This window comes from Saccopteryx bilineata, chromosome 8, assembly GCF_036850765.1.
Source record: "Saccopteryx bilineata isolate mSacBil1 chromosome 8, mSacBil1_pri_phased_curated, whole genome shotgun sequence".
Taxonomy (NCBI): Eukaryota; Metazoa; Chordata; class Mammalia; order Chiroptera; family Emballonuridae; genus Saccopteryx; species Saccopteryx bilineata.
This window is the reverse complement of record NC_089497.1, coordinates 89,550,109-89,694,287: the sequence shown is the minus strand read 5'-3', so window position 1 is coordinate 89,694,287 and position 144,179 is coordinate 89,550,109. Positions and strand designations below refer to the sequence as shown.

Sequence of the window (144,179 nt, the reverse complement as noted above, 5' to 3'; positions counted from 1 at the left end):
GATTGAAGAAATCATAGCTGAAAACTTCCCAAAATTGATGAAGGGAAAAGTCACACAAGTTCAAGGAGCACAAAGAGTCCCATTAAAGAGGAACTCAGGCCCTGGCTGGTTGGCTCAGCGGTAGAGCATCAGCCTGGCATGCAGGAGTCCTGGGTTTGATTCCCAGCCAGGGCACACAGGAGAAGTGCCCATCTGCTTCTCCACCCCTCCCCCCTCTCCTTCCTCTCTGTCTCTCTCTTCCCCTCCTGCAGCCGAGGCTCCATTGGAGCAAAGATGGCCTGGGCACTGGGGATGGCTCTGTGGCCTCTGCCTCAGGCACTAGAATGGCTCTGGATGCAACAGAGTGACGCCCCAGAGGGGCAGAACATCGCCCCCTGGTGGGCGTGCCGGGTGGATCCCAGTCGGGCGCATGCAGGAGTCTGTCTGACTGCCTTCCCGTTTCCAGCTTCGGAAAAATGAAAAGAAAAAAAAAAAAGGAACTCAAAGAGGCCTACAACAACATACATTATAATTAAAGTGATTAAAATTAAGGGATAAAGCTTCAAGAGAAAAGCAGTCAATCACCTACAGAGGACCTCCATATGATGACATCTGACTTCTCAACAGAAACACTAGAGGCCAGAAGAAAATGGCAAGAAATATTCAAAGTAATGCCAAACAAAAGCCTACAACCAAGACTCCTTTATCCATCAAGACTATCATTTAAAATTGAAGGAGAAATAAAAAGCTTCCCAGAAAAAAAAATACTCAAGGAATTCATTACAACCAAACCAATGTTGCAGAAAATGTTAAGGGGCCTGTTGTAAACAGAGCAAAGGAGGGGGAAAAATATAGAAAAAGAAGAATATAGACTTAAAAAATAAAATGGCAATCAACAACTACATATCAATAATAACGTTAAATCTAAATGGCATAAATGCTCCAATCAAAAGACATAGAGTAGCTGTGTGGATAAGAAAACAGAACCCGTAATATGCTGTCTACAAGAGAGCCACCTCAAAACAAAAGAGACACACAGACTAAAAGTGAAGGGATGGAAAAAAATATTTCATGCAAATGGAAATGAAAAACAAGCAGGGGTAGCAATATTTATATCTGACAAAATAGACTTTAAAATAAAGGCTATAGTAAGAAATAAAAAAGATCACTACAAAATGATAAAGGGAGCATTTCAACAGGAAGATATAACCATTATAAATATCTATGTGCCTAATATAGGAGCATTTAAATATATAAAGCAGATTTTGATAGACATAAAAGGCAAGATCAACAGCAATACTATAATAGTAGCGGATTTTAATACCCCACTAATATCACTTGTTAGATCATCAAGAAAGAAAATTAACAAAGAAACAAGAGACTTAAAGGACACACTAGATCAACTGGATTTAATAGATATCTTCAGAATCTTTCACCCTAAAGCAGCATAATAAAAATTTTTTTCAAGTGCTCATGGTATTTTCTCTAGGATAGGCCAATGTTAGGACACAAAATGAGTCTCCATAAATTTAAGAAGATTGAAATCTTATCAAGCATCTTTTCTGATCACAATGGCATGAAACTAGAAATCAACTACAATAGAAAAACTGAAAAACATTCAAACACTTCGAGACTAAAAAGCATGTTATTAAATAACAAATGGGTCAACAATGAGATAAAAAAAATAAAAAATTTTCTTGAAGCAAATGAAAATGAACATACAACTCCTCAAAATTTATGGGACATAGCAAAAGCAGTACTGAGATGGAAGTTCATAGCATTACAGGCATTTCTTAAGAAGAAAGAAAAAGCCCAAATAAACAATCTAACCCTACATCTAAAAGAACTAGAAAAAGAACAACAAACAAAGCCCAGAAGAATTAGAAGGAAAGAAACAATAAAGATCAGAGTGGAAATAAATGACAAAGATACTTAAAAAAAATACAGAAGATCAATGAAACCAAGAGCTGGATCTTTGAAAAGATAAACAAGATTGATGAACCTTTAACCAGTCTCACCAAGAAAAACAGAAAGGACTCAAATAAATAAAATTAGAAATAAGAGTGGATGAGAACCACTGGTGGAAGTACTAGAACTGGTCGCCATCTGACTCATTTTTCCGCGAGGAAGTTGATGCCCAGTGAGGCCGAGGGACGGAGAGTGACCAGCGCAGTTCAACAGATACTGGACACCCACTCTCTGTCAGACACCACATGAAGTCTTGAGAGTACAAAGACAAGTCAACAAGGTTCTGGACTTCAAGTAGCTTAGAGAATGTTTTTGAAGATGGCAGCAGAGTAGGCAGATGCACAGACGCCCATCTCTCAACACCAAACTGAAATACAAATCAATTTAGGAAAAATCAGCATGAAAAATCAACACTGAACTGCAAGAACAGCTCTCAAAAACCAAGGAGCAAAGAGGAAGCCACAATAATCCTGGTAAGGAGTGCCTGAATCTCCTCTGCTTACAGGAACGGAAGGGGGGGGCGTGAGGCTGAGAGCCCAGAGAGGATATCACAGAGGAAAAAGAGCAGAAACTACTGCTCACAGCCACTTACCTGGTGACCAGGGAGCAAGGTGGGTTGAAAAGACCAGCTTATCTCCCAAGTGGAAAGGTCGTGGAGAGGGACAGACTGGGAGGGGATAAGGTATGCAAGAAACGAAATAAAAAAGCTGACTCATTCGTGCTGGAGGCGGCCATAGATGGGGGAGAAACTGAACCTTTCACAAAACAGAGCTGAAGTGCTTCCGGATCAGAGATCTCCGGACATCTATCCAGCTCCAATCAGCGCAAAAAGACACAGCTGAAAACAAGAAGTGGGGAGGAGGGGCAGTAACTCAGGTCTCCATGGAGATCTGAGATACACCTCCCCCTACTGAAGCTGAGAAAAAACCCTGCCCCCAGTGAGATAAGTTGGTGGAAGAGACCTTCAGCATCTCAGGTTACACCCACAGCATTCCTGGTTACAGTTTCAAGGAAGTCCCCTGCTGAGATCAGTTAACAAGACTATCACCTGTTAAGAAAACAAACAAATCAAGACTTCAAAGCTGCCCAAATCTGAAAGTGGATTAAAAATAATAGCTGATACCAACCCAAGAAGACCTAGAAATAACACAACTGAAAACTTGAGGCAGACAACACCAAGCCTAGACTCAAACAACTCTACAAATAAAACACCATTATGAGAAGACAAAGGAGTGCAACCCAAATGAAACCACAAGAGACACCTTTGAGAGATGAGCTGAGTGATATTGAAACAATCAAACCTCCAGAAGCGGACTTCAAAATAATGATTGTAAGGATGCTTAGGGATCTTAGAACAACAATGGATGGGCAGTTTGGAAACCTAAATAAAGAAATAGCAAGTATAAAAAAGGATATTGAAATATTAGAAAAGAATCAGTCAGAGATGACAAATACAATATCAGAAATGAAGACCACAATGGAAGGAATTAAAAACAGGATGGATACAGCTGAGGATTGAATAAGCGAGTTGGAGGACAACTGGAATAAAAGCATAAAAGCAGAGAATAAAAGAGAAAAGAGACTCAAAAAGTCAGAGGAAACACTTAGAGAGCTCTGTGACAACATGAAGAGAAATAACATCTGCATCATAGGGGTTCCTGAAGAAGAAGAAAAAGAACAAGGGATAGAGAATTTGTTCAATCATATCATAACTGAAAACTTCCCTAAATTAATGCAAGAGAAACTCTCACAAGTCCAAGAAGCACAGAGAACTCCATTAAAGAGAAACCCAAAAAAACCTACACCAAGACACATCATAATTAAAATACCAAAGCTAAGTGATAAAGAGAAAATATTAAAAGCTGCAAGAGAAAAAAAAGTTATCACCTACAAAGGAGCCCCCATAAGGATGACATCTGACTTCTCAACAGAAACACTTGAGGCCAGAAGGGAATGGCAAGAAATATTCAAAGTAATGCAGAACAAGAACCTACAACCAAGACTACTTTATCCAGCAAGGCTATCGTTTAAAATTGAAGGAGAAATAAAAACCTTCCCAGACAAAAAACAACTAAAGGAATTCATTACAACCAAACCAATGCTGCAAGAAATGTTAAGCGGCCTGTTGTAAACAGATCAAAGTTGGAAAAGAATATAGCAAAAAAAGGAATACACCTTTAAAGAAGAAAATGGCAATAAACAACTACATATCAATAATAATCTTAAATGTAAATGGATTAAATGATCCAATCAAAAGACATAGGGTAGCTGCGTGGATAAGAAAACAGGACCCATACATATGTTGTCTACAAGAGACACACCTTAGAACAAAAGACACACATAGATTGAAGGTAAAAGGATGGAAAAAAACATTTCATGCAAACGGAAATGAAAAAAAAGCTGGGGTAGCAATACTTATATCAGACAAATTAAACTTTAAAACAAAGGATATAGTAAGAGATAAAGAAGGCCACTACATAATGATAAAGGGAGTAATCCAACAGGAAGATATAACTATTATAAATATCTATGCACCTAATATAGGAGCACCTAAATATATAAAGCAGACTTTGATGGATTTAAAGGGCGAGATCAACAGCAATACTATAATAGTAGGGGATTTCAATACCCCATTAACATCACTAGATAGATCCTCAAGAAAGAAAATTAACAAAGAAACAGCAGACTTATTGGAAACACTAGATCAACTCGATTTGATATCTTCAGATCCTTTCACCCTAAAGCAGCAGAATATACATTTTTTTCAAGTGCTTATGGTACATTCTCTAGGATAGACCACATGTTAGGGCACAAAAGTGCTCTCAACAAATTTAAGAAGACTGAAATCATATCAAGCACTTTCTCCAATAACAACGGCATGAAACTAGAAATGAATCACAGCAGAAAAGCTCAAAAATTCTCAAACACATGGAAACTGAATAGCAGGGTGTTAAATAATGAATGGATTAAGAATGAGATCAAAGAAGAAATAAAAAAATTCCTAAAAACGAACAACAATGAGCATACAATTCAAAATTTATGGGACACAGCGAAAGCAGTGCTGAGAGGGAAGTTCATAGCACTACAGGCACACTTTAAGAAGCTAGAAAAAGCTCAAATAAACAACTTAACCCTGCATCTAAAGAATTAGAAAAAGAACAGCAAGTAAAGCCCAAATGTAGTAGAAGGAAGGAAATAATAAAAATCAGAGCAGAAATAAATGACATAGAGGCTAAAGAAACAATACAGAGGATCAATGAAACTAGGAGCTGGTTCTTTGAAAAGGTAAACAAGATTGATGAATCTTTAACTAGACTCACCAAGAAAAAGAGAGAGTGGACTCAAGTAAATAAAATTAGAAATGAGAGAGGAGAAATAACAACTGACACAACAGAAATACAAAATATTGTAAGAAAATACTATGAAGAACTGTATGCCAAAAAACTAGACAACCTAGATGAAATGGACAAATTCCTTGAAACATACAATCTTCCAAAAATCAATCTGGAAGAATCAGAAAACCTAAACAGACCAATTACACCAAATGAGATCGAAACAGTTATCAAAAAACTGCCAACAAAGAAAAGTCCAGGGCCCGATGGCTTCACAATGGAATTCTACCAAATATTCAAAGAAGAACTAACTCCTATCCTTCTCAAACTATTTCAAAAAATTGAAGAGGAAGGAAGCCATCCAAGCTCCTTTTATGAGGCAAGCATAATTCTGATTCCAAAACCAGGCAAACACAACACAAAGAAAGAAAATTATAGGCCAATATCTCTGATGAATATAGATGCTAAAATCTTCAACAAAATATTAGCAAACCGGATCCAACAATATATGGAAAAAATCATACACCATGATCAAGTGGGATTTATTCTGGGGAGGCAAGGCTGGTACAATATTTGTAAATCAATCAATGTGATTCATCACATAAACAAAAAGAAAGAGAAAAACCATATGATAATTTCAATAGATGCAGAAAAAGCATTTGATAAAATCCAGCACCCATTCATGATCAAAACTCTCAGCAAAGTGGGAATACAGGGAACATACCTCAACATGATAAAAGCCATCTATGAGAAACCCACAGTCAACATCATACTCAATGGGAAAAAATTAAAAGCAATACCCTTAAGATCAGGAACAAGGCAGGGGTGCCCCCTTTCACCACTCTTATTTAACATAGTCCTGGAAGTCCTAGCCACAGCAATCAGACAAGAAGAAGAAATAAAAGGCATTCAAGTTGGAAAAGAAGAAGTAAAACTATCATTATTTGCAGATGATATGATATTGTATATAGAAAACCCTAAAGTCTCAGTCAAAAAACTACTGGACCTGATAAAGAAATTCAGCAAAGTGGCAGGATATAAAATCAATACTCAGAAATCAGAGGCATTTTTATACACCAACAATGAACAGTCAGAAAGAGAAATTAAGGAAACAATCCCCTTCACAATTACAACCAAAAAAATAAAGTACCTAGGAGTAAACTTAACCAAGGAGACTAAAGACTTGTACTCGGAAAATTACAAAGCATTGATAAAAGAAATCAAGGAAGATACAAACAAGTGGAAGCATATACCGTGCTCATGGTTAGGAAGAATAAACATCATTAAAATGTCTATATTACCCAAAGCAATCTATAAATTCAATGCAATACCAATTAAAATACCAATGACATACTTCAAAGATATAGAACACATATTTCAAAAATTTATATGGAACCAAAAGAGAACACGAATAGCCTCAGCAATCTTAAAAAAGAAGAATAAAGTGGGAGGTATCACACTTCCTGATATCAAGTTATACTACAAGGCCGTTGTACTCAAAACAGCCTGGTACTGGCATAAGAACAGGCATATAGATCAATGGAACAGAACAGAGAACCCAGAAATAAACCCACAGTTCTATGGACAACTGATATTTGACAAAGGAGGTAAGGAAATACAATGGAATAAAGACAGCCTCTTTAACAAATGGTGTTGGGAAAATTGGACAGCTACCTGCAAAAAAATGAAACTAGATCACCAGCTTACACCACTCACAAAAATAAACTCAAAATGGATAAAAGACTTAAATGTAGGCCGTGAAACCATAAGCATCTTAAAAGAAAACATAGGCAGTAAGCTCTCGGACATCTCTCGGAGCAATATATTTGCTGATTTATCTCCACGGGGAAGTGAAATAAAAGACAGGGTAAACAAATGGGACTATATCAAACTAAAAAGCTTTTGCACAGCTAAAGACAACAAGAACAGAATAAAAAGACAAACTACACAATGGGAGAACATATTTGACAATATGTCTGATAAGGGGTTAATAACCAAAATTTATAAAGAACTTGTAAAACCCAACACCAGGAAGACAAACAACCCAATCCAAAAATGGGCAAAAGAGATGTATAGACACTTCTCCAAAGAGGACATACAGATGGCCAATAGGCATATGAAAAAATGCTCAACATCACTAATCATTAGAGAAATGCAAATTAAAACCACAATGAGATATCACCTCACACCAGTCAGAATGGCGCTTATCAACAAAACAACACAGAATAAGTGCTGGCGAGTATGTGGAGAAAAGGGAACCCTCCTGCACTGCTGGTGGGAATGCAGACTGGTGCAGCCACTGTGGAAAACAGTATGGAGATTCCTCAAAAATCTGAAAATCGAACTGCCTTTTGACCCAGCTATCCCACTTTTAGGAATATACCCCAAGGACACCACAGAATGGCTCCAAAAGGAGAAATGCACTGGCATGTTTGTGGCAGCATTGTTCACAATAGCGAAGATCTGGAAACAGCCCAAGTGTCCGTCAGAGGACGAGTGGATTAAAAAGCTTTGGTACATATATACTATGGAATACTACTCAGCCATAAGAAATGATGACATCGGATCATTTACAATAACATGGATGGACCTTGACAACATTATACGGAGTGAAATAAGTAAATCAGAAAAAAAAAATTTAAGATGAATCCATACATAGAAGGGACATAAAAATGAGACTCAGAGACATGGACAAGAATGTGATGGCAACAGGGGCAGGAGGTTGGGGGAGGTTGGAGGGGGTGAAGAAGGAGAGAGGGGTTATGGGAGGGGAGGGGCACAAAGAAAACCAGATAGAAGGTGACAGAAGACAATTTAACTTTGGGGGAGGGGTATACAGCACAATCAAATGTCAAAATAATCTAGAGATATTTTCTCTCAACATATGTACCCTGATTTATCAATGTCACTGCATTAAATTTAATAATAAAAAAATAAAATAAAATAAAAAGAAATGAGTGGAGAAGTAACAACTGACACCGCAGAAATACAAAGAATTATAAGAACGTACTATGAAGAACTGTATGCCAAAAAATTAGACAACCTAGGTGAAACGGACAAATTTATTGAAAAACTATAATCTTTCAAATATCAATCTGGAAGTATCAGAAAACCTAAATAGATCCATTACTTCAAATGAGATTGAAACAGTTATCAAAAAACTCCCAACAAACAAAAGTCTTGGGCCCGATGGCTTCACAGGCAAATTCTCCCAAATATTTAAAAAAGAACTAACTTCTATCCTTCTCAAGCTATTTCAAAGAATTCAAGAGGAGGGAAAACTTCCAAGCGCTTTGTATGAGGTGAGCATAATCCTCATTCCAAAAGCATGCAATGACACTACAAGGAAAAAAAAACAACAACTATAGGCTAAAACTTTAGATGCTAAAATTCTCACAAAATATTAGCAAACCAGATTCAGCAATACATAATAAATATCATACATCATGATCAAGTGGAATTTATTATGGGGAGGCAAGGCTGGTACAATATTAGCAAAACAATCAATGTGATTCATTACATAAAGAGAAGAAAGGAGAAAAATCACATGATAATATCAATAGACACAGAAAAAACATTTTATAAAATCCAGCAACATTTTATCATCAAAACCCTCAGCAAAGTGGCAATACAGGGAACATACCTTAATATGATAAAGACCATCGATGACAAACCCACAGCCAACATCATACTCAATGGACAAAAATTAGAAGCAATCCCCTTAAGATCAGGAACAAGGCAGGGGTGCCCCCTTTCACCACTCTTATTCAACATAGTTCTGGAAGTCCTAGCTATAGCAATCAGACAAAAAGAAGAAATAAAAGTATCCAAATTGAAAAAGAAGAAGTAAGATGATCATTATTTGCTGATGACATGAGACTGTACATAGAAAACTCTAAAGTCTCAGTCAAAAAACTACTGGACCTAATAAAAGAATTCGGCAAGGTGGCAGGATTTAAAATTGATATTCAGAAATCAGTGGCATTTTTATACACCAGCAATGAACTGTCTGAAAGAGAAATTAAAAAAACAATCCCCTTCATTATTACAACAAAAATCCAAAAAAAAAACAACAACAAAAAACAGTACCTCGTAGTAAATTTAACCTAAGAGGTTAAAGACATGTACTTGGGAAATTATAAAACATTGATAAAAGAAATCAAGGAAGATACAAACAAGTGGAAGGAAGCATATACTGTGTTCATGGATAAGAAGAATAAACATCACTAAAATGTCTATATTACCCAAAGCAATTTATAAATTCAATGTAACTCCTATTAAAATACCAATGGCTTATTTCAAAGATATAGAACAAATATTTCAAAACTTTACGTGGAACCAAAAAAGAACACAAATAGCCTCAGCAATCTTGAAAACAAAGAATAAAGTGGGAGGTATCACACTTCCTGATATCAAGTCATACTACAAGGCCTTTTTTCTCAAAACACCACGGTACTGGCATAATAGGCATATAGATCAATGGAACAGAACAGAGAACCCAGAAATAAACCTTTATGGACAATTGATATTTGACAATGGAGGTAAGAGCATACAATGGAGTAAAGATAGTCTCTTTAACAAATGGTGTTGGGCAAATTGGACAGTTACTTGCAAGAAAATAAAACTAGACCACCAACTTATACCATACACAAAAATAAACTCAAAATGAATAAAAGGTTTAAATGTAAGTCGTGACACCATAATCATCTTGGAAGAAAACATAGGCAGTAAGCTCTCTGACATCTCTCGCAGCAATATATTTGCTGATTTATCTCCACGGGCAAGTGAAATTAAAGACAGGATGAACAAATGGGGCTATATCAAGCTAAAAAGCTTTTGCACAGCTAAAGACAATAAGAACAGAATAAAAAGACAAACCACACAATGGGAAACATATTCAACAATAAGTCTGATAAGGGGTTAATAACTAAAATTTATAAAGAACTTGTAAAACTCAACATCAGGAGGGTAAACAACCCAATCAAATATGGGCAAAAGAACTGAATAGACACTTCTCCAAAGAGGACATACAGATGGCCAATAGGCATATGAAAAAATGTTCAACATCACTAATCATTAGAGAAATGCTAATTAAAACCACAATGAGATACCTAACCTCACACCTGAATGTATAGCGCTCATTAACAAAACAACACAGAATAAGTGCTGATGAGGGTGTAGAGAAAGGGATTTCTTCTGCATTGCTGGTGGGAATGCTGACTGTTAGAGTCACTGGAAAACAGTATGGAGATTCTTCAAAAAATTAAAAATGAAACTGCCTTTTGACCCAACTATCTCATTTTTAGGAATATATCCTAAGAATACTAAATCACTGATATAAAAGAAGAAATGCATCCTCATGTTTATTGCAGCATTGTTTACAATAGCCAAGATCTGGAAACAGCCCAAGTGTCAGTGGACGAGTGGATTAAAAAGCAGTGGTACATATACACAATGGAATACTATGTGGTTGTGAAAATGAAGATAATCTTACCTTTTGCAACAACATGGATAAACCTGGAGACTATTTTGCTAAGTGAAATAAGCCAGGCAGAGAAAGAAAAATATCATATGGCCTTACTCATATGAGAAATTTAATGAACAATGTGAACTGAGGAACCAAATAGAGGTAGAAGTGGGATTAAAGGGACCAGAGGAAAAGCAGTCAGAGGGAAAGGGGAGGAGAGGATGAAATCAGAGAAGGGAAAGAGATTAGTGAAATTATATATATACATAACTCAGCATTATAGAGAGCAGCACAGCAAATCCTGGAGGGAAGGGAGGAGTGTGTTGGGGGGGAGGGGGAGGGGTCAAAGGGAGGTATCAAGGGGAACATGGGGGTGGGGGGAAGAAAATTTAATTTATGTAAGCATAATAAATTAAAATCAATATAAATTTATAAAAGAAAAAATCTTCATTATCCTTTTCTAGTTTACTGAGAGGTTTTAACATCAATGGCTTTGGAGACTGTAAAATGAGTCTTCTGCATCTACTGATTTCACCGTGTGACTTTGATTCTTTGCCCTGGTGATGTGGTGGATCACATTAATTGTTATTTGAATGTTAAACTGACTTTGCCTGCCTGGAATAAATTCTACTTAGTCCTGGTATATAATTCATTTTATACAGTTTTGTTGAATTCAATTTGTTACTATGTAGTTAAGAACTTTTCATCTCTGTTTATGAGATGTATTGGTCTGTTGTTTCTTACCTTGTAATGTCTTCATCAGGTTTTTGGCATTAGGGTAATGCTTGCCTCTTAGAATGAGTTAGAAAATATGCCCTCTGCTTCTATCTTTTATAAGAGAATTAGTAAAATTTTCTTGGTGGAATTCACCTGTGAACCCATCTGGGCCTGGTGCTTTCTTTTTAAGAGGTTATTAACTATTGATTATGATGTTAATTAGATTTTGTTTTCTTCAGGTAGTCTATTTATTCCTGGGTGACTTTTGGCAGATTGTGTCTTTTAAGGAACTGATTAATTTCATCTAGGTTTTAAAATTTATAGACATAGAGTTGTTCATAGTATTTTTTATTATTCATTTAATGTCTATAGAATCTGTAATGATGCCCCTTTTTAATTTCTGATATAAGTAATTTGTGTTGTGGTCTCTCTCTCTTTCTCTCTTTAGTTAGTTAGCTTGGATAGAGGTTTATTGATTTCACTGATCATTTCAAAAAATTAAAATTTTATTGTATTGATATCTGTATTGATTTTTCTCTAATGTTTATTCCTTTTCTTCTGCTTACTTTCAATTATCTTGCTCTTCTTTTTCTACTTTCTTAAGGGGGAAGCTTAGATAATTGATTTTAAATTTTTCTTCTTTTTTAAAGTATGCACTTAATACTATAAATCTTTTCCTAAGCACTACTTTTGCTGCATCCCACAAATCTTGATGTTTTGTGAGGGGGGTGTTGGACTTAGTTCAGTAATTTTTAAAATTTTTTCTTAGATTCTTTCTTTGACTCATGTGTTACTTAGAAGTGTGTTGTTTAATCTCCAAGTATATTTGCACTTTCTAGCTATCTTTCTGTTATTGACTTCTAGTTTAATTCTATTGTGGTCTGAGAGTAGACATTGCATGATTTCTACACTTTTAAACTTGTTAAGGTATGTTTTATGGCCAAGATTGTGGCGTTTCCTGGTGATGTCACATGGGAACTTGAGTTGAATATGTATTCTGTTGTTGTTGAGTGAAGTAGTCTATCAATGTTATCCAGTTGATTGATGGTGTTGTTAAGTTCAACATTGTTCTTGCTGATTTTCTCCCTGCTGGATCTGTCCATTTCTGACAGAGCTTTCAGCTTCACCTTTCCCTTCATAGTATTTTTTCATTCTAAACCTTAGGCATGTGAAACTACCAGTGTTAGATATCCAAACCACAATGCTCTCTCACCTCTAGCCTTTTGCCCCTTCTATACCTTCTCAGGAAGTACACTTCTCCCCTGTTTTTTCTATGTGAATTTTTTCTTAACTCTATGTGTCATCCTAGATGACAGTTCTTCCAGAAAGCCTTTTTTTTCCTTTCTTTTTTTTTTTTTAATTTTTCTGAAGTTGGAAATGGGGAGGCAGTCAGATAGACTCCCGCATGCGCCCGACCGGGATCCACCTGGCATGCCCACCAGGGGGCGATACTCTGCCCATCTGGGGTGTCGCTCTGCTGCAACCAGAGCCATTCTAGTGCCTGAGGCAGAGGCCACAGAGCCATCCTCAGCGACCAGGCCAACTTTGCTCCAATGGAGCCTTGGCTGCAGGAGGGGAAGAGAGAGACAGAGAGGAAGGAGAGGGGGAGGGATGGAGAAGCATATGGGTGCTTCTCCTGTGTGCCTTGGCCAGGAATCAAACCCAGGACTGCTGCATGCCAGGCCAATGCTCTACCACTGAGCCAACCGGCCAGGGCCCAGAAAGCCTTTCTAATGTTCTTCCACGCAAACACATTAAGTGTTCTTCTAGGTGATTCCATAGTAGTCTATGATTATTTCTGTTATAACACTTTTCATGCTAATTAATAATTTTCCACTACTTTCACTTTCATAATATATTTTTTCTTAAATAAATCTGACTTGTTTGCTATTATATTTCTGTCATCTAACATGATGCCTAGCATACAGAATAGGAGCTAAAATGCTTTTTAATAACTATGATAGAATTTTTAATCAATCTGAAAAATAGTTTACTTAACTATAGATGAAAGCTCCTAATAAAAATTAATTTATCTTATTATTTAATAAGCAATGACCATTCAACACTTGTGACTTATTCACCATATTAATGCTGTCAAATTTTGTCATTGGAAAATAGAGTGAATAGTAAGCCTATTCTCTGAAGAAAACAAGAATAAATAATTTTAAATGTAAATATAATTTGTTTTTGTTTGGTATTTATCATAATAATTATTTTTAATCACTTCTCACGGAAGTTCTAGGCTATAGGTGATTTTAGTTAATTAAAATGATTTCAGATTCAATAAAATTACTTGATGCCTTTAGACTTATTTGTACCAGACTAGATATCACCTCACACCCGTCAGAATGGTGCTCATCAACAAAAAAACATAGAATAAGGATGTGGAGAAAAGGGAACCCTCCTGCACTGCTGGTGGGAATGCAGACTGGTGCAGCCTCTGTGGAAAACAGTATGGAGATTACTCAAAAACTGAAAATCGAACTGCTTTTTGACCCAGCTATCCCACTTTTAGGAATATACCCCAAGGACACCATAGAATGGCTCGAAAAGGAGAAATGCAACCCCATGTTTGTGGCAGTATTGTTCACAATAGCGAAGATCTGGAAACAGCCCAAGTGTCTGTCAGAGGACGAGTGGATTAAAAAGCTTTGGTACATATAATCTATGGAGTACTACTCAGCCATAAGAAATGATGACATCGGATCATTTACAATAACATGGATGGACCTTGATAACATTATACAGAGTGAAATAAGTATATCAGGAAAAAAACTAAGAACTATATGAATCCATACATAGAAGGGACATAAAAATGAGACTCAGAGACATGAACAAGAATGTGATGGCAAAAGGGGTGGGGGTGGGGGGAGGGGGGATGTGGTGAAGAAGGAGAGAGGGGTTGGGGGAGGGGAGGGGCACAAAGAAAACCAGATAGAAGGTGACAGAAGACAATTTAACTTTGGGGGAGGGGTATACAGCACAATCAAATGTCAAAATAATCTAGAGATGTTTTCTCTCAACATATGTACCCTGATTTATCAATGTCACTGCATTAAATTTAATAAATAAATTTTAAAAAAAGAAAGAAAACTGGATAGAGGGTGACGGAGGACGATCGCTCATTGGGTGATGGATATGCAACAGAACTAAATGACAAGGTAACCTGGAAATGTTTTCTTTGAATATATGTACCCTGATTTATTGATGTCACCCCATTAAAATAAAAATTTATTTATAAAAAAAAAAACCTAAAAAAAAAGATAACCTGTCCCTGTAAACCCTAAAATCATTATCTTATCTATATTGATAATGACTTTATCTACTTCCCACCCTGGATGTCTAACAGTATTGTAAATTACATATCCCTTTGCCCTGGGGAAGATAACCTGCACATTGACCCAATAATATTGATAAGATTGTGACAGTTATCAGCCTTGACCCTGAAGTCATCTCCCTGGTGTGGTGTTCAAGTTAATACTTCTATATTAATTCTAATTCTCTCTATGCAAGGCTGAGTCATGTGCTGTATTTGAAGTGACTTAGATCATTGATTTCTGTTTGATGTCTTTTTTTTTTTTTTTGTATTTTTCTGAAACTGGAAACGGGGAGAGACAGTCAGACAGACTCCCAAATGCTCCCGACCGGGATCCACCCGGCACGCCCACCAGGGGCCACGCTCTGCCCACCAGGGGGCGATGCCCTGCCCCTCCAGGGCGTCTCTCTGCCGCGACCAGAGCCACTCTAGCCCTGGGGCAGAGGCCAAGGAGCCATCCCCAGCGCCCAGGCCATCTTTGCTCCAATGGAGCCTTGGCTGCAGGAGGGGAAGAGAGAGACAGAGAGGAAGGGGGGGTGGAGAAGCAAATGGGTGCTTCTCCTATTTGCCCTGGCAGGGAATCGAACCCGGGTCCCCTGCACGCCAGGCTGACACTCTACTGCTGAGCCAATCGGCCAGGGCCTGTTAGATGTCTTTGTTGAAATCACAGTAAAGAAAATAACAAAGATCACAAAAAACAAACAAACAACAACAACAAAAACTAAGTAGAACAAAGGGCCAGCGCGCTCTCCCTCAGATTTGTTTGGAGTTGCCACCGCTTGGCCAAGCTAGACAATAAAGCTTTGGTGTGTAATCGACACTTTGTTCATGTCTTCAATGTTTCGGGTCCCTCTGGATTAGGATTAACAGCCCTATATTGTCATTTTAGAATGGGGCCCAAAAATTACACAGCTGGTACTGAGTAGAGATCATTCAGAGACTAAGTTCAAATCCTGAATTGACCAAGTTTAAACCCAGAAGATTCTAAGTTACTCTGAGTGGAAAGAATAACATTTTTTTCTTCCTGGTCAGAAATGGTTGCTGAGGGCCCTGGCGGTCACCTAAGTCAGTTAAGAGCATGGTCTTGAAATGAGGCTGAGGGTTCAATTCTCAATCAGGGCACATCCTAGAGCAGCTCGATGTTCCTCTCTCTCTCTCTCCCTGAATCTCTCTCTCTCAGAAAAAAAAATGGTAGTTGAGACTTTGGTTAAATTAAAAAATAAGGGAAAATGTTAGATGTTTCTATGCTAGCTACTATAAAGTTAACAGCTAATAACATGCAAAGTATTTGAAGGCAGAGACTACAAATTCCTCATCTGTATAACCTCATGAGACTTCTCACAGAGAAACTGAGTGCAGGTAGAATGATGGAGCTGCCTGTATCTTAGACCACACTGTACCTGCTGAATGCAGAAGTGACTATTCGAGGGATGGAAGTCTTCCTAGGTAAGGAAGGATTTGCTGTATTGAGAACCAGTAGCCTCTCAAGTTTTGTTTTCAAGTAAAACATTTCAAAAATTGCCAGGCACTGTGTTAAAGGTTGCTGGGAAACAGAAGACAGATAAATCAGGCTAATATTAAAATTTTTTTGTGTGTATATTTATAAAATACTCAAATTGGAAACTGTTACTTCACAATATGACTGTAATATGAGCTACACTTAAGTAAATTAAATTTTAGTTTAAAAACTTGTATTATATTTACATATATATGAACATACACATGCAAATCTATTCATGTTTATATAATTATGTTAGAAGATTCCATACAAGGCTAGTCCATATATCTTTTAAGTCAGGGGGAAATAATTTTAATCAAATAATTGTACATTTTTTTCTCATACATCTTGCTTTGTATTAGGAAATGACATTTTATTCCATTTCATGAAAATATTACAAATTATTTGCAAGAAATATTAAAAATAACTCAAACACAAAAGGCAAGATGGAGTGAAATAAACTTTATTTTTCCTCTAAAATCTCTACACCAGTGCCCACAGCACACAAGAAGAGATTAAAAACAAGTAAGTTACAAATATCCCTTGATTACAAGTTTCTGAAGAATTGAAGAGGAGAAGAAACAAGATAAAAATTGTATGAAAGCACTACTTTTGGAACCAATCTATTCTGATAAAATACCCTCATTTTTTCATATCTTTTTTTTTTTTTTTTTGTATTTTTGTATTTTTCTGTAGCTAGAAACGGGGAGAGACAGTCAGACAGACTCCCGCATGCGCCCGACCGGGATCCACCCGGCACGGCACGCCCACCAGGGGGCGATGCTCTGCCCCTCTGGGGCATCGCTCTGTTGCAACCAGAGCCACTCTAGCGCCTGGGGCAGAGGCCAAGGAGCCATCCCCAGCGCCCGGGTCATCTTTGCTCCAATGGAGCCTTGGCTGCGGGAGGGGAAGAGAGAGACAGAGAGGAAGGAGAGGGGGAGGGGTGGAGAAGCAGATGGGCGCTTCTCCTGTGTGCCCTGGCCAGGAATCGAACCCGGAACTTCTGCACGCCAGGCCGACGCTCTACCACTGAGCCAACCGGCCAGGGCTTCATATCTTTTTTAAAAAGATTTAAAATGAAAGATAATTGGCTTTTATCAATTATGTTGCCTAATAAAAATTTCTTCAAGTTTAAGTGTAGAGATTCTCTTTGCTTTTTAAGAATTTATTGGAATGATGTTGGTGAACAAAATAAAGCAGGTTTTAGCTGTGCAATTCTACAACATAACATCTATATACTGTAATGTGTGTTCACCACCCAAGTCAAGTCTCTGACCATCTCTTTCTCTGCTTTTTAATGGGTCCTGCTAAAGCTCTTGATTTGCCTATTTTTCTTTGGAAGTAAGATCTCTTTCTCTCTTAGGGAAGTCATTCTCTGAAAGCACTTCCGAGTTGATTTCACTCCATTGTTGAACATCTGTTATACAGCAGACCTGGGTCAGTTACTCAAAGCTCTGTTACACCAAGCACATAACTGTTTACACTATAGGAAAAGGAAAAGGAAAAGAAAAAACTTTAATTTGTCTCCAACTTGATCTTATGAGAAGAAAATGAAATACTTTTCATAATTATTTTCTGATCTTAAAATGGAGTGTGAGACAGAGCCATGTCTCTTTTGCCAACATGCCATGGAATTTTTCTCAGCTTTTGCCTGGTTGCCTGATACTATTCCTTATCCTATTATAGAAAGATACACACACACACACACACAACACCCCAAAAGCTGCCAAATCAATTTGTTGGGAACTAAAGTGAATTTCTACTGAAAAAAGCTTCTTGAAATGTTTTCCATTGGCACTGTGTATGTAAACACACAGATACTTCCCAATAGTTACACTGGGATGTGTTTTCCAGCTGAATGACTACTTTGCAGTTCTGAACTGCCTCCATCCTCCACATCATCAGCAAGATGACTTTAGACCAGTGGTGGTCAGCCTGGTCTCTATCGCCCACTAGTGGGCATTCCAGCTTTCATGGTGGGCAGTAGCAGAGCAACGAAAGTATAAATAAAAAGATAGATTTAACTATAGTAAGTTGTTTTATACAGATTTATTCTGCCAAACTTAGCGAAAATCTGACATAAAGTACTTGGTAAGTAATTATGATTATATGCTTTAACTTGCTGTAACTCTACTTTATAAATTTTATAAAGTAAAGTTACTTCCCTACCATTACTGTGGAACCAGTGGGTGGTTATAAAATTTTACTACTAACAGAGATACAAAAGTGGGCGGTAGGTATAAAAAGGTTGACTACCCCTGGTTTAGACCCTTGTACTTTTCATTGCACCAATACTTATTTCACATCTGTGCTGTTCTAGTCACTGTGTGTGGCACAAGAGACAGGAATTGGTGAACAATGAGCAAAAGGAACCCTTCCAGGGCGGTCAGTCACCTCGTGGTCAGCAACACTCATGTGGGCAGTTACCTCATGGTCAGCAATGACTAGTGTGGGCACGGAGCAGAGGAAGATCAGTTGAGGCTTCTGTAGAGAAGGCTGTCCTCTAGTAACCTTGTTTGGTAAGCACTCAGTATTGGGTGATGCCTCCAAATCTATCCTTTTTATTGCATGTTTTAATTCCCCACTGCCCCTCAGCTTCTCCTTCTGTAGTTCTGAAAATTGCTCTGCCCTTTTCTGGGGCCATGTTAGGAGTCTTTCCATTTTCTCAACCATCAAAGCACCCATTGGTTTCATTTCCATGGAAACTGCCAATGACAAATAAGCTTTTTTTTTTTTATGTGCCCCATCTTCTTCATCCAGTCCTCTATTTTTTTTACAGTGATTAACAGCCTTTAAGCAAACTCTTGGCCAATACAGCAAGAATCCATGAATGAGTAGTGTCCTTAACATGTTCCCCAAGTCCAAGTTGGCCCCATCACCATGCCAAATCCCTGAAAAATGCAACCCAACCACAGTTCAGTCTGTTAGGAGCTGTCACAGGGAGCAGGAGTCCAGGAAAGTTCCCCACAGGAAAAGTCCGCATGGCACTGGAATGGTTGTCACCATTCTATACTTTGCAGCTCATGTCCAAGTCCCAATGACCGCTGCTTCTAGCTGGTAATGATTCAGGTAGACTGGAAAAAGCCATTTGAAGCATGCGTGGATATGGAGCTTCTGTTCTCCTCTGCCTGGAGAGTTGAGACCAGGTTGCTTTTCCCTGGAGCTCTGTGACTGTGGCCTGGTAAAGAGAACCTTGGGATACACTAAGCTGGGTGGCAAAGGTAAATTCATAATACAAGTTGGCAAAAGGAGGAAAGAGAGCTCTAAATTAAGAGTAGGTCTCAGCCTGAAATATGAGTGGGGCATTGAGGTAGGAGGGATAAAGGAAACACTATATATTAAGCAAAGCAGCAGAAAATAGGACTATCAACACCCACAACAGAGATCTTTGAGGGAAGAATAAAAAACCTGACTATTCAGGCAAAACATAGTTAAGTGGCCCTTGTGCGAATGAGATCAGTTTACCTGCTTCTTGGAAGAAATACCCTAGGCTCGTCAACAGTGTCGTAGATGGGGCCGACGGCCCTGGGCACCTTCAGCCTTCAGTGGCCAACCCCAGCTTTCTGGGCAAGGTTAGGTCATAGGTGGCTGGAGCAGGGCTGGAAGAGACTGAACCCTCCCTTAGAGGAACGAGGGGGAAGCTCTCCTTCCAGTGTCCCTGTTTCCTCACAGCAGAGGCATGTAAGCCTGGCAGGCTTTAGCTCAATGACCTTCCTTTCCACTATTGAAGCAGGACCCAGATGGCATCATACGAGACCCCTTTGGGGCATTGGAGCCTTTAAGGGTGTATCCTAAAAGCTGGTAGTTCCCCTGATCTCTATTGGGCTTTTTCTGCCTCTAGGTATCTTAAAAGCCATTCTCAGAAGATCTCGCTGAGGGGTTTGAGGATCCCCTTCCACCTATATAAATCTTTTCCATATATCTGGAGCTATTTGGAAAAAAGACAGAACAGTGTTATTAGCTACATCTAATAAAGAAGGTAGTAGTTTGCAGGCGAAAAAGATTTGGTGTCTCCTGTTCATCAGCATTCAAAAGAAATGTAAATTTTTTTTTTTTTAAGTAAAAAGCATGATATGGTAGACCCGTCGGAGTCATTGGCCTGGTGTGCAGGATTCCCGGGTTTGATTCCCGGCCAGAGCACACAGGAGAAGCGCCCATCTACCTCTCCACTCCTCCCCCTCTCCTTCCTCTTGGTCTCTCTCCTCCTGCCCGCAGCCAAGGTTCCACCGGAGCAAATCCACCCTGGACCCTAAGGATAGCCCCATGGCCTCTGCCCCAGTCGCTAGAATAGCTCCAGTTGTAACAGAGCAACATCCCAGAGGGGCAGAGCATTCCCCCCGGTAGGCATGCCAGGTGGATCCCAGTCAGGCACATGCAGGAGTCTGTCTGACTGCCTCCCCATCCCGATCCTCAGAAATATACAAAAAATAAATAAATAAAAGAAAAAATACTAAAAAAAAAAGGGGGGGGGGCATTCCCTTGTGCTAAAGCACCAGGGAGCATGGAGTGAGCTTGAGTATGTCCTATGAAACATGGAGCTCTATGTTTACATATAAGTCTTTGAAGAAGGAGGAACTGCTGAAATAGTTTATCAGCATTTGTCCCTAAAACAGCAGTCTTTATAGTGGGAACACCATATGTAAATATTTGCTGTCTGTCTATACATTAAGGGGGGAATATGGCAAATGCTGAAAAGCCATGTTCTTTGTGCCCCTCCCCTCCCCCAACCCCTCTCTCTCCTCCCCCCACCCTGTAACCCCCACACTGTTGTTCATGTCTCTGAGTCTCATCTTTATGTCCCACCTATGTGTGGAAACATATAGTTCTTAGTTTTTTCTGATTTACTTCTTTCACTCAGTATAATGTTATCAAGGCCCATCCATGTTGTTGTAAAAGATCCGATGTCATCATTTCTTATGGCTGAGTAGTATTCCATAGTATATATATACCAAAGCTTTTTAATCCACTCGTCCACTGATGGACACTTGGGCTGTTTCCAAATCTTTGCTATTGTGAACAATGCTGCCATAAACATGAGGGTGCATTTCTTCTTTTCAAACAGTGCTATGGTGTTCTTGGGGTATATTCATAACAGTGGTATAGCTGGGTCAAAAGGCAGTTCGATTTTTAATTTCTTGAGGAATCTCCATACTGTTTTCCACAGTGGCTGCACCAGTCTGCATTCCCACCAGCAGTGCAGGAGGGTTCCCTTTTCTCCACATCCTCACCAGCACTTATTCTGTGTTGTTTTATTGATGAGCGCCATTCTGACTGGTGTGAGGTGATATCTCATTGTGGTTTTAATTTGCATTTCTCTAATCATTAGTGATGTTGAACATTTTTTCATATGCCTATTGGCCATCTGTGTGTCCTCTTTGGAGAAGTGTCTATTCATTTCTTTTGCCCATTTTTGGATTGGATTGTTTGTTTTCCTGGTATTAAGTTTTACAAGTTCTTTATAAATTTTGGTTATTAACCCCTTATCAGACATATTGTCAAATATGTTCTCCCATTGTGTAGTTTGTCTTTTTATTCTGTTCTTGTTGTCTTTAGCTGTGCAGAAGCTGTTTAGTTTGATAAAGTCCCATTTGTTTATCCTGTCTTTTATTTCACTTGCCTGTGGAGACAAATCAGCAAATATATTGCTGCGACAGATGTCAGAGAGCTTACTGCCTATGTTTTCTTCTAAGATGCTTATGGTTTCACGGCTTATATTCAAGTCTTTTATCCATTTTGAGTTTATTTTTGTGAGTGGTGTAAGTTGGTGGTCTAGTTTCATTTTTTTGCAGGTAGCTGTCCAGTTTTCCCAACACCATTTGTTGAAGAGGCTGTCTTTACTCCATTGTATTGTCTTACCTCCTTTGTCAAATACCAGTTGTCCATAGAGCTGTGGGTTTATTTCTGAGTTCTCTGTTCTGTTCCATTGATCTATGTGCCTGTTCTTATGCCGGTACCATGCTGTTTTGAGTACAATGGCCTTATAATATAACTTGATATCTGGAAGTGTGATACCTCCCGCTTTTTTCTTCCTTTTCAGGATTGCTGAGGCTATTCGTGTTCTTTTTTGGTTCCATATAAATTTTTGGAATATGTGTTCTATGTCTTTGAAGTAAGTCATTGGTATTTTCATTGGTATTGCATTGTATTTATAGATTGCTTTGGGTAATATAGACATTTTAATGATGTTTATTCTTCCTAACCATGAGCACGGTATATGCCTCCACTTATTCGTATCTTCCCTGATTTCTTTTATCAATGTTTTATAATTTTCCGAGTACAAGTCTTTAATCTCCTTGGTTAGATTTATTCCTAGGTACTTTATTTTTTTTGTTGCAATGGTAAAGGGGATTGATTCCCTGATTTCTCTTTCTGACAGTTCATTATTAGTGTATAAAAATGCCTCTGATTTCTGAGTATTGGTTTTATATCTTGCCACCTTGCCAAATTCTTTTATCAGGTCTAGTAGTTTTTTGACTGAGACTTTAGGGTTTTCTATATACAATATCATATCATCTGCAAATAATGATAGTTTTACTTCTTCTTTTCCAATTTGGATGCCTTTTATTTCTTCTTCTTGTCTGATTGCTGTGGCTAGGACTTCCAGAACTATGTTGAATAAGAGTGGTGAAAGGGGGCACCCCTGCCTTGTTCCTGATCTTAAGGGGATTGCTTTTAATTTTTGCCCATTGAGTATGATGTTGGCTGTGGGTTTGTCATAGATGGCCTTTATCATGTTGAGGTATGTTCCCTGTATTCCCACTTTGCTGAGAGTTTTGATCATGAATGGGTGCTGGACTTTATCAAATGCTTTTTCTGCATCTATTGAAATTATCATGTGGTTTTTCTCCTTTCTTTTGTTTATGTGATGAATCACATTGATTGATTTGCAAATATAGTACCAGCCTTGCCTCCCAAGAATAAATCCCACTTGATCATGGTGTATGATTTTTTCCATATATTGCTGGATCCGGTTTGCTAATATTTTGTTGAGGATTTTTGCATCTAAGTTCATCAGGGATATTGGCCTATAATTTTCTTTTTTTGTGTTGTCTTTGCCTGGTTTTGGAATCAGAATTATGCTCGCCTCATAAAAGGAGTTTGGAAGTCTTCCTTCCTCTTGAGTTTTTTGAAATAGCTTGAGAAGGATAGGAGTTAGTTCTTCTTTGAATATTTGGTAGAATTCACTTGTGAAGCCATCAGGCCCAGGACTTTTCTTTTTTGGGAGTTTTTCGATAGCTGTTTCAATCTCCTTTGTTGTAATTGGTCTGTTTAGGTTTTCTGATTCTTCCAGATTGATTTTTGGAAGATTATATGATTCAAGGAAATTGTCCATTTCATCTAGGTTGTCTAGTTTTTTGGCATACAGTTCTTCATAGTATTTTCTTACAATATTTTGTATTTCTGTTGTGTCAGTTGTTATTTCTCCACTCTCGTTTCTAATTTTATTTATTTGAGTCCTCTCTCTTTTTTTCTTGGTGAGTCTTGTTAAAGGTTCATCGATCTTGTTTACCTTTTCAAAGAACCAGCTCCTGGTTTCATTGATCCTCTGTAATGTTTCTTTAGCCTCTATGTCATTTATTTCTGCTCTGATCTTTATTATTTCCTTCCTTCTACTAGCTCTGGGCTTTACTTGCTGTTCTTTTTCTAGTTCTTTTAGATGCAGGGTTAAGTTGTTTATTTGAGCTTTTTCTAGCTTCTTGAGGTATGCCTGTAATGCTATAAACTTCCCTCTCAGGACTGCTTATGCTGTGTCCCATTAATTTTGAGTTGATGTATGCTCATTATCGTTTGTTTCTAGGAATTTTTTAATTTCTTCTTTGATCTCAATGTTAACCCATTCATTGTTTAATAACGTGCTATTTAGTTTCCAAGTGTTTGAATGTTTTTCAATTTTTCTATTGTGGTTGACTTCTAGTATAATGCCATTGTGATCAGAGAAAATGCTCGATATGATTTCAATCTTCTTAAATTTGTTGAGCCCGCTTTTGTGCCCTAACATGTGGTCTATTCTAGAGAATGTACCATGAGCGCTTGAAAAGAATGTATATTCTGCTGTTTTAGGGTGAAAGGATTTGAAGATATCTATTAAATCGAGTTGATCTAATATGTCTTTTAAGTCTGCTGTTTCTTCGTTAATTTTCTTTCTTGAGGATCTGTCTAATGATGTTAATGGGGTATTGAAATCTTCTACTATTATAGTATTGCTGTTGATCTTGCCCTTTAAGTCTATCAAAGTCTGCTTTATATATTTAGGTACTCCTATATTAGGTGCATAGATATTTATAATGGTTATATCTTCCTTTTGTATTGCTCCCTTTATCATTATGTAGTGACCTTCTTTATCTCTAACTATAGTCTTTGTTCTAAAGTCCATTTTGTCTGATATAAGTACTGCTACGCCAGCTTTTTTTTCATTTCCATTTGCGTGAAATATTTTTTTCCATCCTTTTATCTTCAGTCTGTGTGCATATTTTGATTTAAGGTGTGTCTCTTGTAGACAGCATATGTATGGGTCCTGTTTTCTTATCCACGCAGCTACCCTATGTCTCTTGATCGGATCATTTAATCCATTAACATTTAAGGTTATTACTGATATGTAATTGTTTGTTGCCATTTTTTTTTCTTTAAAACTGTTTTTCTCTTTTGCTATATTCCTTTTTTTCCTTTGATCTGTTTAAAAGAGGTCCCTTAGCATTTCTTGCAGCCTTGGTTTGGTTACAGTGAAATCCTTGAGTTTTTTTTGTCTGTAAAGCTTTTTATTTCTCCTTCAATTTTAAATGATATCCTTGCTGGATAAAGTAGTCTTGGTTGAAGGTTCTTATTCTGCATTACTTTTAATATTTCTTGCCATTCCCTTCTGGCCTCAAGTGTTTCTGTTGAGAAGTCAGATGTCATCCTTATGGGGGCTCCTTTGTAGGTGATAGTCTTTTTTTCTCTTGCAGCTTTTAATATTTTCTCTTTATCATTTAGCTTTGGTAATTTAATTATGATGTGTCTTCGTTTTGGTTTCTTTGGGTTTCTCCTTAATGGAGTTCTCTGTGCTTCCTGAACATGTGAAATGTTTTTCTGCCTTATTTGGGGGAAGTTTTCTGCTATAATATGTTTGAACAAAGTCTCTATCCCTTGTTCTTTCTCTTCTTCTTCAGGAACCCCTATGATGCGGATGTTATTTCTCTTCATGTTGTCACAGAGCTCTCTTAGAGTTTCCTCAGACTTTTTGAGTCTCTTTTCTTTTTTCTGCTCTGCTTCTGTGCCTTTATTTATTGTGTCCTCTAACTCACTTATTTGATTCTCTGCTTCATCCATTCTGCTTTTAATTCCTTCCATTGTATTCTTTATTTCAGATATTGTATTTGTCATTTCTGTCTGATTCTTTTTTATTATTTCAATGTCCTTTTTTATATTTGTTATCTCTTTATTTAGGTTTTCGTAATGGCCATCTATGGTGGTTCTAATATCTTTGAGCATCCTAACAATCATTATTTTAAACTCTGCATCTGGTAATTTGGTTATATCTGATTCACTTAGGTCCTTTTCTGGGGATTTCTCTTGGTTTATTTGTGTTGTATTTCTCTGCCTTCACATTTTCTCTTCACGAGAGTGGCTGTGATCACATGCTTGGGTGCACAAGGGTTGGTGGCCTTGGCCTTTGCCCTGCCCCTGTGTGTAACATTATGCTCGGTCCTGAGGGCACTGGCGAGCACCTTTGCTCAGCTGCGGGTCTCCACCTGTTTCCGGGCTTTTGCCCTGCCCTTGCAGGAGGATCCCACTCAAAGACCAGCTGCTAGCCTTGGCTCTACCGCCAGGCAGGGCTGCGTGCCCAAGCTCAGCTTCATAGTGGAACTCCGCCTCTTCTGGGCTTTTGGCTCCACCCTCGCGGGAGGAGCCGGCTACCAAGTCAGACCGCAAGCCTGGGTTGCACGGGCGGGGCAGGGATGTGCTCCTCTGCCCTTGCTCGGGGGCTGGTTTCTACCCTTTCTGGGTTTCCCACCCTTCTCCTGGAGGCTGGATTACAGGCTGCCAGCAGCTGAGCTTGGCCGCTTTTGCACGCCCCCTTCTCCCTAGCCGGGCAAGATTGAGCTCACACCTGAGCCCACTGGTGGCCAGCCGGCTTCCGCCCCTGCCAGCAGAACCACGCTTTTGTCTCCCACTGCCGCCCGCTCTCCGGTGCGCCCTCAACCACGTGGGTGGGGGCGTTGCAGCTCGGACCCTAAGACTCACTACTGTAGACCCGAAAGCTCCCTCCTTCTATGCGACTCTGCTCTGAATGCCTCGGGGGAGCTTGTTTGGCTGCTCTCCTGCTTCCCTTTGCTGGTATTGCTGTTTCCGGGGGAAATATTCACTTCAGCTTTGGGGAGTGACTCGTCCCAGGGGTTAGGGTGGCTATCTCCCAAAATGTTTCTCCCTATGCCTCCTAGATTGCACTCTTTTCCTGTTACTGTGGTTTTCTCCTCTCTCCTCCCGTCCCCAGGAGCCCCGGGTGAGTGTTTGTGAGAGAGATGTTCTGCGTGGTCCCTTTAAGAAGGATCCTGGGTCTGAGAAATCAGACTCTCTCACAAACAGTATCCTGACTTGTTTCCAGCTAAATACTGTCCTTACACCTCTTCTGGGCTCTGGGGCTGCAGGTAGAGGCTTTGTTCCTGGGGCTCAGGACCCTTTCCCCTCTGCTAAACTCACTTCCCGCCACGCGAGTCTCTCCCTGCTGCCGTTCGCTCCGAGAAGCTGGGCAGCCCTCTCCGCATTTCCGCTTTTCCTACCAGTCTCTGTGTGGCTTCTTCAGCGTTCCTTGGTTGAAGGGTCCTTTTAGTTTAGTCCAAAGTTGGTTTTTCCAGCTGATAGTTCATGAAATTAGTTTGTAATCCACATTGGTTCTGGGAGGTAGATGCTGGTACGTCCGCCTACTCCAGCGCCATCTTGTCTCCTTCCCTGAACTAGGATTCTGTTGGGTCCCTGGCCGGGTGCAGAGCCGTTCTTCCCCCAGGTTTCTCCCTGGCCACCAGGAATGTGGTTTTTCCTGGGTAGCCTGGCCGCGCTGGGGTTCCCACTCCTCGGGGCTGGCTATTACACCTGGAGAGAGCACTCCATGTGGGCGAAGGCACGCGGAGAACAGGCGACGTTGCGCGGGGCTAACACAAATAAGCTTTTGTCAATCTAACTATAACGCAGAAAACACATTTGTAACAGATAAAAGCATAAGTCTGCTTGAAGTGTCCAAGGGAATGAGAGGGCTCTGATGAATTATCCTGCCTCTGTAGGGTTGTAAGGAAGACAATTGGAAAATCACTGCTACTTGATAAAGTTTGATCAATCAAAACACATAAACATGACTTCTAGTAAACACACAGGTTCCTCTTAGAAGAGTTTTGTGAGAGTATCAACAACCCAGTGGTTTTGTGTGTATGTGTGTGTGTGTTTTAATATTTTTAAACAATACATTTTTGAAATAACAATGTAGAACCTTCATGTATAGAACAGAGGAAGAGGAGTCAATTTATTTAAGCTCATTTTACAGTTTAGTCATGTACTGGACTGCAGAGGATAAGAGACTCCTCTAAAGTACAGAGGTCGCCTGACGAGCTAGCCAGAAGAGGCTGGCCCAGTGGGATGGAGCCAGGATGGTGGGCAAAATGTGGTAAGGTTCCAAAGAACTGAAAAATTCATATTAATATTTTAGGAGAAAGAGTTAAGTTTCTTGCCGTCTTGCCCCCTCCTTCCTGTAGAACGAAGGGAGAGGAATGTGGGAGTTTCCTGGCTTACAGGGACACACTATACAAGAAACCCCCTTTTACTAAGAAGCTTAAATGGCATTTTATGATTTAGGCTAAACATGCAGAGAGATTTTGTAAATATGATTTTATACTTGTGTGTGATCTGCACCGGCTCAGGATAGATGACAGCACTGTGTTGTAAATGAAAGGTTCTGTGCTGGGTTTTGAATGGAAGGAGCAAGGAGATTTGAACCCCTTTCCTCCCCCACACCTGTGAGGAAGAAGGTAAATAGCCAGCCAGGTGCCGGAGAGGAAGGAAAAGATTAAGCAGCCCTTTCCTCTCCCCCTTTGTTTCTCCTTAATGGGCAATTTACAAACACTTACCTCTGACATCATGTAAGTCCCTCCCATCCTGAAATCATGTGATTGACGTATGCACCTCTAAAACAAAGGGATGCCAGATAAACACAAAAAAATTGGGAATGTCTTTTGACATGTAAAATGACATCTTTTGCTATTGTGTTTGTTACCTTTTAATATGTAAGAATGTTTTTATAAATCCTGTAGATGAATGTTAATGATGATGTCATGCTCCCCTCCTCCTTTTCCCACCAACCTGTATGTGATCAAGTGTATATAACCAGCCTCAGAGCTATATTCTGGATGACACAATTTGGGTCAGCTATATCCTATGTTAGTCATTTGCAGTTGGCTTATTAATAAATCTCCTCTTATTAATAAAACTACTGAAAATTCATTTGGACTTGGTGCCTCTACGTAAACCTGGAGGAATGCTACTTTACAACAGAAGCACCTCAGCACAGAGCACCTGGCACACCAGGTCTAGCCGTAGGCTGTGCAACCCCAAGGCCCTCAGCCCACATGCTGCCCTGTACTCCTACGGCCCCTAAGGCAGAGTAGTGTATTGGGGGAGGGTGGCTGCCCCCTGCTGGCAGAGGTGGGGAAGCATAGGGGTGAGTCTGTGAGGCCCAGTGTAGATCACAGGCCTTGGAGCTAGGAGGCTGCCCCTGGCCCTTTGCCACACATCCACCTGAACCTCTCTGAGCCTCAGTTTCTCTGTCTCTACAATGAGAACTGTACCTACCTCTCCCAGAGAAGCTATGACCTGTTTAAGAGAATGTTAATCCAAATTCGGAGGGACCCGAATTATGGAAGACAGGAGCAAGATCCGTCGTTTACACATTAAAGCTTTATTGTCTAGCTTGGCCAAGCGGCGGGAACTCTGACAGAAATCTGACGGAGAGCCCTTTGTTTTACTTAGTTTTTATAGTTTTGTAAGTGGGAAGTACAGAAGCAAAAATTGCAATTAGGAGCCCCTTACCACTATTGGTTATAGTCATATGTCCTTTAACATGATAGGACCACGTTCAATTTGCAAACTGTACATCATTTTGGAGAAAACAAAATTTCCAAGTCAACACAATGGTAGAAAGATATCTCTTTCCATATTAAAAGGCCTTCCTATATTTTCTAGTGTTCATCCGCCATCTCTCTGTCCAGAGTCAGACGTATTAACCACATGCATTTACATAAGAGAGATAGTTTCTGTGGGGACAAATGTCCACAAATGGCTCAGTTATAAGAAAAGGTTTATTTTGGCTTTTCCCTTCCTGCACCTGGCTAGCCATTCACTCCTTTCCCCACAGGTGTGGTGGAATGTCAGGGAATCTATGCTTTCCTTCCATTTTCATTTACAATACAATGGCAAGAGCCATCCTGGTTATGCCAATCACACAGTACAGAGACTATTCTCACAATTTCTTTGCACATCTTAACCCAAATTAATAAAATGTTTTCCAAGCCTCCTAAAATATTAATTCTGTAGCCTTTGGTACTTTACAACACCTGCAGGTGAAATGGCTCAGTGGCTCCTCATTCCCCCCTCTGAATGGGAAGATAAGATGCGGTATCTACCAAGGGGAGAGGCTGGTAGGTAGGCTGAAACGTAGGTCGGCAGACCAGGAGGTTGACGGCCCCTAGCTGGCGTTTGACCAGGGTGGTATAAGCAATAATCAGGTATTGCTCTATTTGTTAACTGGGTAGGTGAGAAGGGTGGTTAGGCCCAGCACCTGTCCCCTGGATATAAAAATACCCTGCTTATATTTTGGTTTCCAAAAGATATTAAAATTTCAAATTTCTGTGTTGTGATTCTTACTTATTTGAATTCCCATGTTTGGGATTTGAAGGCAGACTGGAAAAATACAGAACAAACACAAAATTAGTATAGCCAATGCTAACAGATACCCAAAACAAGTATACTAATACATCACAGTGATTAAAGCCTTTAAGCAAACTTTATAAGCTAATACAACAAGAATCTATAAAAGAGTAATGTCCTTAAAGTGTTCACCAAGTCCAAGTTGGCACCAACACCATTCCAAATCTCTGCAAATGCAACCCAACCCCAGTTCAGTCCATCAAAAACTGTCCCAGGAGGAGTCCAGGAAGAGTCCACATTTAGGAAAAGTCCACATGGCATTGGAATTGCCGTCACACTTCTACACTCTGCAGTTAGCGTCAAAGTCCCAATGACTGCTGCTCCCAGCTGGCAATGACCCAGGTAGATTGGAAAAGCCATCTGCAGCACGCATGAAAATGGAGCTTCCGTTTTATTTAAACTGGAGAGGTGAACCCAGGGTGCCTTTCTCTGGAGCTCTGCAATTATGGCATGGTGAAGAGAACCTGTGGATACACTATCCTGGGTAGCAGAGGTAAGTTCATCTAAATTAGGAGTAAGTCCCAGCCTAAAATAGGCATGGGGCATTGAAGCAAGAGGAATAAAGGAAACACTAAATATTAAACAAAGCAGCAGAAAATAAGACTATCAACACCCACAACAGATATCTTTGAGGGATGAATAAAAAAACTGAATACTCAGGCAAGGCATAGTAGGTAGCCCTTGTGTCCATAATAAAGGAGATCAGTTTACCTGCTACTTGGAAGAAATACCCTAGGCTCGTCCACAGTGACATGAGATGGGGCCGATGGCCCTGGGCACCTTTAGTCTTCACTGGCAAGCCTCAGTAGGTTGGCAAGGTCAGGTCACAGGTAGCCAGAGCAGGGCTAGAAGAGACTGAATCCTCCCTTGGAGGAGTGAGGGAGCAGCTTACCTTCCAGTGTCCCTTTTTTTCCATAGTAAAGGCATGTCCCTGGTGGGGGTCGAGAAGCCTGGCAGGCTTTAGCTCAATGACTTTCCTTTCCACTCTTGAAGCAGGGCCCTGATAGGAGTCCTATGAAGTCTCTCGAGGGCGTTGGAGCCTTTATGGGTGTATGCCAAGAGCTGGTATTTTACCTGATATCTTTTTGGCTCTGTCTGCCTTTTCTGTTCCTCTCTTGGTCATTATAGACCTTAAATGCCATGCTCAAAAGATCTCGTTGAGGGGTTTGAGGGTCCCCATCTGCCTATATAAACTTTTCCCATATACCTAGGGCTGATTGGAAAAAGACAAAACAGCATTATCAGCTGGACTAAATAAAAGAAGGTAGAAGTTTGCAGGAAGAGAAAAGAAGTTTGGCATCTTTTGTAGGATTTCAGAGTCTCTCAGTTGCTGAATCAACCTGTACATTAGTATTTAAGAGAAAATTTTTAAAAGGTCCAAAACACGAAGTTTTATTGAAAACAATCAAATACAGCAGAATTCCCAGAACTTTCCTAATACCGCATTATTTTGATTACTTACTAAAAACAAAACAAAACAAAGTCCCAATTTCAAAATAATTAGCAAACCTGTTGGTAAACATTCTTTTCATGGTTCTAGTTATTTTTTTCCTAAATTTTACATTTGCACCTTTTTATGAATGAGAGTTTTTCTTTACACTAAAGGAAACAAACAGATTTATTGTAATAAACTTAAACATAAAAAAACCCTGAATGTCAGAATTACATAGACCTTTCATTCAGAATAAATATTTAAAGAATAAGCTGTTCTGATGCATCTAAAACATTTATCCAACAAATTAAAACAAATTTTAGCACATACTTGCACAATGCACGCTTGCAGCAGTGAGATACTATCAGGAATACAAAACAAATCTATTTAAGTAACCCATATAACAATAACAAAGTATTCAATATATTAATACTATTAGAGAGGTATTATAAATTGGTACAGTAGCTTAGTGCCATGAAAGATTAATTTCGACCGGTCTTTAAAGAGAAAGAGGTAGTATGTAGTCATGTCAGACAGCTTAACTCCTGAAGCAAGTTTAGATTTTAACAGAATCTTAACTCTCTCCTGTATTTACCAATGGAATTAGAGCCTTGCTTAGGGTGGCTCTTCTTTCTTCCTTGTCACCACAGATTTTTAAGCATTTGTTGAGTATACTTTATAATATCTTTACTTCAAAATTGTAAGACATACTTGTCTTTATGTTAACTTAACAAAACATAGTAAATGCATTTTCAAGTAACATTTGCAAACTTATTAAAACAGTTCTATTAATTAACAGGCAAATTAAAGTGCACAATAAGGCTGGAAAATTCCAGTACATTATTTCCAGTGGCCATTATTTTTCTATATTATTAATGAAAATCTACACCTTTGCTAGGTAAATTCACCGTTTTAAGTGTTGCAGCCTGAAGTTTGAAGCAGTTTGGCCAAAATTAGCAAGTTTTAGGATTCACATTTTATTCAATTTAAATTTAAATGAGCACGCTATATTTACTCCAATTAAAATTAGAAGTTTGTAGGGATGATATCATCTTTAATCCTAGCTTGCACAGTGGGCAAGCAAAAACGCACACACCAGGCTTCAAAACCCACTCACATTCAGTGCTCACAAAGCTACTGACTTATTCGAGCTTCCCAGAATCAAAGGTTCCAGCTTATCAGACCTATGCACCTCTGCTCCCCATATTCTCCCTTCTCTTTGCATAAACTCTGCACAAGCCGGCTTCTCACTCAGCACTCCACCATCCTGGCTGCTTCTCCCAGCCTCCTCCATGTGGGCAGCGCCACCTTTAACAAAGTGAGCATAATATATTTTATTTGCCTAACACCTTTATTCAAGATTTGCACTAGCCGATAAGCAAACACACAGGGCTCCCAAAGCCACTGACATATTCTCTGGTTCTAAAACCAGGAGATCTTCTCCGGTATTTCCTAGAATCAAAGGCTTCACCAGTCCCAAAGCCCCAGGACACCGACTGGGCCCTTCCTTTTCCCCCAGCCAAACACTGTCTAATCTCGCTGGGGCGGGGCCCGCCAAACCCTGCCGCCGCCTGCTCACACAACTTCCTCTTCCTTAAGCGCTGAAAGGCCCTCTCACGATGACCCCAGCCTGGGGAGCGCCCCACACAACCAGCCCTGGGATGCCTGAGGCGGCTGCCGAACCGTGGGGTGAGAGAGCAGGTGCCCTCAGGGCTAGCCAGGCACCCGTGGCAGGGAGGGGCCCATAACAAGCGCATGCGGAGGAAGCCAAGCACCAAGCGGGTGTGGGAAGCCCCTCGGGCAACAGGCGGGTTCACCGAGAAAACACACGGGAATTCCCAAAACCGCCACACATGGGCAGCCCCTGACTCCCAGGACGCCTGGCGGCCCCCTTTCCCCATGCTCTAAAAACTTTGACGAACGCAGTGACAAAAACAGACAAACAGCAAAAAAAACAGACAAACAGCAAAAACAGATAAATAGGCGCCATCACCTGCTCTCGAGCTTGGAATATCTAAACTCAAACAGGGTTCCCTAAATGCGGGGTGCCCCCACCAAAGTTTCTGAACCTCGCGTCCGAGGGGAAACCGGCCACCGGTTCCTTCCCGGCCCATCAGCCAGAGCGCACGTGGCAACCAAAAACGGTCACGACTTTGTTTCTACTTCATGGGGATTGGGGTTGGACAATAAAGTTCCGATGTGCAGTCCGACGGCTCCTTCCCGGCCAACGCACCAAATGTTAATCCAAATTCGGAGGGACCCGAATTATGGAAGACAGGAGCAAGGTCTGTCGTTTACACATTAAAGCTTTATTGTCTAGCTTGGCCAAGCGGCGGGAACTCCGACAGAAATCTGACAGAGAGCGTGCCGGCCCTTTGTTTTACTTAGTTTTTATAGTTTTGTAAGTGGGAAGTACAGAAGCAAAAATTGCAATTAGGAGCACCTTACCGCTATTGGTTATAGTCATATGTCCTTTAACATGATAGGACCACATTCAATTTGCAAACCATACATCATTTTGGAGAAAACAAAATTTCCAAGTCAACACAATGGTAGAAAGATATCTCTTTCCATATTAAAAGGCCTTCCTATATTTTCTAGTGTTCATCCGCCATCTCTCTGTCCAGAGTCAGAGGTATTAACCACATGCATTTACATAAGAGAGGTATTTTCCTTGGGGAAAAATGCCTGCAAATGGCTCATAGTTATAAGAAAAGGTTTATTTTGGCTTTTCCCTTCCTGCACCTGGCTAGCCATTCACTCCTTTCCCCACAGGTGTGGTGGAATGTCAGGGAATCTATGCTTTCCTTCCATTTTCATTTACAATACAATGGCAAGAGCCATCCTGGTTATGCCAATCACACAGTACAGAGACTATTCTCACAATTTCTTTGCACATCTTAACCCAAATTAATAAAATGTTCTCCAAGCCTCCTAAAATATTAATTCTGTAGCCTTTGGTACTTTACAACACCTGTGGGTGAAATGGCTCAGTGGCTCCTCAAGAACAATTTTCAACTGGTGTGTAGTGACAATGGTGTGCTGCAAGGATTTTTAAAATATGTAATGTCTGACTCCTTAGTCAGGGGCACTGGCCTCTTTCTCTTAGATTGTCAAATTTTAAAATAAAAACAGCGAACATAAATAAATAAATAAATAAATAGATAGATAACAAATTTAGTTATACATTACTTATAATGACAATCAGTGAGATAATCAATATTGCACATTTTTTCTTCCTCCTCTTTCTGTTTTTGTCTCTTAAATACTCTCTCTGTCTCTCCCTGTATATATAGCTATATATATATACACACACACACATACACACATGTTATGTAGGGGTATGTGTGGTATATAATAAATGAGATATGCAATTTGTCACAATCAAGATAATATACATGTTCATCACCCACAAAAGTTTTCTTGTACATATTTACAATCTCTCTTCCCCTTTTCCATAATTTATGTCTCCATAAATCTTTTTTTCTGTCACTTATAGATTAAATTTTTTTTTCACCAGTAATTAATTTCTTTTTATTGCTGAGTAATATGTCACTGTGTGGATATTCTATTATTTGTAATCCATTAAGTTCTTGATAGACTTTTTTTTTTTTAGTTTTTACTAGTCTAACTAAAGATGGTATAAACATTAACCTATTATATATATGTGAAAGGAAGAAACCAGGGCTGAACTAAAAACTCAAAGCTAGTGTTTTCCAAAAGGAAAATTTATTTTAAAAGTGCCTTGGTGCAGGCGGGCTGAGACCACCAAAAGGTATCAGCCCTGAGCTGCAGGGGAGGGGTGCCTGGTATAGGGGTTGCTGCAAGCATTTGCTGGCAAGGTGTTGGGTGTACCTGAACATGTTTGGATTAGCATATTTTGGTTTATGGCATTGGTCACTGACTTGATGATGAGCAGGAGAAGGGGGATTCAGCTACAGAAACACCTCCTTTGCAAGTATTTTTTTTAATATAGTACAAGCCTGATCAGTGTGGTCCTATCTGGTGTCCTTGGTAAAACTTTCAGACAGCCTGGGTCAGGTGTCTCCCATAAACAGCTAGGACCTGGTGCATCTGGACCATCTGCCTCTGAGAATTATCTGTGGGGGAAAAAAGTCCCTGTTTCTTAGAATACAAAGTAAAGATTAGAAATTGGTGGGTTAAATTTTTACTTAATTTATAGGCCTTTACTTTTAGAGTAAATCCTCTGGCTAGGCTTTTACAAACAACTATTGTGATTTAAACTCCCCTAATTGTCAGGTCCCTCCCCGATGTAAGATTTTATTGAAAGTTTTGCAAAGGTGAAATGTTTACTGCATTTCAAAGTAAAGGCCAGGAAGTCATTTATACAGAGAAGAGCAAGCAAATTCACTGTAATCTCACAGTGGGCCATGAGAATGTTCTGTTTCAAGCCCTTTCTCCTCCTTCAGGCCTGCACTGTTCTCAGGATGGCAGCTGAGTAGTTATTTTATCTATCAGTGTGGACATATGCTTTTTTTTTTTTTTTGCTTGGTTAATAGCTAGGAGTGAAATAACTAGGTAAAATGGGAGGTGTAGGTTTTTATTTTTTAATTTTTAAAAAATGTTTATTTATTGACTTTACAGAGAGAGGAATGGAGAGTGAGAGAGAGACTAGAACATCAGTGTGTTCCTGTATGTGCCTTGACCAGGGATAGAAACAGCAACCTCTCTGCTCTGGGACTATGCTATAACTGAGCTATCGGGACAGGGCACTTGTAAGGCTGATGATTGTGGCCATGCAGATATTTATTGAATTCAGGTAGACAGTAAAGGAAACGTGGAGTCGGAAAACTGACATTGTGAGCCATGTCCGTTTATTGGAGGCTCACAAAGACAGGCAAGCCAAAAGAAGAAATAAAAAAATAAAAACAAACAAAGGGGAAGGAAAACCTGCCTTTTTCAGTGGAAGGCAAGGGATCAGGAAACCAACCACACCTCTCAGTGGTGGGAGCAAAATCTGATCTCAATGCCCCCAAGGGGAAGGAAGCACTAATATCCTTAAAATAGTGCTGTCATGTCCTCATGCACTAATTGCACAAAGAGCTTGCAGCTGGTAAACCTGCAAGCAAGCCTAACACAGCTATTTTTCCCACATTCCACCCCTGTAGGATTACTTGCCTCACAATCTACATGACAGGTATCTTCTGTGATGGTTCTTATGTAAGGAGTAAGATACATTGCATAAACAGAAACAGTACAAACTATAGCAACAGAATTACCAAAGCATAAGCTATGTGTGAAACAAGAAAATTGTCAGCGGCACCAAGAGAGGCAAATCTTTCCTTTCTGGAAGAATACAGGCCAGAGTTTTGTCCACAAGCAGCACAGTTGCAGGTACCAGAGACTTCCCCAGGTGGGCAGACCAAACCTTATTGGACTGCACACCAGAATCTGCTGGTTCCATAGGTAGTAAAATGGGAGAACTTATTGCTGGCCATAAAGAAATTACAAAGGTATCCTACATAATGCTGCCCCCCTGAGCACTCAAAGGATAATACATTTCTACCTTAGGTGGCCAGGTGCTGGTTGCCCAGGGAGTTAGCTGGAGGTCCACCTCTAGCTCCTTACCCCATAGTGCCATCATAGATGAGGGGCCTGTACAGTCCAGGGCCATATTAATTGAAGTCTTTGGCCTTTAAGAAGGGCTGCTGGGGCAGGCAAGAGCACATTGCCCTGCTTTCCAAAACCTGGCTTGAGTAAAATGTCTTTGATGCATATCTGCAACTGAATGAGGGCAGCTGCCCGATGCAGGAGGGCCTCTACTAGAGCTGGACCATCCCCCCTAGCCCCCCCCATGGAGTTATCTCATTCAAAATTAGGAGTACTGTCCACAAGTGGCGTGTCCATCCAGTAAGGGAGCTGGTATCCCCCTCCTGTCGCAGTCCCTGCTTTAAGAGTCCATTATACCACTCAATGATACCAGCAGCCTGGGGGTGGTGGGGAACATGGTACTTCCAGTCCACCCCCAGCTCTTGAGCTCATTGCCTCAACTTAGAACCTGTGAAGTGGGTACCATTGTCACTTTCAAAGACCAGCGGCCGCCTGTATGTAGCACTCAGGTGGTCCAGAGCCTGTATATCTGCCCTCTGGTCAGGATTATGGGTGGGGAAGCAGCAAGTAGATCGGGGCCAGTATCTACACAAGTGACTGCATACTGGTACCTGTCAACTTTGGTAAGGGTCCAATGATGTCTATTTGCCACTGTGTAAATGAAACACACCCTCTCTGCATCTGTCCAGGTGACACCAGTGGTCTCCGAGGGTGCTCTTTGAAACATACTAAACATTGCTCACAGGCTGCAAGTACCTCTGCATAGGACACAGGCAAGTTCCAAGCCTTAACCGTAACCCACATAGTTTTCTGTCCACATGGAGCAGGCGCCGGTGAAGCTACTGTGCCACATCACCTGCAGGTGCAGTCTCCAACCATCACACCCTTGCCAAGGTGTCTGCCTCATCATTCCCAGGATGGGCTAGAGGGGCATGCCCTGTGACATGATATATTGTCACCTGCTTCTGGTGTCCTATTTCCCATAAGTCCTGCCACATGGCCTGACCCCATAGTGGATGGTGCATTACCATCCACTGGTTAGTGTGCCAAGCAGCAATCCAAAGGGTCAGTCCACGATAGACAGCCCAGCTGTCAGTACAGATCACCAGAGGTGAAGGTTCATTATGGGCAACTAGCCAAACAGCTCTTAATTCTGCCCATTGGCTGCTTTGGCCTCTACCTGTGTTTATCCAAATAGCCTCAGTGACGGGATGAAAGGCTATAGCCATCCACTTGACTGGTTGGCCCCTGCTGGAACCATTGAAAACCATCAATATAACAGGCATCCTTGAGGATGGGCATCCTGAGCCCCAGCTGCACCTGACTCTAAGGTCGCATAGGTGACTGGACCCAAGACTTCCTGTAGTTCTGCCCTCAATGGGCTGGTGCTAGGAGCACAGTGTTGTTGCAGGTAGGCGCCCCACTTGGCCAGGGTGGAGTTTATGGCCATACTACTGCGTGGTTCCGTTGCCCATCTCTCACCCATCATGCAATAGGGTCTGTTGTCTTGACTGTAACTGGAGCTGTAGTTGTAATACTCTCAGTGGTCAGGAGGGCAGCATACACAGCTGCCAGCTGCTTCTCCACTAATGAGTAACGGACTTCAGCGCCTTTCCACAATTGGGACCAAAACCCAATAGGTTGCCATAGGTACTCTGTGCATTGCCACAAGCCCCATCCAAACCCCTCAGGGGTTACATGGACATCCAGCTCACAGGACCTGGCAGGATCAAACACATTCAAGGCCTGTGTTGCCATGACAGCTCTCTTAGCTTCTGCAAATGCACCTTGTGCCTGCTCAGTCCAGTTCCTGTGAACTCCATTTCAAATAAGGTTGTGTAAGGGGTGCAGGAACTGAGCCCAATGGGCTATGAATGCTTGCCAGTACTGCAACAGAGCTGTAACTGTTTTACCATAGCAGGCATGGGGTATGCATGGATCTTATCTATAACTGCATTAGGGATAACCTTTGTCTTACCTGACAGACAACTCCTAAGAATTTAACAGATAACCCAGGTCCTTATAATTTGTTCTCGTTGACTGCCCAGCCACATGCTTTCAAATGGGATAGCAGGGTAGGGACTGCTTGCTCCAATTCTGGAAGAGAGTCACTAGTTTGCTTAATATCAGCAATATAATGGTACATAAAGATCACCTCTGGCTGTTTTCATTTACCCAGGTTGGCAACCACTATTCTATAACATAAGGTAGGGCTATGCAAATAGCCCTGGGGTAACACTGTAAAGGTCCATTGCCTCCCTTCCCAACTAAAGGCTAATTGGTTTTTACTCTCTGCAGCTATATCAATAGAGAAAAAGGTATTAGCCCAATCTGCCACAAAGTGGTATGTTACCAACTCGTGGCTTACCCAGTGGTAGTTAACCTGGACCCTACCACCCACTAGTGGGTGCTCCAGCTTTCATGGTGGGCAGTAGTGGAGCAACCAAAGTATAAATAAAAAGATAGATTTAACTATAGTAAGTTGTTTTATAAAGATTTATTCTGCCAAGCTTAGCAAAAATCTGACATAAAGTACTTGGCAAGTAATTATTATTATATGCTTTAACCTGCTATAAATTTTATAAAGTAAAGGTACTTTCCTACTTTATAAATCACCAATCACCATTACTGTGGAACCGGTGGGCGGTCAGAAAATTTTACTACTAACAGAGATACAAAAGTGGGTATAAAAAGGTTGACTACCCCTGGCTTAGCCAATCCACCAGGAAATTGAACACCTTTATTAATTTCTCTGCAATCTACTATCATTAGCCAGGTTCTGTCTGGTTTACACACAGGCCATACCAGGGAGTTGTAAGGGTGGTGCAGTGGCTGGATAATCCCCCCACCTTTTCTAGTTCAAGGACTGTCCCAGTGATTTCTTCATAGCCTCCTGGTACTGCTTCATGCTAGTCACATGCCAGGGAACAGGTAATTGCAAGGGGGAATGTGCTGTGTGTTCCCACAACACTGCCTTCACATCAGACCTGAAGCTGGAACTCTCTGGCTGTGGTTTCCAACCACCATCCTTGTAAGACATCTACCCCCAAAATATATTCAGGAATAGGTGATACATATAACTGATATGGCTTAGGAGGCAGTCTTCCTATCCCCAATGGAATAGTTATTGGCTTCACTTGAACAATTTGGCCCCCATAATCATCAGTGGCCACTGGGGTCCCAGTGAACTGCTCTGGATTGCCATAGAAGAGGGAACATTCTGCACCCGTACCCACCAAGGCCAACACTCATTGTACATTACAAGGGGACAGGTGGATTATTAGTTCCACATGGGGCTTCCAGAACCTGCCTCTCCCTGTTAGACAGGTCCCTCAGCCTTCCCCCTTTCAAACTGGAACAATGGGTCTTGGGGATCCTCCTCTCCCTTGACTTTCTCCATCATATATTATTGTAACTGTGTCACCCACGCACCAACTGTTTTATTGGTAGCTCCTGGGGCCTTTAGTCTCAGCAGCTGAAAGCTCTGTTCTGGTTTAAGCCACTGCCAAAGTTCCAAAAGAATTTTATTAGCCTTGTCATCTAATTTCTCCCTATCTGCCTCAGCCACAATCAAATCTACCCATATTTGTGTTCAGGTAAACTTTATAGGCAGTTTCCCTTGTTAGTCAGGGGTGCAGCATGGGTAGCAGCCCTCACTACTTTATGATCCCAAGCTGCCTCCAGATCCCGCAAATCTGCTACCATCTACATAACTGTGTTGATGGGCTGCCCCACATAGGGGCCCAAGATAGCCACAAGTGAACCAAAAAGGGCTGATAGGGCACTGCAGAGAATAAGATCTCTCATAACTGCGGTAAACACTTCTTCATCTAGCCCATGGGACCCTGGGTGGAAAGCAGTATTCTTTATACTAGCTCACTATAGCAATGTCACCTACTCACTGCTCCAGGCAAATCCCCAGCATTCTGCCAGACTGTATGAATAGCAGCCATCACCCATTCTAATAGGGTACAGTTTCCTGAGTTATCCTGGCAGTTCTGAAGATGCTACCTCAAGGAGGAATGAGTGGTACTGGTGGCCAATTTATCCATCTGTTTCAGACAGCATGATGCCATCAACCCCTATGTCCCACAACCACAGCAACCAAGATACCAGGGGCTTGGTAGGTTTCTGCCTAAATTATGCCCGCAAGTCCATCAGCTCTGCCTGGGTGTAAGGCCAAACCACAGAGTGCTCCATTACCTGGGGAGGAGGCTGTGGCTGCCCCTGAAAGACTATTGGCTGCTGGGTTTTTACCTTCTGAGTGAGCACTGGCCAGGTTCTGAGTCTGTGGATGACAGCTTCAGCCTGAGCCTCCTCATCCTCAGAAGAAGAGGAGTTGAAAATGCCTACTCCCACCAACTCAGAGCCACTCTGCTGGCATAGGTGCTGCTCCTTTCTTTCTTGGCAACCATTTTGGCTCCTGAGGCTGCCAGCTTTTGGCCTGAAGCTGAGAATTGAGCTCTTGAACCCACAATTGTTTCTCCACCAACAGTCAGTGCCAGTGTTCTGCTTCCCAGAAAAACTGGAGCTCACAAACCTATAACTCCTTTCTCCAGAGACTAATCCAGTTCCAGGCACATTTGTGTTCAGCCTGCCTCTCACACTGCAGCTTTTGAGAGTGGTCAGTCTCTTTCTCCAGGGCATGCTCCAGTTCAACCTGTCATTGGTTCTCAATCTGTAGCCTGACCTGCAGTTCTTAGACCTGCAGTTTTCAGACCTGCTGCTTTTTCTCCAGTGATTGTTCCAGCTTATGTTGTTGTTGTTGCTACTCAGACTGCACTTCACTCTGGAGCTCTTGACCTTGGGCAGCTTCTGGCACAGAACTCCTTGTTTCCTCTTGCAGGGTTGCAAAACACACTTGACCTATGGCCCTTAAAAGGAGAACCATGGGGAACTATACACTGGAGGCAACAACCACTCCTCAAGGGTTTGGTGGCTCCATACCAATCTGACCTGAATCATGCCAGCTGCTCCAGATGTAAGGCCAGTGGCTGTGGCCATGCAGATTTGCAGTGAATTTGGTCAGATGCTAAAGGAACTGTGGAGCTGGTAAGCAGTGAGCCGTATCAATTTATTATAGGCTCACAAAGACAGGCAAGCCAAAAGAAGAATGAAAAGGAAAAAAAAGGAACAACAACAAAGGGAAAGGAAAACCTGCTTTTCACAGTGTAGGGTGAGGGATCAGAAATCAACTACAATTCTCAGTGATACGGTGTGATCTGATCTCCTTGCCCCTGAGAGGAAGCATTTATATTCTCATAATAGCACTGAAACGTGCTCATGCACTAACTGCACAAAGAGTTTGCAGCCAGTAAACCTGCGAGCAAACCTAACACAGCTGTTTCCCCTACAACGCTGTTAGGAAATTTTGATGAAGTTACTTTCTGATAAGATAAAATGGCTGAGACTCTAACTTTCAATCGGGATTTCCAGATGAGACTCATTCAAACATAACTGAGTAAAGCCACATTCAGAATTTATATTGCTATATATTATGATAATTGTTCCCTTTTTATTATACTTGTGGTTCATTTATAAATTAAAGTTTATTATAGGTATGTATAATAGAAAAAATATGCATAGACTTCTGTTTTATCCAGGTTTTCAAATGTCCATGGTGGATCTGGCAATGCATCCTCATCAATAAGGTGAGACTCTTATTGTAAAGGGAACATGGACATGTGATAAATAAAATTTATAATGTGCCTAATTTCCTTTATATAGTAAGCATCTATGCGCCATGAATTTCAGTATTACGGATAAAAATTTTTGCCCAAGAAACCATAATAATCTATTCTTTACACTTCAAATTTTCATTTGCTTTTTTTTTTTATAGGTTCTCTCTTCAACTTTGGCCTCTTTCTTTCTGTTTCTTGAACTTAGATTTCTACTCTGGATTTTCATCTGTCTCATTTTGACTGCTCTGGATAACTGTAGTTCCTTTTATTAGCCTCACTCCTAAATTTGAGTTCTGACGGTTTTTATATAAGAATTTTGTCTACAGACTCATGCTGCATTTATGTTCATCTGATCTTGATTTGACCCACTTTTGTCTACTGCATTTTGAACCTGGACACATGCCTTGAGTAGGTGGCCTCTTGACCAGCCACCAGCTTATTCTTGACTTGCTGATGACAAAATGTGGTTTACCAAACTTACCTTTATTCTCCTTGGCTATTGCACTGTATTAGTAAAAGTGCGAGGGCCAAAAGATGACATAATTGCTCAGATAGAAAACACTATGAATAATTTTCTTTTTTTTTTAATTTTTATTTATTTATTTATTTTTTACAGAGACAGAGAGTGAGTCAGAGAGAAGGATGGACAGGGACAGACAGACAGGAACAGAGAGAGATGAGAAGCATCAATCATTAGTTTTTCATTGCAGGTTGCAACACCTTAGTTGTTCATTGATTGCTTTCTCACATGTGCCTTGACCGTGGGCCTTCAGCAGACCAAATAACCCCTTGCTGGAGCCAGTGACCTTGGGTCCAAGCTGGTGAGCCTTGCTCAAACCAGATGAGCCTGCACTCAAGCTGGCGAGCTTGGGGTCTTGAACCTGGGTCCTTCTGCATCCCAGTCCAATGCTCTATCCATGGCGCCACCTCCTGGTCTGGCTGAATAATTTTCTTTGCAAAATAATTCTTATTGTTTAGTTCTACCTAAACATATCAGGGTTTGAATTTAGGGTGTTTTTTGTGACAGAGAGAGAGAGAGAGACAGAGAGAGAGAGACAGAGAGAGGGACAGATAAGGACAGACATACAGGAAGGGAGATAGATGAGAAGCATCAATTCTTTATTGCTGCTCCTTAGTTGTTCATTGATTGCTTTCTCATATTGTCATACCCCCAAATGTTGTAAAGTACTGTACCTCATTTCCATGGGTTTACATAGAAACACCAAGTCCAGATGAATTTTGAAGCGTTTTATTAAAAGGAGATTTATTAATATGCTGGCCACAAATGACTGACACGGGGCATAGCAGACCCAAATTGTGCAGCCCCAAATGGATCTCAGAGGCTAGTTATATACCCTTTGACCACACACAGATTGGGGGAAGCATGATAGCATGACACAATCATTAACAAGATTATAACATTTGTCTAGGGAATTTAAAAAACATTTAAACTTTCAAGGAAACACGATGATGTCATTTTACATATCAAAATATATTCATAAACCTGTTAGTGTCTATCTCTCCTCCTTTGCCTAGAGGCACACGTTAATCTCAGGATTCCAGGAAGGGAGGGAGAGCTAAAATCAGTGTAGGGTGGTATGTTAATTTTGTATCTTATTGAAAGGGAAAGGAAGTTCTTCAGATAACCTTAATCCTTTCAGAGAACTAAAACTAAAACGACCCAGTTATCCTTGTAAGTCAGGAGATTTCTATAACCTTTTCCCTCCATTTTCCAAAGAAAAAATGGGACAGAAAGCTTGACTTTTCCTCTTTAAAATGGTGCTGCCAATACTAATTACAGTTCTCTTCCACCTTACCACATTCTCCACTGGTTTTATATCCTGAGTCAAATTCTTAACTTAATTTAATGAGGTGCATGAGGCAATTTTTAATTTTTATAAATTTTAATTATTCAGAAATAACTGACTTTTATAACAATTTACTTTCTTCCTTTCTTTTTCAAAAAGTATTGCTGTACCCTATACCTTTCATTACTATACAATTCCTTTTAGTCAGAACACTTAAAAAAAGTTAAACTTTAGTGACAACCAAGCTGACATTTCTTTTACTCCAGTTTCCCTTTTTTCTAAGTCTAATTAAAGCAGTCCTCAGTAAGTTTCTTTATGCATTAATTGTGCATAGACCAACCAGCTTCTGATCTGTGGTTGGAGCAGGGCATGCCATCCTTCTTAGGGTTAACTTACAAGGGTTGGTAGGATCTGTAAGAATCCATGGGAGTCCAAAAGACCAGAGTAACAGGCTTTATTGAAAGGAAGAAAGGAACCCTTCTGGGCACTTCTCCCGGGGGAGAAGAGCACTGGTTACAGACTAGGGGCGAGTTATATAGTGTTTGGGAGAGCCTGAGGGGATACTGAGGCAAAAGTCCTGGTATGTCCGGAATGCTCCTCCTTGGGGGCTTGGAGCATGTGGGTATTGAATCAAAAGTCCAGGTATGTCCAGAGCCCCTCCTTGGGGCGGCTTCTCAGCTTTTTGGAATTCCTCTGTCTCAGGGGCAATAGTCCAGTAAGGGTGAGGTCTACGACAAATAAGCGGAACATCAAGAGGGCAGTTTGGAATTCACGTATGTATCATTTCTCAACTCTGTGGTTACATATAAAAGAAAGGCAGTTATTAATTTTATAATATATGGTGAGGGTGATGAGGAGAAAGAGGAGAAAAAAATTGGAAAATTATTTCTTCTTCTGGAGAGAACTCAAGAAGGGAATCTTGCCAAGCCAAGTACCTCATCCAGTTAAGGAGGTCATCAATTTCCATGCTGTAAGGTCTGAACCAGATGATGTCTCTAAAAACCTGAGTGAGGAAGTAAAAAATTTTGCGAGGTAATAATTGTTAGTTGCTTGCTGCGAGTGCCAAGTGGACAGAGTGACATGGTGATGCATGGTCTCCTGGATGAGCCTCATGAGACATGCTGGTCTGGTTCCTCTCAAATGGGAGGACGTGGAGATTTTTAGAGACAGGAATCTATTGGTGTAAGTTTTTTAGAAGGATTGAATATGTGTGGTTAAAAAGGAAGAGGGTTTGGAGAACATTCAGGAGGGAACTTCTCGGGCTGAGGGGTGGCTTCTTCCTGCTGTCATCCCTACCTATTTGATATTTCCCTCATGAAGTTCTCCTTGGGGTACTGGGGAATAAAAGTGTAGGAGCATTTGATTGTAGGTAATCCTAGAGATTTCTCTCATCCCGGCCTGTAGGAACTTAATAAAGAAAGAGGCAGGTATTTGGAGATTAGCAATGCAGAGATAAGGAGGGTTGTATAAGGGTGTGTGTGTGAAAGTTCTTCCATGGTAAAGTCAGAGATATTTTTTCCTGGCAGCCCTGGAGAGAGTAGTTAGCTTGAGCTAAGAGAAATGTTTCATGCCTGTTTGTAGGCTCTTCTTCAGCCAAGAAGACCCAGCGATCCTGTCCCCTCACTATGTAAAGGGTAAAAAGACTGAGAAGCGATAAGAGGTGATTGCTATTTATTCTCCTAGTTCTTCAAGGATATGGGAGAGCTTTAGGGTTAGGGGACCTGTAGAGGTTGAAAGATAGAATTTAGGAGGTTTGCTGATATAGGGTTTCAGATTTTTCTGCTTCATGAGGGCAGGTTTCAGGGTTGATGTGTAGGGTTAGGTAGATTTTCCAATTTTCTGATTCGCGAAGGTCTGCATGAAGTTCTGTAAGAAAGTAGTGAACAAATGTAAGAGGCAGGGTTTAAAAGTTAGAAAAGTAAATAGGAGAGTGATTGGACTAATGAAAGGCAATAGTAAGATGCCTAGTTTGTGTGAAACCACTGATTCCATGTTTACGAATTCGCTGGGCTTCAGAGAGAGAGAGAGAGCAAATAGGAATAAGACAGGGAAATGGCCAGTCCCCCTGTTTCTAGATCTACTTTTGTAGAGATTTCTGAAGCAATAAGAAGAGAAATTACCTGTATAGCTCGTTTGGTCCTTACATTGATGGTTAGTGTATTAGGAATTGGAAGAGGCTCATGGGGTGGGATTAGGTTGATATTTAGGGTGAGATAGATTAGGGTACAGGTTTTTGTCTAATTAGTATGGAGACACCGATAGGTGTTGGTCCCACACGAGTAGAAAGTTCCTGATTTGGTGAGGTAGGTTGAAAGGTGCAGTGGGAGTGAGTTGTCAGGATTACGGTGTGTGGACCTGTCCCTGTGAAAATCAGTCCTTGGATGATATAATGCTGGAAGTGCCTCTTGGACAGTCTTTGAACCATTTGCTGAGTAACCTATAAAACCTGCAAGTACTTAGGGAAAGGGTGGTTACATTTCTACACTTTGCAGTTAGAGTTTAAGTCCTAGTGGCCACTGCTTCTAGCTGGAATTAGAAGCAGGTCCCAGCCTATAATAGGCATGGGGCATTGAGACAAGAGGAACAAAGGAGATACTAAACATTAAATAAAGTAACAAACTCAGACTGTCAATACCCCCAGTAGAGATCTTTGAGGGATAAATAAAACGTAAATATTCAAGCAAGGCATAGTATATGGCCCTTGTGTTTACAAGAAATGAGATTAGGTTATCTGCTACTTGGAAGAAATACCTTAGGCTCGTGAACAATGTCCTTGGGCCTTCAGTGGCAATTCCCAACACACTGGGCAAGGACAGGTCACAGGTAGCTGGAGCAGGGCTAGAAGAGACTGAACCCTCCCTCCATGGAGCAAAGGGGCAGCTTGCCTTCTCATGTCCCTTTTCCACAGCAGAGGTGTGTCCCTTGATGGAGCCAGGAAGCCTGGCAGGCTTCAGTTCAATGACCTTTCTTTCCACTCTGGAGCAGGGCCTTGATAGAATGCTATGAAACCCCTTAGGGTTCTGGAGCCAAAAGCTGGTATTTCCTGACTTCTTTTGGGCCTTATTTGCCTTTTCTATTACTTCTTTGGTCATTATACACCTTAAAAGCCATGCTCAGAAGATCTCACTGAGGGGCTTGACTAAGAGAGCAAAATTGGGAATTCAGTGTTTAAAGAAGCCTATTAGACTGAGGAAAGAAAATATTTGATCCCTTGTGGTAGGTGATTGGAGACTGTGGAGGGTCTGAGTTTGATCTAGGGTGAGACTTCAGGTGGTGAGGGTTAAAGTAATGCCTAGATAGACTAGGGACTGAGAATAAAGTTGAGCCTTAGCAGAGAAGACACGATATCACTTCATAGGGAGGAAGTTAAGAAGGGTGGTAATGTGTCTCCTTGAGGCAGGCAGGGAGGGGCCACAGAGGAGTAGGTTATCTACATATTGTAAGAGAAGACTAGTTTTGAGATTGCATGCTGCTAAATCCTGAGCTAGTGCCTGCCAAAACAGGTGTGGGCTGTTTTTGATCCCCTGGGGTAAAATAGTCCATGTAAGTTGCTGGGCTGCATTAGTGTCTGGGTAAAGGCAAACAGAAAGTAAGAGTCAGGGTGTAATGGTAAAGAAGGCATTCTTGAGGTCTAGGATTATGAAGTGAGTGGTGTTTGAGAAAATGTGTGACAATAATTTATAGAGATTACGGACTACTGGTTGGAGGGGAATTACTGCCTCATTGATTAGGTATAAGGCTTGTACGAGGTGATAAGCTCCTGAAGGTTTTCAAACAGGAAGGTTTTCGAACAGGAAGGATGGGGGTATTGCAGGGAGAGTCTGTGGGAATGAGTAAACCTGGTTTAAGAGGTGGGCAATTACTGGTTTAAGGCCTTAGAAACAGACACAGTTTCACATTAAACAAAGACTTCACATATTATGAATTAAGAAATTTAAATGAGAGTGCTTTACTTCTATAAAGCCAGCAGCCGGGTCCAGGGCTGCCATCACAGCCGCCCAGCCCATGCAGGTTCGCATTGGATTCGGACATTCGGTAAAGAAACAATGGAGCCACAAACTGGTGGGCCATAGTCTTTAATTCTAGCTTGCACCCGGTGGGCAAGTAAAAACACACACTGGGCTCCAAAACCCACTCACATTCAGTGCTCACAAAGCCACTGACTTATCTGAGTTTCCTAGAATCAAAGGTTTCTAGCTCACCAGCCTTATTCTCCTCAGTTCCCCATCTCCTTCCTTATCCCAAATACAAACTCTACACAAACTGGCATCTCACTCAGCACTCCACCATCTTGGCTGCTTCTCCTGGACACATGGCCTCTTTCTGCTCTCTGCTCTGCTCCCTCTGCTCTCTCATCCCAGCAACCAAGAGCGCAAGCTCCTATTCTGCCCCTATTTTATAGTGTAGAAATCCAAACCTTTAATCCAATATACAAAATAGGGAAGTCTCTAATACAAAGTCACTTCTCTGAGGCATGATTGGATTGTACCACCCCACATCAAAAAGGGTGGGAAAGGCTTAATCCCAAAACCAAGCCCCAGGCTACAACAATCCCCAACACACCTTAATATCACCTGGGCGACGGCCTCACGTGGGCAGCACCATCTTTAACAAAGTGAGCATAATACATTTTATCTGCCCAACAACTTCTTTCAATTCAAATTATACTAGAGATATTTTCTGACAAAGAGACAAGACAGATTACTTACTCACATAGTTTAATATACAATTCTGCTTTTTTTAAGGTTTTCGAGATGGCAGGGAGTTGCCAGCATAGAGGGGAGGAAGAGAGAAGGCAGATGGATGGACAGTGTGCGCAGCTGGATGGAAAGAAGGAGAGTCAGATTCTGCAGGAGGAGAGAAGGAGGTTAAAGTATTGGTGTGGCACCACATGGTCAGAGGGGTCAAAAGGATTTAGAGCTCTGAGGAGAGAGGAGAGGGCGTGGAGGAAAGAGGCACAGTCACAGTTTGTAAGGAAGGAGGAGGGGTCGGAGAGGAGACAGACAGAACTGCAGTTTGTAAGGAGGGAAGAGAGGACAGAGAAGAGACAGGCACCACAGCCAGAGCCACAGCCTCTAAGGAGGGGGGAGAGGATGAAGAACACAATGGAGAAGGGTGAGGCCCCCAGCCAGCAGGGGAGGAGAAAGAGAGAGACTGTGAATGAGAAAACAGGATTTAGTGAAGGAAAGAGGCTTTCTGGAGGGAAGAGACTCCAGCAAAAAAGATTTGCTGAGAGACTAGAGAGGGGTCCCAAGAGAGGGGTGCCCTTGAGAGTCAGGCCGGAGAAGGAGAGAGTTTTGGAGTCCATGGAGAAGGAAAGATTAGGAGCAGAGGTTTTAGGTGAGGTTTCTTTGGCCAAAAATGGCCTGCGTGTAGAACAGAAAGTACTGAAATTAAGGACAGGAGAGAAGGGAGAAGAAAGCCTGCACGTAAGGAATTTCTGATGCCCTCCCCATCCAGTGGCAGAAATTGTCAAGATGTCTTAGGATATTGTAATTGAATGTCCCGTTTTCAGGCCAATGGGAGTCATTGTCTAGTCTGTACTGAGGCTATGCTGTGTTAGAGAAGATTAATTTCTTCAGTTTGTGGCCTGAGAGACCGAGTTTGGTGAGGATTTTTATGAGACATCCTAGAGGTGTCTGGTCAGAAGGCTTAGAGTAGACCCTGAAGAGCCCATAGTGGAGAGAGGTGAGCAAGAGGGGGCGTCCCCACCTTCTGCCACTGTCCCAAGAGGAGAGAATCTCCGTGTGGGGGAGTCGTCCCTGATAGAGGTTGTCACCACCTGTCAGGGAGCTCTGAGGATGAGAAGTCTGAGAGAGTGGAGAGGTGTGGCTAGGTGCCTAGTCTTCCATGCAGTCCACTGAGACTGAAAGTCAAACCCCTCAAAACGTGAGGTGTGTCAGAGAAAACCGTTCGACCAGAAAGGAGTATTTTTAGAGAGAAATTTAGAGGCCAACCGGGGAAGGGGAAGGGAGAAACTCCTTACCTTTCTGGTCCAGCAGGGGTTCAGGACAGGGTTTCAGCCAGCCAATCAACCCACAATTACACATCCAAACAGAATCAGGGAGTAAGCCCGGGATGAGCTGCCACTGCCCATTGCTTCCCTGATTGTAAGTTTGAACGGCAAAGAGGGATCATCCAGGCAGTTAGTACCCTGTCCCGGGTTTCGGCACCAAATGTAAGAATCCATGGGAGTCCGAAAGACCAGAGTAACAGGCTTTATTGAAAGGAAGAAAGGAACCCTGCCAGGCACTTCTCCCTGGGGAGAAGAGCACCAGTTACAGACTAGGGGCGAGTTATATAGTGTTTGGGAGAGCCTGAGGGGATACTGAGGCAAAAGTCCTGGTATGTCCGGAATGCTCCTCCTTGGGGGGGGCTTTGAGCATGTGGGTGTTGAATCAAAAGTCCTGGTGTGTCTGGAGCCCCTCCTTGGGGTGGCTTCTCAGCTTTTTGGAATTCCTCTGTCTCAGGGGCAATAGTCCAGTAAGGGTGAGGTCTGACAGATAAGCGGAACATCAAGAGGGCAGTTTGGAATTCACTTATCTATCAGGATCATTCCCCATTGTCCACGAGGTGTCTCTGCTGGGACTGCAGGCTTTAACCAGCTATGGCTGTGATGGTGGCCCTGGCTACTGGCTTTACACCCTGCAAGTACTTAAGAAAGGAGTGGTTACTTTTCCTCTATTATTTGATTCATGTGTTCTACCTGCTCTGAAATTTTGGGGCTTGTAGGCACAATGTAACTTCAAATTAGTTTCTAATTAATATTGGGTTCCCTTCCTACTAGCTGTAAGATTTTGGACATAAATGCTGGCCTAACATTAGAATGGGCAAGCTAAATCTGGAAAGAATTCTATCCAGCAACTTCCTAACAATTGTCACTGTGGCCCTACTCCCAGTAGGAAAAGCTTCTATCTATTGTCAATTACTTAAGTAAAATCTACTTCTAAATGTTTACCTGGAAAAAGTTTCTCTCTTCTTGTTTTTTTCCACAATTTTCTTACTTTGCTTAATATTCACTTGGGCACAAACTAAACACTCGAACATTATGCCTTCTGCAATAGATTCTAAGCCTAGCTTTTCTAATTATTCCTTTCCTGCTGGCAAAATCGTTTTCTAATTGGTTGCAAATAAACCTTTAGCAACAGGGGTTTTAGTAAAGTGATTAAAATTTTCTAGAAGCCCCACTGGTTTTAGGTAGCATCTTTAGCTGTTTGGTTTTTCTCTAAGTTTTAGGGAGTCTCCCTGCTTTTGGTGTCCTGGTCAGTGGATGAAAGCCACTATCTCAGGGGAGCAGGCTCCTGCATTGTTGGGTGAGGGTCTAAGCCTCACCTTTGCTAGTTTTAAGCTTTCTCTTTATGGCCCCCCTTCAACTCTGCCTGTTGTAGGTCATCTCTTCTTTTGGGGATCTTACCCATCATTGACTAACCAGCCATCTTGGGAGCCAGGCAGAGTTATGTGATTGAGGGAGGAGCAATGTCCCTTCCGAAATGCCTCATTTTATTCATTTATTTTTAGCAGCTGATGATGCTATTTTAAAAAAATTTATAATACAGTTCTTTTCAAATTTCTAGAGCTGATTGTTATGTAAAGGCTAAGTTGACTGCCTCAGTATCTTTTCTGATCCTGGCTAATAACAGAAACTGAGGGAAAAATGTCTAAATTTTCCTCACTTCCTTGGGAGCTAGAATCTTACTTAAGCTAGGCAATTAGAAACACTTTCTTGAAGTGGACTTGATTGTTTTACAGATTCTAACAGTCCTGCTAGGGCTTGAGGCTTCCCTCATAAAGGGAATTCTGAGCTTTCTAATTCCATAGGTCATTTGAAAAAAAAGGATTTAAACTATTTTCTATTACATTTTTGCCTTACATTCTAACGATTTAGTTACAAACACCAATTGAAATGACCAATAAATTTTACACTTTACTTAATCACAAATTCCATTTACATTTTAAGAAAACATACCTTATTTATGCTGTAATTTTACTGTCTAGGCTAATTAATAGTAATTTTTTTACTCTAGGTTTGGTGTCTGATAGATATGTGAATTCCAAACTGCCCTCTTCATGTTCTGTTTATCTGTTAGATCTCACCCTTACTGGACAATTGCCCCTGAGACAGAAGAATTCCAAGAAGCTGGCAAGCCCCCCACAGAGGAGCATTCTAGACATACCAGAACTCTTGCCTCAGTATCCCCTCAGGCTCTCCCAAACACTATATAACTTGCCCCTAGTCTGTAACTGGTGCTCTTCTCCCCGGGATAAGTGCCCGGCAGGGTTCCTTTCTTCCTTTCAATAAAGCCTGTTACTCTGGTCTTTTAAGACTCCCATGGATTCCAACATTTGGTGCCGAAATCTGGGACAGGGTACTAACTGCCTGGATGATCCCTCTTTGCTGTCCAAACTTACAACCAGAAAAGCAATGGGCAGTGGCAGTTCATCCTGGGCTTACTCCCTGATTCTGTTTGAATGTGTAATTGTGGGTTGATAGGCCAGCAGTCTAACTCTGTCCTGAACCCTGCTGGACCAGAGAAAGGTAAGGAGATTCTCCCTTCCCCTTCCCCAGTTGGCCTCCATATTTCTCTCTAAAAACAATCTTTCCTGGTCAGACGGTTTTGACTTTGGACCTTATATCTATGGGTGGTCTGCCTCTACTCCTTTATGGAATTCTACGAAAGTCTAGGTGTGCCTCTCCAGGCCCCTCTCCTATGTCCGGGGATCTCAGCCTTGGGGTGACGACCTCTTATCTGAGACTCTTTCTACAGAGAATTTCTCTTCTCGGAACTGTGACTGAAGGTGGGGACGCCCCCTTCTCTCACCAGTCTCCTCTACTGTGGGCTCCTCTCAGTTCAAACTGTCTGGGCAGACTCCCCTTGGCTGTGTTCTCAAAAAATCTCACCAAACTTGGCCTGTCTAACCCCAAACCAAAACAACTCATCTTCCTCTGTAATACAGCCTGGCCTCAATATAAATTAGAAAATGACTCCCACTGGCCAGAGAATGGAACCCTTGATTACAATATCCTAAGAAATCTTGACATTTTTTGCCACTGGATGGGGAGGGCAACAGAAATCCTTTACGTGCAGGCTTTTCTTCTCCCTTTACTCCTGTCCTTAATTTCTGTGCTGCTTGTTCTACACACAGGTCGTTTTGGCCAAAGAAACTTCACCTGAAACCTCCGCTCCTAATCTCTTCTTCTCTGCAGACTCCCCAACTCTCTCTCCCTCCTGCCTGACCCCCAGGGACACCCCTCTCTCGGAACCCTTCTCTGGTTCCTCTGCAAATCTCTTTCACTCAGGTCTCTTTCCTCCAAGAGGCTCCTCCCCCCTCTTTGCAAAATCTTGTTCAAATACCAGTCTCTCTTTCTCTTCCCCTGCTGGCCAGGGGCCCCTCCCTTCTCCACTGTGTTCTTAAACCCCTCCCCCCTTCTTAGAAGCTGTGGATCCAGCTGTGGTGTCTGTCTCTTCTCTGATCCCTCCTCCCTCCTTACAAACTGTGACTGTACCTCTTTCCTCCTCGCCCTCTCCCCTCTCCTCAGAGCTCTAAAACTTTTTTAACTCCTCTGACCACGTGGCACTTTAATCTCCTCCTCCTTCTCTTGCAGATTCTGACCCTCCTTCTTTCCATCCAGCTGTTCACACTGTCCATCCATCTGCTTTCTCTCTTCCTTCCCTCTACGCTGGCAACTTTCTGCCATCTCGAAAGCTTAAAAAAACAAAGTTGTCTATTGAACTGTGTGAGTGAATAATCTGTCTTGTCTCTTTGTTTGTCAGAACATATCTCTAGTATAATTTGAATTAAAACAAGTAAAGCATGCTCATTTAAATTTCTTATATGTAAAGTCTTTGTTTAATGTGTAACTGTTTCTGTTTCTAAGGCCTTAAACCAAGAATTACCCACCTCTTAAATCAAGACTTACTCATCCCCGTGGACTCTTCCTGCAATAACCCAATCCTTCCTGTTCGAAAATTTTGGGGGGCTTATCACCTTGTACAAGACTTATGCCTAATCAATGAGGCAGTAGTTGCCCTCCATCCAGTAGTCCCTAATCTCTACAAATTACTATCACACATTCCCTCAAGCACCACCCACTTCATTGTCCTAAAACTCAAGAATGCCTTCTTTACCATTCCTCTACACCAGGGGTCCCCAAACTTTTTACACAGGGGGCCAGTTCACTGTCCCTCAGACCACTGGAGGGCCAGACTATTAAAAAAACTATGAACAAATTCCTATGCACACTGCACAGATCTTATTTTAAAGTAAAAAAAAAGGAGGGGGAACAAATACAATATTTAAAATAAAGAACAAGTAAATTTAAATCAACCAACTGACCAGTATTTCAATGGGAACTATGCTCCTCTCACTGACCACCAATGAAAGAGATGCCCCTTCTGGAAGTGCAGCGGGGGCCAGATAAATGGCCTCAGGGGGCCACATGTGGCCCACGGGCCGTAGTTTGGGGATCCCTGCTCTACACCCTGATTCTTACTTTCTGTTTGCACTTACCTTTATTTATACTGACCTGGACCTTACCTTTAATTATACAGCCCAGTAATTTACATAGAATGTCTTATCCTAGGGGATCACAAACAGCCCACACCTGTTTCAGCAGGCACTAGCTCAGGATTTAACAGCATGTGATCTCAAAACTAGTACTCTTACAATATATAAATAACCTACTCTTCTGTAGCCCCTCCTGCCTGCCTCAAGGAGACACACCTCCACCCTTCCTAACTTCCTCACTGTGAAGAAATATCGTGCCTTCTCTACTAAGGCTCAACTTTACTCTTAGTCCGTAGTCTATCTAGGCATCGCCTTAACCCCCACTACCTGAGGTCTCACCTAAATCAAACTCAGACTCTCCACAGTCTCAAATCACCTACTACCACATATCAAATCCTTTCTTTCCTTGGTCTAACAGGCTTCTTTAGACACTGGATTACCAATTTTGCTCTCTTAGTCAAGCCCCTCAGTAAGATCTTCTGAGCATGGCTTTTTTTTTTTTTTAAGAAAGTTGGAACATTATTACTATTATTTTTAAAGACTTATTTATTCAATTTTCAGAGAGGAGAGAGAGGGAGAAAGAGAGAGAGAGAGAGAGACAAGGGGGAGGAGCAGGAAGCATCAACTTCCATATGTGCCTTGACCAGGCAAGCCCAGGGTTTCAAACTGGTGACCTCAGTGTTCCAGGTTGGCACTTTATCCCACTGCGCCACCACAAGTCAGGCCTGAGCATGGCTTTTAAGGTCTACAATGGCCAAGGAAGTAATAGAAAAGGCAAATAAGGCCCAAAAGAAGTCAGGAAACACCAGCTTTTGGCTCCAGAACCCTAAGGGGCTTCATAGGGTTCCATCAGGGCTCTACTTCAAGAGTGGGGAAAAGGTCATTGAACTGAAGCCTGCCAGGCTTCTCAGCCCCATCAAGGGACACACCTCTGCTGTGGAAAGAGGGACATGAGAAGGTAAGCTGCCCCCTTGCTCCATGGAGGGATGGTTCAGTCTCTTCTAGCCCTTCTCCAGCTACCTGTGACCTGACCTTGCCCAGCATGCTGGGAATTGCCACTGAAGGCCCAAGGACATTGTTCATGAGCCTAAGTTGTTTCTTCCAAGTAGCAGATAAACTGATCTCATTTCTTGTAAACACAAGGGCCATCTACTATGCTTTGCTTGAATATTTGAATTTTATTTATCCCTCAAAGATCTCTACTGTGGGTATTGACAGTCTAATTTTGTTGCTTTATTTAATGTATAGTATCTCCTTTATTCCTTGTCTCAATGCCCCATGCCTATTGTAGGCTGGGACCTGCTGCTAATTCCAGCTTGAAGCAGTAATCACTAGGACTTAAACTCTAGCTGAAAAGTGTAGAAATATAACCACCCTTTCCTTAAGTACTTGCAGGATTTACAGGTTACTCAGCAAACTGTTCAGAGACTGTCCAAGAGGTGCTTCCAGAAGTACATCACCTAATGACTGACTTTCACGTGGACAGGTCCACACACCATGATCCTGACAACTCCCACTACTGCTAAGGGTGACTCTTTCCTCCATCCTGACCATCTGGAGCTCAGAAACAGAGAAACAAAACCGACCCCTTGTCCTTTTGTTCTCTATTCACCTCTCAGCCTGCCTCACCCAATCAGGGGCTTTCTACTCATGTGGGATCAACACCTATATGTGTCTCCCTACTAATTAGACAGAAACCTGTACCCTAACCTATTTTACCCCAAGTATCAACCTAATCCTATCCCATGAGCCTCTTTTAATTTCTAGTACATTACTCGTCAATCTAAGAACCAAATGAGCTGTACAGGTAATCCCTATTCTTGTTGCTTTAGAAATCTTTAGACAAAAATAGGTCTAGAGGCAGGGGGACTGGCCACTGCCCAGTCCTATTCTTACTCTCTCTATCACTGAAGCCCAGTGAATTCATAAAAAACAAACTGAGTCATGGAATCAGTGGTTTCACACAAACTGGGCATCTTGACTAGTGCCTTTCATTGGTCCACTCACTCTCCTATTTATTTTTCTAACTTTTACACCCTGCCTCTTATGTTTGTTCACTAGTTTCTTACAGACCCGCATGCAGACCTTCACCAATCAGAAAATTGGAAAAATCTATCTAACCCTGCACACCAACCCTGAAACTTGCCCTCACGAAACAACAAAAAAAAAATCTGAAACTCTATAAATACACCCCTGCTCCCAACCTTTCTCATGGCTAGGACTCATCAAGCAGGGCATCCAAGTTCTCAACCTCACTTCTGTATACAACACTTCTCACTGCTTTCTCTGTGCCTTTCATAATAAGCCTTCCATCACTGTAGTTCCTTTACCCTGTCCACTCAACACCACCAAAAATCCAGACCCTTTTTCTCTTTCTGGACTTCCTCTCTTCCAAGAAGACCCCACCTCAACCCTCTCAATTTGCTACACCAATCGGCCTACCCCATTATGTAATAAGACTATCCCAATCAAAACTTCTCTCTAACCAGCCCTAACGGAACTAATTTCTGATGCAATGAAACCATTCTAAAAACTTTAAACACCTCTTAACCCCTCACTTGTGTCCTGGTAATAGTTGCACCACAACTAACATATGATGGAGAGGAAGAATTTTCAAACCAGCTGAGAACAAGCAGGAATAAATGGGCTGCCTTCCTCCCGGTCCTCCTTGGCCTTACCCTTGCCACCTCTATAGAAGCTATAGAGATAGGAAGGGCTGGCTTAGGCCATAGTATATGAACTACTAACCAACTAAAGGCAGACATAGAACAGGCCCTTGATAATTCAGCCAGCTCTCTAGCCTCCCTCCAGAGACAACAGACCTCTCTAGCTCAGGTCGCCCTACAAAACCAGAGGGCTTTAGATCTACTAACAGCAGAGAAGGGCGGTACTTGCCTCTTTTTACAGGAACAGTGTTGCTACTACATTACCGAGTCTGGCCTGGTCAAGGAGAATATCAATTCTCTCCAAAAACTTCAAGAATGAATCTGCAGTGGCCAGGCCGGTACTGACCCCTACTCCGAACAAAGGTGGAAAAACCTCTTGTTCTCAAGTGAGATTGAAACAGTTATCAAAAAACTCCCAAAAAGGGAAAGTCCTGGGCCTGATGGCTTCACAAGTGACTTCTACCAAATATTCAAAGAAGAACTAACTCCTATCCTTCTCAAACTATTTCAAAAAATTCAAGAGGAAGGAAGACTTCCAAGCTCCTTTTATGAAGCAAGTATAATTCTGATTCCAAAATCAGGCAAAGACAACACAAACAAAGAAAATTATAGGCCACTATCCCTGATAAATTTAGATGCTAAAATCCTCAACAAAATATTAGCAAACCGGATCCAGCAATATATGAAAAAAATCATACACCATGATCAACTGGGATTTATTCTTGGGAGGCAAGGCTGGTACAATATTTGTAAATCAATCAATGTGATTCATCACATAAACAAAAGAAAGGAGAAAAACCACATGGTAATTTCAATAGATGCAGAAAAAACATTTGATAAAATCCAGCACCCATTCATGATCAAAACTCTCAGCAAAGTGGGAATACAGAGAACATACTTCAACATGATAAAGGCCATCTATGACAAACCCACAGCCAACATCATACTCAATGGGCAAAAATTAAAAGCAATCCCCTTAAGATCAGGAACAAGGCAGGGGTGCCCCCTTTCATCACTTTTATTCAACATAGTTCTAGAAGTCCTAGGTACAGCAATCAGACAAGAGAAAGAAATAAAAGGCATCCAAATTGGAAAAGAGGAAGTAAAACTATCATTATTTGCAGATAATATGATATTGTATATAGAAAACCCTAAAGTCTCAGTCAAAAAACTACTGGACCTGATAAATAAATTCATCAAGGTGGCAGGATATAAAATTAATACTCAGAAATCAGAGACACTTTTATATACTAACAATGAACTGTCAGAAAAAAATTAAGGAAGCAATCCTTTTCACCATTGCAACCAAAAAAATTAAGTGCTTAGGAATAAATTTAACCAGGAAGATTAAAGACTTGTACTCAGAAAATTATAAAACATTGATCAAAGAAATCAGGAAAGATACAAACAAGTGGAATCATATACCGTGTTCAAGGTTAGAAAGAATAAACATCATGAAAATGTCAATATTACCCAAAGCAATTTATAAATTCAATGCAAAACCTATTAAAATACCAATGACTTACTTCAAAGATATAAAACACATATTCCAAGAATTTATATGGAACCAAAAAAAGAACACGAATAGCCTCAGCAATCTTGAAAAGGAAGAATAAAGTGGGAGGTATCACACTTTCGAATATCAAATAATACTAAAAGGCCATTGTGCCTGACCTGTGGTGGCGCAGTGGATAAAGCATCGACCTGGAAATGCTGAGGTCGCTGGTTCGAAACCCTGGGCTTGCCTGGTCAAGGCACATATGGGAGTTGATGCTTCCAGCTCCTCCCCCCTGTGTCTCTCTCCTCTCTCTCTGTCTCTGTCTCTCTCTCTCTCTCCTCTCTAAAATGAATAAATAAATTAAAAAAAATAAAAGGCCATTGTACTCAAAACAGCCTGGTACTGGCATAAGAACAGGCATATAAATCAATGGAACATAACTGAGAACACTAAAATAAACCCACACTTTTATGAACAACTGATACTTGACAAAGGAGGTAAGAGCATACATTGAAGTAAAGACAGCCTCTTCAACAAATGGTGTTGGAAAAATTGGACAGCTACCTGCAAAAAAATAAAACTAGATCATCAACTTACACCACTCACAAAAATAAACTCAAAATGGATAAAAGACTTAAATGTAAGCCATGAAACCATAAGTACCTTAGAAGAAAACATAGGTAGTAAGCTCTCTGACATCTCTCACAGCAGTATATTTGCTGATTTATCTCCACGGGCAAGTGAAATAAAAAACAGGATTAACAAATGGGACTATATCAAACTAAAAAGCTTTTGCACAGCTAAAGACAATAAGAACAGAATAGAAAGACAAACTGCACATGAGAGAATATATTTGGCAATATGTCTGATAAGGGGTTAATAACCAAAATTTATAAAGAACTTTTAAAACTCAATACCAGGAAGATAAACAATCCAATCCAAAAATGGGCAAAAGAAATGAATAGACACTTCTCCAAAGAGGACATACAGATGGCCAATAGGCATATGAAAAAATGCTCAACATCACTAATCATTAGAGAAATGCAAATTAAAACCACAATGACATATCACTTCACACCTTTCAGAATGGTGCTCATCAACAAAACAACACAGAATAAGTGCTGGTGAGGATGTGGAGAAAAGAGAACCCTCCTGCACTGCTGGTGGGAATGCAGACTGGTGCAGCCACTGTGAAAAACAGTATGGAGATTCCTCAAAAAATTAAAAATCAAACTGCCTTTTGACCCAGCTATACCACTTTTAGGAATATCCCCCAAGAACACCATAGCACTGTTTGAAAAGGAGAAATGCACCCCCATGTTTATGGCAGCATTGTTCACAATAGTGAAGATCTGGAAACAGCCCAAGTGTCTGTCAGTGGATGATTGGATTAAAACACTTTGGTACATATATACTATGGAATACTACTCAGCCATAAGAAATGATGACATCAAATCATTTACAATAACATGGATGGACTTTGATAACATTATACTGAGCAAAATTAGTAAATTAGAAAAAACTAAGAACTATATGATTCCATACATAGGTGGGACATAAAAATGAGACTCAGAGACATAGACAAGAGTGTGGGGGTTACAGGGTGGGGGGGGAGGAGAGGGACGGGGTTGGTGGAGGGGAGGCGCACAAAGAAAACCAGTTAGAAGGTGATGGAAGATAATTGGACTTTGGGTGATGGGAATGCAGCATAATCAAATATCAAAATAACCTAGAGATGTTTTCTCTGAACATATGTTCCCTGATTTATCAATGTCACCCCATTAAAATTAATTTTTAAAAAAACTCTTGTTCTCCATGCTAACACCAATTATAGGACCAATCCTAATTCTGTGCCTAATTTTAATGCTTGCCTCCTTCTTTATCAAGTTCCTATGGGCCTAGATAAGAGAAATCTCTAGGATCACCTACAATCAAATGCTCCTACACTCCTATTGCCCAATACCCAAGGGAAACTTCATGAGGGAAATACCAAATAGGTAGAGATGACAGCAGGAAGAAGCCAACCCTCAGCTCGAGAAGTTCCCTCCTGAATGTTCTCCAAAACCCCTTCCTTTTAAATCACATATACTCAATCCTTCTAAAACTTACACCAACAGGTTCCCTGTCTCTAAAAATATCCACATGTCCTCCCATTCTAGAGGAACTAGACCAGCATGTCTCATAAGGCTCATCCAGGAGACCATGTATCACCATGTCACTCTGTCCACTCAGCACTCACAGCAAGCAATTCACAATTATTACCTAGCAAATTTTTTTATTTCCTCACTCAGGTTTTCAAGGACATTGCCTGGTTCAGACCTCACAGCGTGGAAATTGATGACCTCCTTAACTGGATGCGGGACCTGGCTTGGCAATGTTCCCTTCTTGAGTTCTCTCCAGCAAAAGCAATAACGTTCCAAGTTTTTCTCCTCTTTCTTCTCGTCACACCTCACTGTATATTATAAAATCAATAACTGCCTTTCTTTTATATGTAACCACAGAGTTGAGAAATGATAGATACATGAATTCCAAACTGCCCTCTTGATGTTCTGTTTATCTGTCAGACCTCACCTTTACTGGACTATCACCCCTGAGACAGAAGAATATCAAGAAGCTGGCAAGCCCCCCAAGGAGGAGCATTCTGGACATACCAGAACTTTTGCCTCAGTATCCTCTCAGACTCTCCCAAACATTATATAATTCACCCCTAGTCTGTAACCAGTGCTCTTCTCCCCAGGAGAAGTGCCCAGCAGGGTTTCTTTCTTCCTTTCAATAAAGCCTGTTACTCTGGTCTTTTGGACTCCCATGGATTCTAACAGTGACCTAAAATAATAACAAACTAAACATTACATAAAAATACATTATTAATAATCAATACATAATTCCTAATACCCAAACCAAGATTTCAACATCACAGGGCTATGAAACAGTAAATAGAAAGGAGAATTAACAAAAGGCTCTTAAAATAACATATACATCTCTAACATGGAAAATATTTTTTACATAACAAGGGATCTGTAAAGCCAGCAGCCACGACCAGGGCCACTGTCACAGCAGCCCAACCCATGCAGGTTCGCATTGGATTCAGACAGTCGGTAAAGAAACCATGGAGCCAAAAACTGGTGGGCCATAGCCTTTAATCCTACCTTGCACCCGGTGGGCAAGTAAAAATACACACTGGGCTCCAAAACCCAGTCACACTCAGTGCTCACAAAGCCACTGACTTATCCGAGTTTCCTAGAATCAAAGGTTTCTAGCTCACCAGCCTTATTCTCCTCAGTTCCCCATCTCCTTCCTTATCCCAAATACAAACTCTACACAAACTGGCATCTCACTCAGCACTCCACCATCTTGGCTGCTTCTCCTGGCCTACTCCACGTGGCCTCGTCTGCTGCTGGCTCTACTTTCCCTGCTCTCTCATGCTAATCTCAGGAACCAAGAGCCCAAACTCCGTTCTGCCCCCATTTTATACTGTAGCCTCACAACCTCTAATCCAATATACAAAATAGGGAAGTCTCCAGTAGAGTCACTTCTCTGAGGCATGATTGGATTGTACCACCCCACATCAAAAAGGGTGGGAAAGGCTTAATCCCAAAACCAAGCCCCAGGCTACAAGAATTCTAAACACACATTAATATCACCTGGGCGACGGCCTCCATCTTTAACAAAGTGAGCATAATACATTTTATCTGCCCAACAGGATCCTTGGTACAAAAAGAAAGTTTTTGGATTTGGCAGGCTATACAATTCTATATGCCTTATTATTAATACAATTTTAGTACAGTTTACAATAAGAGGATTGTAAACTACTACCCCAATGAACTATTGATTGACTGGTAAAAATAAAATGCACTCTCTATTTTGTAACTACCCAGCTGGCAAAAAAGATACTAATCTTCTTTTTTGACCTACAGTGCTTTATACCATTAAGTCAATATAAGGGTCGGGGTGCCTGGGATTCTTGGTGCCCAAGGGGGTACTATTATGGCTAAAGCAGTGGGTCTCCCCCATGAATCCCATACCTCCCACATCAGACAATAATCATGCCACATGAAAGAACTGGGGAAGGGTAGGGGAAACTTGGAAGGGACTCAACACCCCCCAGGCCCCCCAGGAGAGAGTTGAAACCCTTCTCCCAGTGCTAGTTTTTTTCAGTGCTAGTCTTTACACTTATTTTCTCTTCTATTACTTACTACACACCAGTGGAGGGCAATAAACCATTAATCCCAACCCATGGAGGGCCCACGTGACCCCTATGTCCTAGGGAAGGGAAAGGGAGAGGCAGCTGGAGGGCGTCCCTGATAATCCCATCCCCTACAATCCTGTTACTCATGATCCCATTACTCATTCTGGAGTTGCAATTTATTTCAAGGAATTGATAACCAGCAAGGTTCACACTCATGGTTTGTTAATTTCTAAACCTTTTTACCTGGTCCTGTTTCCATTTCTTTTTCTAAGATTTTTCTAAAGCAAAGTTCTAATTTTTTAATACTATTTCTACCCTGTATTTTTCAAATGAACAAAACTTTTGGTCAGTAGATGGATATCTGAATATTTGAAACTAGTTTCTATTCTATACTTCCTCTAGTCACTTCACCCTTAGTTGTCCCTGCCACCTTACTCCAGTGCCCTTTCTCCGCCACTCCACTCACAGCATGTTCCGGCCCTGCTTACCACTCTTCTCTCACCCAAACTGCTTACTTTCCAGCCCTTCACCCCCAGAGGCTGGAGAAACACTTCCTGGAGCGCATTCCACAGCCTTCTCCTCCTATATTTAATGTTTGGGGTGTTGATATACAAAATTGAAACTGTCTGGGAGAATGCAGGAATTAGCACACCAATAAAAGCAAAAAAAAAAGATAAGACAGATAATTAACTATTACTCAGAAAAACAGACACATTTAGATATTTAACAAAGACTTCACATACACAAATCACAAATTAAGAAATTTAAATGAGTGTGCTTTGCTTATTCCAATTAAAATTATACCAGAGATTTTCCTGACAAAAAGAGACAAAACAGATCACACAGCTCAATAGACAAAGGAAGGGGTTTCCCTTTCAAGGGCCTGTTCCCGGAACTTAGGCTTAGACACCAGAGATTTCCACTCACACACTGATCACTCAGGGGCCTCTCAGGTGTTCTCCTAGCCATGTTCCCAGAACTTAGGCTTAGACACCAGAAATTTCCACTCACACACTAATCACTCAGGGGGTTTAGACAAAAACATTAAAAGCAAAGAACAAGATCTGACAAACACAGATGCCTCTGGAAGTCCAAGATGAGACAAATCAATCCCGGTTAACCCAGTCTCCACTGATGCAGTGTGATGCAAGACTGATTAATCCCGGTCAATTCAATCCCCACTATGCCTTCCTAGAGCACGAATGAAGAAGATGTCTCTGGAAGCCCAAGGCAGAACTGTTCAACCTGGTCAACTCAGTTCCCACTAATTGTCTTCCTAGAGCATGAATAAAAGTGCAAACACAAATCTCTGGAAGCCTGAGGCAGAACCTAGTCCCCACTAATGTCCTTCCAGCAACCAGATGTCTCCCAGCAAAGCCTGAGGCAGGACCTAAAAATTCTGCACGGACATCTTGGTCTTGGAGAGCCCACTGGAAGAGTGTGACAGCATCTGGTCCTCTATGCAATGGCCCAAATTGACCAGACCCAAACAGAAAAGCTAGAATTCAGAACAGAAGAAAAGCTAGAATTCAGTAAAGCAAAAGAGTTGCTTTACCTACCTCCTTGATTTCTCTGCCAAATTGTCCAAATTGTTGAATTTGGGAACCCCAGGCATCTGCCAAAGAACTGTCCGAACACACAGGAAAACGGGGAGTCCTGAAAATGTCTCTGGTGGTGCCTCTTCTTGAGGGGGTTCCAGTGGGGTCAGGCAGCCCCCCAGAGAGACCAGCCGATTCAGGGTGTCTCTACTCAGTGATGCGGAACACCAGATCCTGGATGAACCCCCAAATGTTGTAAAGTACCATTCCTCACTTCTGTGGATTTACACAGAGACACCAAGTCTAGATAAATTTTGAAGGGTTTTATAAAAGGAGAAGATTTATTAATATGCCGGCCACATATGACTGACACAGGGCATAGCAGAACCAAATCGTGCAGCCCCAAATGTATCTCAGAGGCTGGTTATATACCCTTTGACCACACACAGGTTGGAGGTAGCATGAAAGCATGACACAATCATTAACAAGATTATAACATTTGTCTAGGGGATATAAAAAACGTTTAAACTTTCAAGGTAACACGATGGTGATGTCATTTTACGTATCAAAATACATTCATAAACCTGTTAGTGTCTATCTCTCCTCCTTTGCCTAGAGGCACACGTTAATCTCAGGATTCCAGGAAGGGAGGGAGAGCTAAAATCAGTGTAGGGTGGTATGTTAATTTTGTCTCTTATTAAAAGGGTGTAAAGCCAGTAGCCACAGCCACCATCACAGCTGCCTGGCCTATACAGGTTTGGGCTTGATTTGGACAGATGGTAATGAAACAACAGAGCCAAGAACTGGTGGGCCATTAGCTTTAATCCTAGCTTGCACCCAGTGAGCAAGAAATACACAGAGTGGGAAAACACTTCCCTTTCCATTCAGGGCTCCCAAAGCCACTGACTTATCCAAGTTTCCTAGAATCAGAGATTTCTACCTCACCAGCCTTATTCACCTCTGTTCCCCATCTCCTTCTCTCTGCACAAACTCTGCACAAACTGGCTCCTCCTTCAGCATTCCACCATCTTGGCTGCTTCACCACTCCTCACGTGGCCTTTCTCTGATCTCCCTTAGCATGGGCTTCTCTGCACCATTTTATAGTGTAGAAATCAAAACCTTTAATACAATATACAAACAAGGAAGTCTCTGATACAAAGTCACTTATCTCATGCATAATGGGATTCCTCAAAAGGGTGGGAGAGGCTTAGTCTTAAAACTAAGCCTTAGGCTATAATGACCCTGCCTGCTTACAGCCTGTCCATCATACCCAATGCACACTATAAGCAAGCAAACCTATACATCATATTTACAAACTTATTTGACCAACAAAGGGAAAGGAAGTTCTTCAGATAACCTTAATCCTTTCAGAGAAATAAAACTAAATGACCTAGTTGTCCTTGTAAGTCAGGAGATTTCTATATTCTTTACCCTCCATTTTCCAAAGAAAGGACAGGACAGAAAGCCTGACTTTTCCTCTTTAAAATGGCATTTCCAATACTAAGTTTTACAGTTCTCTGGTACTGAGGAGCCACTGCGCTACCTCACCAGCAGGTGTTGTAAAATACCAAAAGCTACAGAATTAATATTAATATTTTGGGAGGCTTGAAGAACATTTTATTAATTTGGGTTAAGATGTGCAGAGAAATTGTGAGAAATAGTCCCTGTACTGCCCAACAGGGACTATTGGCATTGTATTGTAAATGCAAGGGGAGGAAAATATGGATTCCCAGACATTCACCACACCTGTGGGGAAAGGGGTGAATGGCTAGCCAGGTGCAGGAAGAGAAAAGCCAAAATAAATCTTTTCTTATAGCAATGAGCCATTAGCGGGCATTTGTCCCCATGGAAACTACCTCTCTTATGTAAATGCGTGTGGTTAACATGTGTGACTCTGGACAGAGAAATGACAGATAAACACTAGATGATATAGGAATGTCTTTTAATACGTTGTTGGGCAGATAAAATGTATTATGCTCACTTTGTTAAAGATAACACAAGGAGGCCTTCGCCCAGGTGATATTAATGTGCGTTGAGAATCCTTGTAGCCTGGGGCTTGGTTTTGGGATTAAGCCTTTCCCACCCTTTTTGATGTGGGGTGGTACAATCCAATCATGCCTCAGAAAGTGACTTTGTATTAGAGACTTCCCTATTTTGTATATTGGATTAGAGGTTGTGAAGCTACAATATAAAATAGGGTCAGAGCGGGAGTTTGTGCTCTTGGTTCCTGGGAGATTATCATTAGAAGAGAGAGCAGAGGAGAGCAGAGAAAGGCCACGTGGAGGAGGCCAGGAGAAGCAGCCAAGATGGCGGAGTGCTGAGTGAGATGCCAGTTTGTGTAGAGATTGTATCTGGGATAAGGAAGGAGATGGAGAACTGAGGAGAATAAGGCTGGTGAGCTAGAAACCTTTGATTCTAGGAAACTTGGATAAGTCAGTGGCTTTGTGAGCACTGAATGTGACTGGGTTTTGGAGCCCAGTGTGTATTTTTACTTGCCCGCCAGGTGCAAGCTAGAATTAAAGACTATGGCCCATCAGTTTGTGGCTCCGCTGTTTCTTTACCAACTGTCCGAATCCAATGTGAACCTGCATGGGCCGGGCGGCTGTGATGGTGACCCTGGCCGTGGCTTCTGGCTTTACATACGTAAAAAGACATCTTTGTACCATTGTGTTGACTTGTAAATTTTGTTTTCTCCAAAATGATGTATGGCTTGCAAATTGAACATCGTCCTATCATGTTAAAGGACATATGACTATAACCAATAGTGGTAAGGGGTTCCTAATTACAATTTTTGCTTCTGTACTTCCCACTTACAAAACTATAAAAACTAAGTAGAACAAGGGGTCAGCGCGCTCTCCCTCAGACCTCTGTTGGAGTTGCTGCCGCTTGGCCAAGCTAGACAATAAAGCTTTGATGTGTAATCGACGGACTTTGTTCATGTCTTCAATGTTTCGGGTCCCTCAGATTAGGCTTAACAGTACCTTAGCACAATATGTGCCTTGACCAGGGGCTACAGTGGAGCCAGCAACCCCACACTCAAGCTGTTGACCCTGGGGTTTCAAACCTGGGTCCTCTGTGTCCCAGCTCTACACTCTATCCACTGAGCAACTGCCTGGTCAGGCGACATTGTTTTTTTTTTCTCCACTTATATTTGGATTTTATAACTTTCAGAGATTATGGCTCAGAGAGGTATTTTGTTAGCTCTTTCACTTAAAGTGTGATTTAAAGAGGAGCATGCCACCCATTTCAAAAAGTGGGCATTATATCCTTTAACATCTAGAGATTTAGAATTATGTAATAAATTTACCGCATTTATCTAAAAATTATTTTTATAAATTATTTCCATATTGTTGGGCAGATAAAATATATTATGCTCACTTTGTTAAAGATGGCACTGCCCACATGGAAGCCTGTCTCCCAGGTGATATTAGTTGCCCCTATACTTGGGATGGGCGTAATTATATTAATGTGTGTTGGGGGCAAGCTGTGGGCAGGCAGGATTCTTGTAGCTTGGGGTTTGGTTTTAGGACTAAGCCTTTCCCACCCTTTTTGATGTGGGGTGAACTTTGTATCAGAGACTTCCCTATTTTGTATATTGAATTAAGGGTTTTGATTTCTGCACTATAAAGTGGGGCAGATCGGGAGCTTGCTCTCTTGGTTCCTGGGATTAGCATTAGAGAGGAGAGCAGAGAAAGGCCACATGGAGGAGACCAGGAGAAGCAGCCAAGATGGTGGAGTGCTGAGTGAGAAGCCAGTTTGTGCAGAGTTTGTGCAGGGAGAAGGAAGGAGATGAGGAACAGAGGTGAATAAGTCTGGTGAGCCAGAAACCTTTGATTCTAGGAAACTCAGATAATTCAGTAGCTTTGTGAGCACTGAATGAGTGGGTTTTGGAGCCCAGTGTATGTTTTACTTGCCCACTGGGTGCATGCTAGGATTAAAGATGATGGCCCACCAGATCTTGGCCCCTTTGTTTTTTTACCGACTGTCCAAATCAAATGCAAATCTGCATGGGCCAGGCGGCTGTGATGGTGACCGTGGATACTGGCTTATACATATATTATAGTACCTCAACATAATTACCAAGGAAATTATCCATGTCATTACAGAGATTTTCAGAAATCAAACCATAACAAAAGTCTGCTGATTTCTTGATGACTTTTTCTTATATTATTTGGAACTCTACTTGGAGTTTTATGTAAAATGTGGGTACCTTGCTATTGCATAATTTCTCAGAATTTCATGGCATTATAAGGTTCTCTCTTTTTGAACTATATCTTTGTTCAGGATACCTTTTTATTTTTGAAATATAGAGTTCAAGAAAGATTCTGTGATAAGGTTTCAAGAAATTATAAAACTTAGCATTAGCAATGCCATTTTAAAGAGGAAAAGTCAGGCCTCTTACCCCCTCCTTTCTGTGGAGAAAAGAAAGTGAAGAATGCAGGAGGAAGGGCTTGCAAGGGCAACTGGGTCAGAGAAGTCATAATTTAACTACAGAGCAAGGAAGATGGAACTTATCAGAGAATCCCTTCACTTCTCTTTTCTTAAAAGCCTTTAGGGTGTAACAATGTTCTCCTTTTGATAGATCCTGTAGATAAACATTTAACAGGCCATAAAATTCAAATGAGCTTGTTAATAAGATTAATGACTTTTGTACCATGCTCACCCTCCCAGCCAGTGTGTAATTTGATCTATAAAAAGGGGCCACAGAGCTGTGTGGGGGGCTATAAAATTTGGGTTTGTCTTACCCCCATGTAGTCAGCAGCCAATAAACTCAAAAGTTCATCTGGACTTGGTGTCTTTGGGGAACTCGCTGGTCACTTTACAACAATTTCTAATTTGAACACTCCACAGATGTATTAAATATAACTGAATATGATGTGCTTATGTGAATTTCTGTGCTACTATTTGAGCATGAGGTCAGTACAAATTTCAGTTATTAGTCTCTTTCTGAGGGTATTTAAAGCCAGTAGCCATGGCCATCATTACAGCCACCTGGTCCATGCAGGTTTGCATTTGATTCAGACAGAAGTAATGAAACACTGGAGCCAAGAACTGGTGGGCCATTAGCTTTAATCCTAGCTCGCACCCAGCAGGTGAGAAAAACACACAGTGGGATAATACTTCCCTTTCCATTCAGGGCTCCCAAAGCCACTGACTCATCAGACTTTCCTAGAATCAGAGGTTTCTACCTCACCAGCCTTATTCACCTCTGTTCCCCATCTCCTTCTCTCTGCACAAACTCTGCACAAACTGGCTTCTTCTTCAGCACTCCACCATCTTGGCTGCTTCTCCTCTGCAATGCTAATTTCAGGAACTGAGAGAGTGTGAGCCCTCGGTCTGCCCCATTTTATAGTGTAGTAATTAAAACCTTTAAGCCAATATACAAATAAGGAAGTGTCTAATACAAAGCCATTTATCTAAGACATAAGTGGAATTCTTCATAAGAGTGCACCACCCCATATCATGCAACAGTCATGGGTGTGGGGAAAAGCTTAGTGTTGAGAAGATCTTAGTATAAAAAGGGTGAGAAAGGCTTAGTTTTAAAACTAAACCTTAGGCTATAATGACTTTGCCAGCTTACAGCCAGTCCTCCTCACCCAATGCAAACTATAAGCGAGCAAACTTATATATCATATTTACAAACTTATTTGACTGACAGGGTAAAATAAGGGTAGATCATCCGGCAGATAGAGACTGATTATAATTCTCAGACAGTTCCTCCATCCTCAATTTTCTAATCTCTTGCAATTGACTGATCAAAAATGACCAAATATTCCTGAGAAATAACGCCCCCTTATAAATGTGTGTTGTATGTAGAGACAACAAATACATGTAACAGAGTTACAGTAGAAAAATTTTTACTGGTTCAACTGGCAGATTTAGAATGGGCAACCACTCCAAATAATTACAATTACACTGTGGTACACATAATAATATAAAATGATTAATGTGTAAATCCAAGAAATAAGTTATTGTGGCCCTGGCTGGTTGGCTTAGAGGTAGAGTGTCAACCTGGTATATAGAAGTCCCAGGTTTGATTCCTGGCCAGGGCACACAAGAGAAACACCCATCTGCTTCTCCACCCTTCCCCCTTTCCTTTCTCTCTGTCTCTCTCTTCCCCTCCCACATCCAAGGCTCCATTGGAGCAAAGGCACTGATGATGGCCTCATGGCCTCCACCTCAGGTGCTAGAATGGCTCCAATTGCAGTGAAGCAATGCCCCAGATAGGCCAAGAATCACCCCCTGGTGGGCATGCCAGGTGGATCTTCATCAGATGGATGCAGGCGTCTGTCTGTCTGCCTCCTCCCCCTAATTCTCACTTCAGAAAAATACAAAAAAAAAGAAAAGAAAAGAAATAGGTTGTTGTAGCAAAAACAGTGAAAGTATACAGACATTCTCTACACCAAAATTCAAATTTAAAAGAGTCTTTTATTCAAAGCCAGTGACCACACAGAGACCTAAGTCACTCAAATCATATCCCCAAATACAGTTTGAAGTTAGACTTTTAAAGACAAAATCACTGCACTGATTGGTGGATTTTTAAAGACAAAATGGGGAGGATGGGAAGCCTAGCAGTAACACAAAGCAGTGAAACAAGCTCATTTACAATGTTTATCTATAGAATTAATTCAGGAAGAAACATTCTGGGAAAATCTGCAAACTTGAAGAACTAGCCCAAGGTCACAGCCTGTAATACCAGTCTCAAGGCCAGGGGTAGGGAGTCTTTTAGAAAAAGTAAGTTCTGCTGAAAGTCTCTTTGTTTTAGAGTAAGTTCTGCTGCTTTATTTCAAAGTATGACTGGAGATGTCACAGATTCCATAGAAGATGTGACATTTTAGATTTTTTAAAAATCTACACATCATGGCACACAGGAGAAGTGACCATCTGCTTCTCTATCCCTCCTCCACTTCTTACCCTCCCACAACTGTGGCTGGAATGGTTCCAGCAAGTTGGCCCGGGGTGCTGAGGATATCCCCAGGCACTGAAATAGCTAGGTTGTCGAACAACAGAGCAGCATCTCCAGATGGGCAGAGCATTGCCCAGTAGGAGGCTTGCCAATGGACCATGCAGGAGTCTGTTTCTCTGCCTCCCCACCTCTCACTTAATAATAATTTAAAAAGTAAGCCTTTATTTCAATAAGAATTTTTAATTATTACTAACACGAATATTAAAAGTTGTATTTTAGAGTTACTGTGGAGTAACAGTTGTGAATGGCAATGGAAGATATCAGGACAAGTATAGTAATATAAGGTTATAGTAATTAAATATATAGAAATATAAAAATATGGAAGATATATCATATAAAAGTAATTAAAAGGATATTAAAAATAATTATTAAAATTAAGTAAAGTTATGCCAATTGGATAGGAATTAATATAGTGGCTTAGTGCCATAACTCTGTAATGTGATAAACAGACTCTGACTTACAAGCAGAGCCCAGTTAGTATGTGTGTGAAGTTATACATAGATAAGAAGTGGCCTGGTGTTATTTACATTAACTTTGTAAATTAATGAAAATAAGAACATCTTAAAAAGTGCTTTGATGGAAAAATTTTAGTAGATTGACATAAAGGGGGTTCCCTGTGAGGAATTCCCAAAAAGGTGGTTTGAGGTGATACTCTTGTAGATTGACACCTGTTAGAAGGCGTTGGCCAGAAAGGGTACTAAAGCTGAGGGGACCCCTGCTGCAGAAGTTGCCCAGACTCCAGCATTGATGTGGACTGTCTCCACACCACTCTGAGCTCTATCAAAGCCAGCTGAGAGGAGCACGCCGACAGGGCCCCCTTAAGCTGTACCCAGGCATGCCAAAAGGATTTGTGAGTAATAAATTGCCTGTGTGATTATTGCAACTAATTTGTGTGTCGGTCGTGTCTTTCCTCTGGTGGCATTTAACAGGAGCATCCTCATAGCCACCTCAAGAGTAGTCTCAAAGAGGCTGCCAGCCCTGCTGATAAGCAGGAGTGTCCCACTGCACGGGGAAGTGGAATCAGAGACACCTGATCCACGTAGAGCTTGGGCTCTACTGGGACAACAAGGGACCTGTCAGAAATTAGGACCTATCAGATCTCTGCAAGCCCACTCTGGGCTCTGAAACATACATTGAAGAGAGAGGTTTCCTGGGTGGGGAGAAAATGTTGAGATTCTTGTACCACCTACCTTGGTCAGTCATTTGCTAGTGGATGCCTTCCAAATAGCCCGTCCTTGGATAACACCACCTCCCTTAGGCAGAGGCCTGAAGCCATCTCAAGACTAATTAATGTGACCTTAGCTTGAAACCTGAAGCTAACCCAGAAAAGTTAACAGCTGGGGGCTATTAACTCAACTGTTCTCCCCAGACCTGGGAAGTAAGTCCCTTATTGAAGGGGAGTCTGAGGACTGTGCCTGCATCCCTGTTGCAGCTCTTAAGTGAAAGAAGCGGTTCAATCGTTCTAATGCAAAATCCACCGATCAGTGCAGTTTGGACCCTATTATGTCCCCTTGACCTGGCTATTGTTAAGAAACAGAAGGCACAGGGGATGCTTTAAAAACTGAGTACAAATTATGCTTCTGCAAGAGACATTTCTATCCATCAAAGAAATCTCCATTTGGAAGGGTGCCTTCCTCTCTGTACTAGGAAGAAGATGACTAAATTTCTAGTCTCCTATTGATGGATGACAAGATATGAAAAGTCTGCTTTTCCTGATAGCTTCTCATAACTGACTCCTCCTGCTCCCCAACATTTTCTTCTGCTTGCATTTCTAATGTTCATCTGCCTTCTATTACAAAGGGTGGAGGGTTATCAGTCAAGAACATGAAAGAGTAAAGAAAAATTATTTTTTCCTCCCTACAATAGTGTACCATAAAATATCATCCCCTTGCTACATTTTAACTGGTGAGCATTATTGTTTTTTGAGTGACATGGTTGATATAATCCTGGAATTTGTAAAATCACAGGTGAACTCAACTTAGGTCTAAATAAAGAGGAAAAGCATAGACATGCTGGTGATTTGGTTTCCACTGAAACATAAGAACATTGTATTCTGGCTTTTCACAATACCTATTTATAATATCATTATCAGTAACATGTACTTATTTTTAATTTAGTAAAATCTTATCATATCCTCTTCTTACCTTTGACTAGATGAAATTAGATGGTGCCTATAAGGGCCATATAGTGCATGAGAGACAGCAGACATATCCCAGCAATGTTAATCTCTGAGCTTTCTGCCAACAAAAAAGCTCGAATACACATAAATAGCCCTAAGGGAAACAGATTTATTAGACATTTGAGCTGGAATTCCTGAATGTTAAATCCACATTAAAGATATAATCAACTCCTTCACATAAGGTATAGAAAACTTTACAAAATTCCCCTGCACCTTCTTCGTTGTCTCATTGGAAACAATGGGGGCCACAAAGTGTTTAAATGACATATGTGAATGGCTTAAATTTCAAAAACATTGTCAGTGGTTTATAGCTATAGTAGTCATTTTGCCCTACTTCATCAGTACTTACCAAACCAAGTTACTACACAGATACAATAAGCCCTTTACTTTCAAATAACCAAAGAACATAGTTCTTCTTGAAAAAAAAATAATAAAGCACACCTACCACTGAATAAATGTCCTTAACACTAGAAGACAAATTCTAAAAGTAAACAACATGCTTTTATTAGTGCACATCTTCTATAAAAATGTAAATATTCAAAATTATTTTGCATTGTTATATCAATATACCAACACTTTCTGATAAATTTGGAAATCAAATAACTTTATTTTGGGCACTTTATAAAATGTTAAGTGTAAGAATTGTATTGAGCCCTGGCTGGTTGACTCAGTAGTAGAGTGTCGGCCTGGTGTGTGGAAGTCCTGGGTCGATTCCCAGCCAGGACACACAGGAGAAGCAACCATCTGTTTCTTCCCCCTTCCCCCTCTCCTTCCTCTCTGTCTCTCTCTTCTCCTCCTGCAGCCAAGGCTCCATTGGAGCAAAGTTGGCCCAGGTGCTGAGGATGGGTCCATGGCCTCCACCTCAGGGACTAGAATGGCTGCGGCTGCAACAGAGCAATGCTCCTGATGGGCAGAGCATTGCTAACTGGTGGGCATGCTGGGTGGATCCTGGTCAGGTGCATGCGGGAGTCTGTCTGACTGCCTCCCAGCTTCTAACTTTGGAAAAATTTTAAAAAATTAAAAAAAAAAGAGTTGAATTGAGAACCCAATTTCTGTGCTTTGGTTGTAATTAATGTAGTGCTCAATAGGGTATATGCAAAAAACAAAAAAACTGTGAAAAATTAATCCCATTTCTACCTTCCCTGTCATATAAAAATGTTGCTTGACCACCCTGGCCAGATAGCTCAATTGATTGAGGGTTGGCATGAGCACAAAAGTTGCCAGTTCGATTCCTGGTCAGGGCACATACAGGAACAGATTAATGTTTCTGTCTCCCTCCTCCCTTCCTCTCTCTTTACAATCAATAAATAAAAAAATTAGAAAGAACACCGCTTCAGTGAACACAGTGTTATCTTGATCAAAGAAAACAAAAAGTTCCTTTCAGTTATTTTTTTTTATTTAAAAGATAATGTATTGAAGAGTGAATAAAACAGCATTTTCATCATAATGTGTCATCCTGAACTGAAATAATGTAATCTTTAAGGGCATTTTGCTGATTCAAAATAATTATAATTTGTTTTAAGCTATATTTTCAGTGTAACATTCCATTTTTTTTCTTTTTTTTTTTTGTATTTTTCTGAAGCTGGAAACAGGGAGAGACAGTCAGACAGACTCTCGCATGTGCCCGACCAGGATCCACCTGGCACGCCCACCAGGGGTGACGCTCTGCCCACCAGGGGGCGATGCTCTGCCCATCCGGGGCATCGCTCTGCCGTAACCAGAGCCACTCCAGTGCCTGGGGCAGAGGCCAAGGAGCCATCCCCAGCGCCCGGGCCATCTTTGCTCCAATGGAGCCTCCGCTGCGGGAGGGGAAGAGAGGGACAGAGAGGAAGGGGGGGTGGAGAAGCAAATGGGCGCTTCCCCTGTGTGCCCTGGCCAGAAATTGAACCCGGGTCCCCAGCACGCCAGGCTGACGCTCTACCGCTGAGCCAACCAGCCAGGGCCTCCATTAAATTTTTAACTGCTGTCTTTACTATAATTAATAAGCTGTTCTTATATCTTACCCAGGAATTATGTGATGCATGCATGATATTTATGTGATGCCCACATGATGTTCACGTGATCCATATGTGACAGCCATGTGATTCTTATGTGGTGTCCACTGATATCCATGTAATTCACATGTGATGTTTACATGAAGCCCATGTGCTGTTCATGTGATGCTCACACTATACCCTCACACATACCCTCTTGATGTTCATATGATGCCCACATGATGATAGCCACATGATGAAGCCACATGATGTTCACATGATTCCCACATTATGTTCACCTGATAGCTATGTGATTCCCACTTGTTATTAGAGTGATTTCCATATCATATTCACATGATACTCAGGAAATGTTCATGTGATATTCTTGTGATGAATGAATATAAAAATGAAAATAAAAAAATAATGGGTTACTTTAAAAAAGTGTATAAGTGAAATGAATATCTACTAGGGTCAACATATTCAAAAAAACAAAAATCAAAAATCTTATCTCAGTTCTTAAATCAATAGAAATTAGTCAACAATTAAAAACAAATAATATTTTTATAGAAATAAACTATTGACCCTCAGAGTTATATCCAGTGGTATCTTATAACCACTCTTATAGGCTTCCAATGTAGTCCTCCAAAAAGAAGAGGAGGGAGAAATGAGTAAAAAAATGTTTGAGAAAACAGTTTCCAAAAATTTCGCAAAGTTAATGGAAAACCTTGAATTTTAGATCCAGAAATCTAAATGGACCATAAGTAGTATAAATTACTTGGAAAAAAGAACTGCTTAGTCATTTCATAGTCAAGGTGCTGAAAGCTCATATTATAGAGAAAAATCTTAACAGCAGCCCAAGAAAAATAGTTCATCACATAAAGCCGAACAATCGCGTGGTCGAAAGAAAACATCTCACTTGAGATGGTGGAGACTGCAACATGTTTAATGACATATGTGAGGACTTAAGTTAAAAAAAAAAAAAAAGAACTGTCCATGGTCTATAGTTAGAATAACCATTTTGACCTATTTCATTAGTACCATTAAGTCAAATTACTTCACAGATACAATAAGTCTTCTACTTTCAAGTAATCAAAGATACAGTTCTTTCTCCTGGGACAAAATTCACACCCACCATCTGATAAATGTCCTTAATACTAGAAGAAATTTTCTAAAAGGAAACAACACACTTATTAGCACAGCTCTCCTATAAAAATCTAATTATTCAAAATTTATATGTGTTTGTTATGTCTCTTACAAAATATATCTTCTAAGTTTTAGAGTTTTTTTTTAATGCTTGGGCTTTCTTAACAATAATTAGCTTAAAACAATCTTTATGCCAAAGATTCATGTTTTCAGTTGACAAATTCTGCTCCTATCCATGAGCATCTGAAACCCAAACATGTAAGCTACAAAAAGGGGGGAAAATCATACCTCAAACAGTTAGTTATTCATTAGTAACTTATCTACAGTGTTACCATGAAAAATCACCCATTTTAGGGACTTATGTAATATCTTATTCACAAATGCAAACTGTTTTCCTGTCAGATATTTATTGTTTCATGTAACAAAGATTGAGGGACCAAAATACACCAGATATGTACATTTTTTAGTTCCTGGCTATCCAAAGACAAATTCAATGTAAAATGTGCTCACATAATTCAGAGTCCACTTGGAGATATAGAGGCAGAAAAACTAACTATAAAACACTGACATAACAGTTGTAACATACTTTATTAAAGCCCTTAGAGTATAGAAGAAAAAGGTAACTAGTGTGCTCTGACAAGAGATTGTAAATCTACTCTCTCTTCTTGACTAGTAGCAACAAGAGAACTAAAAGTTAAAGAACTGAAAAATGTTTGATGATAATCAAAATGCAATAATAACTTTTCTTAGTGATTTAGCTACTAAATCATTTATTAATTGCCATAATTACTTTAAGCTCCATTTATATGTTTGTTTTTATAAATCCATATATATGAGTTTGTATATATAATACTTCCATGGCAGTAATGCTGGATAGTATCTTTGAATACTTGGTTAGTGAATAAATTTTGTATTTTGTATTTTTTGAGTTTTTTTCTCATCTTATATTGAGATATAATGAACACATAACATTGGTAAGTTTAAAATGTAAACCATATCAACGTTTTTTTCTTAATATACAGTAAACACACAACAGGATTCCAAGATGGCAACGAAGTAGGTGGATATTCCAAGTGCCACCTCCCAGTACCAATTGGATTACAACTTAATTTAGGAACAATCATCTTGAAAAACCAACTTTGGACTAAACAAAGAGGAGTCCATAACCAAGGATCACAGAAGAAGCTACACCAAGACTGGTAGGAAGGGCGGAGATGTGGAAAGGGCTGCCCCATTCCCAAGAGCGAGCTGTGGCTGAGGGTCCAAAGAGACTCTCTCTGTAGGGAGGGTCACCCTGAGAGCTGTGGGTGCTCAGCTCCAGGGTGGGAAACCCACTCAAAAGCCTCAGAACCTGGAAGAGGCACCCACACAGCATTTGGAGGTGAAAAGAGCTGGGTTTCTGTCTGCGAGAAAGAGAAAAATGCTCAGAGAAGCAGGCTTCATGTTAAAGAGCCAGTTCAGAAAATCTTGTTCATAGTCACTTACTTGGAGCTCAAATGGAGGCAGAGCTGAGAGGACTAGAGTTGCACGAGGAGAATGTAAAGTTGGAGGTGCAGGGAGAGACACTGTGGTGGTCGGCCACCAGAACACCTGTGCTGAGTCATTCTCCAATACTGCTGTTGCCATCTTTCTTGGGAGGTACAATTCTTTCTGAGTGGCATCAGCCAGGTAAAAGCAACTGCTTCACCCTCAGGAGTCTCTCCTGCTCCAGTCATGGCAACTGGGTCATGCTGAGAAGCCAGGAATCAAAGGGCACAACAGTGACTCAGTTTCCTGGTGCTGAGGCTGGAGATTTTCCCCACAGCTCCTGAGTCTAAGACAGATAGTTCTACCTCATAGGAGACTCAGTAGAAACTGTCCAGAGTGCAGGCAGACCAAACATCTGGGTCTCAGAGGCCACAACCACCAGACTCCTGGGGCCACTCCCTACTGAGGTCTGTGAAAATAGCCTAGACAGACTGACATCTGGGGCCTAGGGGCGGATCCACACCCATCACCTTTCCTATCCCTGAATTGCAAAGATTCTAGACTTTACCAAGGTTTTTACAGTGGACGAACCCACAAGCAGCTAACAGAAGAGGCTGCAGGAGATGGGACTCAGGGAACCTTGGCCTTTTAAGCAAAACTTCCCCTAGGCCCAAGGTGGGTAACAGCCAGCCTAGGTGTGCAGCTTGGTATTTCCATGAGCACCTGGGCCCAGCAGAGACAGCTATAAACTCTGGATTGCTTGTGGCACCAACAAGGTTGCTGAAGGCCAGTCATGGGCAGTGTCTCCCACAGATCTGCACTGGGTTACTTCCAGGGAGGCCCAGGACTGACACATACAGTGGCCAGCTGCGGAGAGCATCAGATCAGGACCTAACAACTCTTGCTAAAGTGGTATCCTAAGGAAGGGATCCTCACACCCTGGCCCAGCTGAGGTGAGTTCCACTCTCTGTGATCAGTGCCGGCACAGCAGCTCATGTGCATTCAATAGGGTAGAGTTTCACAGTCAGCTGGCCTGGGTGTTTGATAGCTTGCCCTGCTGGGCTAGATTCCACAGTGGGAAGAGAGAGGGACTTGAAATATGGAAATTTAGAGTGTGGGTCCTTGTGAGCCTATTGTTGGATCTGGTTGAGAGGCTTAGCCACTTTGGGGGGGGGTGAGGGAACAGTCAGCCCCTAAAAAAGTCTCTCTTAGTCTTCCTCCCTGAGACATGGGTCTCACTAGCTGTAAGAATTTCTGCAGAAGGAACTGTCAGCCACTCTGATCTGAACCGACTGCTCACCTTGTTGGGGAGAAATAAAATTTGAGTATCTAGTTGTGGCTGAGGGATTATTCTGTGAAGTAGAGGCCACATTCCCTATAATGAGCTAGTGACCAAGAGACCCCTGAAGTAGGGGGTCCCACTAACGTTGGATTTCCAACCTTAGCTGCCCTAACCCAACAAGTTTGCAACCTGTAGAGGGGTTGGTTGGGTGAGACCAGTCTGGGCCCACACTGCAGGCTTTCTACAGAAGACTCTGTGTGAAGACCAGGCAGCAGCAAAAGGAGGTGGAGCAGCTGAAAAGTGGAGAAAAATCTTATGGAGCTTGGGGCTTTTATGGAGATGCTGTCATCTCTAAGCAGGAGGAAGCTGATCCTTATATACATATTGGCCCCTCCCACACTACCCAGGAACAGAAAATGCAGGAAAAAATAGTAAAAAGAGCAGTAGCTGAATACAAGTAGTCCACAGTGGGTTACAAAAAACAACTTATGCCAGCACAAAGAGATCCATAATGAACACAATTAGTAGTGGGGATCAGACAGCACCAACCTTAGACTCAGCTACCTACACAAGCAGCAAATCCACAGGAGTCTAATAGGCACCAGACACTGTAAAGAATAAATATGCTCAACAGGACAGACATTGCAAGATGTGTAATACACATGATCAAATTTGACCCTTAGAGCCAGCTAGCCTGAAGAAATAACCATACCCACAAAAGCACCAACTGCATTCAATAATCACATACAACAGGGGGGAAAATAGTACCCTTAGGAAACATTCCTAGAACAAGAAAAACAGGTGGCCTGAAGATCAGTACCACTGAGCCCATCTTCCTCATAAGGACATTACAAAAATTTCTAAGTCACACAGCACTACTTAATACACAGACAAAATGGGCAAAGAAATGCGACCCCATTGAATGAACAGAAGAACTCCCCAGAAAAAGAACTAAATGAAATAGAAGTAACCAAACTACCAGAAACAGTGTTTAAAATAATGATTTTTATCTCAAGGATCTGAGAGCAACAATGGATGGTCATAATGAGTACTTAAATAAAGAAATAGCAAGCATCAAAAAAGATATTAAAATCATAAAAATAAACTAGTCAGAAATGACAGATACAATATCAGGAATGAAGCCTGCAGTAGAAGGGATCAACAGCAGGCTGGATGAAGCAGAGGATCAAATCAGCAATTTAGAAGACAAGATAAACATAAGCACAGAAGTAGAGCAGCAAAATGAAAAGAGGTGCAAAAGACTGAGGAAACTCTAAGAGTCCTATGTGACACCATGAAGAGAAACAACATCCTCATCAAAGGGGTTTCTGAAGGAGAAAAGAGTAAACAAAAGATAGATAACCTTTTTGAAAAAATCATAGCTGAAAATATCCCTAAATTGATTAAAGAAGAAGTCACACAAGTTTAAGAAGCACAGAGAGTTACATTAAAGAGGAACGCAAGTAGGCCTATACTAAGACACATAATAATTAAAGTGCAAAGTTAAGAAACTTGCACTTTAATTATTGCTGAGATCAGTAAACAAGATTACCACCAAGTTAAGAAAACTGAGAAGAAAACAAACAAATCAAGACTTCAAAGCGGCTCTACTAGAAAAGCCAAATCTGACAATGGATTACAAACAATAGCTTATGCCAACCCAAGAAGACCTAGATATAACACAACTGACAATTGGAGGCAGACAACACCAAGCCTAGACTCAACCAGCTCTACAAACAACATACCCAAAAACACAGACATAATGAGAAGACAGTGGAGTACAATACAAATGAAACCAAAAGAGAAACCTCCAGAAAATGAACTGAGTGATATGGAAATAACCAAATGACCAGATGCAGAGTTAAAAATAATGATTGTTAGGATGCTTAGGAATCTTAGAACAACAATGGATGGTCATTATGAAGACCTAAATAAAGAGATAGCAAGTACAAAAAAGGACATTGAAATATTAAAAAAGAATCAGTTGGAGATGACAAATACAATATCAGAAATGAAGACCACAATAAAAGAAATTAAAAGCAAGATGCATGAAGCTGAGGATTGAATCAGCAAGTTGGAGGAAAAGATGAATGAAGGCATGGAAGCAGAGCAGAAAAAAGAAAAGAGACTCAAAAAGTCTGAGGAAACTCCAAAAGAGCTCTGTGAAAACATGAAGAGAAATAACATTGGCATCATAGAGGTTCCTGAAGAAGAGAAAGAACAAGGGATAGAAATTTTATTCAATCAAATCATAGCTGAAAACTTCCCTAAATTGATGTAAGGAATGGTCTCACAAGTTCAAGAAGCACAGAGAACTTCATTAAAGAGAAATCCAAAGAAACCTACACCAAGACACATCATAATTAAAATACCAAAGCTAAGCAATAAAGAGAAAATAGTAAAAGCTGCTAGAAGAAAAAAGGCTATCACCTACAAAGGAGCCCCCATAAGGATGACATCAGACTTCTCAACAGAAACACTTGAGGCCAGAGGGAATGGTAAGAAATATTCAAAGTAATGCAGAACAAGAGCCTACAACCAAGAAAACTTTATCCAGCAAGGCTATCATTTAAAATTGAAGGAGAAATAAAAAGGTTCCCAGACAAAAAACAACTCAAGGAATTTATTACAACCAAACCAATGCTGCAGAAAATGTTAAGGGGCCTGTTGTAAACAGATCAAAGTGGGAAAAGAATATAGCAAAAGAGGAACACAGCTTTAAAGAATAAAATGGCAATAAACAACTACATATCAATAATAACCTTAAATGTAAATGGATTAAATGATTCAATCAAAACACATAGGGTAGCTGCTTGGATAAGAAAACAGGACCCGTACATATGTTGTCTACAGAGACATACCTTAAAACAAAAGATGCACATAGACTGAAGGTAAAAGGATGGAAAAAAAATATTTCATGCAGCCTGACCTGTGGTGGCGCAGTGGATAAAGCATTCACCTGGAAACGCTGAGGTTGCCGGTTCAAAACCCTGGCTTGCCTGGTCAAGGAACATATGGGAGTTGATGCTTCCTGCTCTTCCCTCCTTTCTCTCTCTCTCTCTCTCTCTCTCTCTCTCTCTCCCCCCTCCTCTCTAAAATGAAATAATAAAAAAAAATAAAAAAAAATTTCATGCAAATAAAAATGAAAAAAAAGCTGGGGTAGCAAGATTTATATCAGACAAAATGGACTTTAAAACAAAGGCTATAGTAAGAGATAAAAAAGGTCACTACATAATGATAAAGGGAGCAATCCAACAGGAAGATATAACCATCATAAATATCTACGCACCTAATATAAGAGCACCTAAATATATAAAGCAGTCTTTGATAAATATAAAGGGTGAGATCAACAGGGTGAAATCTCTTATACTACTAGGAGATGTCAATACCCCACTAACATCACTAGATAGATCCTCAAGAAAAAACATTAACAAAGAAACAGCAGACTTAAAGGACACACTAGATCAACTCGATTTAATAGCTATCTTTAGAACCTTTCACCCTAAGGCAGCAGAATATACATTCTTTTCAAGTGCTCATGGTACATTCTTTAGGATAAGGCACATGTTAGGACACAAAAGCAGTCTCAACAAATTTAAGAAAATTGAAATCATATCAAGCATTTTCTCTGATCACAATGGCATGAAACTAGGAATCAACCACAACAGAAAAACTGAAAAATACTAAAACACATGGAAACTAAATAGCATGTTATTAAATAACGAATGGGTTTACAATGAAATCAAAGAAGAAATAAAAACATTCCTAGAAACAAGTGGTAATGAACATACAACTCAAAATGTATGGAACACAGCAAAAGCAGTCCTGAGAGGGAAGTTTATAGCACTACAGGCATTCCTTAAGAAGCTTGAAAAAGCTCAAATAAACAACCTAACCTTTCATCTAAAAGAACTAGAAAAAGAAAAGCAAGTAAGGCCCAGAGGTAGTAGAAGGAAAAAAATAATAAAAATCAGAATGGAAATAAATGACATAGAAGCTAAAGAAACAATACAGAGGATCAATGAAACTAAGAGTTAGTTCTTTGAAAGGGTAAAGAAGATCAATAAACCTTTAACAAGACTCACCAAGAAAAGAAGAGAGAAGACTCAAATAAATAAAATATTTAGAGTGGAGAAATAACAACCAAAACAACAGAAGTACAAAATATAGTAAAAAATACTATGAAGAACTGTATGCCAAAAAATTAAACAACCTAGATGAAATGGACAAATTTCTTGAAACATATAATCTTCCAAAAAATCAATCTGGAAGAATCGGAAAACCTAAACAGACCAATTACAACAAAAGAGATTGAAACAGTTATCTAAAAGCTTCCAATTTCCTGACCAGGCAGTAGTGCAGTGGATAGAGTGTTGAACAGGGATGCGGAAGACCCAGGTTCAAGACCCTGAGGTCACCAGCTTGAGCAAGGGCTCATCTGGTTTGAGCAAAAGCTCACTAGCTTGAGCCCAAGATCACTGGCTCGAGCAAGGGGATACTTGGTCTGCTAAGGCCCATGGTCAAGGCACATTGAGAAAGCAATCAATGAACAATTAAGGTGTTGCAATGCACAACAAAAAACTAATGATTGATGCTTCTCATCTGTTTGTTCATGTCTGTCTGTCCCTGTCTATCCCTCTCTCTGACTCTCTCTGTCTCTGAAAAAAAAATTTTTTTAAATAAATAAAATAAAATAAAAGCTCCCAAAAAACAAAACCCATGGGCCCAATGGCTGCACTGGTGAATTCTACCAAATATTCAAAGAAGAACTAACTCCTATCCTTCTCAAGCTATTTCAAAAAACTGAAGAGGAAGGAACACTTCCAAGTTTCTTGTATGAGGTGAGTATAATTCTGATTCCAAAATCAGGCAAAGACAACACAAAGAAAAAAAATTATAGGCCAATATCCCTGATGAATTTAGATGCTAAAATTTTCCTCAACAAAATATTAGCAAACCAGATCCAGCAATACATGAAAAAAATTATATATTATAATTAAGTGGGATTTATTCTGGAGAGGCAAAGATGGTACAACAATCATAAATCAATTAATATGATTCACCACATAAACAAAAGGAAGGAGAAAAACCACATGATAATTTCAATAGATGCAGAAAAAGCATTTGATAAAATCCAGCACCCATTTATGATCAAAACACTTAGCAAAGTGGGAATACAGGGAACATACCTCAACATAATAAAGGCCGTCTATGACAAACCACAGCCAATATCATAATTAATTGACAAAAATTAAAAGCAATTCCCCTAAAATCAGGAACAAGGCAGGGGTGCCCCCTTTCACCATTCTTATTCAACGTAGTCCTGGAAGTCCTAGCCACAGCAATCAGACAAGCAGAAGAAATAAAAGGCATCCAAATTGGAAAAAAAGAAGTAAAACTATCATTATTTGCAGATGATATGATACTGTACATAGAAAACCCTAAAGTCTCAGTCAAAACACTACTGAACCTAATAAACAAATTTAGCAAGGTGACAGGATATAAAATTAATACACAGAAATCAGAGGCATTTTTATACATGAACAATGAACTGTCAGAAAGAGAAATTAAGGAAACAATCCCCTTCACCACTGCAACCAAAAAAATAAAGTACCTAAGAATAAATTTAACCAAGAAGATTAAAGATGTGTACTCAGAAAATTATAAAACATTGATCAAAGAAATCAAGAAAGACACAAACAAGTGGAAGCATATACTGTGCTCATGGTTAGGAAGAAGAAACATCATTAGTATGTCTATATTCCCCAAAGCAATTTATAAATTCAATGCAATACCAATTAAAATACCAATGACATACTTCAAAGATATAGAACATATATTCCAAAAATTTACATGGAACCAAAAAAGAACATAAACAGCTTCAGCAATCTTGAAAAAGAAGAATAAAGTGGGAGGTATCACACTTCCAAATATCAAGTTATACTACAAGGCCATTGTACTCAAAACAGCTTGGTACTGGCATAAGAACACACATATAGATCAATGGAACAGAACAGAGAACCCAGAAATAAACCCACATCTTTATGGACAATTGAGATTTGACAAAGGAGGTAAGAGCATACAGTAGAGTAAAGATAATCTCTTTATCAAATGGTGTTGGGGAAACTGGACAGCTACCTGCAAAGAAATGAAACAGGACCATGCACAAAAATAAATTCAAAATAGTAAAGAACTTCAATGTAAGTCATGAAACCATAAGCATCCTAGAAGAAAACATAGGCAGTAAGCTCACTCTCATCTATTACAGCAATATATTTGCTGATTTATCTCCACAGGCAAATGAAATAAAAGACAGGATAAACAAAGTGGGACTATATCAAACTAAAAAGCTTTTGCACAGCTAAAGACAATATGAACAGAATAAAAACACAAACCACACAATGGGAGAACATATTCGAGAATACATCAAGGGGTTAATAACAAAAATTTATAAAGAAGTTGTTAAACTCAATACCAGGAAGACAAACAATCCAATCAAAAAATAGGCACAAGAAATGACTAGATACTTCCCGAAAGAGGACATACAGATGGCCAACAGGCAGATGAAAAAATGTTCAACATCCCTAATCATTAGAGAAATGCAAAGTAAAACCATAATGAAATACCACTTCACACCAGTCAGAATGGTGCTCATTAACAAAACAACACATGATAGGTGCTGGTGATAGGTGTGGGCGAGGATGTGGAGAAAGGGGAACTGTCCTGCACTGCTGGTGGGAATCCATACTGGTGCAGCCATTGTGGAAAACATAATAGAGATTCCTCAAAAAATTAGAAATGGAACTGCCCTTTGACCTAGCCATCCCACTTATAGGAATATATCCCAAGGACACCATATCAACGACTGAGAAAAAGAAATGTACCCCCATGTTTATGGCAGCATTGTTCACAATAGTGAAGATCTGGAAACAGCCCAAGTGTCCATCAGTGAATGAGTAGATTAAAAAACTGTGGTACATATATACAAGGGAATACAATGAGGCTATGAAAAAGAAGGAAATATTACCTTTGCAATAATATGGAGGGATTTGGAAACTATTATGTTAAGTGAAATAAGCTAGGCAGAGAAAAAAAATATCATATGACTTCACTCATTTGAGTAATCAAAGGAGTAATGAGAGCTGAGGAATGGAATTGAGACAGAGGAGGGATCAAAGGGACCAGAGAAAAAGAGGACAGAGGGAAAGGGGATAATATGATGGGATAAACCTGAAGAGAAAGGGGGATGGTGCTGAAGGTAGGGGTCAAGGTAGATGTTGAGAGTAATATGGGGGAAGAAGGATGCATTCAGGGTGACCCTAGAATCTATGTAAACACAATTAATTAAATTTTAAAAAAAGATCAGAGTAGAAATAAATGACATTGAGGGTATAAAAAACAAAATAATACAAATGATCAATGAAACCAAAAGTTGGTTTTTTGAAAAGGTAAACAGGATTGATGTACCTTTAACCGGACTCATCAAGAGAAAAAGAGAGGACTCAAATAAATAAAATTAGAAATGAAAGTGGAGAAGTAATAACTGACACCATAAAAATACAGAGAATTGTAATGAAATACCATGAAGATCTATATTCCAAAAAATTGGGCAATCTAGGTGAAATGGATAAATTCCTAGAAACATACAATCTTCCAAAACTCAATCTGAAAGAATCAGAAAACATAAACAGACTGATTACAACAAATGAAATTGAAACAGTTATCAAAAAACTCCCAGCAAACAAAAGCCCTGGACTGGATGGCTTCACATAGAATTTTACCAAACATTTTTCAAGAACAAACTCCTATCCTTCTCAAGCTCTTTCAAAAAAATTTGAAAGGAGGGAAGACTTCCAAGCTCCTTTTATGAGGCAAGCATTATCCTCATTCCAAAACCTGGTAGGCACTGCAAAGAAAAAAAACAAAAACAAAACTATAGGCCAGTATCCCTGATGAACTTAGATTCTAAAATTCTCAACAAAATATTAGCAAACCAGACCCAGCAATACATTACAAAAATCATACATCATGATCAAGTGGGATTTATTTCAGGGAGGCAAGGCTGGTACCATATTTGCAAATCAATCAATGTGATACATCACATAAACAAAAGGAAGGATATAATTCCATGATTATATCAATAGATGCAGAAAAAGCATTTGATAAAATCCAGCATCCATTTGTAATCAAAACTCTCAGCAAAGTGAGAATACAGGGAACATAACTCAATAAAGGTCATCTATGAGAAATCCACTGACATCATACTCAATGGGAAAAAATTGAAAGCAATCCCCTTAGATTAAGAACAAGGCCGGCTTGCCCCCTTTTACCACTCTTATTCAACATAGTCTGGAAGTCCTAGCCACAGCAATCAGACAAGAAGAAAAAATAAAAGGCATCCAAATTGGAAAAGAAGAGGTAAAACTATCATTATTTGCTGTGGCCATGATACTGTACATAGAAAACCCTAATGTCTCAGTCAGAAAACTACTAGACCTAAGAAATGAATTCAGCAAGGTGGCAGGCTATAAAATTCATTTTCAGAAATCAGTGGCATTTTTATAACCAAAAATAAACTGTCTGAAAGAGAAATTAAGGAAACAATCCCCTTGATTATTGCAACAACAACAAAAAATAAAGTACCTAGGAGTAAATTTAACAAAGGAGGTAAAAGACTTATACTCAGGGCCCTGGCCGGTTGGCTCAGTGGTAGAGTGTCGGCCTGGCGTGAAGGAGTCCCGGGTTTGATTCCCAGCCAGGGCACACAGGAGAGGCGCCTATTTGCTTCTCCATCCCTCCCCCTCTCCTTCCTCTCTGTCTCTCTCTCCCCCTCCCACAGCGAGGCTCCATTGGAGCAAAGATGGCCCGGGCGCTGGGGATGGCTCTGTGGCCTCTGCCTCAGATGCTAGAATGGCTCTGAACACAACAGAGCAACCCCCCAGAGGGGCAAAGCATCGCCCCCTGGTGGGCATGCCGGGTAGATCCCGGTCGGGTGCATGAGGGAGTCTGTCTGACTGCCTCCCCGTTTCCAACTTTGGAAAAATGAAAAAAAAAAAAAAAAGACTTATACTCAGAATATTATAAAACATTGAAAAAAGAAATCAAGAATAATACAAGCAAGTGGAAGCATAAGCCGTGTTCATGGATAGGAAGAATAAACATCATTAAAATGTCTATATTACCCAAATAAATCTATAAATTCAATGCAATTCGTATTAAAATACCAATGGCATTCTTCAAAGATATAGAAAAAATATTTGAACCAGTTATATGGAACCATAAAAGACCGTGAATAGCATCAGTGATCTTGAAAATGAAGAATAAAGTCAGAGGTATTTAACTTTCTGATATCAAGATATACTACAGGCCATTATAATCAAAATAACTTGGTACTGGCATAAGAGCAGACATATAATACAATATAATATCAGACCCCCTAACTTCAATATCTAGTGCATTGCTTTCATAAGGGGCCTATAAGTGACAAAAACTTAAGATCAGTTTGTAGATTCCTTAATCAGTCAGTCCCTTAATAAACCCAAATCCCAATGAAGAACTGAGATAAAAGGTGTCATCTTGGTTTACAATTGGTAAAAAAAGAAACATAAATATAAACATAAAAATACAACAATTGGTCTGAAGATATAAGGAAATGAATGACAGTGAGAGTCTCTTTAAGCTCCCCTCGCTCATAAATTTCTACTCAGCAGTTTACTAAACCAAAGTGTTTCAGAAAAAGTGAGATTATCCACATAATACTGTATTTAAAAAAAGCTTTGAATAATAGTCTTATGATCAATTTAGTGGTACTCTTTTCTCTTATAGCACAAATGTGCTTGTGTTTGCTTCTCTCTTTTTAAAAAATTTTGTAAGCTACATTTCATTAGGTTTAAGAAGATGCTCTCAATAAGAAGACTTCTTAAGCAACCAATTTCTAGATAGACTTGTCATCAAAATTTAAATAAAATAGCCTTAGGAATTAAAAAAAATGTTTATTGTATTGATTTGAGAGAGAGAGAGAGAGAGGCAGGGAGGGACAGGAACATCAATCTGCTCCTGTTCGTGCCCTGACCAGGGGCAACCTCTGTGCTTCAGGATGATGCTCTAACCAAGCGAGCTATCCTGGCAGAGCAAGAAGACATATTTTTAACTTTTGAAAGAAATGCCAAACTTTTCCCTGATTTATTATTTACATCTCTACTTAAAGTTTTGAGAGTCCAATTTCTCCATATATTGCCAACACTTTGTATAATCTATATTTTTAATTTTAGTCATTCTAATAGGTTTATAATGGTATATAGCATTGTGAATTTAGTTTGCATTTCTTTAGTGACTTATGATGTGTTTTTTAATTTTCCTTTTGTATATATATATTAGATTTTATTTATTTATTTATATAGAGAGAGAGCAGAGAGGAGAGAGAGAGAGAGAATTGGGGGAGGAGCAGGAAGCATCAACTCCCATATGTGCCTTGACCAGACAAGCCCAATGTTTTAAACTGGCGACCTCAGCGTTCAAGGTCGATGCTTTATCCACTGTGCCACCACAAGTCAGACTATGTTTAAACTCTTTTCATGGCATTATTTGCCATCTATTAAAATTATTTTTTACATCAATATATCGGTGCCTCATAGTGAATTGTAACGATGTTAATTTTTTCTTTATCTTTCATAAGAAGGAATCAGTGAAGTGTTTTGATCAGAAGAATGACTTGTATATTAACACAATCATTCTGGATGCTGTGTTAGAGGATAGAATGTAAGGAGGTATGGCCTGAAGCAGGAGACCAGTAAAGAATCCATTGTAAAAATATTGTTAAAAAATATGAGGTCACTGGCTTGAGCGCAGTTCATCCAGTTTGAGCGCAGGCTCATCAGCTTGAATGCTGGGTCACTGTTTTGACCATGGGATCATAGACATGACCCCATGGTTGCTGACTTGAGCCCAAAGGTTGCTGGCTTGAAGGCCAAGGTCACTGGTTTGAGTCCAAGGTTCCTGGCTTAAGCAAGGGGTCACTCCCTCTGCTATAGTTCCTTGGTGAAGGTACATATGAGAAAGCAATCAATGAACAACTAAGGTGCCACAACAAAGAATGATGCTTCTCATCTCTCTCCCTTCCTGCCTGTCTGTCCCTATATGTCCCTCTCTCTCTCTGTGTCTCTTGCTAAAAAAAAATACATGTGGGGTTTCATACCAAGCCAGTAGTTGTGGAGTGGGTGGAGAGGTGGTCAGATTCTAATATATTTTGAAGGTAGAGCTTATTCGATTTTATCTGGGATGAATATGATGTTTAAGAAAGAGAGTAGTTGAAGATGATTTCATGATTTATGGCTTGAATACTTGGATATATGAAAGGAACTGACTAGGATAGGAGATTTAAAAGTGCATTTTTGGAACATTAAAATTGAGGTGACTATAAACATCCAAGAGGAATTTCAACTTGGCAGGTGAATATATGAATCTGAGATTCAGAAAGAGAGGTGTAGGATAGAGTTATAAATTTTGGAATCATTAGCATGTGGATTGTTTTTAAGGCTATGAGATGGGGATAAGATCATTAATACAGTGGGAAAGAAGTCTAAAAACAGAGCTCCGGGAACACCGGCCAAGAGTTTGGGGGGATAAGTAAGGAAGAGCAAAAGAGATTATAATCAGAAAGAAAACTGGTAGAGTGTGGAGTCTAGAAGCCAAATGAAATGAGTGTTTCCCAGAGGAGAGAGTAACTCAGCTTTCAAATGCTGTGAATAGATCAAGGAAATAAGGACTAGGAATTGATCATTGACTTTACTCACCTGAAGGTAATCAGTGACCTTGCCAAAGGTAGTTTCAGTGAAGCAGTGGAGTGAAAAATTATTTGAGTGAGTTCAAAAGAGATGGGGAAGAGTACTGGAAACAGTGAGCACAGGCAACACGTTTAACACTATACCCTCTTGTGAGAAACCATGTGGGAGCTGAAGAGAAGTGGGCCAAAGGGTGTACTTTGTTTTAAATGGAAAATATGGTACCATGTTTATATCTCTGTGGGAATGATTCTGTAGAGAGGATAAATTGCTAATACAGAAGGGAGAGAATTTTTAGATCCATGGCCTTGAGTAGAGATAAAGAGATAGGATCTGGTCCACAAATGAAGACAGAAGAATTTGTAAGTCATACCTGTTAAAGAGAGAAAAGCAAACAAATGGGCAGGTAGATGTGAATAAGTGGATAATTCCTTGGAAATCTCTTTCAGTTGCTTGGGTAGGAGTAAAGATGGAAACAGAGATCTTGTAGTTAGGAGAGAGGAGACAGTATGAAAACCATCTGGAAGATTGAGAGAAAGAATGGATCTCAGAATCTAGGGTGATTTCAAGACAACATCTTAAGGTAAGTGGTTATACATTTTAAAGTGAAACCAGTCATCATGGTGGTGTGTTTTCCTTAAAGCACATTCTGCAATACAGAGGTAGGTGCAGGTAAATGAGGAATTGAGGATGTATGACAGGAACTTCTTAAACATTATAATGACTGGATCCTACCCACTTTGTGATGTTTTTATATTTTTGGTTACAAAAAGACCTAGCTATTGGATTTTTTTTAAGCACCCAAGATGAACTAACCAAAGTCAGAATCACCACTGATTTCATTTTTTTGTTATTGTTTTTTTGTTACACTTTTGCCAGAAGCACTAGAGGTATGGAGTAGTTCATTAGCTACGAAGCTAAAGAGATACATTAAGACCCGTTGTGAATGATTTATCATATCTAATTCATTTTTAGATAATGTTGGTCTATAATTTTTTACACTTGGGGAAATTCAGAGGATGTTAATAAAAGACAAGGGTAAAAAAAACCAAAGGCTGACATTTGTCATCTCTACTGATCATGAAAATATATCAGGAAAATTGAAATGTAACACGTTAGGTGTCTGATAGTTTTTTTTTTAATTACACTAACTTGGAGGGAAACAAATCAATTTGTGGATCTTTATCAAATATGTTATTTTTTGTTAGCATAGAAAGTTTTATGCTAAGTTTCAGCCTGCAACATTTTGTATGTAAAACTGAAGTGTGACAGAAACTTAATGTGAAGGAGACTGTTTCATTCTTTTGATATAAAACACACTCAAAAGTTTACTGAAACTTTTTTAGTCTATGGGTGGATTAACACTGGACAGAAAAAAAAGAAGAAAAGGTAAACATGATAGTTTTTCTAAAATACCTTGGAACAAGATGCCAACTATCTTGTTTTGAAACTAGGTTTTGAGTAAAACAGTGTCCCAAATGTATTATTCCCTGAAGCTGTAAAGACTATGGAAGTATTTACTGTGCTTTTGGCAAACAACAATTGCTCAGTCCTCAAAAACATAGCTAACATTTTTCTATTTCGGAGAAAGATGACATGCAGGTTTAGAGGACCTTTGTTTTATCAGCTCATGATGTTAAAACTTCACTATCTAGGTGTATATATAGCAATCTGAGCAGCCTTGTTGGGCCAATAAATGAGTATATAATATATTATTTCTCTTTTTTTGTGAAAAGTTGTAAAAACTTGCTTTGAAAAAAGAAACCTATTATTTCTTTCCTATACCAAACAAAGCATAATTCCGTCTTCAATTCAAAGAAGTTTTATTTGAGCGAGGTTCAAGTAGGAATTAGATAACTTCTCTTTTTCCACTTCTGCTGCTTCTGACACTACAGAAGAGAAGCAAGAATCCAAATACTGAGGGATATGTTGCACAAATACAACTTCATTTAAACCCAAGCCAGATGTAAACGATTCCAAAAATAATGGAACTAGGAGAGCAAACTTTTCAAGGATGCTATGGATGTGTGTTTCCTTTGCTGTCATTTATGTTTCTGCAGTCAGGATTTAGTTAAACTACAGTTTAGACAATTCCCTGTAAACAATGTTCACTGTTACTCTGTTCCAATAGCACAGGAATTCCTTTGATGAGCTCTAAGAGAGGTGTAACAATACCTCCTGCAGGGCCAGGTTGCTAGGTTACACCTTGTTTCCTTGGTCACCGTAAATACATGGAAGACCCCCAAAAGAGACCGCAGATTCTTAGCAGACAGCTTTCATGTGCTCCAAGAGAACATGATGAAAAATGTCTTCAGAAAATAGCTTGATAAAGGCCAGAGGACCTTTATGCACCAGCAGGACATGTCTGAAAGGTAAGAAAATGAAAATATGAAAGTAACTGCTCATTACTTGAAAGAAAACAAACAAACCAACAAAGATAGTGTTACCAGATTAAATTTCATTTAAAAATGTGAAGTCATGCAGCCTGTGTTACTGAGGATGGTTGCTGTGAGAGAGAAGCAAACTCTTTGTCTCCCCAATACCTTATAACTGATTACAAATGCAGTGCCATTTTTGTGATCCTTGTTATAACAGCGGGAGAGAAATTTACTGTTTTAATAATGGTATGTCTATGGATACATGGGGCCCTTTAAAAGAGCTTGTGTGAATTTCAGGAAAAAAATAAACAAGACAGCCCAAAGGAAATGTTGATTAGTTAATATTTATATGCTATTAGTTAATATTAGTTAATAGCTATTAGTCAGGTTTAAATGAAATTACTACCACAGGAAAAAGACTTGTACTACTAGCTCATTAGAGCCACAAACTAGATTAAAAAGAGGCTAAAACCCAATCCGTTTCCTCACTCCTACATTTCACAGCTGTTTCATAAATGTCTCTCAAAGCAAGCTGATAATTAGTATACAATTAGAGGAGTTATAAGTTTCTTGGATTTTTTTGTCTCTATATTGATATATAGCCTGGTGTTTAATTTTTATAAAAGGAGAATTTCACCTTTAGTTTTCAGGATTAAATACACTGTGGTTTCATATGAGAGTAAGAAACTTATTTATAGCTTTCATTTACTGCCTGTAGTTAAGAGAGGAATCATGTGGAGGCAGGGGTCTGGAGGACAAAGCAGTTTTATTAGAGAAGTTCTATTTTTGTTAGCAAACTGTGTAGATCTTAAGCCGTGTCTATGTATTGTGTTGATTTTAATGGTAAAAATTCTGTCATTATTTAGAGAAATGGACATGTGGAATAATCATTTATGGGTAGAAGCTCTGTGAAGGATTATAAACTTTATTTTCCCCATTTGTTGTGCCAAGAGGAGGTTTATTAGTGAGCTCTGTATAAAATGATCTTGATCACTATTTTTTTTAAACTAGTAAATCTTTATACAATTCTTTTAGAGAGTGTGTAAAAAAATGATACTTAGACTTAAACTTTATTCTTCAAACTTTGAAGGGGGAAGGAAGAAAGGAAGGGAGGGAAAAGGGGAGAAAAGGAAGAAGGGAGGGAGGAGGAAAAGATTTCTTTGTGCCAGTATTTTTGTTCAGTCACATTTTTAAATATCAAAAAACAAGAGTCTTATACATACCATCTTTCTAATATACGATCAATTTCATTTGGGATTTCATAGCTTTTACCTCTTTTCATAAACTCTACCTCAATCATATATTATCTTTTAGTGTCTGTATTCTTCTTCTCTCTTATGATATTGTATGTGGGTGAATTTTTAAATCTGTAACAATATAAAGAGTAATGAAACATGCCTTAAGTATTGAAAACCTTCTAATGTATGTGATTACCATAAATTTCTACAAACTTCTTAATATAGTTTTGTAGAGGGAGCATAGCAGTATCTCATAGTCTCTCTATATTCATTTTTTTTTTGTATTTGAATGTGTCTTTTGCTTTATAAATGTCAGCAAACCCACTAATAGTTCCTGAACTTTACAAGCTTTCCTTCAGAGAAGTTTAATACATGACTATTCTTTTACTTTTGTTATACCTTAACTTGGATGCCTATTTCTGTTTCTAGGAAGGTGCGTAGGTCTGGTGTAATAGAGACATGCAAATCTATATTATTATTACAAATTGGGTCACATTCAATGGAGTAAAAAACAATTCTAGTATATTTTTCAAAATTACAATTTATTATTATATAAGTTTAGAATTAGCCATCTAAATTAAGATACATCTGTTAAAATTACAGGTTTATGGGATTAAATTTTTTTGGAATATCTGTAAAACACTTAGTTGTTTCAAAACAGCTCATTGCTATATTATCATTTACTCAATCTAATTGGTTTAGTTCCAGGAACTTAGTTTAGAATCATCAGAAATTGAAATATAATAATACTTAAGTTTAAAAACCTTTTATACTTAATTTGCCATTTCAGATACTATCAAATTATAATATCAATTCTTTCTGGATTTGATAAGAATTCCTTTCAGAATACTTTCTATTATCTCATTACTATGTAATATAATAGCATGTAGATAACATAATCATTACTTATTTTACAAATGAATAAAATATAGGCATAGAAAGTACAGAGATTCTTGATTTCAAACATAAAAACAATGGTCAAATAAATCAAAGAGGTTGATTTTATATCTTCTTCCATCCAAATTTGATGCACTAGAGTCTGTGGTAATATAGTCTAGCCTGTATGTCACTTATATGTGGAATCTCATGAACACACAAACAAAATAGAAAACGACTCATAGATATGGAGAACAGACGGACAGCTGTCACAGGGGATGGGGGTTGGGGCCTGGGTGGAAAGGGTGAAGGGATCAAGCAAAGAAAATTTATAGACACAGACAACAATGTGGGGATTACAGGAGGGAGAAAGGGGAGGGAGGTGGAGAGTAGAGGAGGCCGGTAGTGAAGGAGGGAGACTTGACAGGGTGGTGAACACACAATGCAATATGCAGATGATGTAGTGTAGATTTGTACATTTGAAACCTGTATAATTTTAGTAACCAGTGTCACTCCAATAAATTCAATAAAAAAATTATAAGAGTACCTGGTTTCAGCAAATTCCTATGAGATTTGAGAGCCTAGCTCAATATTTTGGGGAGAGAGAGAGGGAGTTTGAGGATTTGGGGAAAGTTTGCTAAGTGAAAAGTTAGATTGAACTCTTTCCTTCCTAAAAACAAAGCTCTCATGGTGCAACACTAACTCTCAATGGCCGTTTAGCGATTGAGTTGTCTGCAATACAATTCTGGCAACCAGATGTCTGGAAGGGCTGCCCCGGCTGGGGTGTGCCCAGCACTGCCTCCTTCACCTCAGGACTAGGCCATCTGCCACTTCCTTCACTCGCCTCACAAAGTTACATAATCACCAACTTGACATTTTAATTAAACAGATAGCACCCATGGCAGCCAGCAATTTATGAGGCTTATAAATTTGTGATTGTAAAGGACATGGCAATCTTCTGATGAGAGGTGCCCGCAGATTGATACTATATTGTTCTTTCCATCCAGCAGGCTCAGCTCACCTGATTCCTTCCTGTGGGCCATTCGACACGTTTTAAACCAAGAATAGATGACCAATTCAGATAACATTGCCTCTTTTAATGACGCTATAAATCACCCCTGACGAATGCTGCGCGATTTTAGCTGCAGCGCCTTCTCTGTGGCAGCTTTATATTAGAGCATTAATAATATTAATTTCTCTTTCATAAGGATTTAGATTTGTAATTTATGATAACTGTTCCCTGCAGGCAGAAAGATTAAAAATAAGTAAACCAATATACCAACTACACTGCATGTGTCTGGTTTATATTCTTTGGGGGAGGGAAAATAAGAGAGATCTAAAACCAGCTTGTTACCTGAAATGGTATTCTTGGAGGTGCCACTGAAGGCTTAGCTTTTGTTTGGGGCAAATAATTATGGCTCAGATTTATGTGTTCTATTAACTAGAATGTACTTCAGTGGAGGAATCAGAATTAGAAATATCCATGGTAACGATTTTCCTTAATAACTGCACCCTAATAATGATAGAGCTTTACAGTTATTTGAAGAATCACAGTAGCTTATCTGAATCTTATTTGAATCCTCATGGTTAAAACAAATAAACAAATCCTTATTTGTCATTTACTTGTGTGACTTGGATAAGTTATACCATCTCTCTTTGCCTCCGTTTTCTCATCTATAAAATGAAAACAATTATTGATATATTACCTACCCGTTAGGTGATTTCAATGATAAAATGAGTTCATCCATGTAAGGCTCCTAGCACAGTGCTGAGAACAGAGCAAGTGCTCAGTCAATGTTAGCGATAAAGTGATTGTAGTAGTAATGTCATCATTGCAATGTTACAAGATAAAAACAAAACCAAAAAATCTTATCACTCAGGCAGAGTCCACATCATCATTTGAATATTAAAGATAAGAAGCTGCCAAGTGTCTGGTATAGGCCCCGCAGGAGCTGCCCGTCAGCTCCCGAGGACACAGGTCTGACAGTCCGACTTCATCAGTGTGCACGTTTAAGGCAGCTGTAGACAGAGGAAGAGTTGGGGTTAGTTGTATAAGCTGGAGGATGCCTTCTTTTTTTTTTCTAAATTAAAGGATCAGAAATTATCTTATTTTGCTGAGATCTGTCCCCCCAAAAAGGCAGGCTGAGGAAAAATTTTATGTGTGTTGGGCAGATAAAATATATTACGCTCACTTTGTTAAAGATGGCGCTGCTCACGTAGAAGCCCATTGCCCAAGTGATTGCTTGGGATGGGCGTGATTCTGTTAATATGTGTTGGAAGAGGGCTTTCGTACCAAAAGGTTTTAAAAGGAAGAGAGATCACGTTGTTCTGGGAGAAGAGTGATTATGTTCTAGGAGGAACCCATGCTGTAGGAGAGCAGAGAAAGGCCATGAGAGGAGAAGCAGCCAAGATAGTGGAGTGCTGAGGGAGAAGCCAGTTTGTGCAGAGTTTGTGCAGAGAGAAGGAGATGGGGAACAGAGGTGAATAAGGCTGGTGAGGTTAGAAACCTTTGATTCTAGGAAACTCGGATAAGTCAGTAGCTTTGTGAGCACTGAATGAGTGGGTTTTGGAGCCCAGTGTGTGTTTTTACTTGCCTGCCAGGTGCAAGCTAGGATTAAAGGTAATGGCCCACCCATTCTTGTCTCCGTTGTTTCTTTACCGACTGTCCAAATCTAATGCAAACCTGCATGGGCCAGGCTGCTGTGATGGTGGCCGTGGCTACAGGCTTTACAATGTGAAATTTGCAATAGAATTAACAGGAGATTTTGAACATGCCCCAAATTTTTACCACAAAGTTCCAGCATACTACCCTTCACCATTGTACTGTGGTGTGGTACCCAGCAGCATTACAAAAATGTAAGAGGAGAATCCAGACTTGGAGGCCTAAACAGAGATTGCACACCAGAAGACGATCAGACTAGTCATACAAGATTCACTGATTAGAATCTTCTAAGGTGATCTGTCATTAGCTGAAACTCTTGACCAATACTCAATCATTTTGAAGAGAGAGAGAGAGACAGAGAAATAAAGAGGAAGGAGAGATGGTGGGGTTGTTAGTTGCCTATTGTGTCACCAATTTTTAAATTACCTTCTGTTATTAATACTGTGTAGTAGTAAGCAGGATAATGGCATAAAAAGTTTTAATTTAAACTCAAAAATTAATGTAAACTAAGATGATGAGTAATTTTCAGTTACTTTAAAGCTTAATTTCACCTTGAAGTTTTTGTGTTTAGTCTCATAGCATTATACAAGGAAAACATCATAAAGCTCCAACTAACTAGATATTTCTTATCAAGTATTTTAATTATGTGAACTTATTATTTCCCCTGTGCTCTGCTTTGAGTAGATTACATAAGCAAAGTAAGACCATTTCTCACACTTTAGATTGAAAAGCAAGAAAGAGGACACTTGCAGATTTTTCTCTTTACTCAAACTTTCACTGTGTAACCGTTACTGGAGTTTAGAATCACTGGACACCAGCCACTGAAGAAAAATTCAGCCATGTTCATTAACCTTTTTTTCCTGATTTTGTTTTAGTGTAAAATGGCTAGCATATTTCAATAAAGACAAATGAACCAAAAAAGCCAGTTAAAATTTCACCTTCGGTGTATTACCTGATACATTGTTTTATTTCCCCCAATTTTTTTCTCCCTGATTACTGGCTATACCACCTCCAGTGGTATAGATGGCAGGACTTACCTGCTTCAAGAGTAATACATTTGGGCAATTTAATATTGTTTTTCTAAAGTTTGTTATTTTGTTTCTATAGCAAGATACTGATAATTTCAAGAAACAATGTCTAAACTACTAAAGAAGGCTCAACTAAGTCAGTTGTGAGAATATATTTTCTGACTTATATCAGAGAAAACCAAATTCTCTGATTTTTATTTAATAGTAGGTGGAGGGAAAGTTTTCCCCATGATAAAAGGGCAAACCGTATTCTTCTTTTAATGGCACAGTAATGCTAGTTTTAGAATATGATGCAATGGCTATGCACTTCTACTCTATCAGCTCAGTTAATAAATGAAAAGTGAAAGAAATTTTTATATTGTAGTTTATGAAGGCAAGCTCAATATATATATAAGAGATGTGTAGTTTTTTGTTAGCAAAATTGCTACAGGGGCATAAGAACTGGACCTTAAAACATAGAATGCCATCTCTTAAGACTCTCAGAACCTAAAAAATGATCTAATAACAGTAAAAAGAGGCCAGAAATAAAGACATGGTTTCTAGTTTTACTTAACATGACAAGGCATAGTAAGTTTGTATTTTTATTTTATTTTTATTTTTATTTTTATTTTTTTTTTATAATTTTATTTTTTTAATGGGGTGACATCAATAAATCAGGATACATATATTCAAAGATAACAAGTCCAGGTTATCTTGTCGTTCAATTATGTTGCATACCCACCACCCAAAGTCAGATTGTCCTCTGTCACCTTCTATCTTGTTTTCTTTGTGCCCCTCCCCACCCCCTATCCCTCTCCCATTCCCCCCTCCCCCCCGTAACCACCACACTCTTGTCAATGTCTCTTAGTTTCAGTATTATGTCCCACCTACGTATGGAATAATACAGTTCCTGGTTTTTTCTGATTTACTTATTTCGCTTCGTATCATGTTATCAAGATCCCACCATTTTGCTGTAAATGTTCCGATGTCATCATTTCTCATGGCTGAGTAGTATTCCATAGTGTATATGTGCCACATCTTCTTTATCCAGTCATCTATTGATGGGCTTTTTGGTTGTTTCCATGTCCTGGCCACTGTGAACAATGCTGCAATAAACATGGGGCTGCATGTGTCTTTACGTATCAATGTTTCTGAGTTTTGGGGATATATACCCAGTAGAGGGATTGCTGGGTCATAAGGTAGTTCTATTTTCAGTTTTTTGAGGAACCACCATACTTTCTTCCATAATGGTTGTACTACTTTACATTCCCACCAACAGTGTATGAGGGTTCCTTTTTCTCCACAGCCTCTCCAACATTTGCTATTACCTGACTTGCTAATAACAGCTAATCGAACAGGTGTGAGGTGGTATCTCATTGCCGTTTTGATTTGCATTTCTCTAATAGCTAAAGAAGATGAGCATCTTTTCATATATCTGTTGGCCATTTGTATTTCTTCCTGGGAGAAGTGTCTGTTCATATCCTCTTCCCATTTTTTTATTGGATTGTTTGTTTGTTTGTTTGTTGTTGAGTTTTATGAGTTCTTTGTATATTTTGGATATTAAGCCCTTATCTGAGCTGTTGTTTGAAAATATCATTTCCCATTTAGTTGGCTTTCTGTTTATTTTGTTATCAGTTTCTCTTGCTGAGCAAAAACTTCTTAGTCTGATGTAGTCCCATTCATTAATTTTTGCCTTCACTTCTCTTGCCATTGGAGTCAAATTCATAAAATGCTCTTTAAAACCCAGGTCCATGAGTTGAGTACCTATGTCTTCTTCTATGTACTTAATTGTTTCAGGTCTTATGTTTAGATCTTTGATCCATTTTGAGTTAACTTTTGTACAGGGGGAGAGACTGTAGTCCAGTTTCATTCTTTTGCATGTGGCTTCCCAGTTTTCCCAGCACCATTTATTGAAGAGGCTTTCTTTTCTCCATTGTGTGTTGTTGGCCCCTTTATCAAAAATTATTTGACTATATATATGTGGTTTTATTTCTGGACTTTCTATTCTGTTCCATTGGTCTGAGTGTCTATTTTTCTGCCAATACCATGCTGTTTTGATTGTTGTGGCCCTATAATAGAGTTTGAAGTCAGGTATTGTTATGCCCCCAGCTTCATTCTTTTTCTTTAGGATTGCTTTGGCTATTCGGGGTTTTTTATAGTTCCATATAAATCTGATGATTTTTTGCTCTATTTCTTTAAAAAATGTCATTGGAAGTTTGATGGGAATTGCATTAAATTTGTATATTGCTTTGGGTAATATAGCCATCTTGATTATATTTATTCTTCCTAGCCAAGAACAAGGTATATTCTTCCATCTCATTATATCTTTTTCAATTTCCCTTAACAATGGTTTATAGTTTTCATTATATAAGTCCTTTACATTCTTTGTTATGTTTATTCCTAAGTATTTTATTTTTTTTGTTGCAATCGTGAAGGGGATTATTCTTTTGAGTTCCTTCTCAGTTGTTTCATTGTTGGCATATAGAAAGGCTATTGACTTCTGTATGTTAATTTTGTATCCTGCGACCTTACTGTATTGGCTTATTGTTTCTAGTAGTCTTTTTGTGGATTCTTTGGGGTTTTCGATGTATAGGATCATATCATCTGCAAAAAGTGATACCTTTACTTCTTCTTTTCCGATATGGATGCCTTTTATTTCTTTGTCTTGTCTGATTGCTCTGGCTAGAACCTCTAGTACCACATTAAATAAGAGTGGAGAGAGTGGACAACCCTGTCTTGTTCCTGATTTAAGGGGAAAAGCCTTCAGTTTAGTGCCATTTAATATGATGTTAGTTGATGGTTTATCATATATGGCCTTTATCATGTTGAGATATTTTCCTTCTATACCCATTTTGTTGAGAGTCTTAAACATAAAATTGTGTTGTATTTTATCGAAAGCCTTTTCTGCATCTATTGATAAGATCATGTGGTTTTTGTTCTTTGTTTTGTTGATATAGTGTATTACATTAACCGTTCTACATACGTTGAACCATCCTTGAGATTCTGGGATGAATCCCACTTGATCATGATGTATTATTTTTTTAATATGTTGTTGTATTCGATTTGCTAGTATTTTGTTTAGTATTTTAGCATCTGTATTCATTAGAGATATTGGTCTGTAGTTTTCTTTTTTTGTGCCATCCTTGCCTGGTTTTGGGATGAGGGTTATGTTGGCCTCATAAAATGTGTTTGGAAGTATTGCTTCTTCTTCAATTTTTTGGAAGACTTTGAGTAGAATAGGAACCAAGTCTTCTTTGAATGTTTGATAAAATTCGCTGGTATAGCCGTCAGGTCCTGGACTTTTATTTTTGGGGAGGTTTTTAATGGTTTTTTCTATTTCTTCTCTACTGATAGGTCTGTTTAGGCTTTCTGCTTCTTCTTGACTCAGTCTAGGAAGGTTGTATTTTTCTAGGAATTTATCCATTTCTTCTAGGTTGTTGAATTTAGTGGCATAAAGTTTTTCATAGTATTCTACAATAATTCTTTGTATATCTACGGTGTCCGTGGTTATTTCTCCTCTTTCATTTTGGATTTTGTTTATATGAGTTCTTTCTCTTTTTTCCTTGGTAAGTCTTGCCAAGGGTTTGTCAATTTTGTTGATCTTTTCAAAGAACCAGCTCCTTGTTCTATTAATTTTTTCTATAGTTTTTCTGTTCTCTAATTCATTTATTTCTGCTCTGATTTTTATTATCTCCTTTCTTCGGCTGGTTTTGGGTTGTCTTTGTTCTTCTTTTTCTAGTTCCTTAAGGTGGGAAGTTAAGTGGTTCACTTGGGCTCTCTCTTGTTTGTTCATATATGCCTGAAGCGATATGAACTTCCCTCTTATCACTGCTTTTGCTGCATCCCATAGATTCTGATATGTCGTATTGTCATTTTCATTAGTCTGTATATATCTTTTGATCTCTGCACTTATTTCTTCTTTGACCCATTCATTTTTTAAAAGTATGTTGTTTAGTTTCCACATTTTTGTGGGATTTTTTTCCTCTTTTTTGCAGTTGAATTCTAGTTTCAAGGCTTTATGATCAGAAAATATGCTTGGTACAACTTCAATTTTTCTGAATTTGCTGATGTTGTTTTTGTGGCCCAACATATGGTCAATTCTTGAGAATGATCCATGTACACTGGAGAAAAATGTATACTCAGTCACTTTGGGATGAAATGTCCTGTAGATGTCTATCATATCCAGGTGCTCTAGTGTTTTGTTTAAGGCCACTATGTCTTTGTTGATTCTCTGTTTGGATGACCGATCTAGAGCCGTCAGCGGTGTATTGAGGTCTCCAAGTATGATTGTATTTTTGTCAGTTTTTGTTTTAAGATCAATAAGTAGCTGTCTTATATATTTTGGTGCTCCTTGGTTTGGTGCATATATATTAAGAATTGTTATGTCTTCTTGATTCAGTGTCCCCTTAGCCATTATGAAATGGCCATTTTTGTCTCTGAGTACTTTTCCTGTCTTGTAGTCAGCATTATCCAATATGAGTATTGCTACACCTGCTTTTTTTTGGATGTTATTTGCTTGGAGTATTGTTTTCCAGCCTTTCACTTTGAATTTGTTTTTATCCTTGTTACTTAGATGAGTTTCCTGTAGGCAGCATACAGTTGGATTTTCTTTTTTAATCCATTCTGCTACTCTGTGCCTTTTTATTGGTGAGTTTAATCCGTTTACATTTAGTGTAATTATTGATACTTGTGAGTTCCCTATTGCCATTTTATATCTTGCTTTCTGTTAGTTTTGTGTCTTGTTTGATCCTTCTCTTTCGTTTTTCTATCTTTTGTTTTTATTTGGTTGTATTCCATACATCTTTCCTCTGTTGCTATCTTTTTTATCTCATGTGCTTCTGTGGTGGTTTTTTCAATGGTGGTTACCTTTAAGTAATGAAAAGGGTCCCTACCCTGTTCATTGTAGCGAACTATTTTGTGAGTACTTTTGCACTCCATTGTCCTTTGCTACTGTTAATCTCCATCTTCTCCCCCTCTTTCTTTTTGTTGTTGTTACAGTTTCAATTTGGTTTTATTGTGTTCTTCTTGGAGCTTTTACTTGTGGCTCTGTTTTTTTTTGTTCTTTGTATCTGATTGGAGAACCCCCTTTAGTAATTCTTGGAGTGGGGGTTTTCTGATGATAAATTCCCTCATCTTTTCTGTATCTGTGAATGTTTTTATTTCTCCTTCGTATTTGAAGGATAGCTTTGATGGGTATAGTATTCGTGGCTGAAAGTTCCTCTCTTTCAGGACTTTAAATATTGGGGTCCACTCTCTTCTAGCTTGTAGAGTTTCTGCTGAGAAATCTGATGATAATCTAATGGGCCTTCCTTTATATGTTGTATTCTTCTTTTCCCTGGCTGCCTTGAGAATTTTTTCTTTGCTGTTGGTTTGTGTCAATTTCATTATGATATGCCTTGGAGTAGGTTTGTTGGGCTTAAGAAAACTTGGAGTTCTGTTTGCTTCTTGAACTTGAGGCTTTAGTTCTTTCCACAGGCTTGGGAAGTTCTCATCTATTATTTGTTTGAGTATGTTCTCCATTCCATTTTCTCTCTCTTCTCCCTCTGATATACCTATTATTCTTATGTTATTCTTTTTGATGGAGTCAGATAATTCTTGTAGGGCTATCTCATTTTTTTTAATTTTTGAGTCTCTTTCTTCTTCTCTCTGTTGTGCCTCAAGTTGCTTGTCTTCTATTTCACTAATCCTCTCTTCTATCTGACCTGTTCTATTAGCTAAGCTTGTTACTTCGTTTTTCAGCTCGTGAATTGAGTTTTTCATCTCTGTTTGATTTGTTTTTATAGTTTCAATTTCCTTGGACATATATTCTTTGTGTTCATTGATTTGTTTTCTGAGCTCCCTATATTGCCTTTCTGTGTTTTCTTGTATATCTCTTAGTATTTTTAGGATTTCTATCTTGAATTCTCTGTCATTTAGCTCCAAGGTTTCCAATATATTAAATTTTTTCTCCATAGATTTTTCCTCATCTAGCTGTGTTACCTCTCTTTCTTTTGTATCCATGATATTCAATTTTCTCTTCCTTAATGGCATCTGAGGGTGGTTTTGTTGATAGTATTAATGAGATTTAATAAAGAATAAAAAGTTAAAAAAAAATAAAAAATCGAAATGAGTTGTTTTTTTTTAAAAAAATTAATAATGAAATAAAGAAAAATAAAATAAAATAAAAATTTTTAAAAAAAGGAAATTATTCCCCCCCTCCTTTTTTCCTCTCCTCTCCTCTCCCCTCTTTCTTGAGAAAATCTTGTGGTGGACTGTGAGTTATAACAAACAATGCCTGTGATGGAGGGCCTGAATTGGGGAAAAGTAATAAAGGGGCAAAAAAGAAAAAAAGAAAAAAAAAAGGAAAAAAAAAAAGAAAAAAGAAAAAAGAAAAAAAAAAGAGCGTATGGACCCACAAAAAGCAAATAAGGAAAAAATTTGGGTCAAGAATAAAATGATTTGCTTTTAGGTGTTGGTTGTCTAAGAGTTATGATGAGAGGAATAAGAGGAAAACGGAAAAATGGGGGGGCAAATTAAAAACTTACTATTGTATTTAGTGGAACAAGAACTAGATAATATGGAGAGCCAGGGATGGGAGCACTGCTAGTGAGTTAAAAAGGTGAAGTAAAAACCCCCCAAAATGCCACAAACATAGGTTTGAGTCCCAGATAAGATAATTTGTTTGTTATTGAGGTTTGAATGAGAGGAGATGTAAAGGAGAAAGGAAGAAATTAATATAGAGGGAGAAAAGAAAGAGAGAGAGAGAAAAAAAAGAGGGAACCACTAAAAGAAGAAAAAAGAAAGGAGAGAGAGAGAGAGTTAAGGGTTTTGGAGTGCAACCCTCATAGAGAGAAAGGAAGAGAAGAGAAAAGATAATGGGAGATGTAACACTTATGGGTAGTGTAGTTCAAGGAGAGGAGAGAGTAAGACCAGTAGAGAGTTAATCGGCCAAATTGGAGGAAGAAAAAAAAGTATCAAGAATGAAGATAAGAGAAACAAACGAACAAATATAATAAAATGTGATAGGTTATAAAGTCTGCAGATTATTCTTGATTTTGAGAGGTTATCTTCTTGCTTTTTCTTTTCTCTCCCTCTTCCTGGTCGGTGACTCTGTACCCCGGGTTCTGCCCCTTTGGCACGCTCAGGTAGAGGCTTGCAGTTGATAAGTCTCTATGGCAATGTCATGTATTGTGCTTTAGTCTCGTGGGAGTCGAGGCTCATTAGCATTTATAGGCTCCGACAGTGAGAGAGTCCGTGTTCCTGGAGCCTTTCTCCTAGTCTTTCCTTCCTCAATTAGTAGCCTGATAATCCAGCTATGGGGTTGCTGCTGCCTCTGCCTGGATAGTAAGAGGCTCAAAGAGCTGGCAACTCCCCACTCTATTTCCACTCAGCACAGAGCTCTGGGTAAGGCTCAGTCAATCAGAGCTGCTAGCATAATCAGGCGGGCTTTCCGCCCACTCAAAGACCACTGGCTCTGCCACTCTGTCCGGTAACACAAGCGGGCGCCCACTTCTGGGGGGCGCTTGGAGGAAACTCTCACTCACTGTCTGCGACCAGGATATCCAGCCAGCAGTCTCACGCTCTGAGTGAAACCCCCAACCGCAGGGAAAAGTTGCAGCGTTGGAATTGAGTCTCGCTCCGTCCCCGTGCGCGGCTTTTGCAGGGCGCTGGAGCGGCTCGAGATTCCGCTTTGGCCCACACAAAGGCCCCTGACTCTGCCCCTCTCTGCGATAACACGGGCGCGCACTGCGGAGGCACTCAGAGGAATCGCTCACTCCTTATCTGCGCGCGCACACCAGGATATGAGGCCGGCCGCGGTTCCCTCTGAGTGAAACCCTCACCAGCACGGAAAATCTCCACCGTTGGAAGTAGTTCTCACTCCCTCCCGTGCGTGGCTTTCCCAGGGCGCTGGGGCTGCCCAGAGACTCTGTCCTCGGCCCACAGAAAGGCCTCTGACCCTGCCTCTCCGTGGGGCAACACGGGCACCCACTCTCGGGGCCTAGGAAGAAATTCTCGCCCACTAACTGCACACCGACCAGGAGACCGGGTAAAATGGCCGCTCCGCTTGTCTTTCTTTGTTTGGGTTTGGCGCGAGTGTTAGCTTGTATTGCCCGAGTTGCCACAGGATCAGATTTTCCTCGGCTTGGATCTGTGTGCCACAGCCTGGTTCGGCCGTTTGTGCCGCGGCCTGGATCTATTCACCCCCTTTGCCCGCCTCAGTTTCTATATTCACAGTTACCAGAGAAAGCCACCCTGTTTAGGTTAGTGAGGAAGGCGGAGCATTTCTTACTCCCTTTTTCCTTTGGGGTTTGGTTATATATTTAGCCAATTTTTCACTCAATCATACCTTTGGGTGTATTGCGAAACATCTGGAAGCTCCAAGTATATGTTTTTCTGTTTCTGGTTGAAGATCTTGTTGAGTTTTGGGGGAGATTTATCGGTATCGCTTCCTACCCCGCCATTACTCTGACGTCATCTCCAAGATTGTATTTTTAAATTGGCTTAAAATAGTGTAAAAAACCAATTGCGCAGAGAGAGACTTATCATTGCTGAAGAGAAAGGGAGCCATGTAAGAATAATAACGAATATTTACCTAGGCTTTAGGTTCCTTAGGAATAGAAAAGACACTTTATGTCTCAGTGGAGTAAGAATGGGAATATGAAAAGAACTGGATTGTTCTTAAGCAAAAAGGTTGAGTAGTATTTCAGAGTGAGTAATATTGATGAAAGAACCTGACTTTGTCATTTGTTGGCCACCAATCTGAGGAAATATAGGAGGTCTGGGGAAAATGTCAGGCCCAGATTAACGTGGAAAGCAACAAAGAGTTTACGGGCGCTTGTTTGTGCCTCATCCATCGCTGTACCTCCTCTAGCAGCAGTACTCCGATCTGAGTGCTGAGCTCTTTGACTGTATCTAATCAGTGAGTGTGGGTATTTGTGGGTATCAATAGATACACCTTCCTAAGACATGCAGTCTATGTAAATACCTTGACTGTGTATGGTCAGCAGTGGCAGCCATCGCAGCATCCACATGCAGGTTCCCATGAATTCGGACAGATGGTAAAGAGTAGAGCCAAACAATGGTGGGCCATTCTTTAACCTGCTGACAAGCAACACACAGGGAAAACACTTCCCTTTCATTCATTCAGAGCTCCCAAAGCCCTGACGCATTCTCCGGTTCCACAACCAGGAGAATCTTCTCCAGTTCCTCCTAGAATCAAATGCCCCACCCGTCTCAGCGGAGCTCACAAAAGCCCCTCACCTCTGGTTCCCCATCTGCACACCTTCTCTTTCTTTCCCTGCCAACATGGCTTCTCTCTCTGCCTCTTCTCCTTCTTCTTTTTCAAAACTTTCTGGTGCAAAAACCTCTCCTCCAGCAAACATTAGCAAGACAATGGCCCTTCCCAAGCAGGAAGGTAATTTGCAATTTCACAGAGCACATATACCTGCCTGGCACTGCCCAGCACAATTTTGTAACAATAAAAGTGAGCAAATTCAAAAATCATATTTTACAAACTCATTTGCCCAACACTGACCTTTTATATATATATATATAATAATTTTATAACACTGACCTTTTGAAGTGACTTTTAACTGTAAAAATGTGCTTAGGACTATGATAAGATATAAAAGTACTTTAGATTTAGGTAAATTCCTTGAGTAGCATTTATTTCTTCTCCAAATGGAAAATTGGCTCTTATAATTTATTGTTATTGTCATTTCATACAAAAGTATTTCCATTTAAAGACTTTAAAACATTTTAAGCATTTTCTTTCACACAGCTCTTCAGGTCGAAACTCAGACAGTCAGGGGATTCATCCATCAAACGCTTCATCCTGCTCCAATCTGAGTGAGTCACAGACTTGGTCAGCTCTATCAGGGAACAAAACCTTTCACTCACGATCAGATTCTGGAATATCATCCCAGGTAAACATTTATAAATAGCTCTTTATCTCATGACAAGCTTCTAAAATGAACTCTATCTTATATTTAACACTTTTTAATAACTGTATATACTTCTGAAATCCACCCTTGTAATTAGGGGGGAAAGGAAAGGCTGGGACTCGCCGTCCAGTTTAGAGAAAAAGTGGAAGGGAGCCAGAGGAGGGATACCAGAGGAGATGAGGAGAAAATGACCCCACCCCTTCCTTTCTCCCACTGAGTTCAAATCCTATCTCTAGCCTGCGAGTTCCGTCCTTTCTTTCTGGAATTTCCTATTTTAACAAAACATTTTCTCCTTCTGAACTGATCATTTCAAAGGCTTTTTTCTAAACCATCAAAGTGGAGTCATAGATGCTTTCCTCCTTTCCTTTGTTCATAATTGGATCAAAATGAGTTATGTAGGTCTGCCTTCCAAATTATAGGCAATGAGTTTTGCTTTGTTTGTGTTTTTTAACACAAATGCCATGTTATATTTAACTTTGTATCCCCATTGCCTGACAGAGTGCTTGACACACAGCAAATGTACAATATATGTTTTTAAATACATGAACGAAATGAAGTGAAGCATACTCGCTTCAAAAATATTTATTGAACCAATGAATAAGTCAATTGGTCTATCAGAATTAGAAAAGGAAAAAGAGAAGGCAAGGCACAAATATTTACTGTTTCCTTAAGAAGAAACAACATTCACAAAACTACACCCCGCTGACAACCTTCCATGAATATAAAGAAAGAAAGGCATTGGCTTGTGTCCCTACAATGTCAGAAGTCCCCAAATCAGTCACATAATTTCTTTAAAAAAACAAACAAACAAACAGGTTTTTGTTTTGCTTTGCAGACAATTAGATGCCAATTGAGAAATGGAAACTTTCTTCTCAAATACCTTTTTAGCTTAGATTCTTTTTTTTCCCCAGCCAAGAGCCTCAAGAAATAGCATAAAGAGGCAATGTAGTGTGAAATTTTAACTTGTAAGACATTTTTATTCTATGATAGAAGCAAGAAAACATATTTCAAAAGCACATAGCAGGTTGGGGGAAAAGTTTTTATAAACATGTTAACTTAACAACCGAAATAGGCCAGAGACTGTATTTCTCAATAATCTGAAATGTACTTGTGCCTCTTAGTCTTTTTCTTTTCATAGCTCTAATGAATGAGTGAATTCCTTGAAAGCATGTTAGCAAAACCTCAAGATATCTCAAAGAATTGTTTAAGCATTAATATTTTAGTGTTACTGCTAATAAGGTAGAGAGATTTTATTAGTTCTATTTTTTAAAAGAAGATATCGACTTACTTACTGGGGTAACCAAGGTCATTCAATGAGTAAGTAATTAAAAGATCAAAGCTAAATGATTATTAAAATGCCATCTCTTCCCAATTTATTTTGAGGCAGCTTTTTCCAAATTCTGCTTTACAAGATGCATAGTCCCACATGCTACTCCAAGAATAAAAATCCCTATGTTTTAAAAATTCAGGGGAACACTTTGTAGTATAGACTCACAATATATATTAGAATACAAAAGGTTCTGAAAAGTCTGGAGAAAAAAAGAAATGCTTAACTTGGTTTAATCCAGAGCCTCATAAGCGTATTTAATAGTAGAAATGTTTTTTATGTTAGTATTAGTCACATAGATTTATAGCTCAAGCAAAGCATAAGCTCTGTGAAATGCTGCTCTGTGAGACGAAGGCAGTTGTTCCAAATACTTCCATGACATCTCTTTAAATCAAATATTCTGGGTTTGTTTGGATCGTGTATAACACTGGCTAACAGAAGAATGAATTCATGGTGTGTATATTTAACATAGTTATCTTTTCCTAGTAATATGTCTTTATGTTTGTGTGACCTTGAAACTACAATATGTTGTAGAAGATAATGGGAATTCTGATTGACTGCAACCCAATAGTCATAAACAATATAAAATTGCCCCAAATGTGATCCTAGCACATATTTTGGTCAGTAATAGACTGTCTAGAACAAGAAAATGACTAGACATGAAATATTTCATTCAATACTGTTTACACATTTTAAGAGCAATGTAAATAAATTGGAATTTTTCCCAAAGAGAATCACATGTTCTTCCTAGATATTTAATAAATTGTAAGCCATGATCTGTGAGTAATAATTGAATGACTTAGGAAGAAGATGACAACTGTTGTCAAACACTTAAAATAGTAGTCACATGTGAAAGGATTCTTTGGGACCCATAGAATAAAGAGCCTTTAACTGTTTGAACTGTTCCAAATGTAATGAGATTCCTCATGAGATATTCAGTAAGTATTAAAGGGCAATTTATTGTAGGTAGGTGATGTAGACTCATAATTGGGTACATATATATATTTCTGCTACCATTAACTCTCAAACATAAATCAGTTGCAGGTGTCAGAGATGCAAAGTTGGATAAGAATGCAGACTTTAGACTAAGATGACTTCTGTGAGCACACTATTAGGTACTTGAAGTTCGATTTGGCTGAATGTTAGACATGCATTTGCATCACTTTTAAACATAAAAGTGAGTGAATTGTATATTGCCAGAATTATATACTGCTTTTCTTTTATTTTAAAGCTTCCATCAGATTCTTTTAAGTACCTCACTTGGCACAAGGTAGAACAACATGACATTCAAGGAAGTCAACTGCGTTCCCCGAGAGTCAGAGAAGGTAAAGCACAAATGTGTGTACTCTCTGTGCACATGCTCTGAGTAGTTACTTTTGTGGATTGAAAGACACTATTTAAAAGAAAAAGATATCACTTGTAGGTAGAAAAATTTCTTTCATCAAGATCATGGAATTGTTAATTTAGTGAAACCACCTTTAAAAGCATGTAGTAATATCAAATTATAAAAATAACAAATGTTCAGTATTAAATATTGGTAAATAGATAAAAAACAAACCTGTACTTCAACTATCCAGAAATTGTCACCCTGACTTTTATTTCCAATTATGCTTTCTTTGAAAAACATTTACATATATACTTAAAAAATATTTTTATTGACTGATTTTACAAAGAGAGGAGAGGAAGGGTCAGGGAGCAAGAAGCAGCAACTCACAGCTGCTTCACATTAGTTGTTCATTGAATGCTTTACTGTGTGCCTTGACCAGGCAAGCCCCGGGCTTTGAAACAGTGACCTCAGTGTTCCAGGCTGACGCTTTATCCGCTGTGCCAACAGTGGATACATATATACTTAACAAAAATGTATAAACAATTTTAAATAAATGAATAAATATTTTTACTTATCTTAATATTGTGAGCATTTCTTACATGTTATTCAACATTACCCAAAATATATTTATTAAAGGTTACACATTTTTTTATGATTTTAATTTGTGTTTACATAGATTCAAGTGTCCCAACAAATATATCTCCCCCACTCCCTTATTCCCCTCAGACCCCCCATGCCCTCTCCCACCAACACTTTCCCCCTTTCCCTCCAGGATTTGCTGTCCTGTTCTCTATAATGCTGTGTTATGTATATATAAATTCATTAATCTTTTTCCCTTCTCTGATCACATCTTCTCTCTACTTTCCCTCTGACCTCTTTCCCTCTGGTCCCTTTGATCTCTCCTCTGCCTCTCTTCTGTTGCTCAGTTCACGTTGTTCATTGGATTCCTCAAATGAGTGAGGTCATATGATATTTTTGTTTCTCTGCCTGGCTTATTTCACTTAGCATAAAAAGATTATGCATTTTTCATCATAAGGATATTAAACTTACTTCTCAATATTTTTGGAAATTGTTTATTTACTATATTTTATGGTCATGGACAACACTGTCTCATCAATGGATGACTTTACCGGATTTAATCCTATGACTTTTCTTAAAGCATCAAAGAGAGTAAATAAAGCAGGCCAACTAAGTTTATCTTTTTACTCAGCATTTTAAATTTAGTAGAAAAACCAATATTTTAATGTTTCTTTTTCATCCTCAGATTTTTCAAGTGATTTAGCATGACAGTGTGAAGAATCATGATCTGCAGCCCCTGATATGCATATTTTGATTAGTATAAGTAGATTATAGTTCGATTTCTATAAGTATCTTTCAATAGATTATAAATTATGTAAGAACAGGGACAATGCATTTCTCAAGTTTCTTTTGCATCCTCCATAAGCTGATGAAATAATGTTAAACATAATTCTTGCTTCAGTGAGTATTTAGTCTTTCTAAAACTTCAAATATCTTGGCTGTCCTTCATCTGTATTTTCAGACTGACAATTATATTGTATAATTATTGCTTTAGAAAAAGTTATAGATCTATTCATCTACTTATTTTCCCTTCTCCATTGCATTACTTTACTCACACATGCCTTTCTTCTTTCACTCAAATTCAATTGACAAAGGGTGACTAAAAGAACATCATTTTCTGAAACTTAGAGTAAAATATATTATGTTTTGGTCTGACCTGTGGTGGCGCAGTGGATCGTCAACCTGGAACGCTGAGGTTGCTGGTTCGAAACCCTAGGCTTGCTTGGTCAAGACACATATGGGAGTTGATGCTTCCTGCTCCTCCCCCCCTTTCTCTCTCTCTATCTCTCTCTGTTTCTCTTCTCTAAAAAATGAATAAATAAAAATAAAGACTTTAAAATATATATATATTATGTTTTAACTCTGCTTACTCTATTTGCAGCTGAGCACTGATTCTTATATTTTAAAATATTTATAGATAGTACAATCATAGATATTGTAGATTTGTTCTTTGGAGACCTTAGAGAAAATATTTTTCAAAAAGGAAGAAATTAGATGGAATTAGAAAGAAGACCAGAGGAAGTGGAGGCAGTGTGTAAGCAATTCATCAGCAAAAGCAGGACAGGACTACCTGAGAGACTCACGTGGGCTGTGTTCAGTCAGTTCATACACTTAGTGTGTGGACAAATGACCTAGAGATGAGTGAAAATGCAGATTTCTGGGCCTTCTTCCCCCCAAATCTGATGTAATTAGTATGTATTGGGGGCTCCATTATCTGCATTTGTAAAAACATAATCACTGGAAATTCTGTCGTAGATTATTTGAGAGGCATAAAATGAGAAATGGTTTAGGAGGAAGAGAGGGAAGGAAGAAATTTGAATAGAATTGCAAAAGATTGGTAAAGTAAGGGGATTAGCATTTATGTGTGTGAAAGAGAGGTGGTTGGTGATTGTGATAGCCACAGGGAGGAAAAAAGATATTGTATCCTGAGCACAACTAAAGAGTGAGGTTCAGAGAGAATTGCAGAATTGAAGAAATTGGAAGGGATTACCAGAGAATAAAATGTAGTAGTAAACTGAAAATGAGCATGTGTGAAGCAAGTCCAATGGCCTCCTTCCTTCCCTGACTTAAGCAGCCAGGGCATGAGTTGAGGTCATCTCTCAACAAAACCAATCCCACCTAATGACCACAGTGGCCATTCATGCAAAGGACATAATTGCTGTGCAGAGATAATGTACATTTTCCTGTCAGAGATCATTAACAACATCCAATCTCCAGCCAAGTGAATAGTCATAAAAAGAATGGAGCATGATCTAAGGCAGGAGTCTAGAAACTTTTTGGCTGAGAGAGCCATGAACGCCACATATTTTAAAATATAATTCTGTTAGAGCCATACAACGACCCGTGTACATTATGCATTATCCAATAAAAATTTGGTGTTGTCTTGGAGGACAGCTGTGATCGGCTCCAGCCACACACAACCATGAACATGAGCGGTAGGAAATGGATTGTAATACATAAGAATGTTTTATATTTTTAACATTATTATTTTTTATTAAAGATTTGTCTGCGAGCCAGATGCAGCCATCAAAAGAGCCACATCTGGCTTGTGAGCAATAGGTTCCTGACCCCTGATCTAAGGGATGGAAAATATTGGAAAATCCCATTGCCTCAAACCATAGAGAAAATAGATGTCCCTGTTCATTACCCTTTACCCTTAATTTTAAGAGGGGGTGTGTGTGATGGAGAATGAGTGCTTTTCAAAAGCATCCTGATAAGAATTACCTTCCTCTTAGCTTAGATCTTAAAAAACTCACCAAAACTACTTCACTTGGACTCAACTATCCCAGTTGTACATCCAGGAAGAGTTTTTAAGAAGACAAAGGTTATCTGGTATGTAATAAACAGCAGTTAACCAAGACTTTAATCATAGGATTAAGATTGACTTAATTCCCTCCAACTAAATGAAGCAAAAGAACAAACTTTTGGCAGAATTCTTTTAAAGAGTAAATGTGGCCCTGGCTGGTTGCTCAGTAGTAGAGCTCGGCCTGGTGTGCAGAAGTCCCGGGTTCAATTCCCGGCCAGGGCACACAGGAGAGGCGCCCATCTCCTTCTCCACCCCTCCCCCTCTCCTTCCTCTCTGTCTCTCTTCCCCTCCCACAGCCAAGGCTCCATTGGAGCAAAGATGGCCCGGGCACTGGGGATGGCTCCTTGGCCTCTGCCCCAGGCGCTAGAGTGGCTCTGGTTGCAACAGAGCCACGCCCGGGAGGGGCAGAGCGTCGCCCCCTGGTGGGCATGCCAGGTGGATCCCAGTCGGGCGCATGCGGGAGTCTGTCTGTCTCTCCCCGTTTCCAGCTTCAGAAAAATACAAAAAAAAGAGAGTAGGCCCTGGCCAGTTGGCTCAGCGGTAGAGCGTCAGCCTGGCGTGTGGGGGACCCAGGTTCGATTCCTGGCCAGGGCACATAGGAGAAGCGCCCATTTGCTTCTCCACCCCCCCCCCTCCTTCCTCTCTGTCTCTCTTCCCCTCCCGCAGCCAAGGCTCCATTGGAGCAAAGATGGCCGGGGCGCTGGGGATGGCTCCTTGGTCTCTGCCCCAGGCGCTAGAGTGGCTCTGGTTGCAACAGAGCCACGCCCGGGAGGGGCAGAACATCGCCTCCTGGTGGGCAGAGCGTCGCCCCCTGGTGGGCATGCCAGGTGGATCCCAGTTGGGCGCATGCGGGAGTCTGTCTGTCTCTCCCTGTTTCCAGCTTCAGAAAAATACAAAAAAAAGAGAGTAGGCCCTGGCCAGTTGGCTCAGCGGTAGAGCGTCAGCCTGGCGTGTGGGGGACCCAGGTTCGATTCCTGGCCAGGGCACATAGGAGAAGCGCCCATTTGCTTCTCCACCCCCCCCCCCCCCTCCTTCCTCTCTGTCTCTCTTCCCCTCCCGCAGCCAAGGCTCCATTGGAGCAAAGATGGCCCGGGCGCTGGGGATGGCTCCTTGGTCTCTGCCCCAGGCGCTAGAGTGGCTCTGGTCACGGCAGAGCGACGCCCTGGAGGGGCAGAGCATCGCCCCTGGTGGGCGTGCCGGGTGGATCCCGGTTGGGCGCATGCGGAGTCTGTCTGACTGTCTCTCCCTGTTTCCAGCTTCAGAAAAATACAAAAAAAAAAAAAAAAAGTAAATGCATTTTGTTTTAAAAACCCTCAGGAAGTTCATTCCGTTACTGCTGTTATGAGTTACAAATCTAGTGAGGGGACCAATAGCAATCTCAGAGATAGGGGAAACCCAACATCCTTGGGCTGCCAGATATTCCAAGGTCGAGTTCTTAGCTGGTAAAATATAGCTCAACTAAATACTAACCAAGTCTGAGAAAAAGGAAGGCAGAAAGAAAGGAAGGAAGAAAAGGAGGAAAGGAGGGAAAGAGTAAGGGAGGGAGGGAGGGAGGGAGGGAGGGAGGAAGGAAGGAAGGAAGGAAGGAAGGAAGGAAGGAAGGAGCCTGACCGAAGGTGGCGCAGTGGATAAAGCGTTGACCTGGAATGCTGAGGTCGCCGGTTCAAAACTGCATGCAGGCTAGCCTGGTCAAGTAACATATGAGAAGCAACTATGAGTTGAGTCTTTCCACTCCTCCTCTCACCCCCCTTCTCTTTCTTTCTCTCCTCTCTCTAAAAATCAATAAATAAAATCTTAAAAGAGAAAGAAAGAAAAGATAAAAGAAAAAGATAATGGCTTAATACATTGGTTGGTTAAAGCATTGTCCTGAAGCGCAGTTTGCTGGTTCGATCCCGGTCAGGGCACACAGAGAAACAGCTCAATGTTCCTGTCTCTTGCTAAAATCAATAATTAAAAATACTTTTTAAAAAGAAAAAATAATCCAATTTAATACAACTGCTTTCAGTGAAGATGACCAGTGGACTCCAACTTCACAGAAACCTTTGAAAACTGCTTTAAAAAAATAATTGAAAGAGAAGAAGAACAGTAGAATTCAAACAAAAAATACAGGGCAGAGTTTGACACACTCTGGGGTATCTGTTGCACAAAGAAAGTTGCCAAATATGGGAGTGGGTATTAAAGACAGTAGAGCCCAAGATCTCCCAAGTCAATTAGGTAATTGTTCTAGTTTTTCTAGTTCTATGACTTTTAACTCCAACCTTCCTAATCAATGAAGAAGACAATTTCTTAACACAAGATATTTTATTTGTAAATTAGCTGATATGCTGCCACCTTCAGGGTTAGGTTATTTCATGGATGACAATAGTGCTGTTCATTATGAAAGAAACCCCTGGAAAGGCAAGTTACCCCTTGGCTTCTACCTGCACCTAATGAAGGAACCGATGTTTTTGTCAAAATAGTGAAACATTGGAGTCTTTCTCTTATTGCCTTCCATAAATCCTTCATGCATGAACTCTATCTCCCATCAGAACCTAAACAAATCTGTTGCAAAAACAAAGTTTGTTCCTGATGCCTTCAGTATCATCCTCCTGTTTTTGTTTTTCATCTTTGAAATGAAGGGAATCATGCATTCATAAAAAATGCGATGTTAAAAGTGTGTACAAAGGGTATAAGTATGACTCACGGAAATACAGTATGTTAGAGTTGGGAGGACATTAAAATCATTCAGTTTAAGATTGCTGTCAGGAGCCTGATTGACATGACAGTGTGAAGTTTGGGATAGCACAAGAGTGTAGGGATTTATCGCAACAAGAAAGCATGTTGGTCTTGAATAGTATTTTGGTATTAGAAAAGAGTTAGAAATCAGTATTTTTGTATAGCATTATAAACTTGAAACATATTTTTTCACTCAGTTCAGCTTATGTTGGACCCTTGATTCCAGTCTTCCGTAAATGTTAGCAGACAAGGGGAATTGAAGCTCAGAAAATTAAAATTAGGCACTTAGAGTAGAACAATTACCCAGAACCCAACTCCAGACTAGAAACAGCATATCCTTTCCCTAACCTTGAAAGTTTTGTACAAACCTAATTTAGAGGATGTTAAGGTTAGAAAATAGCAGGAAATAAGTTTGGAAATGGAGATTGGTAAAATTGTGGGAAACCTTGCCTGACAAGTTATAATGTTTCATCTTTATTCAATAGGCAATAAGAAATGTCTTTTTTAAATTTTTTTTTATTTTTCTGAAGTGAGAAGCAGGGAGGCAGAGACAGACTCCCGCATGTGCCTGACCGGGAACCACCCAGCATGCCCACCACGGGCGTTGCTCTGTTGCACCTGGAGCCATTCTAGAGCCTGAGGTGGAGGCCATGGAGCCATCCTCAGTGCCAGGCCAACTTTGCTCCAATGGAGCCTTGGCTGTGAGAGGGGAAGAGAGAGACAGAGGGAAAGGAGAGGGGGAGGGGTGGAGAAGCAGATGACAACTTCTCCTGTGTGCCCTGACCGGGAATTGATCCCAGACTTTCATACACCGGCCAATGCTATACCACTGAGCCAACCAGCCAGGGCCAAGAAAAATTTTTGTTGTCATTGTTCAGTGAGAAGAGGGGAGGCAGAGACAGACTCACTCATGTGCCCAGATAGGGATGCACCTAGAGGGCAATGCTCTGACCATCTGAGGTGTTACTCTGTTACTCAGCAACTGAGCTATTTTAGTGCCTGAGGCAGAGGTCATGTAGCCATCTTCAGTGCCTGGGGCCAACTCGCTCCAATCAAGCCATGGCTACATGATGGGAAGAGAGAGAGGGAGAGAGAGATAGAGAAGCAAGAGGGGGAAGGGTGGAGAAGCAGATGGGCAGGTGCTTCTCCTGTGTGCCCTGGCCGGGAATCAATCCCAGGGCATCTACACACAGGCCAACACTGTACCACTGAGTGAACCAGCCAAGACCAAGAAATTTCTGTAATGTTTTCAACATGTGAGTCTTATGGTAAAGCTGTACTTTAAGGAAGGCTGGATGACAATTTGTATCATTTATTTTGGAAGAGAGAACATTAAAACAAGAAGATCCAAGGGAAAGTTGCAGTTCCAGGTAGAAAAAGATAAGGGTCTGGACATTGACAAGAGAACAAAGATTCTCAAGGGGAAAACTGATAAGAGCAGGTGGCTAATTAAAATTATACAAAGAGAGGAAAAGTCAGGATTGACTTCACATCCCCAAAGACAAAGTTATACAAAGCTTAAAATCACTATTCTGGTGATTTTTCTTGTTTGCCTTGGCTAGAAATAATTTATGTAGAGTTAACATTTAACTCTTTTTGTTACTGTTCACACTTTCAGGACATAATATGGGTCAAATCATAATGTCCTCAATGCAAATACAGAGTGGAGATTTAAAACAACTGGTCAAATACCAATTGAAGATGTCAGTCCTGTTGCCCTGACCTACTTCTAAGTTCTTACCTGGTGAATTTTGCCTAGGACCATCTGCAGAAGAGTTGCTCTTCACAGAGGAGGAATATTTCTTACCTCTACGGAAAAAAGTTGTTGAAAAAAACAAATGGGAAACATGGCTACAAGAAAATTGGGAGGACTGCAAGGTGAGAGCTTTAAAAAAACAGAAAAAAACCCTATTTTCAGAAATGGTGGTGGACGAAGAGTTGACATGGGGGGGTGAACACACAACATGGTGCAAAGAGCGGTGTTGTAGAACTGGGCTCCTGAAACCTGTATAATGATGTTAGTGTCACCCCAATAAAAAAATGCTTTTATTTTTATTTTTAGTTTTTTGTATTTTTCTTAAGTTGGAAACGGGGAGGCAGTCAGACAGACTCCCGCATGTGCCCAACCGGGATCCACCCAGCACGCCCACCAGAGGGTGATGCTCTGCCCATCTGGGGCGTCACTCTGTTGCAACCAGAGCAATTCTAGCACCTGAGGCAGAGGCCACAGAGCCATCCTCAGAGCCAGAGACAACTTTGCTCCAATGGAACCTTGGCTGTGGGAGGGAAAGAGAGAGACAGAGAGGAAGGAGAGGGGGAGGCATGGAGAAGCAGATGGGCGCTTCTCCTGTGTGCCCTGGCCGGGAATCGAACTCGGGACTTCTGCATACCAGGCCGACGCTCTACCACTGAGCCAACCGGCCAGGGCTTAAAATGCTTTTATTTTTAAAGCCTATTTTCTTAGCTTATTAAATTATGGCACTTTTTAAAATTTTTTTTTATTTATTCATTTTAGAGAGGAGAGGGAGAGACAGAGAGAGAGAGAGAGAGAGAGAGGAGAGACAGAGAGATAGAAGGGGGGAGGAGCTGGAAGCATCAACTCCCATATGGGCCTTGACCAGGCAAGCCCAGGGTTTTGAACCGGTGACCTCAGCATTTCCAGGTCGAGGCTTTGTCCACTGCGCCACCACAGGTCAGGCCAGTATGGCACTTTTTTTAAGGGTTATTACCACGATAAATATTTAAATATCTCTTCAGAGCTCTTTCTAAAACTATGATGTTTGGGTTTCTCCATCTCTCTCTTTTCTTATTTTTTTTTTAGTCCCTTCCTCATTATGATTTGTTTCTTATTTTCTAACTTTTTCTTTATCCTGACATTTCTGAGCTTTGCTTGAAAAAGTTTAAAATAGTTGAAACTGAGATTATTCTTTTAAAAAAAACCTCAAATATTGGACAATACTCTCAATCAATGAGTTGATGGGACATTCTGAAGTCTCTTGAACAACATGTTAAGCCAAAAGTTTTGATCAGCTGGGGCAGCCAGCCTGGTTTGAACAGAACCATCCTGAAACAAATCAAACTTTCCATCAACAAAGGATATGAGCTGTGATTTCTTGGTGCTTAAAATAACCCAGATGACTGAGGCACTAGCACTAAAATAGCCCTCTCAATTGATCATCCTGACCACTACAAAACTGTGGGGCTGCAATTACTCTAACTTCGAATTCTGGTTGGAACAAGTCAAATCTAGGCAGAGAACTAAAGATTTAACTGAAAAGGGGAAGTGCTGGTAGCATAAAAGAGTGAATCAACTTCTTCACAACAGAGTGGTATGTTCACATATTTGTTTCTTTGAAATAAACAAATTGTGCACGAAGATTTTGGAAATGAAACTGCGTTTAAATTGTGCTTGTTGGGGGTCTCTTGATGACTGTTGCTTCATAGATTTATCTTGTATGTTGGTGAATTACAGAATGAGGGGGTAACAAGGAGCTTCACAGAGGGTCTAGTCAAAACTCCTTCCTTTCTAAACAGGAAGTGGAAGTTCAGAAAGAGAAATTATTTGCCTGAGATTATATAACTTGCTAGTGGAAAATATGAAAATAGAATATTGTTTCTCTGCACAGTGCTTGTTTTTAAAAAAAATAATTTTAAAATTATGCCAATATAATGGATGCATACATTCTACTCTTAAAAATTGAATGCACCTATTTATTTATTTAAAAACTGTAAATATTATACTTAAAACTTCAACCTCCACTCTCAAGACTCTCTGTACAGGTAATAATTTCAATGTATTATGCATTCATTCTTTAGAGCTGCCACTTAAACCATGCATATATTATAAAGGCAGTGGAGCCTTGATAATAAATTATCATAGAAAATTTAATTGGCTTTGAGATTACTGTACTTGAAGAGAATGGCTCAATAGACTCTAAGCTATCGGAGAAAATTTAATAGGGAAATAGTGGTAAAAATGGCTCTCTGAGGTGAGGAGGTAACATTTAATATAGAAATGACATATAATTTTTTATCACTGCTTATGGGTTTTTTTTTTTTGTATTTTTTTGAAGCTGGAAACGGGGAGAGACAGTCAGACAGACTCCCGCATGCGCCCAACCGGGATCCACCTGGCACGCCCACCCGGGGCGACGCTCTGCCCACCAGGGGGCGATGCTCTGCCCCTCCGGGGCATCGCTCTGTCTCGACCAGAGCCACTCTAGCGCCTGGGGCAGAGGCCAAGGAGCCATCCCCAGCGCCCCGGCCATCTTTGCTCCAATGGAGCCTTGGCTGCGGGAGGGGAAGAGAGAGACAGAGAGGAAGGAGTGGGGGGGGAGAAGCAAATGGGCCTTCTCCTATGTGCCCTGGCCAGGAATCGAACCTGGGTCCCCCGCACACCAGGCCGATGCTCTACCGCTGAGCCAACCAGCCAGGGCCTCACTGCTTATGTTTTATTTAAAAATTAAGACATTTTATACTTTTAGAAAAAGAAACTTAAACTACCAAATTTTATGTTTAATGTCTAAAAACATCAAGACTTTAGTTATCTTTTTAAAGATAGAGATATCTATATTTCCATAAAAATAGTACCAATTATTTTGCTTCAAATTTTTTAAAAAGGGGATTGTCATTTTATTTAATAACTTTTATTGATAGAAATTGATGGTAAAATTGTAGAAATAAGAAAGTTGGGATTACTTTTAGAAACAGAGTTTTCAAGGGCAACGTTACTACTGAGAATTTTTTTTTTTTTTTTTTTTTTTTGTATTTTTCTGAAGCTGGAAACGGGGAGAGACAGTCAGACAGACTCCCGCATGCACCCGACCGGGATCCACCCGGCACGCCCACCAGGGGCCACGCTCTGCCCACCAGGGGGCGATGCTCTGCCCCTCCAGGGCATCGCTCTGTCTCGACCAGAGCCACTCTAGCGCCTGGGGCAGAGGCCAAGGAGCCATCCCCAGCGCCCGGGCCATCTTTGCTCCAATGGGGCCTTGGCTCCGGGAGGGGAAGAGAGAGACAGAGAGGAAGGAGGGGGTGGGGGTGGAGAAGCAAATGGGCACTTCTCCTGTGTGCCCTGGCCGGGAATTGAACCTGGGTCCCCCGCACGCCAGGCCGACGCTCTACCGCTGAGCCAGCCGGCCAGGGCCTGAGAATGGTTTTAATTTCCTTTACATCACAGTTGACTGATGTTACAAGGAAAAATAAAATATCAACTATTTATGAAATATGTCATTTTTTTAGGTATGAATATCTAGTAACTTTGAAATAAAATCATAGTTTCCATCTTTTGAATGATGATACCTAACTCTGAAATTTTTATAAATGTGATTTTTATTATTTCCAAGTAGGTTAAAGATAACAAATTATTTAAGTCAGTAATCTCCAAACAGAGCTTCATTCCCTTTACTCTCTACACCTAGAATATTTCAGAATCTCTTTGATAGTCCTGCCCCCAACTTTGAATATCATTTTTATCAGTATTCAGTCAGGATATTCACCCCCACTACCTCGAGAACCTCTGCAATATAGTTGTGAGTGTTTGGGTGTGTGAACATGTTAGAGGACAGAAAAGGCAACTACGGGTTTAGATAACATACAACATATTCTTAAAAAGCTAACAAACAACTTGCTTTTTGTTTTTCCTTTCAGAATTTGAACATTTCCTTTCAGGATTTGGGGGACCCTTATCAAGTTGCAAATTTCAACAGGATTCTTAAAAGACTAATTCGAGTTGAAACCCTCTGGTTAGTGGATAATTCACTGGTGGATTTAAGTGCCATAAGATTGCCAAGGTATCTGCTTCCTAGAATGTCAGTTACTAAGTTAAAACCAAATCTTTGCTATTTGGGGACATGGGGCCACTGTCTGTACATATTGCAATTTACCTCATGTGGTCAGGTCTTAGAGGTAATAGCGCTAAGTGATGCCTGAGCAAGGTATAAAGGTCAATTCATGTATCAGTTGCACTTTAGAGAGAAAAAAATTATCATCTTCCAAATTAATATTGCTATTATCAATTTTTAGGGCAGTAATTAATTTGTATTCATAGAATTGTATTGGTAGTAAATGTTGCCATGCTTTATGTATTGTAGTCCAGAAATGCAACTACATTATATATACATTATTATGGTAAGACAGCAATTTTTAGTTGTCATATTTATTGAGTTCCTGTGGGGAAAGACTCCACAGGTAATTGACAAAAAGTCTTGGCTTCAGGGTCACATTCTAATGGAAGGATGGAGTTGGCAATCAGAACAATGACAGAACAAACTTAAAAAATTTTATATGATATGGACTCTTTGGTCTTCCAAGGATCATAAGATAATCTACCTCTTTGCTCTGGATCACTTGAGAACTTTTTTGTAGAGAACTGCTGTCTGCTTCACTAGGCAGAATGAGTTGGCAGAAGGAGCCTTGGTGGCAGCAGACAGAGGTCCTCAGGAAAGAATTAGCAGATAAAGAAAATCGAGCAACTACACATTTCTTCTCCTAAGAAAAACCATTTAGTTTTTTTATATAAAAAGGCATTTTTTTCCAATCTATAATGTTATTTTCTTAATATTGAATTTAAGTACAGAAAGGTAGAGAGAGAAAAATAACTATAACCTCACAATTTAGAAGTAATACTCTTCACAGTTACTATGTTCTCCGGGAGAACTTTTCTTGGCTGAGATTATACAAGTCATTTGCTCTTTTATTCTGGACAAGTTGAGGATCCACCATGGGCCAGAAAAGAAAACAGATTCCTATGACCAGGAAGCTTACAATCTCATATACCCTGCTTATTTTCTCTTAATATTTTAATATAAATATTTCTCTTTATTTACAAATGACATTTGTAGAAAACATCACTGTCACTCTTTTGAAAAGTTATGGTTTAGGTTAGCCATACATACCAGTTCTATGCAAGATTTGGAAGCTTACCATCCTAGTTAGGAGACAAATGACAAGATGTTTATATTTTGTATTCAGCTGCAGAGTCTTAAACATGAACAAAAACCATCTCACATCTTTCAAACAATTGCCAAAGATACCTCAGATACATCATTTATCCTTGGCTGAGAACCACATTGAGACTCTGATTGGGCTTTCCAGTTTACGGTGCACTCCACTAGAATCCCTTGTGCTCAAGAGGAACCCTTGTGAATTTCACCAAAATTACCGGAAACGGTAAGGCCACAGTGCCTTAAGTCACCTCTTGTACTTCACTAATTATCACACTTAATAATTGTTTTCTTCTTAAAGGCACTCAGCAAATATTTAACATATTGACTATGCATTGGACATTTCATGCTTCTAATCTCACCTAAATAACTTTGAACTAATCTTTTCTTTCTTTTTCTATCTTAAAAAATTCTTTAATACACACTTTGTTAATTTGTGATTGCTGTTAAAAATTCAGCCTCCTCATGTATTGTGACTTTACATATGCAAATATGTTTTATTTTAGATGTTCAGATCCTATGAATTTTTTTTTCATGTTTAATAAACATTATGTCTGTTTTAAAAACTCCTAAATATAGATGCCTATCAAGGTCAATGTGATAATCTTATAAACTGTTTATTCTCTGGTTTTATTTTTATTCCTTTGGGCCACTGGGCACCATTAAGTGAATACAAAGAAGTAATTAATTCAATCTACTCTAGTGGTTGAAAGAGCTTAAAAACCTGCCAAGAATAAACCATTTTTATTCCTTTGTCACTAGTGGAAACACTCCTAATGATAATAATGGAATCTAAACCACCTTGGAGCGAGCACCAAGTAAAATGGCCACCTGTTTATTTCCAGCTAAGTCCCACCACCACTAGTAGTGTACTTATGGGTATTAAAAGAGTATAAACAAGCAACTGAGTTCTCCAACCTGCATTTGTCCCCATAGCACCACATGACATTTCATCTCTCAGTTTGAATCTGTTATACAAAGATTTAGATTTATCTCTATGTTCCATTCCTGTTCCTATGATTTTAGTCCTTTGTCTATGTAAAGCCCGTAGGCACAGCCACCATCACAGCAGCCTGGCCCATGCAGGTTCACATTTGATTCGGACAGATGGTAATGAAACAACAGAGCCAAAAACTGGTGGGCCATTATCTTTAATCCTAGCTTGCACCCAGCAGGCAAGTAAAAACACACACTGGACTCCAAATCCCACTCATTCATTGCTCACAAAGCTACTGACTTATCCGAGTTTCCTAGAATCAAAGGTTTCTAGCTCACTAGCTTTAGTCACCTCTGTTCCCCATCTCCTTCTTTTTGCACAAACTCTGCACTAACTGGCTTCTTTTTCAGCACTCTGCCATCTTGACTGCTTCTCCTCTCATCCACGTGGCCTTTCTCTGCTCTCCTCCCTGCTCTCTGCCCTCCTCTTAGAAAGCAATCACTCTTCTCCCAGAACAATGTGATCTCTCTTCCTTTTAAAACCTTTTGGCGTGAAAGCCCTCCCCTAACACACAAGTAATATAATCACGCCTATCCCAAGCAGGAAGGGCAACTAATATCATCACCTGAGCAACAGGCTTCCACATGGGCAGAGCCATCTTTAACAAAGTGAGCATAATATATTTTATCTGCCCAACAGTCTACATCCAATTTCAATAGAAGAAACAGTTCTCACTACCTTCCTTTCTCACATTGCCATTTCCCCATGACAGCTACATTATATATTTCAGAGGTCTGTGTAGTTTTTTTTTTTTTTTTTTTTTTTAATTTTTTCTGAAGCTGGAAACAGGGAGAGACAGTCAGACAGACTCCCGCATGCGCCCGACCGGGATCCACCCGGCACGCCCACCAGGGGCGATGCTCTGCCCCTCCGGGGAGTTGCCATGTTGCGACCAGAGCCACTCTAGCGCCTGAGGCAGAGGCCACAGAGCCATCCCCAGTGCCCGGGCCATCTTTGCTCCAATGGAGCCTTGGCTGCGGGAGGGGAAGAGAGAGACAGAGAGGAAAGCGCGGCGGAGGGGTGGAGAAGCAAATGGGCGCTTCTCCTGTGTGCCCTGGCCGGGAATCGAACCCAGGTCCTCCGCACGCTAGGCCGACGCTCTACCGCTGAGCCAACCGGCCAGGGCCCTGTGTAGTTTTTGAAGCTTCAACCCCTGATGTACAGTGAACAATTGTAAAAATAAAATTCTAATCTGTTGTTACCATACAAAGTTCATCACCACAGTTGTCTCACTTCTGACTATAGTCTGAGAGCAAAACTTGCATGTTCTGCTATAATGAATTCTTAAATTGGTTTTACATAATTGAGAACTAGCAGCACATTTGCTTTAATATTTAACCATAATAATGTTTTGAAGTTTAAAATTATATTTCCTACAGTTTAGCTGGACATTTTAACATTATTCACTAAAAAAAAAAATCCTATTTCCAGTCTTAAAGATAATTTATTAGTATTATATGTCATTTTTGTTCATTTATATGTGAAATTTTATAAAACAGTTTAGCTCCAACTCAGTCACTTGCCTCACTTTAAAGAATGCCTTACACTGACCTGTGGTGGCGCAGTGGATAAAGCGTCAACCTGGAAATGCTGAGGTTGCCGGTTCAAAACCCTGGGCTTGCCTGGTCAAGGCACATATGGGAGTTGATGCTTCCTGCTCCTCCCCCCTTCTCTCTCTCTCTCTCTCTCTCTCTCTCCCCCCCCTCCTCTATAATGAATAAATAAAATCTTTAAAAAAAAAGTTTAAAAAAAATATTAATGAAAATATATTAAATGATACCTGACAAAAAACATTAAAAAAAAAAAATGCCTTACAATAATTGTATTAAGATTGTCTGAAGTCTGATATGCCCTGAGGTCTCACTATAAATCTGTCTTCAAAATTCATGATGTGGTATAGAGTTATGTGGGAATGAAGTATATAATAAGGTTCTTCTATTATTCTTGTATAAAGTATATTGGATTGAGTCCAAGGCAGATATGTTCTGACATTCAAGCTATAAAAAGCCAGGGTGTATTGACTTAGGTAGTACAGGGTTATTTTAAATAGAAGTGTGTGGTCATTTTAAAATATGAGGAAAGATTTAAGTATTCACTTCTGATGAGAAACTAGCTGAAGTCCCAAATTCATCCAAACTGGGGTTTAGTTGCCTGGGCAAAAATTCACACTGTGAGGATTATAACAGCATTCATTTTGCCACCGCTCATCCTTGCGTCGAGGATTTGGGCCAGACCTTCAGTGACCCTTACCATTATGATTAGAATGATTTAAGTACGAGCTTTGCTTGATCATTGTCACCTAAAATTGTGACTGTCTTTCCCTTCCTCCTTTGTTTCAGATCCTCCAGTAAGAAGATAGCACAATTCAAAAGAGAAAGGACTTAGAGATAGAGCTAATAGTTTAAGTCCCAGTAGGCAGAGGGCAGCCCACTTCCTGGAATACCCACAAGCAAGCTCTTCTGTCATTCTTCAGAAGTTATTTTGATATTAGTTCAGCACAGTTTGACTTTTAAAAAAATAGTAGTGACTAGAAAGAAGTTCTTATCAGCTAAGTCTAAACATTGGAATCAGAAGACTTAGATTTTAATCTTTGCTCTGTCACCTACAGGCTTTATAATCTTGGATAAATTACTTAAAATGGGGGCTAAAAGCAAACCTGACAGATGTGTTATGAGGGTGAAATGAGATATTGTACAGAAAGCATTTGATGCTAAAAGAATCATGCAACCAATGGTGATTCAAGGAGGTCAGCATCATCATTAGCAGACTTGGCCTGTCAGCTGACAGATTTCCATATCTTTCATCTTGGAAAAATCCCAGTGCCATGCATTTCCTCTGGCCTGAGCCCCCAGCCTTCTAGAAAAGCTGTCCACTGGAAAGAAAGTGCTACTTTATAACACTGCTAGGTATATGATTAGTGTTTCACTGAGTTGACATAAAGGATTGTCTGAATTTGAAATTTGAGCTTCAAAGCACTCTCTGTCAAGAGAGAATAACTCAGAACAGTATTATTATGCAACCAGAATGCTTCCTTAACTATCACTAAACAACATGGGCTTGCTTTATTTTTTCCTTTTAAGACTTCTAACTTCATACCATGCACATACATCATGACCTCATTCTTTCTCGCATGGTTAGTTGGCTAAATTCACTCATTAATTTGCTTTTCCTTTATAGAATTTTGTAAAAATTAGAATAAAATCTCTTATAAAAACAGACTGGAAGCAGTCCCACTTCTCTGAACAATACTTAACAAATAACTGAACTATCTAGTAATTGCCTGAGATGACCAGCTATGGCACAATGAACATGAACAGTATTTTATTTTAACCCCATTGCAAATTAAAGGAAAACAGAATAAAGTGATAGCCACTCATCTTTTTGTAATAATTGGCAGAGACTACTTATTCATGAACATAGTAATTGAAAGCACTGCTTTTGTTCAAATAGTTACTCATTTTTTCTTTTTTAATTTTTGCTTTAGAGTGTTCTCCTGTTTGCCAAGCCTAAAAATGCTGGATGGGATCCCAAAGCTACCAGAAGATTCTTCACCACCAGAAACCAATATTTTTTCAAAATTATGTATTGTATCTTAATGTAGTCTAGATAGAAAAAAAACAATCTCTGTTGTCTCTAAAAGCTAATATACACAAGAAATGCATTACTAAATATTTCTATTTATTAGGGGTATTATTATACATACAGTTTTCCTTTAAACCAATGATTCAAGTTTTTAAAATATGCTATACCCTGTTAGTAAATAAATTTTGAGTATACATATAATTAATTTTTATTTAGAAATTTTATACATCAAATACTAGATAAATGTATAATGTATATTTTAAAACAGAGTAGTAGAGATCTATAAGTGATGGGATAAAAATTGAACATGAAGGGCTTTAAGGTTTCCCCCAAGCTCTGGAGACTCACCAGGTCCAACCTTAGGACTCTGAACCTCCTGTTTTGTAAGTACTACATTAAATATCTAAACTCATCAAGAGAAAAAGGAACAATCAGAAATGCCTTGTGTTACATTAAGCCAGATACACTGGATTCTTTATTTTAAATGTTCTTTTGTTCACTAGTAAATTTTACACAGTAAGAATTTAAGAAGGTCTTAGGCTATATGCTATTTGTTAAATACTTGGAAAATAAACAATAATGGTAAAGCTTCTTTTTGTTTAGAAAATTTCATGAATGTGATTTCAAAACTGCCTTCCCTTTATGTTAATGACAAAGAATACAGTTCAGTTTAATTGTTTTCAAAATTCAGAGAAAGGTTAACAACTAAATCAATGTACAACCTTGTATTTTTTTTTATTTATAAAGATCAACTTTGTTGCAGAACTAAGGTTTTTCTAAGATTGTTCATCTATTAACCAGGGAACCTAGCAAGAAAAAAAAATTTTTGTGCATCATTCTGCCATGAGTGTATGCTGCTTGTAGAGTTTTACAACAAAGACCCTGGCTGGGTGTCTTAACTAGATAGATAGAGCGTTGTTCTGGCATGCCAAGGTAGCTAGCCGGTTCGATCCGCAGTCGGGGCACACATGAGAAGCAATCAATGAGTTCACAACTAGATGGAACAACTAAGTGGAACAGCAAGTTGATGCTTCTTTCTTTTCTTTCCTCTCTCTCTCAAATCAGTAGAAAAATAAAAAATATAACAAAGATTCTAAAAAGACCAAGATACAATTTCTTCCCTCAAAAATCTTATGAATGACTAAGGAAGGCAGCACACATGATTTAGTTTTAAATTATGGGAAGCCACTTTAAGAGTTTCCTTGGAAGAATATAAATTTGAGGTGGATATTGTAGCTGGCAGCAAGTTGTTCCAATGAGTGGGCACGACATGAAAAGGGGCACAAAGACCGGAAAGTGTGTGTCAGATAGGAATGGACCTGGCTATCAACGCCAAAGTGGATTGACAAGGGTTGGAAAAGAGTAATATCAGTAAACAAGCTATGACTTTTGAGCATCTACTATGTATCAGGCACAAGACAGCTATATATTTATTATTTAGATCAGGGGTCCCCAAACTTTTTACACAGGGGCCAGTTCATTGTCCCTCAGACCGTTGGAGGGCCGCCACATACAGTGCTCCTCTCACTGACCACCAGAAGTGCAGCAGGGGCCAGATAAATGGCCTCAGGGGCCACATGTGGCCCATGGGGCCATAGTTTGGGGACGCCTGATTATATCCTCAAAAAACTTCGAGGATTAATTCTCCTTTCATAGGCAGGGATAGCCGAAGCTCAGAGAGGAAGGTCACACAACTTACATGACAAAGCCAAACTTAAAAGCCTGAACACCTTTTCAACACCCTTGGTGCTCTTTTAATAGTATAGTTCTGATATAAAAATTCAAGGTGATGTTTTTGCATTTCCATGGACAAAATTATCTCCCATAACTCATCACAAATCCTAGCATTTAATCCAAGTATTGATACTCACCAGTTTTTTAGTACACCCTAAACTTTCCTTATTCGAGTTTTTCCTTAGTTCTGTGATAGTTCTCCCCTGAAGGCAGTCAGTCCTAAGAAATCTTATTCCTTTCGATGCTCACTTCAAATATTATCTCCTTCAAAGACTTTCTCTCATTTTTTCAATCATCTGTTTCCTCTGCAGTTTTATAGTGCATTTTTTATGACACGTTTTCTTAATAATACCTCTGCTTGATTTATTTTTAAATTATACCTTGCCTACTTTCCCCCAAAAAAGTGTTTAGTCATGAAATAAATATGAAAGTGGGACACACTTCATTTTAAATGCTGATACATATCTCTTTCTGCCTTTCCAAATTAAGGTAGAAAAATACTTTCTGGAAAAAAACTAAGAAAGTAAATATTGTAGGCTTTTTGGGCCATAGTCTCTGTCATAATCACTCATCTCTGCCTTGTAATGCACATATATATGAATGGCTATGGTTCTGTCCTAATAAAAATTTATTTACAGAAACATGTGACAGCCTATTGTTTGCTGCCCCCTGCTCAAAATGTTAAGGTCATGTGGTTGATTGCTTTACCCTTCACCAATATCTATTACCTTCCTTGGAAAAGATATATACTTCTTCCTCTACTCCTTGAAGTCAGCTGTGTCAAGCAACTTGATTTGGTCAGTGAAATATGAGTGTGGTATTGATAATTTGTTGGAAGAAATTTTGTGCACCAAACTGTGCTTTGTCATACTTTCTTCCCATGTGCCCCACTATCAGGCAAATTTCCAGATGTAGGCTGTTTCTTTGGCCAACACCTGCAGTGAATATGGCATGAACAGAGACACATTCACCCTACAGAGATGTATATAACAAGAAGGAGTAAACCTATGTCATCAACCTCTGCAATTCCATTAGATGCTATACCATAGACCAGTCTTTTATTTAGTTACTGCAATCTGACCTATTCAATCCCCAAAAATAGCATAGTAAGCACTTAAAATTTTGAATAAATAGATAAATGTCTATTATATGAAATTATGATTTGAGTGGTAGTCTGACCAGGCAAGATACAACTACAAGAGTTTAGGTGAATTATATTATAATCTTTAGGGCAACAGTGTTTTAAATAGGAACAAGTTATAAGGGCATACAAAATTTGGGCATTATGACAGCCAGCAAATTGTTTTATTGCACTAGTTTGAGTTATCTGTTACCTAGAGGTGAAAGCATTCTAATCTGCAATGAAAATCATGAGTTTCAAGTGTGAGGTAAGAGATGCTGGGTGCTGAGTAGCTATGAGGAAGAATGGCTACCAACACTGATAAGAAAGAGTCTCTAGATATTTATCACAGTATTTCTAAAAGGTAACCTGTGCTGATTTGAAACCTGATCATCTTACCTTAAGAGAGACAGGTGCTATGGGCAGTGTAGCCAGAGGGGGCTGATTTAAGTTAATGATGCTTACCTAAGCCAGAGAGAAATTGATTGGAGGGAGGCCAATTAATGGAATATCATTAAACCTAATTTTGAGTATATCTGCTCATTGTAGTGGCAGCAGTTATAGTAGTCATCAGGGGTGATTTGTCCAATAATGGTATGCCATCTCTTCAAATAAATTTGTTGTCATGACCTGTGTAATACTCCTTGAATCTTCAAGCTATATTCTATTTGAGCATACTGGCAGACATACCGTGTTGAGAAATATACAAGGATTTTTATTAGTGATAGAACTATATTTGTGGGAATTTTGTGCACGGGCACAAAAGAGAGCTAACTTTCAGCTATATTCTATTCAACTCAACAGAACCACACCAAGCTCCCCCATTATAAAACTTCCAGATATATTCATCCTTTTGAAATACTTAGTTCTTCAGTATACTAGAGGTAATATGCATAAAAGGAATGTCCTCCTAGCATCTCACATCTAATTTTGTGTCTTGATTTCATTCTTTTTCTGAATGACAGTGTGCAGGTTCATGATTATCTGAATGGCTCAATTCCGAACAATGGCAGGGAATACACTGAATAAATACTATAATTTTCTGACAGAAGACACAATGCAAATAACTCCTTTGTTAAAAAATAACTTCAGCTAGAGAAGCTCATTCAGTGCATGAAGAAACCTTACATATCAACTAGACTAACTCTTCAGTAATCTCAGTGAATCAACTCGTATCAACTCTACAACATCCAATAAAGGATTTTCATTACATTTGAACAAACCAAGGAGTTATAAACATTTGGAAAAAAAAATTCTTTGATTCATCCTAATCTTTAAGAAGATCTTCTTTATATTGAACTAATATCTGCCTTCTGTAACTTCCAACTAATTGTACAAATGTCTTAATAAGTGTAATTAATTTTATCTCTTAGGGAGTTTTTCTCAGCTTCTTGGTTCTTGAAAGTACTCTGATATTTACTTTTATATTACAGTCGGAATGTAGATAGCTTAACTAGGATTTGTGGGATGAGATGGATGGAGGAAGAGTAGATTCAAGTTAACTATATAGAAAGAGCCAAAGCAGAAAAGAATTTTACTCTAAGTTCTGTATAGATCCAAAGAGAAAGATTCCTAAAGTGAATTTCCTGTGCCAAATTATTAGAATTAAGTTAGCAAGCTTATTTTTAATTCCTTCAGAAGTCATCTACTTTCAATTATTTCTACAGAATAGAACAATGATAACTAATTGATTGTCATTGTACTACCAAACTGTGTTAATGGATACCCATCTTTTTAAAGACTAATTGCTGTCATGAAACAAAATTTCTTATTAGTTTTAAAGCTTTGGAGCAGATGCATAATATTTGAGTCATGCAGGTGCATATTTGCTTATCTGCTTTTTTTCTCTCTTCAGAAGTATTCTATGAGCTCTGTTTGAAATAGCTCTATTATACTACCTTCTGAATATCATAATGAAATCTATTGTAGTTTTAAAAAAATGGGTGTTTTCTTTGCCCTGGCTGGTTGGCTCAGTGGTAGAGCGTCAGCCTGGCGTGCAGGAGTCCCAGGTACGATTCTCGGCCAGGGCACACAGAAGCGCCCATCTGCTTCTCCACCCCTCCCCCCCTCCTTCCTCTCTGTCTCTCTCTTCCCCTCCCGCAGCCAAGGCTCCACTGGAGCAGGGTTTGCCCTGGCGCTGAGGGTGGCTCTGTGGCCTCTGCCTCAGGCGCTAGAATGGCTCTGGTTGCGGCAGAGCAACGCCCCAAGATGGGCAGAGCATCGCCCCCTGGTGGGCATGCCAGGTGGATCCCGGTCGGGCGCATGTGGGAGTCTGTCTGACTGCCTCCCTGTTTCCAGCTTCAGAAAAATACAAAAAAAAATGTTTTGTTTTATTTTCGCCAAGCTCTCAGAATCCTTGAGCAATACATATTTAAAGATAGTTTTTACTTCAGAGTTTATATTCTAGTTATTTTTGACAATGTATAAAATAGAAGTTCCTTCAAGGACAGGAATCAACATAATTTCTCTTATACCTCTCGAAAACTAAACGTCATTCTCAATGAGAATGGAGTGAATGAGTAAAATTTGAATATCATCCTCCCTGAGATTGGATCTCTAGTGCTGGGAAAAAGTATTTTAAAATTATATCTTATGACCTTAAAGAAATGATGTTATAGGGCAAAAACATATTTTGTGGAAATCCAAAGTCTTACTGAAACCTGAACTTTTCTGTGAGACAGATGCTAGCCTTGAGGTTGCTCAGGACTTTTCCTGCCGTTGTCTCACTCCTCCCTCTCACACCAGGTCTCAAACCAGCAGTTCTTCCCCTCTTCCCGTCACCCAAAGGGAGAGACGACTATCTGAACCTTGCCGACTCCCCTGAGTTCTCTTTGGTTGGAGCTTTCATGCAGGTTTTCATGTTTATTTTCCTATTTCCCTCCCTTCTGCACTTGTAAAATGGTGAGGACACCAGCTTTCTCTCCTCTCCCTTCCCCTGCCCTCTTCTCCCTTCTTCTCCTCTCTTCTCTCCTTCACTCCCTTTCCATTCTTCTCTTCCCCTTCTTTCCAGTCCCCTCTGTTCCTTCTCTTTCTCTCTACACACACACACAATCTCACACACACACACACAATCACACACACAATCACACACACGCAATCACACACACGCAATCGACACACAATCACACACACGCAATCACACACACACTCACACACACAATCACACACACACTCACATACACACGCAATCACACACACACGCAATCACACACACAATCACACACACGCAATCACACACATGCAATCACACACAAACAATCACACACTCACAATCACACACACAATCACACACACACACATACACTTTGCCCCTCCCGCTCTCCCTTCAGCAGGAGCCTTTGCCGTGTCTGGAGGTAAGCCTGGTGGTCTGCGTGCACTCAGTTCATATATGCAAACGAACTGAAGCTCTTTTCTACTTGATTATCTCCCTGTTTTCCCAAATGGGTAAGTGTACCTTTTTGGCACTTATAAATGTCAGATCTGGGCTCAGTAGGATGGCTCCCACTAGTATATTTAGCTTGGGGGTAAACTTTATTAAATCTCAGCACATTTTACTAGAATGGGTCGATGGCTTTTGTGTCAGAGACCTAATTTGTAATAAAATGTTATTTTGTTTAATCATTGTTTTTTTTACTTATCTCTTTCCAGAAAATTATAAAAGGTATTTTTCTGGGAAAGAATTCTGGTATTCCTGAGTTCTAGGGCAAAAATACTATTTTACTAGTATGCAATTTTACCCTACTCTCCATATTAGAGTATGTGTTTCCATACATACATAAAAATATGCTGATCTATTTTCTATTAAACATTACATTACATTTGACTTTTGTCAAAATCTACTATCAACATTAAGAGACCATCATTATTAAATTCTATAGGTCCCACCTGTACAGTTTCTCAACCTATTGCCAATACAGTCAGGCTGACATAAAATATTAATATATTTCCTATACATAATACAGAAAGTTAGTAACATAACAAACCTTTGTTGTGCAAATTAAAGATTAAATTAGGAACTAATGTAAATGTATATTTATTTTCATACAGAGCTGACAAATTCAAGCAAGAGACTAAATATTGGTCTGTATTACTCAGAAGAATTATGGCCCCTTTCTTTGGCTTTTGAAAACAAAAATAAGACAAAGCAATTAGTCGCTAGGTAAAAGATCTAAGATGCCTTTCAAATGAATCTATATTAAGTATCCAGAGGGTATATTGCCATCATTTTTTTTTTAGAAATAAACTCATTTTGATGAAAAATTGTGCTTTAAAAGGTTCATTTATTTCCCTTTGCAAGCACACACCTGTTTAATAACTAGATATATTTCCTCTGCTTTTAAAAGCATTATCTGTCTAAAACACATTTTTAAACAGCTTTGTGTCTTTTTTTTCTCTCAGTAAATTGCCAGGGATAAACATAGAAAATGGTCTAGTGATGAGGTAAAATAAATTTATAAAAAGCAAATGAATTTTATCATACATTGTTGTTCTAATACTCTGAACTTTGGGGAAGGTTTATACATCTTTCTACCCCGTTTCTCTCCTACTTATCTCTTTACAGCTCTTTCATCTGCACAAAAGAGCATACATAATTTAGCTCTGATTTAAGATCTGTAATAGTAGCTGAGTCACAACATAGCAATCAGATACTTTACAATATATATAATACCTGAAGACATGGATTTAGAGAAGGGTGCATTGACTCAAGATGAAATATGGAAGATAAACTTTGTTTTTCTCTGATCAACCAATTTAATAAAAATTGGAAACTATGATTTCTTTCAAAAATCTCTAAATATCAATATTTTTGCTCCATTTAATACATACTACTGAGCTAAAATCTGGCACTATATACCTGCACTCATTATCAAAACAAGGGGACTGTTCCTTCTCTTTTTCAAGAGAGTAAAGAACAGATAGAACCATGTCTGTTGGCAGTATAAACCATTACAGGTTTAAAATGATTTGTAAAATGAGTAAATGAATCAGACTTTTTTTTTTCTTTAACTGTGGGTCTCAGGTTGGAGAACAAGAAAAGTAAAGTGATTTAGGACAATAATTTGTACATAACTGCAGTTTTTGATAGAACATCTTTTTCCACTAAAATGCCATTTTAAGAGCTTTTGTGGCATTATACCAAGAGATCTCAAAAGGCTAAATGTATTACTTTTGGTGACAGAGGTAACTGGTTCACTTAATCATAAAATTTGTTATTCCAGCAAGAGAACAAAAGAGACACATATTTTGAATTTTTAAATTAGAGTCATCTACAGTAGTATTCTCCTTCTCCTATTCTTCCTCCTCCTCCTCATTATCATCATAACCAAGGATTATCTATCAAGGCACATAAGGAAGAGTGGAAGAAAACTGGATTTACCAAAAAAAGAAGAATGCCAAACAAAAATGCTTTAGCAAAGGAGAGTAATCAATTCTAAATGACACATTATTTATGCTATCTTTAATCTTTCTAAAAATTAAACAGAGGGGAGCCACGTAAGCTAGAACAACAAGCCAGAGTGACTGAAAAGTAACTTTTTAGGTGATAGATGTATAGCCATATCCTAAAACAAGCAGGCCCCACACTTCATTTTCCACATCTAATAATAACCTGTGAAAATTTCATTTAGCTGATGTGCTTCATCAAGATCATCACCTACTTCACACAAAACTGTTCAGCTGAAAGACTGCCATATACTCTATAGCAGGGGTCCCCAAACTTTTTACACAGGGGGCCAGTTCACTGTCCCTCGGACTGCTGGAGGGCCGGACTATAAAAAAATATGAACAAATTCCTATGCACACTGCACATATCTTATTTTAAAGTAAAAAACAAAACAGGAACAAATACAATATTTAAAATAAAGAACAAGTAAATTTAAATCAACAAACTGACCAGTATTTCAATGGGAACTATGGGCCTGCTTTTGGCTAATGAGATGGTCAATGTCCGGTTCCATATTTGTCACTGCTAGCCTAACAAGTGACATGATGCACTGCCGGAGCTGTGACATGTGCATCCTGCGTCACCGAAAGTAGTACTGTACGTGAGCCTGTGCTCCTCTCACTGACCACCAATGAAAGAAGTGCCCCTTCCGGAAGTGAGGCAGTGGCCAGATAAATGGCCTCAGGGGACCACATGCAGCCTGCAGGCCGTAGTTTGGGGACCCTGCTCTATAGTGACTCTGTTCTTCCAAGCTTCTGATGTTTTTTAGGGCCTTTGATCTCAACTTCCATTGAAAAACATGTTGCGTTCTATCCTTGCATGGAAAAATTGCATCTCATTGAAAAGATCTCAGTTGTCAGACAAAAAAAAAAAAAAAAAGTCTGGCACCTTGTTAAAGGTCTTTAAAAAGTTGAGACCAAACTGGTTTTCTCTACTGTAGCAGCATTAGAAGTTTGTGCCATGGCTCAGGCATTCTTGATGGAATATTCCCCTTTAGATAATCATCTGTGTCACCATATATAGTTGTTTATGATCAGTTTCCTTATTATGGTATAATATAGATAATAATTCTGAATTTAACATATTTTCTTTTCTATAATTCACAATTTTGACTACTTTACTTGCTGTACAGTTCAGCTGACTTGTTTTTACCTTGAGGCATGATTTTAGGAACGTTGGAAGCAGGAAGTTGATTTACATTCTGACACAAAGGCTTTAATCTGGGCAACTACTCCAGATTAGTTTCCTGTCATTGCAACTGTCATCAGAATTTATTCCCAAATTCAATTTAAACTCTGAACCACATATGCTGAGAGAATAATTACCATCATGTTCAAATCACATATATAAAAAGAACTGTCGTGAACAATATTGGTATGTTTGGCAAGGTGTAGTGAAATATTTTGTTAGCTTTATTTGTTTTAATTTGGTTTTCCATATCATTCACCCATTTCTTAATATGTCAAGCTCTGATGGTATCACTGGAAAGTACTCCATCTACCTTCTTTGAAGACTAACCCAACATACCCAAATAAAAATCTTTAATGTACTCCTTTGCCTAAGCTGCGGTAATTAATTTCAGGTAACCCATGAAGTTATGTTTATGTGTGAAGTATAATGTTTCTATTTGAAATAGTGAACATGTACTTCTGTTAGCTTTTCACTTCAATATTTTTTCTTTAAAGAATTATTTTAGATTTTAAATGTACCTTTTTATGCTATGAATAAAAATTCTGCTTAAATTTTTATTTTGTGTGTTCCTTTATTTGCCAGGGCTTTTCCCACAAGTAACATTGTGAGGTTTTAGTACTTCTCCATCAACAGTGGCCACAAAACTGAACTCCACACATGAGGTGTCATTTTTTCTGATTGAAATTAGTCTGGGTTCTTTTATTCTTCTCTTCTTAGTAATCACTTATATTTTATTGACACATTAAAAAAAATAATATCTTTTTGCTTGGCAAAAAAAAAAAAAAAAATCCAGGAAACTAGGCTTAGAAAATGACCATCTGTAAATTAGGGTTAAAAATAAATAAATGTAAATTTTACTTATGAAACATAGTTCAGCATGCTAAACTATAAATATAACAATTTTGAATTAATAACTAAAATAATAAGTTATATTTGTACACTTTGGGGCTATAATAGACTAACTTTAAAATATCACACATGAATAGTATGCTGCTGAAGCATAAACAAATCACTACCAAGTTCAATAGCATTTGCACTGATCTGTATACTATGAAAAAAGATGAGTTCTCTGGTCATGATCTTGGATACCTTACTATGCCAGTTGCATAATGGTTTCTAAATACTCTCATTTTCTATACTTTTTTTTGTATTATATTGCTGCAAACTAGCAACCAACACTTAGCACCAAGCACAGAACCCATTTTGACACTTAACATATCTATCTATCTATCTATCTATCTATCCATCCATCCATCATCAATAATGCAGAGGAAGACTTACTTTAAAGCTGTAATCTGTATTATTCCCTTTCATGTGTTTTCTCAAAAAACTTTGAGTGAATCAGGCTTACATAGCCATTGTCATTATTCAAACCCTAATGTTCTATTTCAGGAGGTGTGTCCAGGCAGTTTTCCACTCTCCTTTAACAAAGCCCCTAAACTCACCTCAGAACTTTTTAGTAAAAATAAGAGAACTATTTTTTATAAAATGTTTTTCATAGAAAAACTGACTGTTGCAGCATCTCCTTTTCCTACCTTACATGATAAAGAGTAACGTTACCATTTTAAGGCTCTTAAATAGTCCCTTGTAGAACGAAAAGGAAAAGGTAGTAGTAGCCCTTGAGAGAAATGAGTCCCTTGGGTTTCGAAAGAAAAGTATTTCAAGTTTTTATGAGAATTAGGAGCTCATGCTCACTCCCTCGCAGTAACCATGGAAGGTGAGAGAACTGCAAGAAGCATGATGTCGTGGTGAAATCATGGACACTGGATCCCAGGCATAAACTCTAAAAACCAAGGCAAAGTCTCTGCTGTGAAATCTCAGTGGAGATGCGGTAGAGCAGATCTCCTCCCAGGGAGCATGTGCGTGTTATCACTGTCACCCCAGAGGAAAGAACCAGAGTGCCCTTGCCAAATAAGACTTATTAGATTCCCAGGACCTGTACATAACCTTGACAAAGGACAGGGAGGCCCACTGAAGAATGATACTGAATTTTCTGCTATTTGTGCTAGAATGGGGCTACAAGCAGAAATATGACTTTGAGAAACAAAGAACTATGGCATTTGCAAATTAATACCCACCACACATTCAAAATTTTGTAGAGTAACAGTAAGCAAACAAGTTTCATATTCAGGAGATTTAGCAAAGCTTTTTAAATGCTATTGGCAAATTACCTGACCCATGGTGGTGCAGTGGATCAAGCTTCGACCTGAAACACTGAGGTCGCCAGTTCAAAACTCTGAGCTTGCCTGGTCAAGGCACATATGGGAGTTGATGCTTCCTGCTCCTCCTCTCTTCTCTCTCTCTCTCCCTCTCTCTCTCTTTCTCTCTATCTCTTTCTCTGTCTTGCTCTTCTCAAAAAAAAATGAATGAATAAATAAAAATAATTAAAAATAAATGCTATTGGCAAATTAAAAACATTCTGGGCCCTGGCCAGTTGGCTCAGCAGTAGAGCGTTGGCCTGGCGTGTGGAAGTCTCAGGTTCAATTCCTGCTCAGGGCACACAGGAGAAGCACCCATCTGCTTCTCCACCCCTCCTCCTCTCCTTCTTCTCTCTCTCTCTCTTCCCCTCCCACAGTCAAGGCTCCATTGGATCAAAGTTGGCCCAGGCACTGAGGACTGCTCTATGGCCTCCACCTCAGGTGCTAGAATGGCTCCAGCCACAGCGGAGCAACACCCCAGGTGGCCATGCCAGATGGATCTTTGTTGGGTGCATGTGGGAGTCTGTCTGACTGCCTCCTCGCTTCTAACTTTGGAAAAAATACAAAAAATAAAAATAATAAGTAAATAAGTAAATAAATAAGTAAAACAAAAAAAAAATAAAAAAAATCTGCTTGAAGCCTGACCAGGCCATGGCACAGTGGATTGAGCATCAGACTGGGATGTGGAGGGCTCAGGTTCAAAACCCCAAGGTTGCCTGCTTGAGCATGGGCTCATCTGGTTTGAGCAAGGCTCACCAGTTTGAGCCCAATGTCCCTGGTTTGAGCAGGGGATCACTTGCTTTGCTGTAACCCTCCAGTGATGGCACATATGAGAAAGCAATCAATGGACAACCAAGGTGCCACAATGAAGAATTGATGCTTCTCATCTCTCTTCCTTCCTGTCTGTCTGTCCCTATTTGTATCTCTATCTCTGTCACAAAAAAAACCCACAATAGCAAAAAAACATTCTGCTCCTAAACATATTATCATAGTGTTCTTTCAATTATTCACTTATTACATAAAAGTATATTCAATTCCTTCTATGTTCTAGGACTGTTTTGGGTGCTGTGGATATAGCTGAAAACAAGAGACAATAGCTGCTGCACCCTATGGAACTTCTGCTTTAGTCATTTAGACAAGAAACTAAGGAAGCATAACCTATAGTATGTTAGAAAGTAGTAAATCCTTATGAGAAAAATGAATGAACAAAGGGAAACCTGGATTAAAATATAGGTCTCAATTTTAAATGAAATAATCAGGGAAGGAATCTCTGAAGTAGACATTTAACAAAGCCCTGAGGGAGGTAAGAAAACAAGCAATATGGACATGTGGAGGAAAAGTAATTCAGGCACAGGAACAGCACATATAAACACCTGTATTTGGGGAGATACCCACTATGTTGTAGGAAATGCAAAGGCACCACCATGACTGGAACAGAGTGAATAAGGAAAGGGAACCAAAGATGAAACCCAAGAAGCAATGGAGGGCCAGATGGTGCAGGGCCTTGTAAGCCAGTGTAATGGTACTGGCCTTCACTCTGAGTGAGGTGAGAGTGGTGGAAAGGATCTGCATGAAGAAGTGACATGATTTGATATGTTTTTAAAAGCCGTTCTGGTAACTGCAAAACATATTTTTCTTTAGCAGAGTCCAAATGCATGGATTCTTATTTAAGATGAAAGAATCACATGATAAAGGAAAGTTCCACTGTTTAATTATTTTAATTAATTAATTAATTAATTTTGTATTTTACCAAAGTGAGAAGCAGGGGGTAGGCAGGCAGACAGATTCTCATATGCGCACAACCAGGATCCAGCCAGCATGCCCACCAGGGGTGATACTCTGCCCACCTGGGGCGTTGCTCCATTGCAACTGGAGCCATTCTAGCACCTGAGGCAGAGACAAAGAGAAAGGAGAAGGGAAAGGGTACAGAAGCAGATGGGCGCTTCTCCTGTGTGCCCTGGCCAGGAATCAAACCTGGGACTCCCACAAGCCGGGCCAATGCTCTACCGCTGTACCAACTGGCCTGGGCCCACACTGTTTGATTCTCATTCTTCCTTTGTATTGTGTGTATTAAATTCTTCCTACCTGACCCACCAATACTGCCATTATTATCAGATATAGTGCCATTATCTGCATTATTGACAGGAGCAAACAATCATATTCACAATCTTTAGTTGGGTTTTCAGGAACTTGGCTCTGAAAGAAGAGCTGATGTGGGATGACGGTCACTC

At 39.7% G+C, this 144,179-nt stretch overlaps 1 protein-coding gene across 1 annotated transcript; it reads left to right on the top strand.

The window, feature by feature from the left end:
- Positions 1-37,622: 37,622 nt before the first annotated feature.
- Positions 37,623-132,597, top strand: LOC136311722 (uncharacterized). The gene is made up of 9 exons (XM_066240821.1): positions 37,623-37,850; positions 48,680-48,751; positions 61,678-61,757; positions 109,823-109,967; positions 112,544-112,637; positions 120,499-120,617; positions 124,389-124,531; positions 125,712-125,909; positions 130,165-132,597. The coding sequence occupies exons 1-9, from the start codon at positions 37,623-37,625 to the stop codon at positions 130,274-130,276; spliced, it is 1,191 nt and encodes a 396-aa protein (XP_066096918.1). The 3' UTR covers positions 130,277-132,597.
- Positions 132,598-144,179: the final 11,582 nt, after the last annotated feature.

Bases quoted from the DNA above. Each gene is read 5' to 3' on its own strand.
- LOC136311722 (XM_066240821.1), top strand. From the start codon at position 37,623: ATGGTACTTCCAGTCCACCCCCAGCTCTTGAGCTCATTGCCTCAACTT. The intron at 61,758-109,822 runs GCAATGTTCCCT...TCTTTCACACAG, and splicing joins TGGATGCGGGACCTGGCTTG to CTCTTCAGGTCGAAACTCAG. The intron at 124,532-125,711 runs GTATCTGCTTCC...TTTTGTATTCAG, and splicing joins AGTGCCATAAGATTGCCAAG to CTGCAGAGTCTTAAACATGA.